Source organism: Podarcis cretensis, assembly GCF_951804945.1.
Source record: "Podarcis cretensis genome assembly, chromosome: 6".
Taxonomy (NCBI): domain Eukaryota; kingdom Metazoa; phylum Chordata; class Lepidosauria; order Squamata; family Lacertidae; genus Podarcis; species Podarcis cretensis.
The window spans coordinates 2,016,985-2,160,744 of record NC_137175.1 but is presented as its reverse complement, the minus strand read 5'-3'; the positions used below and the strand labels follow the sequence as shown (position 1 = coordinate 2,160,744).

Below are 143,760 nucleotides of genomic sequence, written 5' to 3'. Positions count from 1 at the left end.
ACTTAATGCATAGCCATGTTTAGTGCGCTGTTGTTTTACGTATTGATAAAAACTATTTACTTTGCTATCAAGATGTGCAGGTAATTTTGGGGCAGTTTTTGTCTTGCCTCAGTACCATATTATGCCTTCCCGTGAATCTAGTACACCAGGGTACAGAGGCCTTAAATCTGTTGCTGTGATCTGGGTTAGATTTGGCCTACTGAAGTGCAAACAAACGTATTTTATTTCATGTCACTACATAACCGTTTTGGCGATGCTCATTCACCATGTCTGCTACATGTTTTTCGAGTTCTGGCCAATGTGGGGTGCCTCTTCTTAATGCACACTTACCCCTTGGCATACTCTTTAATGCTTTTTCATTTGCTTTCCGGTCCTGAACCATCTTTTCTTTTACTCCATATTGTCTTGTAAAAGTGCAGTTACTATGTTCCGTGGCAAAGTTTACAACTTTAAGTTTGAAACTGGCTTCGTATTTTTCTTCTTGCTGGTGGAGCCATTATGGGGCTTTGACTTTTGGACATTTGTATACTGTACTGTATGTACCTTAACGGCCATAGCTGGTTGTTGTATACAAAGCCTGCTTGGGTGGGTCAGCTCTCCCTGCCTGCCCAGCCCTCCCTGTCTCCAAGACGATCAGAGCGATAGTGCAAACACGCCTTCTTCACCCATCTGGCCCTTGAATCCTATTACCTCCTCCTCTGCCTCTCAGATCTCGCACATGCGCGCCTGCGCCGCTTCACTGCAGTCCTCAGGAGCGAGATCTCAGGGGCAGAGAAGGAGATAGGGTAATAGGATACAAAGGTGGGCCAGACGGGTGAAAGTGTAGCACCCTGCTTGTGGTTAACGCTTAGCTGGAATGAAATATTCAACGCAGCAATAGAGAAATTAAAATAATAATTTATTTGTCGGACAAATAAATATGAGGCACAGTGGTATATGGTTACCAAGCTCTGGCCTGGCCTCTTGCCATTCTGGCCAGCACTTATATTTCCTTAATCCAGCCCCCTTGCTCCTCCTGTGGCTGCCTCTGTCCAATCAGCCTGGTTGAAATTCCTATTGGCTGTTTGCTAGAACCAATCACAAAAGATACACCCATTTCCTCTTGCCTTTTATGGGAAACAAAAAGCTATATATTCTTCTATCTATAAATGACAAATAAGTAGTCATTTATCTTACATTTGTCTCAACAAGGAACCTTAATTACCAGCTCACCTCTTGCCCTCCTTGCCCTATTGCCCTCCAAAACAAATGGTTAATCTTAAATTTTTATCTTAAACAGATGTCAAGGATCTTGAGTTCACATCATCATTGAAAGATCTCCTTCTTTTGGAGGTCTTTAAACAAAGGCCTGACAACCATATGTGTGCTCTAATGATGTTTCCTGCTTGGCAGGGGGGCTGGGCTGATGGCCCCTGTGATCTCTTTCAACTATATGAAATAAGAATCTAGCATAAGGATTTAACATTTCTTGGTTTCTAAATCCTTTGCATAATTACATTTAAGCTAATATATTTCATACATTATCATAGATAGCCTTTTAGAAGAATAAACCTTCTCAAAGTAAAAAAGGAAGGAACATTTTACAGCCTCAAAATAAAATAGAAAGAAAACCTCTTCTTCTCTTTACACTCCCCTTCTCCAGCCAAGCCAGTCTATTTGTTCTTGGCCTTTTAACCTTAGGAAAATATGGCTCAAGTTTAATGGGAGGCACATGGTTTTATTTTACTATTTATCAACTCTTAATTATGTTTATCTCTTTTTTTTATCTTCTGTAATATGTAGGGTCAGTGTAACCCTGGCTGTCAGCCTGTAATTCCCTTTTTACAACTTTGAGAATTGTTTTCTGCTATAAATCAGGGGGCCCCCTTGTCCAGGAGGATAAACATCTTGCCAAGGTTCTTAGGCAGCTGGTCTTCTGCCTGGCATGAAACATTTGAAAATCTTTAAGCTCATTTTAAAATGCAGGCCCTGATCAAGCCTTAATAAAAATGCAGGCTATGATTAGATGCCTCAAAAGAAGCGTGTTTTTCTGGGCACAGCGCCGCTCCATCTTTTTTCCCTACCCAGGATGCCTGCAGCTTGCTCCGCCCTTCACTTACACCTTCCCAGTGAGGCACCCCCTCAGCTCGTCATTGGGACCACGTTAAGTCACTTCTTCCCACGAATCCTGGTGAGTGGATTTTCTTCTACTGTACTTGTACAGCACTGCCCTTGCTGCTTGCATGCAGTCACCGCATATGGCGGGGATGCGGCCGCGGCCGTTTTTGAGCTCTCCACATCATATGTGGTGACCGCAGATTCTCCAGTCCAGCTCAGAAGCTTCAGCACCCGCCCTATAAGACGACCCCTGGCGTATAAGAGGACCCCCGACTTTTGAGAAGATTTTCCTGGGTTAAAAAGTTGTCATATGCTGGAAAATACGGTAGATAAATAGGTACCACTCAGGCGGGAAGGTAAATGGCGTTTCCGTGTGCTGCTCTGGCTTTCCAGAAGAGCCTTAGTCATGCTGGCCACATGACCTGGAAGCTGTCTGCGGTGTAGTTTCATTTTTCCAGTACGTTGCAATTAAAATTCTGGCTGCGGATGTTGCATACATAAAAAGGTCTTTTTTTAATTTCAGTTGACATTATCCCTAATAAGGTGGCTTCTTGTCATTTTGTGAATGGGATTTTTAACATCCTTCTTAGTTCGTTCTATATAACGTCTCAGAACTTCCTAATTTTTCCACATTCCCATTCCATATGCATAAATGATCCTCTCCCCTCATTACACCTCCAACATTTCTCCAATCTGCTCTTATACATTTGGGCCAATCTGGCTTGGGTGAGGTACCACTGATATACCATTTCCATAATATTTTCTCTTAAGCTATAACAGGCTGTGAGCCTGATACCTTTCCCCCAAAAAGAGTCTCTCCCATTGGTTTATATAGATATTGAGACCAAGATCTTGGGCCCAACGTACCATTGCACTGCTTACAATTGGAAAGAATTACTTCCGCTTTTACTGCAGCTGCAATGGGTGAGCTCCAATCTCAGTTAGCGAGTAAACGACCCCTGAAAAGGCTTGGAAGGAAGCCCAAGCCAAAGGAACTTCGGCAGTGTCTCTTTGGAGTCCCGGCACCCCTCGCCGGAAACCCCCCCCCCCCCGGCAGAGGTGTGTGTGGGGGGGAATCCAGGTACAGAGAAGAAAATTGAACAGACCGGTAGAAAGCCTCACATCACTGAAGCAGCGACAAGACGTTAAACTCTCTATTTTCACATCAAAATAAACGTAAAGTGGTAGCGGCAGCAACAAAATTCAAAAGGAAATAAGTCAAGAAAAAAGAATTTATGAGAAAAGAAGCCTTCGCAGACTGAGTAACCCCAAAACGGCTCGTTTAAGGCCTCCAGAAAAACATTGAAACTAGTGGCTCATGCAAGGAGGGAGCTATGCTAGATACCTGAACACTGAGAACTTCTCCACATCTCCTGCAGAACTCCCTCAGTTCAAGCCTGGTCGTTTGCCACACAAGCCCCAAAACTCGAAGATCAGTGGTACCTGCCTATTTCTTTTTTTAAAAGATTTTTATTGGCTTTAGAGATTTCCAAATTTCACCATCATAATACATACCTTATTTCTTTGAACCTAAATACGTCAACTCTAAATGAATTTGTACTTCCCTCCCTCCTTCTGGTTTCTCTATATTTTCTTTAGATTTACGCATTTGTCATGCTTCTTTTAAATGATTGTGTCTCAATAAAAGAACAAAGTCAGTTCTGAGCACAATGTGTCAGCAATCCCCCCCCCATTAATACATTATCAAACAACATTCCCATTGCTATGAAAAATATGAGTGGAGCAGATCATTTTAGAGCTGCATGCAGTCCATTTTGGGGCACCTAGCGACTGAATTTCCTGTTAGGAACCTCTAATAAAGAGTGCAGCAAGGAGTTGGACCCACCGAGGAGAGCATCATGCCAAAAAGAGGAGATGCTCTTCTTGTGCCTGATGCCCCCAGGGGGAAAAGCAAGCCATTTCCCTGTAAGCGTTGAAAGTGGACCTGAGGACATAATCTGACCAGGACATGGTTCCCTGGGTTTCCAAATCTTAAGGGATAGCGATAGTGAAACTAGTTGTATTCCAGGTGAAATATTTCATGCTATCTATGGGTTGTCTTTTTTGGAGCGGTTCTTGGGCATCACGCCTGTCAAAGATAAGGCACATAAGCGACGGGAATAGGAAACCAATAATGAATCCTCTGGCTTGAATGACCCACTAAGGAAGATAATAACACAATGAAATTCAAAGCAGTAACAATTAATTGCATATTCATTCAATATATAATTAAAACTATTCAGTTTAATTCAACAAAAAGGATGGACATGGTCCAGTGATGCCAACTTTTTAAAGTCTGATGGTTACATCTCCAGTGCCCCCTTGCCTATCGGCGCTCCCTCTCATCACAGAAGTGACCGTTGGTCACACGTCGCACCTTAGTGACTGCGCACATAGCAAAAGAAGGCTGGAAAAGTAAATAAATACTATTTTTTCAATTCAAAATATGTATGTCCTGCCTTTCCAGCGCATTCGGCGTTGCTCAGAGCAACTTCACAGCAATTAAAATAGTGGGTTTTAAACAGGCATCACACTCACCCGTGATACTTTATACACACGTTTGTCTGTGCTCACACCCCCCCATTCCTGGTTTATTTAGTTTAATTCAACAAAATGGATGGACTTGGTCCAGTGATGCCAACTTTTCAAAGTCTGATTGTTACTTAAATCTCGAGTGCGCCCCTAGCCTATCATCACCCCCCCTTGGGGCACTGCTTTCAATTGCATTAGGTATCCTTGACCTACTCAGGTTGGCGCAACCCCAACATGCACTTTCCTCGGATTTGAAAGTTCATCTGGAGTTGGCTGGTGCCAGTGCAGAAGAAAAGATTTTAATGAATACAGTGGAACCTCTCGTAACGAATGTATTCCGTTCCGGAGGTCCGTCCCTACCTTGAAGCTGCTCGCGTTTAGAGGCGCCGCTTCTGCGCATGCGCGAACAGCAATCGCCACTCCTGTGCATGTGTGGACTGCGGCAAACCTGCCGGTTACTTCCAGGTTTGCTGCGGACGTTCGGCGAAATGGACGCAAGTGGAGGCTTGACTCTGCAAGTGGTTTTGTCTAGCTCTTGTAATAACCTGACATTCTCCTGCTGCTCACATCTAAAATCCTGCATGCATGGATGGTACTTTATCAAATAGTGCAAAAGGGTCTTCCATGAAAGGTTCATCGTTTTGACTTCCTACAGTCAGTTGCCCAGGGTCACCCCATGGGCTTCATGCAGAGCGGTCTAACCGATGGAACCCCACTGCCAGAAGGGGCAGCAAGGGAGAAAGCCGATCTCAGAACCAGGGTCCCTCTGAGGGCTGTGGCTGGAGAAGCAAAGATGGCGCTCACACTCTAATTCTCTTCTCTTGTTTTCTTTTTCTTTTAAAGCTTTAGTAAAAAAAAAAAGTAGAAAAGGAAATGCTGATGAAGGACTTTTTAATTAACTCTAGACCCAAAAGGTGATCTTTTCACCTGGGAGCTTCCCCCAGCTTCCAACCCTGGGAGGTATGCGTAATTTTCCTGCTCAATCAAAACATATTTCTGTATTCCTGTTAAACTGTTTGGCAGGGCACCTGCAAATCACTGCCACTACCATTATATTAAATACCAAACTTTATTTGTTGCTTTGGGTTTTAGCATAAAAATGCCAACAGTTAAAATGACAATATTCCAGGTGAAGTTTTTCTTTGCTTTTTTTATTCAGTTTTTAAAATATACAAATAAAAAACAAATACATACATTGATGACTTCTAAATAAATCAAATACCGGTAACAATATGGACTCTAACACTATGTGCCTCTTTGGATTGCTAAACATATTCATCATGGCCCTGTGGCCCTAGGACCTCTAGCAGTCCAACTCCGGGCAGCCCCGAATATCAAGGGAGTGGAAATAAAAGGTAAAACATATAAACTAGGGCTCTTTGCAGGCCTAATGGTCACGACACCATACCCTACTAATACAGCAATCACCTAGCCAAAGAACTCAACACTTTTGCAGTGGTGTCAGGCCAACAAGTGAAGTTTGCTAAATCTGAGGCAATGTGTTTCAACACTCTCATATCCAAAAATATATAAAATAAAGATAAAACTCTGTTGTACCAAATTCAGATACCTAGGGCAGTGTTTCCCAACCTTGGGCCTCCAGCTGTTTTTGGACTACAACTCCCATCATCCCTAGCTAGCAAGACCAGTGGTCAGGGATGATGGGAATTGTAGTTCAAAAACAGCTGGAGGCCCAAGGTTGGGAAACACTGACCTAGGGATTCAAATATCCAGAAACCTCAACAAATTGTACCTCCATAATTAAAAATCCCCGTGGCGACAAATTAACAAAGACCTGAGGTGATGGAACAATACTAACTTCACTCTCTGATAAAACAGCCACAATCAAAATGATCACCCTTCCAAAATTAACCTACCCATTCTCAACCCTTCCATTCCACCATCTACCAAACCATCTTAGTATGTGGCTGAACAAGTTACAACCACTCATTTTATCGTACAAAACTTAAAGGACAGGTCTCAATGACTTGCTCTTCTCGACCTCAGACTAAGGATGGGGAATTCACAGTATAGAATACTAATACCTTGGCAACCAAACACGCATCATAACATACATTCTAGGAGACAGTTGGATCAGTCGGAGTTAGATGCAATTGAAAACACCCCTGCTGCATATCCCTTCCTCCAAAACAAGCTGAAAAAACCCCGTCTGATTTCTGTTTATAGTTTAAATTTTATTCTGTTTTTTACCTTGCCAGATGAATTTAGCCAGATCTTTTTGCCAATCTTTGAAGGATTTTACTCCATTAATTATTGGTAAGCTTTGGAATAAGAATAAGATCTTTGGTAGCACGGTCATTTTAATTATTGACATCCTACTCCACAATGACAGTTTCAACAGTTAAAATAACAATATTCCAGGTGAAATTTTTCATGCCATCTATGGGTTCTTTTGACTGTGCGCCCCCCTCCACCCCCTAGTTATGCAGGCTGGTTGGTTTTAACTTGGAACGTTATCATGTGTTCCTTGGGAAAGAACAGAAGAAAGGCTCTCTCTCTCCTTCAGAATAGATGCCCCTGAAGTCTTCTTGAATCCGAGACCTGCCTCCGTCCTACCCAATGAGCCAAGATTTTCTCTGGTGGCAGAGCAATCCCACACGGAGAGTTAATATCTGCCACAAGTCCAAACGCTGCCACAGATAAGACATTCGCTGTATCGGGAGGATTTCTCCAACTTGTGGGTGGCCAGCTTGCAGGCCTGCTGGCAAATATCTGCCAGCTTGGATCCTATGTAGCCACTTGTCCTCCATAGATCCAGGTTCACAAATCCCTGACAAATAATTTTTATTCTCCCACCATGAAGAACTGGCAGGCAAATATTCCAGGCATCTTGATTTAGCCTCAGGAGGCTAAATAAAGTTGGGTGGTGGTCCAAGTCATGACCACCCCGATCTCTGGAGCACCCCTCAATTCTCTGCAGACATATAAGGTGACATTTATCTGTATCCCTTTCTGCTGCTGCCACCCCCCAGCAGCAAGCAGCAGTGCCCATGCGGCATTCCTACTCCCTTCCAGCCCAACACCTGAGCCAGCCGGCAGGGGCAGCCCCTAGCTGCCAGCCTGGCAGCTACTCCAGCTACCACATAGCTTGGCTTTCCAGTTCTCCTAAGGATGCACTTAGCGTATATAATTTTTTGCAAATCACATTGGTTGCAATTACATGGCTGTGACCAGGGGGTCATTCCACATCATTGAAATGACAGACCTGCATATACACAACCGATAATAAATACATACCAAATAAATTGTCTCCACAGGTATATCAAATAGCCATGGAGCATCAATCACTTAGAAGTGTAGTAAGCTGGTGCTCTTAGCTGAACCCTAGTAGCATTGCGAAAGCAACCCACAGGTGCACTGGATCACATACAATTTCAGGAAATTTTAAAGATTCTGTGCCAAAAATCTAGCATAGAGAACACAAACATCAGCCATCTTGTCAGAACAATTAAATAAAACAATTAAAATCTAATTCATTGTTCAAACCCCCCGGGTGCAGGGATTTAACTAGGTAAACAAGTTTAGTAGTTTCTTGTTGGTGCAGAAATTTGACATGATCTCTCCTCATCCCAAATTTTCTCAGAGTAACCCATAGGACCGTGTAAAGTATGTCTGTATCTGTGTGACGGTAGCTCCATGACTTGATTTCTCATGCGGGATTGATGCTCTCCTATATGGACACCAACCGCTCATGGAGTCATTCCACGTCATTTCAACGAGGTCATGTCACCCTCAGTCTCGGATGTTGGTGAAACAACAACTGTTGCAATGTAAGGTTATATAGACAGGCACAGTATTGATTTTAGTTACAGGCGACTCCAATCTACAACTGATGAAGCCCAGGAAGGTGAAACAAGAATGAAAAGTTTTTACCAAAATCTAGTAGAATAACGGCAGTGTGTGATGGAAGGATTTCTTCTAAATTTTTAAGGAAGGAAGACTGACTTTGCTATCAAAGAATGAGAAATCAAATGTTCTCTTTGTCTGTTAGATCATCAATGAACTCACTTAGCGTTGAAATGGTTTTGGTCCCCTAAACTAAGGCCCACGGACCGGATATGGCCCGAGGGACTCGTTTATCCGGCCCGTGGCGACCTCCGCTGCCACCGCCCGCTCTTGCTGCGCTGCACAGCTGCCCACTTCCGGGTTGGAGGAGCACCGGATATAGCTTGTGCGCATGCGTTATTTGCCAGACCCACAACTACCAGATCAGCGGTACCCTGACATTCTGGTTTCTCATCCATTTCCTAGCAGAGCGGTCTAACCCTTGCACCACACTGCCAGAAGAGGCAGCCAGAGTGGAAGAGCCGATTGAGGGTGTAGGGACTTTTCTGAGGCCTGTAGCTGGAAAAGCAGAGATTGAGGTCTCTCTTTTTTTGCTAGTTTTTGTTGAAAGTTTTCTCCGTAATATAAAGTAAAAATCATACTAATCTAAAAAAGAAAAAGATCGCAATTTTCTTTTCTACTTTCCCTCCTGCTAAGTCCTTCATCAAAATTAAATCTAGATCCTTAATCCACACAGTGGGATATTATTCCCACAGCTCAGATGTTGGGAGGGAACCCGAACAAGGGTTTGAGGAGCTATTTCAGCCCATGCGCCCCCAAATCTTTTATTTATTTTATTGAATTATGTTGCATACAAACAATTAGAACAAAACTTAGTCATCAAACAGATTAAGTGAATAAAAGAAAAATCAAAAATAAGGAAAAGTAAAATTATAATATAGAAGAAAAAAGAAGTATGAAAGAGGAAAGGAGAAAAAAATACATATGTACATATATATAACTGGGATAACAGTAAATTATTCATTGTTAGACTAATATTTTACATATTCCTAAATTAAAACACAGAACTACATACAAAGCTACCTACAAAACAACAAATAAAGACTTCCGCCACAAAACAACTTGGACTCGTTGGCAGGATTTAAATAAACATTTACAAGTTTATTTACAGAGAACAAGAAATATAACAGGTGATAACAGAACTTTATGTATAAAAAGCAGAATGTAACTGTAGCCTTATTGGAGTTCACCGATTGGGTCTGCGTTGCTCCGGGACAGGAAGAAGGAAGTCAAATGTCACCGAGTTGGTTCAAAGGAAGAGTTTATTCTGCTCTCCGGATAGCAGAAGGCACTTGCATGATCAAGTCCACAGCAAGTCCAAAGAAATGACAGCTTTCATGCAGTATATATATCCTCCAGGCACCCTCTCACTCCTCCCCTAGGAGCCCAACCACTTCAGCCTATATCTGCAGGTTGACATCACATATGTTCTTGCTCTGGTACTCTCAACCATAAAAGGATCTTCCTTCCTGTACTTCTGACCATAAAAGGAAGTTGTTTTTCCTTAGTATGGAGTGAGGGTTTGGGTTATGGGTTGTTGGGTGGTGGGAAATATGGTTTGAAGTCATCTGGATTGGCGTTGGGGTGGGTATCTCTGTGGAGATGCAGGGCTGGGGGCGGTGTTGATGGTGTTGGCTATATTTATGACCTGGGGGGGGGAGGAAGGGGGGAATCACCAGTCCTTCAGTTTGAGGTGTTTTCTGGGTGCTTCATTCAGCTGTGGTTGTTGTCGGGTCATCCATCTGTGATGTGTTGGTTTGGTTGATCCTGTTCTGTTTCCTTGTGCTGTATGTTCGGCAGGATGCTTCTGTGTGTGGTGGTGGTTGGATGTGTTGGCTTGCATTGTTGTGTCGCTTCTGTTGCTTCTTTCTCCTCTTTACTGTGACTGTCACTTGCTGGGTCTGTCGGTTGCCATTCCAGTGGAGGGTCGAGTTTGAGGTTCTTCAGTAGCAGGGCTTCAGGTATGTTGGTAGCCATGTGTTGTGTTGGTTGTTACTATAAGGCGGAAGGGGAAGCCCCATCGGTACTTGATCCTTGCTTGTTGGAGGCGCTGGTTGCATGGGCGTAGGTTTTTCCTCCGATTTAGGGTGTCCTGAGATAAATCCTGTAAGGCCAATATGGGGTTGTCTCCCATATTGTTGTTGAGTTTGAGGTTGTTCCATAACTCTTCTTTCTTTTTGTAGCGTGTGAAGCATGCAGTGATGTCTCGTGGGGGGAGGGCGTTGGGTTTCAGGATAGGTTTTAGGGCTCTGTGAGTCCTCTCCAGGTTGTCTACCTCGAGTGTCAGGTTTGAGATTGTATTTTTCAGCCAGCCTTCCTCTTGCTTCCTCTGCCTGCTTTTGGCGCGCTAGCCGCGTTTTTTTGGGGGGGGGGCTCAGGTTAGGCTCAGCCGCGTGTCTTTTCGTGGCTTCCCTTGCCCTCCCGGTGCTCTTTCCTACCTTTCCTCCTTTCCCTTCTCAGCAGCAGCAGCGTTGGCGATAGCGGCAGCTGCAAGGTCGGGGCTCCGTGTTTTTTGTTTTGTTCCCCCCCCCTCCTCTCCTCTTTGCCGGCTTCAGTCTCAGGTCGTCCCTGGACATTCGGCTGGGTGGCTGAGTGTCCTGGCTGTCGTTCCCAGCTCAGCCTGAGGGGAGGGGTTGGCGGTTCCCTCAGTTGCTGGGCCGGGCTCACCCGATTCCTTGTCGGTTCTGGCGGTGGCAGCGGCAGTCCCAGTGGTCCGGAGCCAGCCAGGTAGCCCAATTGGTTCTGGCTGGCTTCAGGAGCTGCTCGCTGCCGTGGCTTCTGCCATGGTGCCTCGCCAGACACCGTCCTTCTGCATTGAGGAAATTAACTCTTTAATTTCCACATTGGCCTCGTTCTCTACCACTGATGCCCTTCTTGCTTAATTTGTTGTTGAGGTTAGCCTATCATTGTTTGTGTTCTCTTAGAGCCCATTTGTTTGCTATCTGTCCTTAGGTTTAAGCTCTAATTTGGATTATATATTTAAGTTATTGTTATTCTCAAGGAATAATTTACTAATCTAGGTTTGTCTTCAGAATCCGTTTCTTAATTTGTTGTCGCGGTTTAATCCTGTTTTTTCCCTGGGAATTCCCCTTAGAAATGGTAGATTTAATTTATATAGGTTTCACACCAAATTACTCCATCCTTAAAGATCATTTTGGGACTGAATTTCTCTTTAACATAAATCACAACACCTCTTTTTTAACCTTATCTGAAGAAATAAATTCCTGGCCTGATTTTTTATTTTGCAGAATTTTCCTGTGGGTTCTTATTACATGAGTTTCTTGTAAACGTATCACATCTAGATTCTGTTTGTCAACACATGTTGGATTTTATGACTTTTAGGCTGTGAATTGAGTCCATTTACATTCCAAGATAAAATTCTTAATGCCATATTATCTCAGTCCAAATCTGGAGGTCCAATTCCTGCTCCAAGTCCGTGTCCTGATCCCGGATCTGCACCTGTGGCTAGTCCAACTCCTGCTCCTGTGTCAAATCCAAAATCACTAGCGTTCTTTTCCATAAATCTTCGCTTTTCTTCGATTGACCTAATTTGAAATTTCCTTTGCTGGTATTTAAATGAAAGGCCTTGTGGAAATTCCCATCGAAAGAAGATGCTTTTTCTTCTCAAAGCACTTGTAAGGTCCAGATAATTATTTCTCTCAAAGATATGTCTCTCTTAAGTTGTAAAAAAGCTATTGCTGTTTGAGTCACTTCCTTTGATTTTTTCCAAATCCGAAAGCTTAACTGTTTCAATCTCTGATACTCTTGTCTGTAAACCTGCAACTTCTGATTTAACCTCTTGGAGGTCTTTACGCAAAAATCCAAAATCCTTTTTAAATTCCTGGAAACAATTTGTATTAGCTCTGACCTCTGTTGCAAGACTCTGCAAACCCTGCTTATTATCTTTCAAAAACTCCTGTACTTGCTCATGGAAAGCCTGATCTTTAGAGTCTTTTCTTGTTTGTGCCTTTACCCCAGACTTGCCCGCCATAACACCGCTAGCAACTCAGATTTCCAAGGTCAGAGATACTTTTATTTCAAAACAGGAATAATACGCTGGACGTCAGACAGCAACTCCAATTTGCAAGTCAAGGCAATTAAAATACAGTCCCAATTTTTCCAACCTGCCCTTCTTATTTATTTTTCCCTTTCACTCCTCAAACAATTCATATAGAGATATGTTGCCAGTTTTTACTTTAAGGGTTAAAATGTCTCAGTTCAGACCTCTGCAGCAACTTCAAAGTATCCAAGTAGAAAACGAAAGTAACAAGCATTCTGTGCTGGTCCCGAGGGTTAACCGTGCGGCGAGGTCTGAGTCCAGTCCGAGGTCGTGGGTGCAGTATGGAGGCTGTCCGTCAAAGCTGAAGTGGGGTCCAAGGCAGGGAGTCGGGTGAGGTCAGGAACTCTGGCAGAAGAGCAGGACAGGGTTCAGGCAGGAACTAGCAACCAACAATGTTGCTCCCGCAACTTGGGCCAGCTGGCTTTTATTTGCCCTGAGGCATAGGGCACCCTGGTCCACAGGTGACTCGCCTCTCCTGGCCTGGAGGTGAGCACTCCTCCTGCGAGAACTTAGTTCTCTTCCCTGAGCCTGAGCTCAGGAGAGGCTGGAGGGTTACTGGACCCAGAGGCAACCTCACCTTCCCCTGACGGGGCTGAGAGTGGAACACCTGCAGGCAATGGGTCCTCACTCAGCTGACGCCTGCACCTGAGGAGGGGAGGACCCTTCAGGGTCAAGCCCCAAAACCCTGACTCAGCTGGTTCTGGAGGTGGGGACTCCTGTGCAGGTTGGGATTCCTCAGGTTCAGCCTCCGAGTCCGAATCCTAGGCCATCACACATTCCTTCTATTGTTACATCACAATGGCTGCCCGCCGCTCTGACCGGGTCACCGCTTCCAAAGAGTCAAGCGGCTTTTAAAGAGCCTTTTAAAGAGCTTTTGCAAGTATTTCAGTAATGTTAAATTCTCTTCCCCCCTTGACCTGCTTTTTTTTGGGGGGGGGGTGTTAATAGATTCAGTCTTTGGAAGTTTAAAAGTCTCAGAATCTTTTTACTTGGCTTTGGCAACGTCGCTGCTCTCCCATTCTCTCAGCAGGTAGGGACTGACTTCCATTTTTAAATTCCCTTACCCGTGTCCAGATTGTTCCAAATTTTAATCCAAATGTAAAAGGTACCCACGGCGCAGTCCTTAAATGATTTTAGCATTGGAAGAATTGAACGCTAATGCCTCAGTCTCGCAGCTTCGTACCATCAAAGGAAGTGTTCGATCCGTTGCGCCGCAGCTCCAACCCCCTCACTCTCGGTGCTCAAAACAGAGCTTGCCAGGGAGGGGGGAGTCCTCTTTTGACACCCGCCGGATCCCATGTCCTCAAAATGCTAGATTTGAGGTTTTTCCTGGGGGTCCGCTATGCTGGAGCAGTTTTCCCTGCCTTTGATGTACCGTGGTCTCCGACGAAGAGACCCCCGACTGTAATGGCATGCAATCAACTGGAAGCTGAAGTTATTGTTATTTTCAAGGAATAATTTACTAATCTAGGTTTGTCTTCGGAGTCCGCTTCTTAATTTGTTGTTGTCGTGGTTTAATACTGCTTTTTCCTTGGGAATTCCCCTTAGAAATGGTAGTTTTAATTTACATAGGTTTCACACTAAATTACTCCTCACAGTCCAATCCATTAATCCTTTGGTGGGTTGAACACTTTATTAACTGAAGTTTTCCTTTCTTAATTTCCTTCTTAACCATTTGCTGACAATAGAAAAAAATTAAAAGAAACACTTGTGGAACCAACTCTTTCGTCACAGAAAGCACAATGAGTAGACCCAAAGTCCTTGCCTCTTCTGCCACCCTACGGTAGAGGGATTCTGCAACCTCACGCAGAGGCTTGCCTTCCTTTGCCAGTGAGATGCTGCTGCTGCTGCTGCTGCAATTTCCTAGAGTGAACCCAAAGCCCTTGGCTCCAGGGGGAGCTCTGTCCTGCAGCCGTACAGGCTTGAGCACACTCTCTCCTTACAGAGGGCTGTCGAAATCAGTCGGGCAGGTCCAGTGACTGGGCTACTCTCCACTGCCTAGTTGGAAAGGCTGGTTTGGTTCCTTAACTTGGCTCAGTGAATGTTTCTCCTTCAGAATGGAAATCAATATGGCATTTCTCACTTGTTGAAACAGAGCTGGTGCCCTACATCCCTTGCTGTATGGTTTGCACACGATTCTTGCCACCACCCCTTCCTTGCAGACAAGGGGATGGATTTTAGGTGTGCGGCAGCAACAAGAGGCCCGTGCAATAACTGGGTTAAAGGTTCAGATCATGCTAGCAGGAAGGACATTCCCAGTCCCGTTATGCGACTATTACAATTGGATATTGCAATTCGGGTTTCAAACCTGCTTACAGCCCTTAAATGCATCCCTTATGCATACAGATTATCAGACTTTAGGGGCTGGTTCCCCTCCATCTTTGGGAATCTTTGTTTAATTTGATGCAATCTATGGGCTCTTTTGACTATGAATCCCCTCCACCGCCTAGTTTGGAAGGCTGGTTTAGGCTCAATGAAACCATGGGAAAGAACAGAAGGAAAGAAATGTCTCTCTCTCCTTCAGAGTGGATGCCCCTGAAGTCAGTCAGGCATTTCTCACTTTTTGAAACAGAGCTGTAATAAGTAAGGAATATGGACACAGGAGAAATAATACTTCATTATGAAAGAGTTTGATAGGTTTAAGCAACAAGTTAGTTAATCCCAAATGAAGTATGGAGACGACGGGAGGTTAGATAATAATAATAATAATAATTTATTATTTATACCCCGCCCATCTGGCTGAGTTTCCCCAGCCACTCTGGGCGGCTCCCAATCAGTGTTAAAAACAGTACAGCATTACATATTAAAAACTTCCCTGAACAGGGCTGCCTTAAGATGTCTTCTGAATGTCAGGTAATTCTTTATCTCTTTGACATCTGATGGGAGGGCGTTCCACAGGTCGGGTGCCACTACCAAGAAGGCCCTCTGCCTGGTTCCCTGTAGCCTCACTTCTCGCAATGAGGGAACCGCCAGAAGGCCCTCGGCGCTGGATCTCAGTGTCCGGGCTGAATGATGGGGGTGGAGATGCTCCTTCAGGTATACAGGACCGAGGCCGATTAGGGCTTTAAAGGTCAGCACCAACACTTTGAATCGTGCTCGGAAACGTACTGGGAGCCAGTGCAGATCTCTCAGAACCGGTGTTATGTGGTCTCGGCGGCCACTCCCAGTCACCAGTCTAGCTGCCGCATTCTGGATTAATTGCAGTTTCCGGGTCACCTTCAAAGGTAGCCCCACGTAGAGCGCGTTGCAGTAGTCCAAGCGTGAGATAACCAGAGCATGCACCACTCTGGCGAGACAGTCCGCGGGGAGGTAGGGTCTTAGCCTGCGTACCAGGTGGAGCTGGTAGACAGCTGCCCTGGACACAGAGTTAACCTGCGCCTCCATGGACAGCTGTGAGTCCAAAATGACTCCCAGGCTGCGCACCTGGTCCTTCAGGGGCACAGTTACCCCATTCAGGACCAGGGAATCCTCCACACCTGCCCGCCTCCTGTCCCCCAAAAACAGTACTTCTGTCTTGTCAGGATTCAACCTCAATCTGTTAGCCGCCATCCAACCTCCAACCGCCTCCAGGCACTCACACAGGACCTTCACCGCCTTCACTGGTTCTGATTTAAAGGAGAGGTAGAGCTGGGTGTCATCTGCATACTGATGAACACCCAGTCCAAACCCCCTGATGATCTCTCCCAGCGGCTTCATATAGATGTTAAAAAGCATGGGGGAGAGGACGGAACCCTGAGGTACCCCACAAGTGAGGGCCCAAGGGTCTGAACACTCATCCCCCACCACCACTTTCTGAACACGGCCCAGGAGGAAGGAGCGGAACCACTGTATAACAGTGCCCCCAGCTCCCAGCCCCTCTAGACGGTCCAGAAGGATGTTATGGTCGATGGTGTCAAAGGCCGCTGAGAGATCCAGCAGAACTAGGAAACAGCTCTCACCTTTGTCCCTAGCCCGCCGGAGATCATCAACCAGCGCGACCAAGGCAGTTTCAGTCCCATGGTGAGGCCTGAATCCCGATTGGAAGGGATCCAAATGGTCCGTTTCCTCCAGGCGTGCTTGGAGTTGTTCAGCAACCACCCGCTCAATCACCTTGCCCAAGAATGGAAGATTTGAGACTGGGCGATAGTTGGCCAAATTGGCCGGGTCTAAAGATGTTTTTTTAAGAAGTGGTTTAATGACCGCCTCTTTCAGCGGGTCTGGGAAGGCTCCCTCACAGAGGGAAGCATTCACCACCCCGCAAAGCCCATCGCCCAGCCCTTCCCGGCTCGCTTTTATCAGCCAGGATGGGCAAGGATCAAGGAGACAGGTGGTCGGTTTCACTCGTCCAAGCAGCCTGTCCACATCCTCGGAGGTAACAGATTGGAATTGATCCCATATAACAGGACCAGACAGAACTCTAGCACTCTCCCGCCCTGGCCCTGCTCCCACTGTGGAGTCTACCTCCTTCTGAATCTGAGCGATTTTATCTGCAAAAAACTTTGCAAAAGCATTGCAGGAGATCTTGGGGTCCCTACCAGGCCCCAGTGGTACAGGTGGTTCCGATAAACTGCGAACCACCTGAAAAAGTCTCCTGCTGCTGTTTTCTGCAGATGCAATGGAGGCGGCGAAGAAGGCCCTCTTCGCCGTCGCCATTGCCACTTGGTAGGCTCGACGTTGAGCTCTAACCCGTGTCCGGTCTGATTCAGAATGAGTTTTCCGCCACCGGCGCTCTAGCCGTCTCAACGATTGTTTCATCACCCTCAGCTCCGGGGAAAACCACGGGGCTGTCCGGGCTCCATGCAATCGGAGAGGGCGCTTCGGAGCCAGACAGTCAATAGCCCTGGTTAACTCCGCATTCCAGCGTGCCACCAGGGAATCAGCTGAAAGGCCATCAACTTGGGATAAAGCATCCCCTACCACTCTCTGGAAGCCAATTGGATCCATTAAGTGGCGGGGGCGGACCATCCGAATCGGTCCCACCTCCCTGCGGCGGGGAAGGGTTGCGGAGAAGTCCAGTTGCACCAGGAAGTGATCTGACCATGGCACTTCTTTTGTTTCGCTTTTAGTTAATGTCAGATCACCAACATCCGTAGCGGTAAACACCAAGTCTAAGGCATGTCCGTGGCTATGAGTTGGGCCAGACTTATTCAGGGACAGCCCCATGGAGGCCATGCTTTCCACAAAGTCCCGAGCTGCCCCTTGTAAGGTCGTGTCGGCATGGATGTTAAAATCCCCCAGGACAACCAAGCTAGGTGTCTCCAGGAGAACATCCGCCACGACCTGAAGCAGCTCGGGCAGGGAATCCTTGGTGCAGCGGGGAGGTCGGTACACCAGTAGGAATCCTGTACTGCCCCTATTGCCCAACTTCCAAAACATGCACTCAGAAAACTGGGTCTTCCCAATAGGACGCCTGGTGCAGACTAATGACTTCCTAAAAATCACTGCAACCCCCCCTCCCCGCCCACATGACCTGGGTTGCTGTGCGTAAGAGAAACCTGGTGGGCAGACAGCGGCAAGGACAGGCCCATCTGCGTCATCCAACCAGGTCTCTGTCACACATGCCAGGTCAAATCCTCCATCCACAATCAGGTCGTGGATGGCAGTGGTTTTATTCATCATTGACCTGGCATTGCACAGCAACACTTTCAGGTCATGTGGGTATCCCTTGCTGATTACTGTATCCTTCCGGTCAGGACCAGACCTGGAGGCAGGAATAGTCCTCAAACAACGACTAAACCTGCCTCCTCGGTAATGACATGGTCTGGTCTTAGCATAACTCCTCCTCCTGCCCGTGATCACTGAGATCGGGTGTCCCAATACATCTCCCCCTGTGGAACCTGCCCCACCCAATCTATTGGCTGAGGCCCACTCCCAGGCAGCCATGACCCTTCCCCTTAAAAGGCAAAATACAAACTATATAATAATTTAACAGAATAATAATAATAATAAAACAAAACAAAACAGAACAAAACAAAACAAAACAAGGAACAATAGTGCTGACTCAGTGCTTATCCCACCCCAAGCAAAAATAAAATAATGAATAATATAATATTATAAAAAACAACAGCCACCATTTAAAGTGCTGCAAATTAAAAGCGATTAAAACATTTAAAACCATTTTGTCCATTGCTGCCGGTAGCTGCTCAGGCCTCTTATGCTGTGGGTGTGAGTGCAGGCCCCGCCCCCTAGGCCGGATGGAGTTGGCAGGAGAGGGAGCGGTCTTCCCAACACTCACGCAAGCAGCAGCAGCAGCCGTGTATTTTAAGATGTAGTTATTGTCATGGCGGAGGGGCCATGCCCCTTCCAATCAGGCCAGAACTTACCTTAATCCAGCCTCCTGGACATGCTCCTGATGATCCTGATCCTGGAAGGAAGAAAACCAAAAGAGGCTTGGACAAAGGGGTTGTGGCGATCACACAGGGTCCCCGGACATTTCACCGTCTATTGATCCCTGTGCCACCACTTGATTTCTCACTGCCCCCACCCAGGCCCTACCTGGTACAATACTGAGTCAGGACAGTGCTAAATTGGAACATAAACTTCTCTTTATTTATTGCAGTTTAAGAAGCATGCGGTTTCATAAACGGTATCAGTCATTTAAAATTGTGGGGTGCCTATCCAGACCTATAACTTCTGCTACCTGCTCTCTCACTAAACCACCTGTGGTGATCACACAGGGCCCCTGGACGTTTGACGGTCTATTGACCCTGTGCCACCACTGTGATTGCTTTCCCGCTGCCACCAGTCTGTTTCTCTCAGATACACACAAGAGTCCAGACAGTTGTTAATATTAAATCAAATAAGCAAGTTTATCTTATAAGCCTTAACAAGTTTATGGTTTCAGATAATTTTTCTTGTCAGTTTCTTAATCTTAGTTTCTATACCGGCTTATACCTTTCCTAATAACTGCTAACTGTCTGACTCCTATCAGTTTCTCTCCCTCCCAACACAACTCGACCAACCCACAGACTTATCCTCCCTCTTCCTTCTCCAATTCTCAACTGACTTCCATGCAACTCCAATTCTAACTCCTCCCCTTGGGTTCCCACTGGCCAGACACTTCACACTCATTTAACCCTTTCCTGATGACCCACCTAGGAGGCAAACGCCCCACCACCTCTCAGATATTTACTTGTCTTCCTAACTTCCCTAACTGTTCCAGACTCAGCTTATTTTGCTACACTAACTCAACCTCCCCAAAAACTGTATCCCAATTCACTCCCACTCCAACCAACCACCCAACTCCCAACAAACTCCCCCTTCGCTCCTCCCAGAGCTGGTTTTATAGTCCCTCTGACTCCACCCCCTGAGTTCTGATTGGGTAACCTGTTTAACTATTTCACCTCCAGCACTCATATATTAACATCACAGGGGTCAGCCTCTTTTCTTTGGCTTTACCCCCACCCCTGGCCAGAGGGTGGATCAAAGGCCAGCCCAAGCGGGTGGGAGGCACCTGCCCAGGTGAGCCCTGCTCGGTGCCGCAAACCCTGCCCACCTGTGGGGAAGGGAGGGCGGAAATTCTGACAATAGGTATCAGTCCTCTTGTCAAATGAATGCTTATTTCCTGTTTGGGAGCATCTAGGATTTGATTAGCTGAGGCCGCCTGTGATGTAGTAGGATGCAAAGCCGAGGCATCCATTGCACAAGCTTGATCCTGTTCTGTTTTGGGGGGCTGGGGACTAGAAGATGTCTCTGACAACCCGGTAAAGGAAACATGATCCTCACTTACGTATCTCAATTCTGGACTGAGCTTTGAAGGTTTTTGTGTTGTCCAGCAGGGCCAAAATTGACAGAGTTTGCTGACCCCTGCCTTAGAAAAAAGCACACCAAGAACTCAGACCCATGGAAGTTTCAATAGTGGGAGTGGTCCCTACTCACAAATCTATAGTAATAATAAATATAATAATAATATCTTTATTGTCATTGCCCCCTCTCGGGGACAACGAAAATTACTTGGCTGCTCCATCCACCCAGGCAGGGCACTCCACACAAAATCAGAACAACTATAAAAACACTAATTTAAAACAATACAGTATAATACAGCAAGGGAGATTAGATGACTTTCAAAGTCCAGGTTTCCCATTCAGGGCCGAGATCACTCTGGAGAAGAAGCTGTTCTTGAGACGGCTCGTTCTTGTCTTCATCGTCCTGTATCTCCGTCCCGACGGCAGGAGCTCGAAGAGACAGTGACCAGGATGCGATGGATCTTTTACTATGTCCAGTGCCTTCCTATGGCACCTTGTGGCATAAATCTGCTCTATTTTTTTTTCATCATTCTTTTTATTAATTGATTCCTTAAAAAAAAAGTAACAACTAACACATATATAGAAAAGTCAGAATACAGAAAAAGAAGAATTACAGAAAAAAAGTAAATAAGAAATACATAAACTTATAATTTTCCCATTGACATTGTTACATATCCATCCCTTTCAAGACTTCCTTCAGCTTGTTCATAAATCATTCGAAGCAATAATCAAATTCACACGTTTCTCTGCTTATTGTCGTTGTGCCTATCTCTGTCTCCTATTTGCTTTAAACAATAACTCAGTCTTTCACAGTGCGTCTCTGAATCCCTTTAGCGTTGTTTGTCCCTCACTAATACATTCCAGATAATCCACGTACTTTCCCCAATCCTTGATGAACACTTGGTCTCTTACATACCTAATTTTTCCTCTTAATTTATCCAGCTCTGCGTAATCCAACATCTTAGATCTCCACTCCTCCACCGTTGGTATTTCCTGCTGTTTCCACTTTTGGGCTAGTACTACCCTTGCTGCTGCCACTGCATAGTATACTATTCTACGGTCTTCTTTTTTAATCTCTTGCCCTAATATCCCTAGCAGGAAAATTTCTGATTTCTTTCTGAACGTATATTTTAAAATCTTCTTTAATTCAATGTATATTTTCTCCCAGAACTGTTTCACTCTTCCACACTCCCACCACATGTGGTAGAAGGAGCCCTCCTCATCTTTACACTTCCAACACTTCTTATCCGTCTTATACATTTTTGATAATTTTATCGGTGTTAGATACCACCTAAAAAACATCTTCATGACGCTGTAAAGTTTAGCCCCTCCTTCCAAAGCTCTTCCCAGTCTTCAAATTGTATGCTATGACCTACATCCCTTGCCCAGCGGATCATCACTGATTTGACTTCCTCATCGCCTAAGTTCCAGTCTAGCAGCATCCTATACATCTTAGATATAATTTTCACTTCATTATTTATTATCTCCGTTTGGAATTTGGAATCTTTTTCTGCATAGCCTCTTTCTTTAATATCTTTACTGTACATCTGATTTACCTGGATATGGTGTAGCCAGTCATATACATACTCCTTTACTTGTTCGTACGGCTTTAGCTTCCATTTCCCATCAACCTTGGTTAGCAACTGGCTATATGTTGCCCAGTTGCTTCTCATATTAATAGCCTTTATGCTCATTACTTCAAGAGGTGATAGCCAATGTGGTGTTTTCGGCTCTAACAGATTTTTGTGTTTTTCCCATACTTCAATTAACGGGCCTCTAAAAATATGATTTTCAAATCCCTTATGTACTTTCCTTTTGTTCTTCCATAAATAGGCATGCCAGCCGAACCTATTGTCGAAGCCCTCCAAATCGAGTAGCTCCGTGTTCACCAACTTTACCCAGTCCTTTATCCAGCAAAGGCATGAAGCCTCGTAGTACAGCTTCAAATCTGGCAGGGCAAAGCCCCCCCTTTCCTTTATATCTGTCAATAATTTAAACTGAATTCTAGGTTTTTTGCCCTGCCATATGTATCTTGAGAGTATTCTTTGCCAGTCTTTAAAGATTCGGCTCCCCTTAATTATAGGAATGGTTTGGAATAAGAACATGAGTCTTGGTAAGACATTCATCTTAATTGTATTAATCCTTCCCCAGAATGACAGTTTCAGCCCTCCCCATTTTTCCAGATCTTTCCTTATGTCCTTCCACATCGGCTCGTAATTGTTTTTGAATAAGTCTATATTTTTAGATGTTAACCAAATACCAAGGTACTTGACTTTTTTGACTATCTCTATCTGTGAATGCTGTTGGATGATTTCTACTGTTTTTGGGTCCACATTTTTACCTATCATTTTCGTTTTTGTCTTGTTTAACTTAAAGCCTGCTATTTCTCCAAATTCTTCTATTTCCTTTAATATTTCTTCTATTGCAGTTGTTGGTTCTTCTGTCATTATTACTACATCATCAGCAAAAGCTTTAGTCTTGTACACGTTCTGTCCTAGTGTTACTCCATTTATTTTCCCATTTTGTCTTATTGAATTCAAGAGTACTTCTAAAACTATTATAAATAGTAGCGGGGAGAGTGGGCAACCCTGTCTTGTACCCTTCTGTATCCTTATCTCTTCTGTCACCATGCTATTTATAATCAATTTGGCCTTCTGTTCTGTATATATTGCTTTTACCCCGTTAAAGAAATCATTGCCCACATCCATATATTCTAGATTTTTCAGCATAAAGTCCCAAATCACATTATCGAATGCCTTCTCGGCATCCACAAACATCATAATGACTTGTTTATCAATCCTAACAGATAAATATTCTAACATGTTAATTATGCTTCTTGTGTTGTTTCTCATCTGCCCCCCTGGCAGGAATCCCATCTGATCCTTATGAATAATTTCTGATAACAACTTTTTCAACCTTCTTGCTAGGATTCCTGCAAATATTTTGTAGTCTGTATTTAGCAGTGAAATTGGTCTATAATTTTTAACGTGAGTTGGATCTGCATCTTGTTTGGGGATTAAAGCAATATATGCTCTAAGGTGGAGAGTGGGCAGCCAACAATGCTCTCTGCTGCCTTCACAACTCTGCACAACCCCATCCTGTCCTGGGTAGTACAGCTTCCGTAGCACACACATAAGCCATAAGTGAGCACGCTCTCAATGGCACAGTGATAGAAGGCAAGCAGCAGTTTCAATAGTGACAAGAACTAATCCATTCCAAAGTATGTATTCTGACAAGAATTACAAGCTCTTTTTAAATGAACGTTTATTTCCTGTTTGGGAACATCAAATATCGATTTTATTGCATTAGCCATGTGGCCATAGCATAATATACATAGAAATAACAACATGGAATAGGAGTGGGAAGATAAAAGTGGATGTCGTCCTGGGCAAATACTTTGAAAAAATGGGGATAACAAGTAACGGGGGATTTAAAACATCGAGTGACTGAGAATACAAAAACAGATTCGATTGTGCGGCGTATCGATTACATCTGTGGTATTAAAGAAGAAGTTGGTGCCGCTTTCCTCTTCATCACACTAAGCAGGAAATTAGCTGTCATCTCGGTAATCCAACAGTCAGAATCCTGCAGAAGAAGGGACACTATCCAAGGCTGGATTGGGAGATGAAGCTTGTTCACGAGAGGAGTTAGAAACCAAGATCTTTCTTCTGTCCAGTTGGGACAGAAGATTATTACATGTTCCATAGTCTCCAGAGCCGTGTCATTGCAGGAGCATGTTCTATTTGCGATGGGAACTCTGGAGTAACGACCCGACAGAACTGCTGTAGGAAAGCAGTTGAGACGGGCACAGGTAAAGGCCCTTCGCTTAGCCTCCGAAGGAATTGTGAAGCAGTATAGAGGGATCCCTTCAGGGGGTGGAATAGCTAGGGCTAAGCCTGAACACGGCCCTCTTGCATGGGAAGCTGTGTTAGAGAAGTCAAGTTGCTGTAGCTTCTTTTTGATTAGAGGTAGGGCCGCCGGGCTAATACACTCTAAGTTAAAAACAGTTTTACGGTTCAAATTGAGAAGAGAGCGGAATTTGAGATTAATTGTAGTTTTCCAAGGAGAATTATGAATATCTCTTAGGATCAAATTGGAGAAACCACCTCTAATTCGAGCATCCGATGCTAGTAGGTGGGAGCTATAGGAAATGGCTCGACTTCATGCTCGTTTTACAATTGAGGGCTGGGCGAACTCAAGTCGTAGGGCTGCACCTGAGACACATCTCGGGACACCGGAAAGAGATCTCAGAAACATGTGAAGTGGGCGATCCAAGTTACCTGATATTGCTGTAGTCCATACTTCGCAGCCATATAATAATTTAGGGAAATGGAGTGGTAAGGGAGCCGTTGGGATCAATTCGAACGCGAGCTGTGGTGTTTGAGTAAAGGGAAATAATTAGGGAGAGGAGGTGCGGATCAATTCCCAGATGGGCAAGTTTGGACCATAATCTTTGCCTAGGAATGGAATCAAAGGCGGCCTCCAGGTCCATGAAAGCGGCAAACAGGTGGCCTTGCCTTGGTGCAGTGTATTTACTGGCAAGGTGATAAAGAGTTAGACAGTGGTCCATGGTTGATGCTGACTTCCGGAAGCCAATCTGTTCTGACGGTAGAATGTTTCTCTCATGTACCCATGAAAGGAGTTCTTCCAGTAAAACAGCGGCAAATATTTTCCCCGGAATAGATAGTAAACTGATGGGGCGATAGTTCCTAGGGATGTTTGGCTGGCCGCCTTTGAAAATCGGAACTATTGTAGCTTCTCTCCAAGAGTCGGGGATGTCTAGGGCGGAAGAGATAGCGGTGAATACAGGAGTCAGCTGTTCACTCCACCAAAGAGGATCAGTCAGGAAAAGGTCCAATGGGACCAAGTCTGGGCCGGGGGCCTTATTCCTTCGCATGGACATTATGATGTTGAAAATGTGGGTTGAAGTAAAATTTACTGAGGAGGTGGTACCAAGAGAACAGGAACAGAGGTCCAACGGGGATTGAAGGTGATCTGTAAGATGATTTGGAGAAGCGAAACTGGCTGAATAATAGGCGATCCATTTGTCAGTGGAAATCAGGGTAGCTGAATTGAATGGTGCCGAAGGCCTAACTAAGCGCCAGAAGGAGCGGGAGTCATGCCTCTCTACAGCCGAACGAAGAGTGGACCAGGCCTCAAGGATGTGTTGCTGTTTCTTGCAATGAATCATGTTTCTGTATGTCCCTTTAATATCTAGAAGCTCTGCACAGGTTTGGGGGTCGTTGGAAAATTTAATGATTCTGACCATTTTCCTAATTCGCCTTCTTAGGACTTTACATTCCTTGTCAAACCAAGGTGATTCAGAGAAGAGGCATTGGTGGGTAGGCGAGGTGGTGGTTATGTAAGTTGTTGAAAAAGCATCAATTAATTTCCGGTATTGGTCAGTGGGCAGAATTGAGTCAGAAGGAACTGCAAGCATATCAAGTGATTTTTGTATGTCCAGGGCAAGAGAGGAGCTGAGGCTTGTCCATTTCTTTGTTTTGTATACAGGGTAGCTTTGTGCTGTGGAACTATAGTTTGAGGGGACTGAGAATGGCTCTATTAGGTTTAACAATAGAGTCAATGGAAGGTGGTCACCACCAAAATATTCAGCCACTTCCATTTTTGTAGAGATTGAGAATAGCTCCGGCGTCAATAGAATGTAATCGACAACACTGGTTCCCCGGGAAGAGATGCACGTTAACTGCTGCGAGGACAAGGGAGTAACGTTGCCATTTGCGATGCAAAGATCGTTTTCGATGGCCAATTGGGCCATCAGCCTCCCCGACGCATTTGTTATGGGATCAAGAGAGCATCTGTTTCCCCGGGGGGCTGCAGGGGATTGTCCAGGAGTGCTGCGGAAGATAATATAGCGTCGTCGTTGGGACCTATTCTTGCGTTAAAGTCGCCTAAGAGGATTTGAGGAAGTCCTGGGTTAGTTGTTTGAAGATCATGGAGCCAAGACGAAAGTTCACACCACCTTTCATTACGGTCGGAATCATTAATTGCTGGAGGCAGATATACTGTAGTTATCAACCATGGGTTTTTGGTCTTTGGAAGGTGGATCTTTATAGTGAGAAAGTAAGGGGAAGATTTAAGTTCCTCGCAGATAGTGAGGGATAAGCTGGTTGAAATAAGACAGGCGAGGCCAACTTGAGGGCAACCCCTGTTAGCTAGTTTGCGAGCACAGGAGCTAAAGGAACAATAATTTGGGAGAGCAATACTTTGTTGGGACCAGGTCTCTTGGAGGCACACAATGTCAAAAGAAGAGATGAAGTTTATTGCCTCAGGATCCCTTTGTTTTGTCGCCCAGCCGTTAACATTCCAGGAGACAATTTTAAGGCTCTGGGGTGGGTTGGATGCCCCTTTCAGGGAAAGAACTACTTTTGCTTGATTTGTGGGTAAGGATTGAGCCTGTTTATTTCTAATGGTGTCGAATTTCCGCGGAGATAAGGAACCGGCTGGTGTTTGCCTCTGGTCTGATCTTTGTCAATTGTTTCCCAAGGAACTTTTAGGGATTACTCTTTTATGAGCCGACCCATTGTTCTCCGTGCATGGCAAACTGGCCAAATGTTCTATAGTTTCGGCTGGTGAATGTTGAGTACTGACATTAGTGGTCACCAAGCCTTTGAAGTGTGTTAACTCTTTCCGTAGGTGTTCTTCCGGTACCTGATTGTGGCCTAATTCTGCCTCGTCAAGGTACCTCAGCTTGTCCCAAGAGCCTGGTGAGTTCACCTTGGGGATGGTTCTCCTTATTGGAGGTGGTGTAGCGTTCTCTTCGGTGTGCTGGGCTTCCTTGATTGAAGGTAGATTAATCTCAGCCATTGTCTGAAGATAACGTGGCCGACAGGCTGCCGGGTTTTGTTCTTGTATAGGGTTCAAATTAGAGGAAGTCTGGTCCTTTTTATGGGCGTCCACATTGATTTCCTTATTTATATCTCCCCCAGCCAGCTTAATTCTTAGCATATCTAATCTTTCTAATATTTCAGTTTGTATTAGAGATGGAAATTCGCAAAATTGCCTGATTAAGGTATTTTCTTCCATGGAGAAGAGTTCCTCGTCTTCGTTCACTTGAAATCGCAGGTCTTGCAGGTGAGCATCTTTCCTTTTTAGTTTTTGAGGCACTTGTTTCTGGAGACCAGGCCAGGTTTTGGGAGGTTGTTTCTCCTTACTAGGGTTTGCGTGCTTAGCTTCCAGAAGGGGATTCAGTGGTGCCTTGTTTTCAAAAAATCTGAGAATATCTTGATCTGTAAATAAACTTGGCCAGGTTCTGGTCTCTAAATGTGATCATTGCTCTCATAGAACAGCCATCATAATGCAAATAATCTACAGAAGTAATATCAATTGGCTTTACTGCTCCTGGCAGTATATCATTCAGAATGTTCAAGGAACTCATTCTTCGATCTTTCCCTGTAAGAAAGCCCTTTGATTTTGGGAAGTTTGTAAATACCAATTTTGGGGGATTTAAGATCAGGTTCCAACATCTTGCCTGAGTAAAGGCTTGCCCAACTTGTATAGTGTTGTCATCGCGATTGGGCATTGCATCGTCCCCATTTCTCAATTTGCTAAGCGGTTTGCTGCCTTCATTGTTAGGTACCGCTTAACCCCCAGTATCAGGTTCACTGAGTGACCTATTACCAGGGCTCTGGGACGTTGCTTCCATCCTCCCATTTAGTTCTAAACTCCGGTTCGGAGATACCTCCTTAGCCATTAGCTATGGCGGTGACTTCTTTTTCCCCTTCCTACCTTTCTCTTTTTTATCTCGTGCAGCAGATTTGTTTGAGTCCGATGGGAGTAGTTTAAATAATTTCTGCCATTGTTTATGTCGACTTATCTTTATTTTCCTTGTTGTTTTAATGTTCTTGGTTTTCTTTTCTCTGGCTTTTGGTCTATTTTTTTTGCAATTTCTTGGTTGTTACTGCTTGTCTCATCTTCACAGGTCCATCTGGTTTATGCACTTGGAGTGCATCAGTTGCTGTTGTCTCTTTCGGTTGGGGGATAAAGTTTTCCACAAGGGTCAGCAATAACCCATTTGTTATTGTCAAATAATTTTTTATGTTGGAAAGGTCGGTATTTATGTCTTGGAGGAGGGCCTGAAAGAGGCCATCACTCAGTTCAGTTTGAGTATACTTAAAAGTGGGCATCTGGTCTTGATGGAATGTTGTTAATTCTGCCAGAGGCCGCTGATTATTGATGACAGAAATATTTTCCTCAGGTTTCTCCGCTAGAGCTAGTTCTTGCGCCAAGCTTCTTGGAGAGTTTGTGTTTCCAGAGTTTTGTTGAAGCTCTTTGGAGTAATGTGACCAGTCAAGATGAGTAAGGGGGGGAGGAGTGACTTCATCAGTAATTAATTCAATTTGTTCACTCATGCACTCCTCCCTCTTAGGGAAATAATTTATAATTTTACTTTGTCTCTTTCCAGGTCCCGGGGGGTTGAGTGGCGAATCTGGCAAGATACCCAACTCCTTACATGTCTTTCTGGTGAGGACCATGTTGGGTAGTTGGGTAGTTGTCTTCCAATTAGAGAGCCAGTTGTCCGTTTGGGAACATCTAGGATTTGATTAGCTGAGGCCGCCTGTGATGTAGTAGGATGCAAAGCCGAGGCATCCATTGCAGAAGCATGATCCTGTTGTGTTTTGGGGGGGCTGGGGACTAGAAGATGTCTCTGACAACCCGGTTGTTCTTTCCTTTTTTTAATCTGCCAAGCCGACCATTTCCCTGATTCGTTTGCGAACTCAAAATTCCTGTTTCATTCTTTTAATATTCCATTCTACTTCTTTGTTTATTATCATCACAAATTGAGTTTGTAACATTTTTATGTTTTGCTTCACTTTCTTGTCATTGGACCTAGTGATTAATTTCTTCTCATTTTCCATTATTTCTTTTAAGATTTCCCTTTTTCTCTAAATTTATTTTTAATTGCATTTTGTTGAAGAAAGAAACCTCTCATCACCGCTTTACTAGCGTCCCAAACAGTACTCATTTTTGTTCCTTTATTAACATTATTTACAAAATAATCTGTCAAACATTTCTGAGCTCTTTCCACTATTTTATGATCGTCCAAAAGATTTTCATTTATTCTCCATCGGAAAGATTTTTCTTCAAATACTTTTCATATGCATTTTATTGCATTGTGATCCGAAAGTACCTTTGGTTGTATTTCGATCTTTAGAATTCTTGATGTTAGTTCATTAGAAATCCATATCTGATCAATTCTAGACATAGATTGATTTGCTTCTGAATGAAAAGTAAATTGTTTTTCTAATGGGTGTCTCAGTCTCCAAATGTCAATCAGATTACAGTTCTCAACCATTTGGTAATTTTCCTTCTTTTATCTTCCCCGTTGCTCTTAATCTATCCATTTCTGTTGAGACTACTCCATTCATATCACCCATTATAATCTTTTGATCCAAATATTCAAATAATCTTTCCTCCAGCTCTTTAAAAAAGTCCATTTTATTACCATTTGGTGCATATACTCTGACAATTATCAATTTTTCACCTTGCCAATTGTCTTGTACCGCTATAATTCTACCTTCTTCATCCTTGAATATCTGTTTAGCCTCCAATTTATTCTTTATATACAAAACCACCCCTCTCTTTTTGCTTCTATCAGATGAAATAAATTCATTTCCTATTTTTTTATTAATTAAAATTTTCCTGTGTCTTGCCATGTGTGTCTCTTGTAAACAAATAATATCCAAATTCTTTGGTTTTAAATATTGTTCAATTTTATTTCGTTTTTTTTATCATTCATCCCATTAACATTCCATGTCCATAATTTCAGTGCCATGATGTTCTCCTTTTAAAGTCCAATTACAATAAAATCTTAATTCTGTTTCCCTTCTTCCTCTTCTTCTTTTTCCTCTTCTTCTTCCTCTTGGTCTTCTCTTTCCTTTTCTTTTATCTTTTTTATCTCTCCTTTCTTCCTCCTCCAACTCTGAAGAATCTCCTCCACCAGCTCCTGCTCCCGCCATTTCTGCTTCATCATCTTCTCTCCCCAACTCCTTGTATCTTCTTAGAAACTTACATGTTTCATGTGGATTTGTAAGTTTATGTCTTTTCCCCTTATAAGAAAATGATATTCCCTCTGGGAATTCCCATTTAAATTCAATTTGATTTTTTTTTTCAGAGATTGCACCAAATGTTTATACTGATCTCATTTTTTCAACAGACAAAGTGGAACGTCTTTAAAAATAATTATGTAATTTCCATCAATATTCAATCTTTTCTCTCTATTTTTTTGTAAAATTAAATTCCTCATCTCTCTGTCTTTGAAAATAATCAAACAATCTCCTGGGAATTTCTTTGTTCTAGTTGTTCTCATCTTAATTCAAAAAGCATTTTGAATTGTTTTAGCTACCTCTTCCACTTGCATATCTAACCATTGGGCAATCTCTGATGTCAACTTTTCTTTAATCATTTCTCCCTGAACCTCGGGCACAGATCTCAGTCTCCAATTTGTCTCTTTGCCGTAGCTCGTTCATTGCAATCGCATCCCATAACTCCTCCTGCGCCTTATTAACTTCTGATACTTCTGCCTTAATTTTTTCCTCCTCCCTTTTGACTTCCTTCATTTCTAATTTGGTTCTTTTCATCCCTTCCTCCAAACTTTGTGTTCTCTTAGACACTTATTTCATTTGTCCTTTTAATTCATTAACTGTTAAATCTTTTTTTGACTGTCACATCTATTTTTTTGTCCATCTGTTCTAGTTTTGTCTATATTCTTACTTTTTTTTTATTTCTGATTTGATTTCTGCAAACATCTTTAATAAGTCCCCTTTTAGCTCTGATTCATGCCTTGAGCTCTTTCTTTCCCCCGGTGCCGCCCCTTCACTTTTTTTCTGTGTATGAGACATTCCTAATAAATATTAACTTCTTGCCACTTGTATGGCTAATCCAATCTGCTCCGAAAATCAGGGAGCTAAAGTAACAAATTGTTCCAGTAATCTTCTTGCCACTTGTTTGGCTATTCCCAATATCTCAATTAAAAAACTCAAACTATAAAGAGGAACCCCCAAAGTCCAAAATAAAAAAAAAGCCTCCCAGGAAACAAGAAAAAATGAAAGCAAGAGTCCAGCAAAAAAGGAAAAATAAACCTTATAATCTACGGAAAAAGAAAAAACCACAAATAAATCTGAATATCCAAATATGGTCCTGTAATCCAGTCCACTCCTAATATTCCTCAGTGAAAAGGGAAGAGACTCCCCCAATCGGAGAATCAAAATGGCGCTGCTTATTCTTCTGCGTCACAAAAATTAAAGCAAGAAGGAGGGGGGGATACAATCTCCAAGAAAGAAAAACCACCATCCAAGTCCCGTAAGTTCACTTAAAAAATAACGAAGATAACGAAAAAGAACAGCTTTTGTCTTCTTATACCCTGTCGCTTAATCCATCCCTCCTCCCCATAAAAAAAACGGTATAACAAAGGTTTTAGAGGCACTGTCTGACTGTTACGCAGATCTTTTGAAATCGAAAGTAAAAAAGTATGAAGGTCCTTTCCCCGACGTTCCCAGAAAATTCACAAAAAAGACTACCAAATAAAAACACTGTTTAACTGCTCTTCATCTCTTAACATTAATCATAGTCCGTTAAAAAGCAAAAAATTCAGATCACCAAAATAAAATCTGTTTGAGTTAACTTACGATTTTGTCCCGTTCTGTGAATACTTCGTGTGTAATTAGAATTCCAGACGAGGCTGACCTCCTTTTTTCCACCTCACCCACATCGAATTATCTCTAATCTGTATTTTACATCCTTTTTAGTCCTTTCAAATTCAAATTCTTAATGTTTGAGGGCCAATCGCTTCTGCGCACAAGCTTGGGGCTTCGCTCTTGGAGGATAGAAATGGCGTCCTGCTGCCTGCCCTTCTATCCCGCCGCTCTCGTCGCCTCCGAAGGAGGTTACCTGGCGGCCGGGGGAATCGCCAAACGGCCGTGCCGGGAACCTGCCCCCTGGATCTCCTTCCAGGGGTATTTTGGGGGCTGCGGCGCCCTTGCAGTACCCCCTTTTTCCTTCCAAGAGCTGGATTCCCTCTCCAGAGAGAAAACCCACTTGTATTCGCTCCCGCGATCAACCAGAAGTCCGATCCTGTTGTGTTTTGGGGGGCTGGGGACTAGAAGATGTCTCTGACAACCCGATAAAGGAAACATGATCCTCACTGACGTATCCCAATTCTGGGCTGAGCTTTGAAGGCTTTTGTGTGGTCCAGCAAGGCCAAAACTGGCAAAGTTTGCTGACCCCTGCCTTAGAGCATCTCCTGAGAGTTCTTGGCTGTCCTCAGCTCTCTGGACACAATCCAACTCACAGCTCTCCCTTTACTCCCTTTACTCCCAACTGCCTCCCTTGGAACTCCCTTGGAATCAGGAGCTGCTGTTATTTAACTGGTGGTGGTGGGCGGGGTGGGGGGAGAAACACTCAGTGACTCAACTTGCTCAGTAAACAAACTTTTCCGTCACACCTATAAGTAAAAATCAATAAAAATCTGAGGTTCTGCCCCCCTCAACAAAAATCTTGACTGCGTCCTACTGATAGAAATATATCTATTTCAATCTTTTGTTTTCAAATAGAACATGCTTTATTTATAATTTTCATACTTGATGGAAAACACAATTACATAAAATGATAGGAGCATAATGAAATATTGTTGAAGCAGAAAAACAGAGCAAGCAGCTCTCCCAGGCAGAGTCTCTCAATTCTTCTATCATCACTTGCTGTTGTGCACCTTTTCCTGCCTTTACCAGTCTGATTTTGTAGTGACTGAGTCTCCTTATACCTCCTCAAAAATTCAGAAATGCCACCTTTGGTTAAGTTTCCACCAATTTTCCTTCTAATTTCTTCACAACTGTAGCCTTGTTTACTAAGTACTATTTTACATTGATTTCTGGGTGACCAGTCAACTCTTTGTGCCATTTCTTTAATTTTACTATGTTTTACAAGCTCCCTAAATGAAAGAACACTGAAAAGATCAACCAACGTGATAGCAATCACATAACACACTGACAAATGTCCTCCTCTCAGCTCCAGTACTTAACATCAATAGCTGAATCCTACTGTGACCTGTTTAAATCATTGCCCCAAACAAGATGAGGCAGACTTTTTTCAGGACAAAACACAACAAACGGGGTAGTTGCTGCCACCACTCCCTTGTCCGGGGATAGCCCAGAATATTAACTCAAGGGAGAAGGTTACTCTTCCTGGTTACCAGCTACCCCCACCCTGCAATTGCTTCCACAAAATGCAGGCAGGAATTCAACAGGTTCCACAAATTACAGGCAGAAATTCAACAGATTCAGTAGGAGGCTAAGTGGTCAGACTTTGGATTCAGGTTTTCCCCAGAAAGGCACACAGAAGAAATAGGAAAATCCTCTTTTTAAAATTTATTTAAAAAACATGATTAAACATACTTAAAAGTAGGCACATCTCTTATATGGTTCAGACAGAAAAGATAACATTGTAAAGCATCGCTAGCTAAGCGTACTTACAAAACGAGAACACAAGAAAAGTGACGGCAGTTCGTAAAGTTCTCGGCTGAATCCACATCTCAAGAAGACAATAGACAATAGAAAACTACACCTGGTCTAGAGAGCGAAAGGCCCATGGGCCACTAGCGCCCACGGGGGTCGTTTAACCGGCTCACGAGCCGCCCCCCAACTGAGCTGCCCACTCGGCGAGTCCCCATGTGCTGCACTAGACCGGCGTGGCATGGGGACTCGCTTCCACGGCGCCGAAAATCGCATGATGCGCAGGCGCTGAAAAATGTGTCGATGCAGCCACTGGAAATCATGGGCAAGCGCACTCATGCACGCACACAGTCAGGCCCACAGAGGGATCTCTGCTGGAGTGAACCAACCCAGGCAAGGTAAACCTTGCTGACCCCTGCTCTAAACACTCATGCACATTGGCTATATTCAAATGAAGGAAAATACTGCATATCAACTTAAGCAAGATATGCTTTATTTTTCTGGTTATTTGGCTACAACTTTTGATAGAATACAGGTAATTGAACCAACTTTGTTGCATTACATTCTTCATTAAATCATCTTTCCTTTTTTAAAAAATAACATCTTTATTAATTTAAAATACAATCATACAATAAAGGTAAGTACAACAGAATCAAGCTCAAAAAAGAGTTTACCAGTAACAAGAAAATGTTCATTAAAAAAACCAAATATTTATACAGCATCATGTCTTATCCAATAAAGTCTATGAAAATCTTCCAATCGTTCTCATTATACTTTTTCTATTGTCTTGATTTTATCGCACAGTTTATAACTTTTTCCATATATTCCTCTAAGATGTTTATTCCATTTATTGTACACAAGTATTCAGTTCTGCTAGAATGATATCATTTTTGCAATATAGTCTTATATATTCCTTAAATAATTTTCATTCTCTGTATACTTCTTGATTTAGGGCTCCCCTGACTTTTCTGGTCCGCTTTGCTAATTGGAAATACTTTATCATGAGTGTTTGCCAGTCGGTTATTGTTGGTGTTGTTTCACATTTCCAACTTCTGGCTTCAAGTATTCATGCAGCCGTGATTGCGTACATAAACAGTGGTCTTGTGTTTTGCTTAATTTCTATTGGCAATATTCCTAAAGGGAAAATCTCCGGCCTTTTGTTGACGGTAAATTTAAATAATTTCTTAAATTCATCAAATGTTATTCCAAAATTCGCTTATAATTTTGCAGGTCCATCACATGTGATAGTAAGACCCTATCTCCTTTTTGCATCGCCAGCATGTTGGTAAACTACCTTTGTATATTTTAGCGAGTTTTGACGGGGTTTGATGCCATCTGTAAAGCATCTTCATGGTATTTTCCCTCAAGTTGTAACATGCTGTAAATTTGATACCTTGCCGCCACAGTCTTTCCCACTGCTCCATATAGATACTATATCCAAAGTCTTTTGCCCACCTTATTGATATTTTTCCCTGCTCCTCTTTCACTTCCCACTCTAAAAGATACTCATACATTCTTGATATATACTTTCCCTTATTATATATTAATTATCTTTCAAAGATGGAAGTTACACAATTTTTGATTTAGTTGGAAATATTGTATCCAATCAGACATTGTATTTTTTAAAAGTTGGCTTATCTTTGTCTGGTTCTAGTAATATCCGGTAGGTGGGCCACTCTACCTTCATGTTTTTCCTTTTAACTGCTATTGCTTCCGCTGGAGATGTCCACAAAGGTCTCTTTGGTTCCAGAATTCCTCTATATTTACTCCATCATTAAATCTTTCCACTGATACATAATTTTATGGTATTACTCCAAAAAGAAGTGGTGTTATGAGCCATCAAACCTCGGAAATACAGTGGTGCCTTGCAAGACGAAAAGAATCTGTTCCGCGAGTCTCTTCGTCTTGCGTTTTTTTCGTCTTGCGAAGCAAGCCCATTAGCGGCATAGCAGATTAGCGCTATTAGCGGTTTAGGGGCTTAGCGGATCAGCTGATAAGCGGCTTAGCGGATCAGCTGATAAGCGGCTTAACGGATCAGCTGATAAGCGGCTTAGCGGCTTAGAAAAAGGGGGGGGGAAGGAAAAAAACCCCCGCAGGAACTCGCAAGACATTTTCGTCTTGCAAAGCATGCCCATAGGAAATTTGTTTTGCAAAGCACCTCCAAAACGGAAAACCCTTTCGTCTAGCGGGTTTTCCGTCTTGTGAGGCATTCGTCTTGCGGGGCACCACTGTACGCTTTTCTCAAAAGGTTTCCACAATTTTGGCCACTAGCATATGTCCCAATAGTGGGACACCCTCTCCAACACATAGGAGAGCTCTTGGGTTTTATATAAGCTAGACGTCTAGGTGTTAAAGACCAGCCATGTATGATTTTGAGGCCTCTTTCTCTTGTCATTGCCACAATGGATTTATACTGGGCTTTGATCCACGGTCCATGCCATGCCTCTTCCTCAATTTCTAAATCTCTATTTGATTCCCACCATTCTCTCAAATTATTCTGGGGAGGAAAGTAGACCTCTATAGTTGATTTATACAGCGATGATATTAATCCTTTCGTTGCTATATTTTCTTCTACTTCTATTTTTTTGTATGGTGTTAATTGTGGCTTCAGTTTTAATCTTAGAGGTTATTAGAAATTACCTTAGTTGTGTCATGAATGCATAGTATGATTGTTAGACCCAAAGAAAATGGAGAATTCGCAAGGCATGATATGCTGGCAAGTGAAATGAGAAATTAGTTTTTGTTGGCATGCAACCAAGGAAACGGGGGCAATTGGCAGGCCCCCAGCTGACTCCAGCCCACCGGCCGGTGTGCCGTGCGAACTCCAGTCCTTAGACAGCATGAATCTGCGAGCTTCAAAAGCTAGGGCATGCTACTCAGCAGAGTAAATGCTGCACACCAGAAGTAGCAGGAGAGGCTGTGTGAGCATATTTACAAGCAGTTTATTCAGCGTAGATCAGGACAAAAGGAAACATGTCTGATCTCCTTCGTGTCGAAGCAAGACAGCATAAAGCAAAAGCTATGCACAAGCTGTGCTGGAGTGTAAACAACAACAACAATCTTTATTACGGTCCAAAGACCCAACAAATTGTTACAAAGCAATACACAATTCATACAGCCTACCTCCAGGTTAAACAAGCATGTTGCTCAGAATATAGGGATCCTTGGTTCTTGCAACCACCAATAAAAACTTTGCCACTGTTAATGTTCTAGCGTTTGTCCGGTCTTCCAATAGGAACCTGACATAGTGAGCCTCTGATTTTCCCGGGAAAGGTACCAGCAAGGGTAATATCAGTTCAGCCCTGGCTTGCTCGTAATTCGCACAGTGCAGCAAAATATGTTTTTATAGAATCGATGTCTTGGGCACACAAGTCTGTCCTGGTAGGGAACTCCTCAACCTGCCATTCAACACTGCAGAAGGAAAGACGTTTAGTCTGGCTTTGGTAAAAAGCCTTCGATAGTTTGGTACTGTCAGGTTTTTAATGTAAGATGTTAACTTAAAGTCATGCCCATATTGTACTCCTATTGCCAGCGGACTACAGACTGCAATCACAAGTCACTGTGTGCATTATCCCATAATCTTTGCTTTTACATCTTTTGGGAAGTGTAAACAGATATGTGACACACAACAATCATGCCTGTTCCTTAAGGTGGAACGGAATATCCCAACAGTTTTATCAAGGAAGAATGTGTGACTGTGTCCAAAAAGCATTGGTGTTGTTTACTGAAAGCAGAAATTCCCGGACAGAAACTGAGGAACTGGCAATGGGCCACGGAGGTGTGATAAAGGCCTAGAACACACTGTGTGTTCTGAGTTCCATTGAAGGGTGCTGGGTAGCAACTTCTCAGCTGCACTGCAAGATGTTAGTTTCCATGTCTGTTAGTCCATCCAGCCATTCAGCTCAGCCCTCTCAAGGCCACTCAACTGCTTCATTAAATATTTCCCCCTCCCCCTGGTTAATGACATGCTGCAATGAATATGCTAGTTTTAATTGTATTTCAATTTGATTTTTTAAAGAAAGCACTTTTTGGTTCTATTTCGTTCTGCTGATTAGCAACCTTTCTTGGAGGCATAATCGGACAGGACAGAGGGATGAGGCAGAGTCTGTGTGTGTCTGTCTTGACCGTAAAGCAATTTTTTAAAAAATTACTTATATATTTTATTATGTGTGTATCTATAAAGTGAAGCTTTTCGTCAGTTTTGCATCAAAATCACAGCTTGTCCTGCAAGTTTATTCCAAGTGCAGTCCTCCGATTTTAAGTCCAGGCAAAAGTATTTCTAACCAATTTATTGTGTCTTAGGTCACACGAGCAGTTCAGCATAGCATCCCCCTGTGGACATATTGCCAGACATGAAACGAATTGAGAGCTGTTTCATGTAAAATGCTTCCCCTTAAACAAATCTCTGTGCACTAGGTCCTTTGTGAAATTGAAAATAACGCCCCCCTCCCTGACACATTGCCAGAAGGAAATGAACTTAACATTGTTTAAGGCACACTGGCGGGCTTTGCTAATGTGCATGGTTTCAAAGGCCTTGGTTTTTAAGGGCAGACAGGGACAAGTGCAGATAAGGTGAAGGACCACTTGCCCACAATTGTGGAGACGAGAGGAAGGGGGTGCGCCACTGTAACAGTAAGACACCCACCCACACACCCCATAAACACACCTGAAGAAGCACAAAATGGCAACCGGAGGGACGACTGCCAGTCCCAGAAAGGCAGCCACGTGACTGCAAGAGTCTTTTCTAAAGCCCTTTTCCAAGAAACGCTCTCCAGATGAGTCTCTCTCTCCCCCACCCACACATGCCCTGCCTAATTCCAAGGGGTGATTCCCCCCCACTGCACCCCGTTGTGTTACCTGAAGGCGAAAATCATGGACAAAATGGGTCACCTGCGCTCTCTGCCTCCGACTGCCGCACAGCTCCGACTCCTTTCTGCTCTTCAGCTGCCTTGTAGTCAAAAGGGTCGGGGCAGCTGGCCTTTTACGGCCATGGGGTGGACCAGAGGGAAGACCGCTCCACTCAGGTCTGCTCCCAAGCCCCGTCCGCCTGGCCTGGCCGGAGTGGCCAGAATTCAAACCAAGGCTGCTGGGGACATCCAACATTCTGCTCTGTCGCCATGGAGAATTCTCACCCAACTGCCGGCCGCCTCTGCAGCGTTGCCCCCAGGGATCCGGCCCCGTTGCGATGGGCTGCAACTGCCACCCATGACAGGACTGGGTAAGTGGCCATTATGAGGCCTTAAAGACTGTTGGTGTGATCGTAATTCTGTAAACAGCTTGAGTGACAGCATGGAGACTGTAAGGAAAATTACAGTTTCCTTTTTATTTTTTAAAGCTCTTTCAAATTTCCATTTTTGTATTGTGGGGTGTGTGCGTCAGGCAAAAGGGGCCCCTCTGAGTCCAGCATGGTCAGCCAGATCCCCACACAACGGGTTGGGCTAGATGACCCTTTGGGAGCCCTTCCAATTCGACAATTCAATGATTCTTTCTGACCTGTGATTCCTGCCTTGCAGGAGTTGGACTAGATGAGCCTCAGGACCCCTTCCCACTCTACCATTCTGTAATTCTTTCCATTGTTCCTGGGTCTTCCAGTCTGTGCATTTTATTTTATTTTTTAAAAAAGAACAGTTTAATTGAACAACGTAAAAGAGTTAACAATGACAGTTCCATATATTCCTATTTAATGCATAGGTATTATCCAAATGCATGCATGTTTATTTTCAATCTATTATGTTTTGCATAAATGTGTTCCAAATATACTTGCCTGTGCATAGTCTATGTCTGTAAGCAATATTTAGAGTAATGCGTAAGAAGCTCTCACTATATATATATATATATCACAAGCACAATTGGATGACAGCACGACTCTCTAAAATGAAGGGGTTCCTCTTTGTCACAAGTTGGGCTGATATGTAGCATTGGAGCTATTTGGGTGTAGGAGTGTTACCTAATGGTGGAGGAGGATTTCCCTGTTGGTCCTCCCCAAGGTCAGGGTTGAAATACTCCCATCTTCAAGATGCCAGTATGAAGTACCAGCATCAGTGTTAACAAAAACTTAATTTAAATTACTAGGCAATACTGTAGTCAGATTGGTTTCTGGCAAACACTTACCAATCCTGTGCAAGATAGTGTTATCATAAAGAAGCAATGCAGAAGCAAGCAGCAGCAGCTAAGCCAGCTGCTGGTGGCTGGAAAGCTAGACAGGATGTTTGTGACTGTTACCATGGCAAGAAAGGGGCAGTCCATTCTCCGTATTGAGCACCGGATGTTAGCTCAGTGTGTGATATATGACCTGTACAGGATGTACAAGGGTGGAGTTTAATTCTCTCTGCTGCTGTTTGTGAAGAGTGCAGACATCTTTATCTGTATGGCTGCTAAAGACAGAAATAAAGACATGTAAATACATTTCTGTCTGAGTCTGATTCCCCTCCCTGGGGAGCAGGGAGGAGGAGAGAAGCAGTGGTGTGTTTTTCTCACAGTCTGGGAAAAATCGCCGATACAGACCTCGCCTGTTTACCTGCCGGGAGTCGCAGGGGGAGGTCAAAAGGAATTCAGCCGGTGCCTGGAGAGGTAGGCACATTCCTCTGACTGAGGCTGAATTCCAACAGATAGTCTCTGCATTCTCCTAGGAAAAGAAAAAGGAAGAAAATTCGCTAAATTTGTGTGCAGACAGGTGTGCTGAAAAATTGCAACACCACAGACCTGTGAGTCTTGTCTCTCAATGAATGAGACTGAAATATTTTGCTATAGTTTGTTCAGCTTAACATAGAAGTGAAGCCTGAGACTGGATACAGTGGTACCTCGGGTTACATATGCTTCAGGTTACAGACTCCACTAACCCAGAAATGGTACCTTGGGTTGAGAACAGCAGGAGGCCCCATTAGCGAAAGTGCGCCTCAGGTTAAGAACGGACCTCCAGAACGAAATACATTCATAACCCAAGATACCACTGTAATTGAAATCAAGAACAGAATAATAAAACCAGGTCAAGGGAAACTGATCACAGTATTAAGTTTGTGTTTCATTTAATGTATTAAGCATATCCTCTCATAAGCAAGAGTGGAGTCCCTGCTTTTTCAGATCTAAGCCCTGATATCTTGGTCATGTTGCAAATCCTGTGCTGTGTTCTGCTTCCCATCAGGAACAAGGATGCCTCCATCAACGCAAAGGTAGAGGACACCTGTCTCTCCACCACCTCAGATCAGGATGCTCTGGGGAAGATGGTCAGTATCTTCAATTGCAAGATCTACACTTCTCATCTTGGGATCACGGTACATTGCTTTGCCTTGCAAGGATGCTATTCGCCTTGGGTCCTTCTTGCAAGACGTCCTACCACAAATAAAGACCCGGCATAAGAAATATTTTCATAACAAATATACATAAGCTGCCTGATTGCAGGGGAAAAAAGCTTGGAGTGATATTGTCACTGAAAATTATTACAGCAAGTATTTGAAATGTTCCAAAGGGTAAACAATAGGCTGGGACAAATTAAATCTTACACCAACTTTCTAAGCATCTAAGCTCACCATTATCAGGACAGGCTCCCTGTTCAATTTATATACTACCCTTTATCAAAAAATCTCAGGACAGTGTACAACATTAAAACATACTACATCACCAATGATAAAAACATAATAAAAGCATAATGACAGCCTAATAATAAAATAACATAATAATAGTCCTCCCTCACATTTTCACAGGCCAATAGCTAGAAGGCCTGAGTGAAGAGGAATGTTTTTGTCTGGCGCCTAAATAATAATAGTAATATTAATAATGCTTTATTGTTTATATGCCGCCAATCTGACTGGGTTTCTCCAGCCACTATGGACAGCTTCCAACAAATTAAAACACAATACAACATCAAACATTAAGAACATCCTTCAACAGAGCTGCCTTCAGATGTCTTCTGAAAGTCAGATAGTTGTTTATTTCCTTGACATCTGATGGGAGCCCAGGATGCTTTCCTTCTCTCCACAGATCCCTGTACAGCAGCCTCCTAGCTATCGCTGAGCCATTCATCGGAGATGCCGTGGGGGGAAAGGTAGGACCCTTCTAACTCTAGGTTTCTTTGACAACCTTGTATGCAGAACCTGGGCCTGGCTGGCTGCTCTGGCTTTTGAATTGTACCCGCGTGATGGGAGACTTTGTCTATGGCCATCAGGAGATGGTAACCCAGTTTTCAGCTTTAAAACAGGTTCACCAAAAATCTTTGAAGCAGGTGAGGTACAGAGCGCTCTCTGGTCTTACCCCTGACTTCCACCCACATGAGATGCGAAGGGGCTCTTGGGGGGGGGTGGCTTTCTATGTATCCCCTACACTAGCAGGTGCCCAGCGCATTTTCTGCTGCATGTGTGGAGGTCAGGGATGGGGTCAGAAGGAGCAACCTCACTCCCCACAGACACACATCTGACCTCTTCAAACTTGCATCTGCCACTTGCATCTGCTCGGAAACGTACTGGGAGCCAATGTAGGTCTTTCAAGACCGGTGTTATATGGTCTTGGCGGTCGCTCCCAGTCACCAGTCTAGCTGCCGCATTCTGGATTAGTTGTACAGTGGTGCCCCGCAAGACGAACGCCTCGCAAGACGGAAAACCCGCTAGACGAAAGGGTTTTCCGTTTTGGAGGCGCTTCGCAAAACGAATTTCCCTATGGGCTTGCTTCGCAAGACGAAAATGTCTTGCGAGTTCCTGCGGGTTTTTTCCCCTTTCCCCCCCCTTTTCCTAAGCCGCTAAGCCGCTTATCAGCTGATCCGCTGATAAGCCGCTTAACAGCTGATCGCTAATAGCGCTAATCCGCTAAGCTGTCAATGGGCTTGCTTCGCAAGACGAAAAAACCGCTATACGAAGAGCCTCACGGAACGGATTAATTTCATCTTGCGAGGCACCACTGTAGTTTCTGGGTCACCTTCAAAGGTAGCCCCACTTAGAGTGCATGGCAGTAGTCCAAGCGGGAGATAACCAGAGCATGCACCACTCTGGTGAGGCAGTCCGCGGGCAGGTAGGGTCTCAGCCTGCGTTACCGGATGGAGCTGGTAAACAGCTGCCCTGGACACATACTTCAAAAGTATGGGGCAGGGGGCATGTAGCTTGCCCAATCAATCTCTCAGCTCCTGTTTGGCCACACAGTGCCCCAGCTGTGCCTTTAACCCTTGTCTTTCCTGTGTATCTGTGCATTAGAAAGTTTGGCAGAAACTGGAGTTCTTCACCCAGCAGCAAGGGCCAGGACACCAACGAAGCAGATTTCCCAGTGTTAAAGTATTTGCCAGCACAAAATCACAGACAGCATACCCTGGTGCGGGAAAAGGTCAGTGATCCCATATTTTTTTTCTCTGGAATAACATTTTCCCACTTACAAACCTGTTTGGGCTCTGAGATCTTCAGGGGAGGTCCTTTTCTTGGTCCTGCCACTCTCACAAGGATGGTTGCTGGGGACATGGGAGAGGGACTTCTCAGTAGTAACCTGGGGCTCCCAGACAATTTTGGAACTCCCTCCCTAGAAAAGAATATACTGGCTTGCTCCTTGCTCCCCTTCTGCCCACAGGTGAAGACCTTGATCCCACAAGAGCCCACAGGGCAGCATTCCAGGGTTAGTCTGACCAAGGCAGAAGAGAGTGGGACTACAGGCTGGCAGACAGCAGTCTTGAACACTCTTCAGAAACTGGGTTTTGCCCCCAAGCCCTTCTAAGTCTGGGCTTGGGCCTAGCAAAAGCTATGGTTAGGCAAAGAATTATAGACACCGAGAAGACAACAGGAATGCTTAAGGTGCCCCGACTACAAAATTGTAGAAATCGGGAGATACATCACTGCTCCAGCAGCGTATCTTTTTTTTCTTGTATCCAAAAATGCAAGGAGGGCTTTTACACTTGCCATAAACTCGGCTTTGCCCTCGCCTGTCTTGGAAGGATCCTTTAAAAAAGTCCCATATGACCAGAGAATTTGTGCCTGTCTATTGGGGGATATAGGAAGCCCTGAACACATATTTTTCAGATGTCCCTTTTACGATGAGGCACGTGGAGAAACCATTGACCCCCTGCTGGTGAGGCTTGCTAACCTCCCAGTACAGCAAAAATTTGATCTCCTGTTAGGCAAAGACCACAAGATGACCCGGATTGTCGCCAGATTCTGTGCACAGATCTGTAGGCGCTGACCACCCCCCGATTAAATCTTGTTTAAGAAAATTCCCAAACTCGGATCCACAGGTGACGTTGGGTCATTTCTCTAAGGCAGTCTATTTTAAAGTTTTTATGTGTTTATACGCCTATCACACTTTTAAACTTAAAATGCATTGTTGTATATTGTTTTAAATGTTCGTTTTGCTCTTGGGATTGTAGTTCCATTTGTGTTTCACAAGCTGGTCTCTGACTAATAAATTTCATGTCATGAGTGGGACTGTAGAACTTCCTTTGATCTGGACACAAGACTTCTGTTGATGCAGCCTTAGCTCTTTTTACTGCTGCATCACACTGTTGACTCATGTTCAGCTTGTGGTCCACCAAGACCCCTAGATCCTTTCCGCATGTACTGCTGGCAAGCCAGGTGCCCCCCATCCTATACAGAAGATGCCAACCAAAGATGGGGCAGCCGGTACATGTTGCACTGCATGAGAAAATGAAACAAATTCCACGGACAGGACAGAGAGAAGTGTATTAGGGATGTTGCCCGAGAGAGCAGAGAGCACAATAAACCAGGAGACCCAATCCTGGATCTTATTGACTGGGTCTCTATCTCTCTGTTTGCAGGTCAAAGCTGGAAGCAGAAGCAAGGGAAAAGTGTGAACTTCAGCGCCAGTGGAAAACCCAACACTATGGGTTGAGAAATCTGTGTAATGAGGCAATGTACATTTGCTTTGGGCTTTTATCTCTCGTATTGCTCTGTTTGTGGAAGTCGTGGTGAAGTAGAGACAGTGCGGTGTAGTGGTCACAGCACCGACCTAGCACCTGGGAGAGAGCAGTTTTCAGATTCTCCCACATGGCCATGAAGATTACTGGATGTGACCTTTGGGCCATTCTCCAATGCTCAGCCGAACCTACCTCGTAGGGTTGTTGTGAGCATAGGGGAGAACAATATATGCCACCATGAGCTCCTTGGGGGAAGGTGGGATATAACTAGTAATAAATAAATAATAGTAAGTAGTATATTTTTTTTGGGGGGGGGAGCACGGAAGATATTGTAAATCCAATAAACAGAAGATACTGTAAATCCAATAATAACCCTAAGAAGCTGCCCCCATGCGTGTGCAGGTTTTGTTCCTGCTGTTTGGAAGATTCTCTAGTCATAAAAAGTTCCCAAACTTTTGGGCCCCCACCTCCTTGGTTCCAAAACCCCACCCCCTGGAGCCACTACGTTACACTTTGAAATGCATTGTTCACAGTAGTTATTTGCATAACCAAGTAAGGCCGATAGTAACTCACTAAAGTTAAATAAAAGCAGTAAAAATTAATTACGCATCTATTCAGAATCAAGTGAAAGCTCTTCTGTTTAAGAAAGCTGATAAACTGGATCCAATGAAACCAGCTTTTCAAAGTCTAATGGTCTCCCCCTGCTCTTAGCTCCCCACCAGGTAATCCCACCAAGGCCCCCACTTTGGGAACCACTGTTAATGCTGTGGTTTAATGTTGCAGCCTGCCTTCAGACCTTGCAGTGAAGGGCAGGTAAATGAAGAGGAACATAAAGAACTTTGAGGTTCATCCTGGGAGTCCATCACAACCCACACCCAATTTAAATTGGCTCTGGTTCTGCCAGCAGTTCTGCCCTGGCTGTGCAACCCACTTGCCCCAAGGTTCTGCCTTCTAGAAGGATGTTTGTCCATATTATCCCAGCAAGGAACAAATCCCTTTACCAGTCACGGGTACAGTGGACAGGGGGGAGTATTTGATCCCTTGCTAAATTTACCCGTTGGCCCTCTGACGAAGAAATGGCCAGTCCATAATTTTAAAGGTTGATTTATTGTAGCTGTGTGAGAGAGAGAATAACAACAGGAAGAAATCCAGAAGACAAAAGTCAGAGACTGATGTCAGGCTACCTGGTATCTTCACTGTATGTAATGAGCTGTGATTAGAAGCACCTGCTGTAAGAGAGAGGTCTTACGTGTATTCCCAGCTCCTTACAGTACCTGTACAAAGGACACCTGTCGACAGAAGCAATCAATCCAGCAGATTCCAAAGTAGCCACCATGACCAAGACTAAAGAGCTGTCCAAGGATGTCAGGGACAAGATTGTAGACCTGCCCAAGGCTGGACTGGGCTACAAGACTATTGCCAAGCAGCTGGGTGAGAAGGTGACAACAGTTGGCGCAATAAATCACAAATGGAAGAAACGCAAAATAACTGTCAACCTCCCTCGGTCTGGGGCTCCATGCAAGATCTCATCTCGTGGAGTTGCAATGATCAGGAGAACGGTGATGAAGCAGCCCAGAACTACATGGGGGGAACTTGTCAATGATCTCAGGGCAGCTGGGACTATAAAAGGTAAAGGGACCCCTGACCATTAGGTCCAGTCATGACCGACTCTGGGGTTGCGGCGCTCATCTCGCTTTACTGGCCGAGGGAGCCGGCGTACAGCTTCCGGGTCATGTGGCCAGCAGGACTAAGCCGCTTCTGGCGAACCAGAGCAGCGCACGGAAACACAGTTTACCTTCCTGCCGGAGCAGTACCTATTTATCTACTTGCACTTTGACGTGCTTTTGAACTGCTAGGTTGGCAGGAGCAGGGACCGAGCAACGGGAGCTCACCCTGTCACGGGGATACGAACCACTGACCTTCTGATCAGCAAGTCCTAGGCTCTGTGGTTTAGACCACAGTACCACCCGTGTCCCCTGCTCGGACCATAGTCGCCATGGAAACAGTTGGTAACACTATGCCGTGAAGGACTGAGATCCTGCAGAACCCGCAAGGTCCCCTTGCTCAAGACAGCACATGTAGAGGCCCGTCTGCAGTTTGCCAATGCACATCTGAATGACCCAGAGGAGAAGTGGGTGAAAGTGTTGTGGTCATATGAGACCAAAATTGAGCTCTTTGACATCAACTGAACTTGCCGTGTTTGGAGGAGGAGGAATGCTGCCTACGACCCCAAGAACACCATCCCCACCGTCAAACATGGAGGGGGGCATATTATGCTTTGGGCGTTTTTTTCTGCTAAGGGGACAGGACACCTTCACTGCATCGAAGGGACGATGGACGGGATTGTGTATCGTCAAATCTTGGGTGAGCACCTCCTTCCCTCAGCCAAGGCATTGAAAATGGGTCGAGGATGGGTATTCCAGCATGACAACGACCCAAAACACACGGCCAAGGCACCCTTAAAGGAGTGGCTCAAGAAGAAGCCCATTAAGGTCCTGGAGTGGCCTAGCCAGTCTCCAGACCTAAATCCCATCAAAAATCTGGAGGGAGCTGAAGGTTCGAGTAGCTACACATCAGCCTCAAAATCTTACTGACTTGGAGAGGATCTGCAAAGAGGAGTCGGACGAAATATCTCCTGAGATGTGTGCAAACCTGGTGGCCACCTACAAGAAACAACTGACCTCTGTAATTGCCAACAAGGGTTTTGCCACCCACCACGTACTAAGTCATCTTTTGCAAAGGGGTCAAATACTTATTTCACTCATTATAATGCACACCAATCTGACTTTTTTCTTCTAGCTTTCTCGGTGTTTTCCTGTTGTTCCGTCTCTCACAGCTACACTAAACCTACAATTACAATTATGGACTGGTCATTTCTTCGTCAGAGGGCAAATGGGCAAATTTAGCAGAGGATCAGATACTTTCCCCCCTCACTGTAATTGGTCACTAATGCAAAGGCTTTGAAAAAGGGGCTCTGCAGCCATTTAGGGAAAGTCATTTGGGTCATGGGACCCCCCCTGCTGTTGCCAAAGATGCTCCGCTCTGGCAAATCTGCATGGCAGTTTCACATAAAATGGAAGCCTAAATCTTGCACAGGACAATCCCATCGCTTCTGGGGAGAATCTGGGCATCCTCACTCCATTAACCATCCCCATTCTCATTCTTTACTTTCTATATAACAACCAATTTAATAATTTACCCATACTTGAGGTTACATTGGATAACTCATAACTGCTGCGCTTCAAACAACAAGAGCAAGAAGGATGCAGCCACCAGTCCCTTAGGTGTCACCCAGCCACTCAAAATTCACTCTCTTTTATATCATTTTAAAAAATTTAATTATTTCAAGTATATAACAACAACATGTGTATATGTAATACGTTTCCAGTCTTGTTCGTTTCGATTTGCAAGGCCCTTGTCAAGGCAGGCAAAGGCAGGTTCATGTTACTGTGAAAATGGATATAAAGGGAATTTTCATCTCTTCTGATGAGATTGTTGGAAGTTTCAGGGTGGATAAAAGGAAGGCTTTCATGCACCACATAGGTAAACTGTGGAACTTCCTTTCATAGCACGCGGCGGTGGCCACCAAGTTTCATTTTTTTTAAAATAGATTTTTATTGAGATTTTAAAGGTTACATGAGTAATAAAAAAATAACAGCAGAAAAACACCCAATTAGACCAAAAAAGAAAGCAAAACAATACATAAAAACATCCCATCAAAGAAAAACATCCTATCAAAGAAAAAAGATTAGGATAAAAATGCATAGGAAAAAAATGCATACAATAAAAAAAAGAACAAATCAAACCTTTACATAACTTACTTTCTTTAGCTTATTTCCTTGACCTCCTCACACCTCCCCTCTTTGTATTCTGGTTCAGTTAGATATTTCAGGAAATCCTTCACCTTTGTTTTTATCCTAATAATTTATCTTAATATACTGTAATTTAACATTCTCTTCTTTCACCAATTAATCATCCATTTTTACTTTAAAAGAGGACTGGACAGATTCATGGGAGAGGAGAGGGCTGTGGATGCCTATGCTAAAACCAGGGATGGGGGGCAGTTAAATGACTCCCCAAAAATCCCACATTCCCACCACAGCCTCTAACTAAGCCCAGGACAAGCACCATACAGCAACAGATACACCAGCAAAGAGGCTCAGAAAAGCAGTCTATAAAATTGGAGCAATAAGCAAATATTGTACTATTTCCTCTGTCTATCCAATATAGAAAACTGTAGAAACTTCAAATTCTATGGTTTGACAGATTTCCTTGGTTCCAGCAGCTAATGACTCCTCTGGAAGAGGGGAATCCAGGGCTCCCCCTGACTCCATAATCCCTTAAGGATAAGGTCACATACTCCTTGCCCCTCCACAAGGTGTGAACTTAACCACACAATAGGAGGCAGGAGGCAATCAAGGGCAGCACTTACCCAGAGAGAAGTCCATCAGGATGGTAGATTGAATCCTGATACTTTCAAAGGAGAAGCACAGGAAAGCCTTGCAGCGAGTGGGATGTGCAAATGCTTTTATTCTTGGGAAGCAAGTACTTAAAAGGAGTCAGGAACAAGGATGATGAACAGGTGGGTGATGGGTTCATTGTTCTGCATGCCAAACGCTCCTGCTTTGTGACATACTTGTGATGTATCGGTGATGCTGTTGAAAGATGTATTATGGGAAATGGGGAGAGGTCTTAAAAGTTCGCGCAACCGATGCTCGGGGGTTCCTACTCTTGGTGTGTTTGAACCTTATTGCAACAAATACAGATCAGGTCTACTGGCTGCTGTTTTGTTTCTTTAACTTGCCTGGAGACGCCTTTTGCTGACCGGAGGGGTTTGCGGCAAGTGGCACCCCGGTGAGCTGGGCAGCAGAGTAAATCTGCGCCCCAGGATCTTTTCCCTTATCAGCTGCTAGCCAGGACGGCTGTGCTCTGCCTGCACAGCCAAAAGCAACAGTGCTTCCAAATACCCATTGCTGGGGAGAGGGTTCAAGTGTGTTTGTGGCTTAAATTTAGACATACGACATGCAACAGTTACACAAAATGAGAATTAAAGCAACAGAATGTGCTCAGATAAATGTTTCTGAATATATTAATAAAGTTATGTTAAGGTATATATCATAATCATTACAGATATGAAATGATGTATATAATTGTGTCTGCTTAAATTGTTGAGCATGAGTAAAATGTATTTTTTATCAATAACAATTTTAATGTATAGGGAGAAAGGGAAATGAGGATATATACTTCATGCCCACCAAACTGCTGTAAACTATGGATTCTGTTCTGCCATATGCCTCGCTATTTGTGTAATCAATAAAATCACACCAAGCTGCATAAATATGGTCGTTCCTTTTGGCCTCTTGCTGCTTCTACTTTTTGTGTCTGTTTTTCCAATAACGCTGTTTGCCACCTTGCATTATACCATTGATCCATAGTCAACAATCAAGATGCTGGACTGGAAGGGCCATGGGCCTGATCCTGCAGGCTCTTCCTGGGTTGTCATGAGAGGGCTGTTGGCTGTGGGTTTCCAAGAGCATACCAAGGAAGGAAGGGGATCCTGTGGCTGGATTTCTCCACATAGCTAATTTCTATCTGATTTAGACATTTCATGTAACTGGTGTTGTAACTAATCCATAACATGGCTCCTTTTAAAAATTTTCCACCTATGATCTTTTACTTCTTTATTTTTTTTCATTTCACTCCTTTATTGTGAATAGCATTTTATAGAGGTATAAATAACTGTAAATATGAAAAGAGACAAAGCATTCTCCAATTTTTTCCTTAGTTATATGTATTTTCTTATTTTGTATTTTCTTTTGTTGTAAATGTGTATGTTTTCTAGTTTGTACTTAATAAAAATTAAAAATTAAAAAAATTAAAAACAAAACATGGCTCCTTGCGTTTTCCATTGATTTCAGTTTGGGTTGTCCCCACCCCCCCCACCCCCGGTAAAGTCCAGCAATTCCCTGTTCCCCCTTTGTCTCTTTCTGCCCTCCTCTGCCCCCCCCCCAACATGAAATCCGGCGCTTGGCCTTCCCAACCTTCTCTTGGGCTTCCTGGGTATATCTGGCCTCAGTTGGGGTCAGGACAGAGCCGTCTCGGTCTGGTTCAGCCAGCAGGGTCTCCTCTTCCAAGAGAAACTCTCTGCTTTTCTCCTTTCTTTAGATACAACAAAGAAAAACGGTTCTAATAAACTCTTCCAGGTGTTGAGAAAACATAGGCTCTCTTTTCTTTACCAGCAGGATTTATTTACTGCCTTGGGAAGAAAGTGATCCATGTTGAGCAGATCCAGAAGAGGGAGACATAAGACCAGAGATCCAAATTAGGAAGGAGGCCCAGTTAGCAAATGCACCACCTCCTGTTCATAAGTGCTGGTTGTGTACCTTGTGCTCCCAATGCAGCAAGCTGCTCTGAGTTCCCGTTGCCCCGTCTCAAAAAAGGACATCCATGGATCTGAAAGACCCATAAAAGAAAAGGCTGCCCCCAATCATCAAGGGGGGGTGTGATACAAACCTTTCCCTTTGAGTATTTCCACTCTTAGCAGGGCTCCCACAAGGCTAAACCGTTTTGAGCTTTCTAATTTGAGAGAATATGTTCTCTGTTTACTTGCTAAATCTGTATACCACCCTTCCCCTGAAGATCTCAGGGTGATTCACAGGATAAAAATACGAGATACAAACACAAAAGACATAATAAAAACAAGAACCAAACTCCTCTACCTTCTATTATGTTACAACGTAGTGTCACCTTGTGAAGCGAACTTTGCAGTAGGTGTTCAACAGATAAAAGTACACATGCAATACACAATTAGCCTACAGAATTCATTGCCACAAGATGAGGTGATGGCAGCTAGCATATACAGTCGTACCTTGGAAGCCGAACACCTTGGGAGTCGTACATTTTGGCTCCAGAACACTGCAAACCCGGAAGTGAGCCCATTTGTGAATGTTCTTTGGAATCTGAACGGCGCGGCTTCTGATTGGCTGCAGGAGAATCAGAAGCTGCACCTTGGTTTCCGAATGTTTTGGAAGTCGAACAGACTTACAGAACTGATTCCGTTTGACTTTCGAGGTACGACTTTACAGTATTTTAAAGAGGTTTGGAAGAATGAAGGAGCAGGAGGCAAGGCTGCTGAGCAGTGTCACGGGAAGCTGGTAGCAACACGCTACTGGCTAAATGGAACCTCTGTATTCAGGGGCACTGTACCTCTGAGTAGGGACAGAGCAAGAAAAGGCCTCACTGGGAGCCTAGTCACATCTGATACAGAAGAATATCTTCTTAAGCAGGACACACCCTGGTTCTAATCTTTTTGTTGGTTGTTGTTACTTCAGGTCCTGTCCATCCTATCTCCATCTATTTTAGGTAAAGGTAAAGGTACCCCTGCCCGTACGGGCCAGTCTTGACAGACTCTGGGGTTGTGCGCCCATCTCACTTAAGAGGCCAGGGGCCAGCGCTGTCCGGAGACACTTCCGGGTCACGTGGCCAGCGTGACATCGCTGCTCTGGCCAGAGCCAGAGCCAGAGCCGCACACGGAAACGCCGTTTACCTTCCCGCTGGTAAGCGGTCCCTATTTATCTACTTGCACCCGGAGGTGCTTTCGAACTGCTAGGTTGGCAGGCGCTGGGACCGAGCAGCGGGAGCGCACCCCGCCGCAGGGATTCGAACCGCCGACCTTTCGATCGGCAAGTCCTAGGCGCTGAGGCTTTTACCCACAGCGCCACCTGCGTCCCTCCATCTATTTTAAGACGTGTCAAAAGCAAGGATGAGTGAGGGGTTGCACATCCGCCATTCTTTCTTGCTCCTAAAGATTTTCTTGACACCACTGTTAGTGCTGAGCCACGCTGCTCTCCCTGCCAGGAAATGGGGTCTCTCCCACCTAAGAAAGTAGTCTCAAAGGCAGATAATGTGCAAATTCACGCATGCTCGCTGTAAATGTATCTTAGTGCTACAGAGGACAGCTGTTCTGGCTAGAGACTGATGGGGTGGGATAGGAGCTTTTGATGGTGGTCAAGACTTAATCTGAAGGGTTTTTGTGCTCTTTTTGGAATTATGTTTTGTATCTTTATTGTTATACATTATTATGAATTACCTGGGGCCTGTTTAATCTTACCGTATGCTTACTGAGAGGTTTTCATTTATTATTGTTTACTAGCAGGCACATGTATATATTAGTGTAGTTTGTGAATTTGGCCCCATCACACCAAAAATCAGGTGAAGTCATGCCAAAGTCACATTTCAGTCCGCCATCTCAATTCAAAATGACTCCTGGCTTCCAAATTCGGTGTGAAATTCATTTTAATGTAAAATCACCTAATCCGCCATTCCCAAAACAATATGCAAACACAGCCGTCTTTCCAAATCTGCACTTCTCTGAATGCTGCAGTGCGGTTTTCTTTCTTTTTTAAAATTAGTTTTTAATAGGGTTGTTTGCGTTGCAAAGAAAACAGATAAACATGTTTGCAGTTTTCAAGCCAAAGAACATACTCAAAAATGAGTATATTAGGGGAATGTGTACATTAAAATAGCATGCCAACTGAATTATGATAGGGGCTAGTGCTTGAAAAATGTATTTGTATTATAGCAGGAATGCGCACTAATATGCTGATGAAAAAATGCAAAAAGATAAAAGATGTGCAAGAACTGAACTGAAGATTGGGAAGAGGAGAAAAGGTGGAAAGCCAAGACTGATTCATGGATCCCTGCTGTTACACACCAACAGAAATGCCTCTGTTAAGAGTTTTCCCTTCCTTTCCCCTCCTTTCAGAGCTACACATCTCTATCTCAGCCAAGTGTCACATTTTTAAGACCAGAGGAGTTCGAATGCAAAGCAAACAGCTCTTTCCAGTTGCCAATGTTTTGTTCTTTCTTTATCCTGAGCTGTGTTGGCAACAGCAACCAAACAGCTGAAATGAAATCAGTTTGATCTATTTAATCTTCAGGAGACACTGGGACAAAGCAGGCGTGTGTCCGTTGTGCTCTGATTTCCGCCTCTCTCCTCTCCATCTGCCGTCAGAAATTTGGGTTTTCTGCCAGCCCCCTCACATGCAGCCTGGACACGCATCCAAGCCGTTTACATCCCCAAGGCGCCTGCTCATTGACAAGTGGCTTGCGGTGCCCCGGCTGGCTTGGTTGAGGGCCAGAGGCATCGCTGCCATTGCCGAGTGTTGTTTCTCGGGGTTCAAAAGCAATCCAGGCATCCTGGCTGGCCTTGAAGTTTGACTTCAAGCCAGGCATACTTACGCACCCACTTATGTTGTTAACCCATCGCTTTCCTCGCTGCCTGATTCCACAGCAGCCCGACCAGACGCATGGCTAGGGGTGGCGGAGAAATCCAGCTTTGTGTCTAGTTTGCATTGCTTGAACCAATTTGCAAAGCGGAACACAGCTGTGCTTTGAAATTTGCACTTCTCTGAACTTTGCAGTGCAGTTCTCCAACCAGCACGCACACACACAAAATTGTAAATTGGTGACAATACAAAAAAGCATTATATAAGAGAAATACTGCTTTCTTGAGCGTTTTTAAGGACTGGTTGGATGAGAGATGGTTGAGTGCTGGGGCGTCAGAAGGTATTTGGGTAGAGGATGAACAGCTACTATGATGTATCTTCTGCCATATAGTGTGTGTCCTAATGGAAATGCTCTTGCAGACTCTTTGGACTCTGGTGAAGCATCACTGAATGATGTCTGACCAGTTGGGAATACGGTGTGAGCCTGTGTACTTGAACCCCAAGGGGAATTTACCCCACAAGACTCTTGCCCAGAAAGTTCTGGATGTGATATGCAGGAAAACAGCACTATACAAGGCAATAAATACTCTCAACACAGCTAAGACCTGATTTCTCCAGAAGAAAAGGAGAGTAGAGACAGGCTTGTGATACTGGAGATCTTGGCATCAGTCAAGTTTCTTTTCCCTATTTCCGCACATCGTTTTACATGCATGTTGCTTTAGTTCATATCCCCCAACCTAAAGTCTGAAACCAGAGCAGCACTCAATGGCTCCCGTCTCCCCTCCTGGGAGACCCATTAAGAACATCATTACAGTCTTCCGGTCGGCGCCAGCGCTTAATGGCGGTCCGAGCCTCGAGCTCCGAGGCAGGACTGCTCCGTTAGTTCGGGTCTTACCCGCTACGGCAAGCGGGGGACCCCTAAAATCACAGGCGCGGAGCCTGTGAACAAAGGAGATTCGGTGGGCACCTTTTGCGCCCCCCGGTACTGTGAGGGAGCCTTTTTAAAGGCTTCTGAGCGGCATCGGGGTAAGCGCGGTGCTGAGAGTCGTCACCCAGCTAGCGGAGTGAAGCCGCGTCGCCATGAGCGGAGAGCGCCGATTCCTTCCTGCAATTGGAATTTGACCACAACACCCATGAGTAAGATTGGAAAAGTAACGGGACTTTTAAAAAAATAAAATTGGCTGAAAACGGGAAAGGCAAAAATTAAGGAAGTCTGCCTCCCCGGAACTGCAGAAGGAACAAAGCAACGAAAATCAAGCTGCACTTAAAGGGAACCTTTCTAATTTTTTTAAGCTGTCAAACTGACATCGGACTTAAAACCTCCCCCCAGACTAGCAGGAGAAGGGGGGAAGGGATTGGAACGTTGTTAATCTGCTGGAAAATTAATGAAAAATTAAGAACTTCCATTGCCAAATCCCCTGGGATCGGGCTGCCCAAACAAGACACCTGGGACGTGGTCTGTCTAACTCTGAGAAGTGGGGACTTGTTTGCAAAAAAGTTATCGGACCTTAGATGTACTTTGTTGCATTTTGGCCACATAGAAAAACAGAGACTTTACAATTTGGATATTGGAAACTTTTGGCTACTGTTGTATTCCCTTGCTTCTTTGTTGTTTTTCCATCTTTGCCATTTGGATACAATTGAATACTCCCTCTAGAGGGCTCTATCTGAAACTGTTGCACTTGAAAAAGTAACAGTGGGATTTTCCACTTGGGAATCAACTCTGTGAGAACGACCTTGAGGATATGAGTGCCCCTACAGATGAGATAGTAACAAGGCAGAAAGCAAAACTAGCTCACAAGAAAAGGGCCTCTATATCAGGAACTGCAGCTGTGCAGGAAAAAACACCAGCTTCTATGGATCCTATGACTCAGGCTCTACTTAAAATAAATCAATCCCTGGAAGCATTGACAAAACTTTCGACAGAGAACTCTAAAAAATTAACAGAGTTGACAACAAGGTTGGACGTGAATACGGCTAGTGTCGCATCGAACACAGATTCTATAAATAGATTAATTCAGGAAAATTCAGAAACACGAAAGATTGCAGAAAGTGCAAAAATAACAGCTGAAGAGACAAAGGAAAAATTTGGGCCTATTGTTAAAAAAGTGAATGAGCATGATGCAGCCCTCTCCTTACTGGAACTTCAACGTAAAGAGAAGAATTTAAAATTTAGATTGGTGCCTGAAGTGGAAGGGGACAACCTTGTGAAATTTCTCACAGAGAATATCATAACCTTTTGGCGGGAAGAATGGGAGGAAGATGAGGAACTTGAGATAATTTCAGCCTTTCGACTGGGTAGAAGGCAGGATAAAAAACCAAGGGATTGCTTAATTACATTGAGATCAAAAGAAGAAAGAGATAGAATATTGAATTTGCATTACCAAAAGGCATTGGTGATCCAAAATTGTCAGATACAGATTTTTAAGGACATTCCTAAATACATTTTAGAGGTGAGAACATACTACAAGAGTCTAGTAGACCTGCTGAAGAAAAACACCATACCATTCAGATGGGAATTTCCACAAGGATTGTCCTTTAACTTCAATGGAAGGAAGATTAAAATAAAAACAATTCAGGACAAAGAACTATTTTTAGAGAAGTATTTGGAGGATTTGCAGAAAGGAACCGTGGAGGAGAGGGAACCACCCGATATAGCAAATTTGTCATTTGGACTTTCACTACCACCATCGGAGGAAGAGCAGAAGCTTGGAGCAGTTGGAGGAACAGCTACCTAAATACAAAATGTCTCTGCAACTCCTTAGTTGGAACTGTAATGGTTTGAACCTTCCTCGGAAAAGAAGACAGGTTTTTCACATTCTGAAGAAAGAACAATTAGACATAATATGTTTGCAAGAAACCCATATCGCCAGGATACACAGGAAATTATTAATAAATAAGAGACTCGGTCAAGAATTCATCTCATCAGACAAAGTAAAGAAAAGAGGCGTGGTGATCTATGCAAAGGAAAAGTTGGCTCCAAAATTAATATTTAAAGATGAACAAGGAAGATACCTGGCAATTGAAATACAAATTCAAGGAGAAAAGATATTAATTGTGGGAGTTTATGCCCCAAATGAAGGGAAGGCCGAATTCTTCAGGAAGTTGCATGAGACATTAGTTGACTTTTTAGACTATAAAATCCTAATGATGGGAGACATGAACGGAGTTGTTTCAACAAACATGGATAAAGCACAGAGACAAGTGATTTCAAAAGAAGGGAGACTACCAAAGATCTTTTTCGAAATGACTGAAACTATGGACTTGATTGATATTTGGAGAATAAAGAATCCTCTAGAGAGAGAGGGAACCTTCTTCTCTGAAGCAAAAATGACATGGACAAGAATAGACCAAATTTGGATTTCTAGTAGTCTGGCGTCAAGAACAAAAAAAGTAGAAATCTGCCCAAAAACGTGCTCCGACCACAATGCGGTCAAGATGGAGATGAAACTAACAACAACTGGTTCCTTTAGATGGAGAATGAATGACACCCTATTCAAGGATGAAGAGATCCATAAGAAGGCCCTTAAAACAATAAAAGATTATTTTGAGATCAACAGGAAAACAGATGTGGAAAAAAGAATAATTTGGGACGCAAGCAAAGCCGTGATGCGAGGTTTCCTAATTCAACAAAATTCCATTAAGAGGAAGCAACAAAATGAAAAGAAGGAAAAAATTTTAGAAAAAATAAAAGAAGGAGAGAAGAAGTTGAGGTCTAAACCAAAGTCTCATGAGATTTTGAGAGAAATAAAGTTTCATCAGATGCAATACATGGAACTTATGAACCAACAAATAGAATGGAAGATAAAGCAAATGAGACAAAAAACTTTTGAGTCAGCGGATAAATGTGGGAAACTTCTGTCATGGCAATTGAAAAAAAGGCAGAAAATGAACACGGTAACAAGTTTAGAAATGGATGGAAAGATTATCCACAAACCCAATGAGATCAACAATTGTTTTCAAAGCTTTTTTAAGAAATTGTATGCACAAGGGCCAACTAACGAGCAAGAAATAGAAGAATTCATTAGAAAATACGGCTTACCAAAAATCTCAGAACAAAGTAAAAGGATCTTAAATGAGGAAATAACAGAACAAGAAATAGAGGGTGCCATTCAAAATATGAAATTGGGAAAATCACCAGGACCAGATGGCCTGACGGCCAAATACTACAAATTGCTGAAAGAATGGCTGATACAACCATTGAAGGAAGTTTGCAATGAAATTTTAAAGGGGAAAAAGGCACCTGAATCGTGGAAAGAGGCTTTCATCTCACTTATACCGAAAACAGAGACTGAGAAGAACCAAGTTAAAAACTACCGCCCTATATCTTTACTTAATGTGGATTACAAAATTTTTGCAGACATTTTGGCAAAAAGATTGAAAAGAGTGTTGGCAGATGAGATTCATAAGGACCAAACAGGCTTTCTCCCAGGTAGACATATGTCAGACAATGTGAGGAACATTATAGACATTTTGGAGCTGCTGGACGTTGACATTAATAGGAAAGCAGTTTTGATTTTTGTGGACGCGGAGAAAGCCTTTGACAACATTTGTTGGACTTTTATGAAAAAGAATCTCCAAGGGATGGGGGTAGGACAAGGTTTTGAAAACGGTATAGGTGCAATATACTCTCAACAAAAGGCCAAATTAATTGTAAATAACGTGGTAACAGAAGAAATAACTATAGAAAAAGGTACACGACAGGGCTGCCCAATATCTCCTTTGCTTTTTATATCGGTCCTGGAGGTTTTGTTAAACATGATCAGAAAGGACCAGTTGGTTAAAGGAGTTCAGGTCGGAGTTAGACATTATAAATTAAGAGCATTTGCAGATGACCTAGTATTGACTTTGCAACAGCCAGACACTAGTACTAAAAGAGTATTAGAATTAATTGAAACATTTGGTCGAGTAGCAGGTTTTAAATTGAATAGACAAAAAACGAAAGTGTTGGAAAAAAATTTAACAATGGAAGAAAGAGAGAGTTTCCAGAATGAAACAGGTTTGGAAATTACAAAAAGGGTAAAATACCTGGGGGTAAACTTAACATCCAAGAATGTGAATTTATTTAAGGATAATTATGAAAAATGTTGGTCAGAAGTTAAAAAGGATTTGGAAATATGGTCAAGGCTGAAACTTTCCTTGTTAGGCCGAATTGCTACCATTAAGATGAATGTATTGCCTAGAATGCTGTTTTTATTCCAGACGCTGCAGATTGTGGATAAGATGGATTGTTTCAAGAAGTGGCAGAAAGATATATCAAAATTTGTCTGGCAGGGCAAAAAGCCCAGAATTAAATTTAAGATTTTAACTGATGCAAAGGATAGAGGGGGGTTTGCCCTGCCGGACTTAAGACTCTACTATGAATCAGCAGCTTTCTGCTGGTTGAAACACTGGCTACTTCTTGAGAATACTGACATTTTGGATCTGGAAGGGTATGACAATAGTTTTGGTTGGCATGCATATTTATGGTACGACAAGGTAAAGGTGTACAAAAGTTTCAAAAACCATATTGTAAGGAAAGCATTGTATAACGTTTGGATTAGATACAAAGATTTGTTGGAAAGCAAAACCCCTAGGTGGGTGTCACCGATGGAAGCTAGGGAAGTAAAAAAGCTTAATATGGATTCTAAATGGCCAAAATATCATGAGATTATAGAATACGATGGGGAAAGGGTGAAACTTCAGAGTTATGAGAAACTAAAACCTAAGGTTCGAGATTGGTTGCATTACCATCAGATAAATGAGACGTTTAAACAGGACAGGAAAATAGGATTTCAGAAAGAGAAGTCAAAATTAGAAACAGAATTGTTGGAACCCAATACTAAGAATTTATCAAGAATGTATAACTTGCTGTTAAAATGGAATACACAGGATGAAACGGTGAAATCAGCTATGATTAAATGGGCACAAGACATAGGTCATGATATTATGTTTGCTGACTGGGAACAGTTATGGACCACCGGTATTAAATTTACTGCATGTAATGCTTTAAAAGAAAATATTATGAAAATGATCTACCGGTGGTACATGACCCCAGTCAAGCTTGCAAAAATTTATCATTTGCCTAATAATAAGTGTTGGAAATGTAATGAGACTGAAGGCACTTTCTACCACCTTTGGTGGACCTGCCCAAAGGTTAAAGCTTTCTGGGAAATGATCTATAATGAAATTAAGAAGGTTCTTAAGTGGACTTTTCCTAAAAAACCAGAGGCTTTCCTCTTGGGTATGGTGGGCCAAGTGGTGTTAAGGAAGGATAGAACATTCTTTATGTATGCCACTACAGCAGCAAGAACTCTACTGGCAAAGTATTGGAAGACGCAAGAACTACCTACTCTGGAAGAATGGCAAACAAAGGTGATTGACTTTATGGGACTGGCTGAGATGACGGGCAGAATCCGGGACCAGGGGAAAGAGACAGTGGAAGAGGACTGGAAGAACTTCAAGATATATCTTAAAAATAATTGTAAAATTGAGGAATGTTAAGATGTCAGGGGGTAAGAAGTAAAGAATTGCAGCAGTAAACAAAAAAACTTAAGAAATATTTTTGAAAAAGAACTAAGACAATGGACTTAAGGGTTGCTAAAGAATTTTAAACAAGGATGCAGGGATTGGGAGGTATGGGGAAGTCAAAGTATGAACCGATGATTATGAAGTAATATTGTGTTACATTGTTCTTCATTTTATGTGTGGAAAATTAATAAAAATCATTATAAAAAAAAAAAAAAAAAAAAAAGAACATCATTACAGCAATTCGCACTCAGGTTTGCATTCACTTGATAATCCGTGTTAATCCTTGTCATGTTATGTTGCTATGGAGATCAAAATCGCCATGGTGAAGTCTTCGGAAACACATTTGCCGTCAAATTTATGCTCGTGTCATAAATTTGGGGGTTTGGATCATTATGTTACGATGCATGTTGTGCATCCGAAAATTTTTACACATCACTTAGGAAGATAGGCAAACTAATGCCAGTGTACTGGAAGAAGCAAAGATCACCAATGTTGAAGCAATGATTCTTCAACATCAACTTCGTTGGACTGATCATGCTGTGTGGATGCCTGATGATCATCTTCCAAAACAACTACTCTATTCTGAACTTCAAAATGGAAAGCATAATGCTGGTGGTCCACAAAAGAGGTTGAAAGACTGTCTCAAGGCAAATCTAAAATAATGTAGTATAAACACTGGCAATTGGGAAATACTGGCCTGCGAGCGCTCCAGTTGGAGAACAGCCTTTACCAAAGGTGTCCTGGGCTTTGAAGACACTCAAACTCAGGATGCAAGGGAGAAACGTGCTAAGAGGAAGGCACGCTTGGCAAATCCACACCGTGATCAACTCCCGCCCGGAAACCAATGTCCCCATTGTGGAAGGACGTGTGGATCCAGAATTGGCCTCCACAGTCACTTATGGACTCGTTGTTAAAACCGTGTTTATGGAAGACAATCTTATTCGGCTACGAGTCATCGCCGAAGAAGCATGCTGTTTTTTTGGATCTGGTAGGTGCCTCGGGGGCTTTCTAGTGAGATTGCAAAGCAGCATTCCTGGAGATTTGGAGCCACGTGGCCTCAGGATCAGCCCTTGGGACTTTCCCAAGACCACATCCGCTCTCGCCAGGTTACACCCTCCGGTGAATAATGTGATTGTGCTTTTTTCTTGCGGCCAGGCAGGATGAAGAGATGTGTGGGTGTGCAGAGCAAGCCTCATGAGTCTAGTGTGAGCGGAATGCAGCTATTGTTGAGGAAGTTAGGTATGTTCAGCCTGGAGAAGAGCAGACTGAGGTGTCACCTGAGATCCATCTTCCAAGATATGAAAAGAAATTGGAGCAAAAGTTTTCTGCTCCTCCAGCAAGGTTTCAAACCAGTAAATTCAAATGCCAAGAATGGAGATTCCGGCTGAACATTAGGAAGAGCTTTTTGAGGGCAGGAACTGTTCAGCAGTGGGGCAGACTTCACTGGAGATTTTTAAGCAGAGGTTGGGTGGCCATCTGTCATGGATGCTTGAGCTGTGATTCCTGCATTGGACTAGATGAGCTTTGGGGGTCCCTTCCAACTGTACCATTCTAGGACATGACAAGGTTTGCCGCTTCTTGGATGGGAATCCATTGCAGACATGTGTGGAAAGCAATGCGTTGCAGATTGGGAGCAGCTGCCTCTGGGTGTGTATTTGGAAGTGCATCTCGTGCGTGCCGGAACAGTCAAAAGATACTTATCCCAGCTTAAAGGCTAACACGTTTATTATAGCATGAGGTTTCAGGAACTCAATCCCACTTAGTCAGATGCATGAAGTGAAATCTTCATTGGCAGGTATATAAAAGAGAAGTGTAAGGTGGGAGTTGAATAGCAATGAGGTGCAAAAAAGCACAGTCAGTGATCATTAGGGCTTAAATTATGTTTACGCGCATTTCACCATTTTTAAGTATCAGATTAATGATCATTGCTGAGATTCTCTTATTAACACCCGTAGTGGCGTAGGGAAACATTTGCAGGAAATAGTCTTAGATGACACAAAATATATCCGGATACTAACGTTAAATAAGTTGGAGTTCCTGTTATTAAATATATCAAGAAAAAAGCACGCCAAGAATTCAGGCTTTTTTCTTGATACAAAAATATCCTGACATTCATTCATAAACTAATTAACACATCTAGTTTGATTTTTTTTAATAAAAAATTGGCTCTGTTTAGCCAACAATTCTTGGTATTCAACTTTTTGGTGAATGCTGGTTCATATTTCATTGCTACACGACACCATCACAATCGGCAAGCGGTGAGAGACTGGGGGTTCCAGGCACGCAGGTTCGGTTTCCTTGGAATGAAGGTCAGCATAGACTGTGGTGTCTTTAGGATTATATCGGCTTATTTGCACTTATAAACAATCTGGGGGGGGGGGCTCACAACATTAACACCCCAACTGATCGTACATCTCCATTCGTCACAGCTTTGGATTCAGCACAGAACAAGCAGGTCTCTGTGTCTCCAGCTTCCAGCCTGCTTCCAGCTCACCACTCCCCCCTCAAACTTTGGCTCTTCATCTCCTACCTAGCAGCTGGGTGAGGGGGGTGGAGGAAAATCCCACCCATTAGCCTGAAGGGCTTCACGCCTTAGCTGTAGCTCTGGCAACCTGGCTCCCTCTTTGGGGATGCTGATGAGGCTACTCGAGTGGCCAGGTAAACTCATTTTCTTACAAAGAAACTTGTCTAACCAAATCAGCAGCCACTGATTGTAACCACCACTAAGTACAGTCATACCTCATGTTATGTCCGCTTCATGTTCGTTCAGGTTATGTCCTGCGGCGACCCGGAAGTACCGGAAAGGGTTACTTCTGGGTTTCGCCACATGTGCAGAATGACGTCACGTGCATGCACAGAAGCGGCGAGTCGCAACCCGTGCGTGCGCAGACGCTCGGCTGCGGGTTGCGCTCTTTTCATGTTGCGAACGGGCCTCCGGACCGGATCCCGTTCGCAACCAGAGGTACCACTGTACAGGACCCCAAGAACTGGGGGGGCCTCAGGGCATCATCCTTTTTTTAAAAAAAATGATATTTATTGAAGTTTCCATTAAAACACAAAAACACACAAACATACGCAAAACAAAATACAAGTATAATTTCAATCCTTCCCCCCCCCTTAAACCTTATTTCCCCGACCTCACACCTCCCCCTTCTGTATTATAATTTCATTACTATCCGCTCAACAAGTTCTTATCTTATTTCTCAACCTTAACTTAATAATTTTATTAAATCATGCTATTATTTTCCTTTTCTTCTTTCTTTCATTCCTCAATTTATTTTTAAAACCTTATGTCTATTTAATTTAAAAAACCCAATTTTAACTTAATCTTAAACCTTTTTCCTAAAGTCGACCCAAATTTCCCTTCCACGATTTTTCCACATTCCATAAAAGTTGCAAAAAAAAGAAAGAAAGAAAAATAAACATATAAACAAGATCTAAACAGATTGTATTTTAACAGCCTTTGGGTTCCCAAATCCCACCCTCCCTTTCCCGGTTTTGGTCCCCAAACCAATGTCCATCAATGCGTCCATTTCTCAGCCTGGATCCCAAACACCTGAGGCTTTTAAACCTCTCAGTTTCTCTCTGCTGGTCTTTTTGACAGTCTTTTATTTTCAACACCAACTCTCGGAGAAGCTCTGTCCCAATAATGTCCTTTTTTCTTCCAAGCAGGCCTCTGTATTTAAAAGTGGAGCTCAAATTTTGTTTCTTAAATCTTTTAAATCTATATGCCCCAAAAGCTCCAATTTCCATCTTAATCAAATTTATGCTACCAGGCCTCTGGTCCAGCTTTGTCTTCCGCAACATTGTGGCTTCACCTTCAATTTCCAGCAAGTCCTCATATGTCTCTTGGGGTTTGTCAAACTTCATTTCCCCAGCTGCAGTAGCTTCTGTTTCAACTTCAAGGGCTTTTGGTTCAGAAACGAAAACTTGTATCAAGTCTCTTCCTGTTCCTATAAGATTGTTTACTGTATCATTCAATGCTGTTGCCCTTGTTGTCAAGATATCGCTCTGGTCGTGGAACTTTCCCAGGAGATAAAAAGTCCTATTCAACTCAGCGAGTATTTTTCAACTTACAGCCATTTCTTGCAATATCTCAAGAGTCCCCTCTAGGGGGATTCTGTTTACTTAGTGTCTTTCCGATTTCAATCCAATAGACCAGATGTAACTTATTTTCCTTTGCTCCCGACAATTTTTATCCAAGTTTAAGAAAATCTAGCCAGCAGAGTCACCAAAAACAACGTTTCCTTTTATTTCCCAGCTTTGACAGCTAGTTTGACAGCTGTCAAAGTCCATATCTTTTCAGCAGGCTCTCTCACAGATCGCTCCCGGGTCCCGGGGGGTTGCACTTTAATTTAAACCGATTCTTATCCTCCAGCAAAATCAATTATACTGTCCAATCGCGAAGATAATAATTTGTCTTCCAAAAAGGCAAAGATGTTTCTCCCAACTTTAGTTGGCTGATCCTTGCTTTAGATTATCTACAAGGTGGGGGGGGCGGACTTCCTTTTTACACTTCCCCCGATCGTACCGAATTTAAAAAAAGAATTTCCCTTTTAAGTCCAATTTCTGTATTACTCATGGGTTGTTGCTTTTAGTCCGAATATTTAAAGGAAAAAGTCAGCGCTCTCCATCCATGGCATGCGGCTTCACTCAGCAGGGGAAGCAGAGGACTCTCAGCACCGTGCCGCTCCCCGTCGCCCATTCTGCAGCCTTTAAAAAGGCTCCTTTGCAGGTCGGGGGGGCGCTAATGGTGCCCGCCGAGTCACCACGTCCACAGGCATCCACACCTGTGGTTTTTAAGGGTCCCCGCATCGCCGGCGCAGCAGAACCCGATCCCTACTGAGCCGATTCCCTCCGGAGATCGGAGGGAATCCGCCATTAGATGTTGGCGCTAACCCGGAAGTCCTCAGGGCATCATCCTGACCGCACGTGCAGATCTTGAGCTGAGCCTGGGAAGCCAGTCTAGTGCCAGTCTCTTGGAACGGCAACCCAAGCAGGTGGTGGGCTCAGCAGAAGACGGAAGTGACGCTGAGCTCTGTCCAAAGTCAACAGCAGCAGAACAAAGAGGGATTTGCAGCAAAATTCTCCTCCTCTTCTTCTTCCTCCTCCTCCTCCTCCTCGCTCACTGTTGTGTGACATCCTACGGAAGTTATGAGAGACTTGAAAGGAGGACTTGGGGTCCCTTGCAGACAACGCCTCTGTTTTGGCCTCCAGGAAAAAAAGGACTCCTGCCAAAATAAATACCTCTGCAAATCTCCCCTTAACACCCATTTCCCCAAGGCACATCCTGGCAAGCAAGAGGCGTTTACTTTCCTGGTTCTGAGCCGAGACCTGACAGGGTCACCGTCGGCCACATCTGTTTTCCATGTATTGGCTGTTTTTGTGCGTAAAACAAGGGCGGGGGGCAGGTGTCTGGTATTTACAATGAACAATGTCCCTGCGAGGGAGGGCAGCCAAACGCGCCCATGGCTGAGTGGACAGAAGAATGGAGGAAGATGCCTTAGACTGAGTCAGATCTAGGTAAATATTGCCTATGCTGATTGGGTTTGGCTCTCCGGGGTGTCAGGCTGGAGTCTCTTCCAGCCCTACCAAGGATATTTCAGAGGGGGTTGAACCCGCAGCCTTTTGCATGCAAGGCAGATGCCGAGTTAGGGCCCTTCCCTAAACCAGGAAGCTTTACTTCCCTCCTGGGGTCAAGCTAGTAGCCCCACAGAGGAAAATGTATCTGTAGGCAAAGAAATCTCTTTCTGTTGCTGTTCTCACCTGAGCCAGTGTAATGGTCTTTGTGGAAAGGCCAGGTGTTGTGGAGTTGTCCCCCTTGAGCCCCAGTAAGAATAAGGAGCAGGCAGAGCCCAGGAGGTGCCGGGGTGCCATGCTGTAGCGCCAGCATGTTAGGCTTCTCGAGTCCAGATGCCCTTTCACAGGAACATAAGCAGAGCCTTCTGGATCAGAGTTCGAGTGTCTTCAAACCCCATGACACCTTTGGTAAAGGCTGCTCTTTCCATTTTTAAGTTCGGAATAGAGTAATTGATTTGGAAGACGATAATCAGGCATCCACACAACATGACCAGTCCAACGAAGTTGATGTTGAAGAATCTTTGCTTCAACACGGGTGATATTTGCTTCTTCCAGTACACTGATCTTAGTTCGCCTGTCTTCCCAAGTGATGTGTACAATTTTTTGGAGACACTGTTGATGGAATCTTTCAAGGAGTTGGAGATGGCATTTATAAGTGATCCATGTTTCACAAGAATACACTAAGGTTGGTAGTACAATAGCTTTGTAAACGAGCATTTTGGTTTCCCTGTGATTGTCCTGGTCCTCAAACACTCTGCACTTCAATTGGGGGAAAGCCACACTTGCAGAGCTCAGGCAATGCTGGATTTGGGCATCAATGTTGGCCCTTGTGGAAAGATAACTCCCTAGGTAGGAGAAGGGCTGTCTGCTATGACCCCAAGGTCTCATTCCTGGTCCATCACTGCCCATTCAGACCCTATGAGCGTATATGTGAAAATCAGGGTGTTGTTTTTTTGCCCTGACAAATGATATTGCTGTTCTGGAATCTGGAAGCCCCTTCAAATAAACCTTTTCTCTGATTCTGGGCAAGGTTATTCCGCTATTCCAGGCAGGAGGAGGGAGGTGGCTGCCAATATTCTCCTGCCAAGCGGTGGGAAGGCTGTGTCACTCCAAAACCAGCAGAAGACAGCTGTCGGTGACAGCCAAGACCCGTTACCCTCCCTGAAGCCGTAACAGGTCATGATCAGTCAAGGCCCACTGCGGAGAAGACAGACAACCCAAGGAAGGGAGGCAGCTACTCTTCGGAGCCTGAGGAGTCTCCCTGTGGGTGGGTGTCCATGTGTGTCAACATGCATCTGGCCGTTCCTTAATTCAGCATTCAGCCTGGGGCAACGAAAGAGCCTTTCAGAGCCAGAGCTCAGCCTGGCTTTTGCATCCTTTGCAGGGATGAAGGCATTCTGTTTTGCTCACTTCACATTTGGCCAGCGCTGCCTGCTGGCTGATCTCATGGCTGAGGGGCCGGTTCACGCTGCTCCTGGAGAGGAAAACACGTCGGCAAGCCAGCGGCACATTCGCCTGGTTGTTCTACAAGGCAAGGACCAAAACAAGCTTGGCTGCCAGCGTCAGCCATGGCTAAAACCTTTTCCCTATAGATTTTTGTAGTGTGCACATGGATGCTTTTGTTTTTGTGGATTTCGTACATGCAGATGCTCTGATCTATTTTTTAAAAGGACTTTATTAAGTAGTCAAAGTGTTTCACAACAAAACAAAGAGTCAAGGAGTAACTTGCTGCTATAAATTCATACTACCTGATTGGAACATAAAGAGGTTAGATCTAAAGTCAGACTAGAAAATAAGATTCTTCTCACAAGAACTGAGAGAGCGATCAGTACCAAAGAAAGTCAAATTTGCTGGGAATCTAATTTTTTTAACATATGCATGGATTAAGCAAGAGGCACACGATGCCTGAGCTGTTGGGGTAAGAAACTAGACAGGGCACCCTGTGGGGCACAGGATGATTCAGTGGGGTGGTGGTGAGGTCCCCACACCCTCTGTGAGTGCCAGAGCCAATATCTGCTCCCAGCAATGCAAACACTATTCAGCCGGACACTGAGGCATATCTGTGCAAATGTCAATACTTTGCTCAGGTGGTGCCAGACTGGTGGGAGCAGAAGCCGCCTTTGAATGTGATGCAGTCACAGTTGACACACAGGGACTGAAAGCTCTCTGTGGGACAAGTCACAGCAAGGGGTGGGGGCCGCAGCGCTGCTGGTCAAGCTTTTGCAAAGGGCAGCTCCAGTTTCCTAGGGAAATGAAATCAAAAATTTAAGGTCTTATATATATATATAATAAATGTACCAAGCAAACACGTACATAAATATATAAACCACATGTCTGAAGCAGCACAGGAAAACAGCCCTGGAACCATTTTGACTCCCAAACTGACCAAATGATTTCTCTGCAAGGTCAAGGAAAATGAAAAAGCCTCCCCATTGCCTTTTCATTCACAAATCCTGTCTTAAGGGTATGTCTGTGTATGACTAGGGTGAGCCTGTGACCTGGCTCAGGAACTAAGTATTTGTCACTACAAAAGATTGGCCAGGCTCCCCAGGGTATCCAATCAAGTGAGCATTAACAAGTAACCTGCCAGACAGGAGATAAACAAGGCACTCAGATTTCTGTTGTAGACCACCCTTTCTGTGATGTAGGTATGATGTGTCTGGGTGGTGGTCTTGGACTCCAGGGTGGGCAATTTAAAATGTCTATATAAGTGCGGACACACCTTTGTTCTGGGTTCCTCCTTCTCTCCTGTGTGTGAGGGGAGCACCCTGTTGCAACAGATCAATAAAGATCAGGCTTGCTAGCTGCTTTGCTTCTCAATATTCTCTGGTTGGCCTCTGTTATTTTCCCTGACCAATAGGGAACCCACTTAAGGACTCTATCCGGGCTCTTGTGTCCCCCATAAGGGAATAAGGGCAGGTTTTCGTTTATTACAGAAATAAAAGCAAAAATGGAGGATTCAGGAGACTATCTGCTCAGAAATCAAAAAGTCCAGCTGGAAGATACAAGGGCAGCTTTCCCAAACCCAGGGCCCTCCAGATGTTTTGGAGTCCAGCTTCCATTGCCCCCTCCCAGCACAGCTGCACACCCATCAGCCCAGCGTCATACAGCCCCTGACTGGGGATGAAGGGGTTTGTTGCTGTGGCTCAAGGGTTGAGAACTCGCCTCGCCTGCAAGAGGCCCCAGGTTCCATCTCCAACAGGACTGGGAAGAGCTTCCTGGATCAGGCCAATGTCACATCCAGTCCTGTCTCCTGTCTACACAGGGACTGACAAGGCGCTTGTAGGAAACCTGCAAACAGGATTTGAGGACAAAAGCAATTCTCACTTCCTGTGGTTTCCAGCAACTTGGATTATGGCTCCAATGGTGGAGGCAGAGCTTAGCTATCATGGCTTAGTAGCCATTGATAGCCTTGGATTGGAGGAATCTGTGAGTTGGGACAGACACCAAGGGTCATCTAGTCCAACCCCCTACAATGCAGGAATAACAGTGAAGTATACCTGGCAGATGGCCATCTGACCTCTGTTTAAAAACCTCCAAAGAAGAAGAGTCCACTACCTTCTGAAGGAGACCATTCCACTGTCAAACAGCTCTTACTATTTACGGGACCGCCTCTCCTGGTTTGCCCCACAGAGGACCTTAAGGTCCATGAATAATCCGAGTTTAGAGGTCCCAGGCCCTAAGGAAGTCAGATTATCCTCCACCAAGGCCTTCTCAGTGATGGCTCCGATCTGGTGGAATGCTCTGGAGAGCCAGTGTGGTGTAGTGGTTAAGAGTGGTGGACTTGTAATCTGGGGAACCGGGTTCGCGTCTCCGCTCCTCCACATGCAGCTGCTGGGTGACCTTGGGCCAGTCACACTTCTCTGAAGTCTCTCAGTCCCACTCACCTCACAGAGGGTTTTCTTATGGGGGAGGAAGGGAAAGGAGAATGTAAGCCGCTTTGAGACTCCTTAAAGGGAGTGAAAGGCGGGATATCAAATCCAAACTCTTCTTCTTCTTCTTCTGTCCCATGAGACCAGGGCCCTGTAGGATTTAAACTCCTTCCGCAGGGCCTGTAAAACAGAGCTATTCCACCTGGCTTTCAGTTTGAACTTAGCCTGATCTTTTATTTCCCCTCCTTCCCTCCCACTCCCCTTTTTATGAAGATTACCTGCTCTGGGATCCCACAGCTAATTCTCCCCTGGTCTCCTCGCTGGCCCAAGTAGGACTAATTTAGCCAGCTAGCCCTGGGGATCATCTAATGTTTATTGAATGGATTTCCCCCAAAATTGATTTTTGAATTCTGAATTTATTGTTATTCACGCCAGGCTCTCCTGTCTTCCATTGCCTCCCGCAGTTTGGTCAGACTCATGCTGGCAGCTTCGAGAACCCTGTCCCACCATCTCGTCCTCCGTCGTCCCCTTCTCCTTGTGCCCTCCATCTTTCCCAACATCAGGGTCTTTTCCAGGGAGTCTTCTCTTCTCCGGAGGTGGCCAAAGTCTTGGAGCCTCAGCTTCAGGATCTGTCCTTCCAGTGAGCACTCAGGGCTGATTTCCTTCAGAATGGAGAGGTTTGATCTTCTTGCAGTCCATGGGACTCTCAAGAGTCTCCTCCAGCACCAGAATTCAAAAGCATCCATTCTTCGGCGATCAGCCTTCTTTATGGTCCAGCTCTTACTTCCATACATCACTACTGGGAAAACCAGAGCTTTAACTCTACGGACCTTTGTTGGCAAGGTGGTGTCTCTGCTTTTTAAGATGCTGTCTAGGATTGTCATTGCTTTCCTCCTGACTCCCTCAAATGTTCCTCATAATGCATAGATCAAGACCCCCACTGCAATAAGATTCCTCCCACTCCAGACTTCAGAATCAGCCCTAGAAATTTACCAAAGAGTCTGGCTGTTCCTGGGCGTGGGGTCTCTGCATGAGTCTGTGTTTCTGCTTTAATGTCCGCAGGGTGAACTGCAGGGGCGACAGGAAGGCAAACAGCATCTGCTGAGATGAAGAAGAATTCTGGACTCAGCTTTTCTCAGAAGCGGCTGCTGATTCTTCAAGTCACATCACCCTCCAGTTTACTCCTTGGTTGTCTAAGCAAACTGTTGTGTTTTTTAAAAAAATATTTTTTGTTAGGAATTTCAACAAGTAACAATTTATCAAAAATACATCATCCTCATTTTTTTCCTCTCCCCATTTTCCCCCTCCCCCTCCCCTAAAAAGACAGACCCACCCTCACACCCTCCAGACTTCCCTCAGCTCCTGTCTTCTCAGCACATATTATTCTCTGCATGTTATAAAGTTGTAAAGATCCCAAATTGTCTAAGCAAACCGTCAAGTCAAACATGTTGACGTAGAAATAGCTTGAGACAGTCAAGAAGAAACTTCGAGATAAAGGCAACAGAGACTTTAAAAAAAAAGACTGGGAACCATTTAGTATGTTATACTTACAGAAACATTGTAAAGAAGTGGACTCACTAGCAGGGTTTGAGTAAGCACTTACAATTAACAAAACAAACATAGAAATTAAGGTGTACAAATTGGAAAATAACAAGAGCAGAACACTATTCAATTTAAAGAATGCAATATTACGGTATAAGAAAATAAGCAGTAGATTATGTAAAGAAGCAGAAGAAGAAGTTGAGGGAAGTTGTGGGCACTGATATGGAAATTGCATTTTTCTTTTTCTCTGAGAAAATGTCATTGTGATGAATATAAAACTGTAAAATTTAATAAAAACTTTTTTTAAAAAAAGGAGACAGTTATGTGGCGAGGAAAGCAGCGGAAAGGTCCTTGGAGAGATCCGAGCCATGGAATTAAGCAGGGCAGAGAAAAAGTCCTTCTTCATCCACTGCATAGTTAAACTGTGGAACTCCCTTCCACTTGAGGTAGCAATGGCTTTATAAATCCATACAGCAGGAGAGGGCTTTCAACAGCTCTTCGCCACGATGGCTCTGCTTTGCTGCCACACAGCTAGCAATGCTTCTGGATCCTGGTTGCTGGAAATTGCAGTAGGGGAGAGGCCTCTTGTGGTCGAATCTGCCTGCAGGTCTCACTTTGGGGCCTCCAGTCAGAACAGGATGCTCGGCTAGATGAGACATTGGTCTCATCCAGAAGCCGCCTCTTGCGTCCTTATGTCCTTGTGATTGTTCAGTCATAGAATCGTAGAATTTTAGAGTTGGAAGGGTTCCTGAGGGTCATCTAGTCCAACCCCTGCAATGCATCCATGACAAAAGACCTTCCAACCTCTGCTTAAAGACCTCCAAGGAAGGAGAGTCCTCACCCTCCCAAGGGAGATGGTTCCACTGTCGAACAGCTCTTATTATCAAAAAATTCTTCCTGGTGTTGAGTCAGAATCTCCTTTTTCGTAACTTGAAGCCATGGGTTCGAGTCCTACCCTCCAGATCAGGAGAGAACAAGCTTGCTCCATCTTCCATGTGACAGCCCTTGAGATATCTGAAGATGGCTCTCATATCTCCTTTCAGTCTCCTCTTTTCCAGGGTAAACATACCCAGCTCCCTCAACCGTTCCTCACAAGGCTTGGTTTCCAGACCCTGAGTCATCTTGGTTGCTCTCCTCTGCACAACTTCCAGTTTGTCAACTTCCTTCTTGAACTGTGGTGCCCAGAACTGGACACAGTATTCCAGGTGTGGTCAGACCAAAGCAGAATAGAGTGGCACTATGACTTCCCTTGAACTGGACACTGGACTTCTGTTGATGTAGCCTAGAATAGCATTAGCTTTTTTGCTGCTGCCCTGTGGAACGCCCTCCCATCAGATGTCAAATAAATAAACAACGATCTGACATTTAGAATACATCTGAAGGCAGCCCTATTATAGGGAAGTTTTTAACGACTGATGTTTTAATGTATTTTTAATCTTTTGTTGGTAGCTGCCCAGAGTGGCTGGGGGAGCCCAGCCAGATGGGCGGGGTATAAAAAAATAAATTATGATTATTATCATAATCATCATCACAATCTTGACTCATGTTCAGCTTGTGGTTTATTAAGACCCCCGGATCCTTTCCACATGTACTACTTGCAAGCCTGACTGCCAATAGCCCTTTCCCCTCCATGAGTTTGCCTAATCTTCTTTTAAAGCCACCCAGGTTGGCCATCTCTGCCTCTTGCAGCAGTGAGTTCCACAGTTTCATTCTGCCCTGTGCAAAGAACAACTTTCATTTCTCTGTTCTGAAACTTCCAAGATTCAGCTTCATGGATGTCTATGAGTTCTAGAGTTGGGAGAGAAGGAAAATTCTCTGTCAGCTTTCTCAATTCCAGATATAATTTCATAAGCTTCAGTCATGTTGCCTCTTACTCACTGTTCCTCAAGAGGATTTAGACCTACCCCTCCTATTGCACGCACTACTCTAAAAGAGAATGTAATGAAAACGATATATCGCTGGTATTTAACACCTGTCAAACTAGCAAAAATGTATAGGATGAGTAGTAAAATCTGTTGGAAATGCAAAGAAAAGGATGGTGATTTTTACCACATGTGGTGGCCATGTGATAAAATGGAAAAAAATTGGGAACTGATCTATAATGAATTTAATAAGTTGCTTAAATATACTTTCCCAAAAAAGCCTGAAGCTTTTTTTGCTAGGTTTGATAGGGGAGGATATTAAGAAGGTGGACCAAAGATTATTCATGTAAGCTACAACTGCTGCCAGAATCCTGATAGCCCAAAACGGAAAACACAGGAATTACCAACTTTGAAGGAGTGGCAGACGAAAATGCTCAAATATGCGGAATTAGCAAAACTGACCCACAGGATCTGTAATCAGGAGGAAACAAAGTATCAAAAAGAATGGAGTAAATTCATGGACTATATAAGTGAGGACTGCAGAAATTTGAAAACGTTAGCAGGGCTGAAATAAATCTTGTGACACAGTCTAGATATTACTAAGGATTAGAGATTGGAATAAGAAAACCTGCAGAAGGAAAGGAGGGAAATCAATTGCTCTACGGAGCGTAAAGAAAGATAGATGTAAAAAGATATGGAATATTTGTGTACTTTGTTTGTGTTTGCGTATTTGAAATGAAAAGCTAATAAAAAGCATTTAAAGAGACCTACCCCTCCCTGTGAATGCCACAAAAGGGCCCCAGTTTTCAGGTGGGGGCAGCAATGGTGGCATTTGTCCCTCAGGGAGAACATGTGGCTGATCAGCCGGCTAGAGGGGGCTCTTCCTCCAGCTGCGCCACAGTTGACTTGGTCCCCGAAAAGCCCCCTCATTCATGCTCAAGTTCAACAAGTGCAGCCTTTAATTTTCCCTGGAAATGTGTTTGCATTTCTCCCCCTCCTCCTTCCTCTGCCACAACTTTTGTTTGGCCAGGCCAGACATACACCCAGCCTGGGGGGGGGGGGTGTGTGCGCTCTCCGGATGACTATATAAGTGGACAGACGCCAGGCAGGGGAGCTAAGCTAGGAGCTCCTTTTGCAGAAGCAGGAGCAGGCAGAGACAGGAGGCGAGACCAAGGAAGGGCATTGCGGGACTCCTGTGACGGGCAGCATGGCAGAAGGTAAAATGAGAAAAGGGAAAGCAAACCCAGAAAGAAATAGAACAGCTCTGTAGGGACTCTTCTCTCTGGCTCAGGGCAGAGATCCTGTCTTCTTCTCACTGTCTTTCTGCAAATGCTTTTGCCTAATTGTAATACGATCATTGCAAAAGGATATGGACAATATTTGTGTGCATACTAACTCCAGAACGAGCATGTTCCAAGTCGACTCACCGACTCTATTAATGGCAACCTTGTCAAAACAAACTGCACTACTTTTACTCCTTGAACCTAAACTGTCCACTCAGTTGTTGAAATATGTTCTGCTTGTTATTTTTTCTTTTTTAAAAAAGAAGAAATTCTCAGTTGGGAAAAGTTGGGGTAAACACAAGCTAAAGCAGTTGTGTGTGGCGTATGTGAGTTTGGGGGCAGGCAGCAATTAATTTATCCGTATAATACTGAAATGATTTTTAATAATTTTTGCTTTTAACTAAGGAAAAAAATACCAAAATAGGGAAACTTTGGAAGAAAAAGTTGGAATGTTTGAATAGGGTTTGCCAGCAGTTGTTAGAAAATGAAATATATATATTTATTTCAGAGTGCTTCTTGCACATCCAGAATTTATAACAGTTACAGCCCAATGGAATATTTTTCTGCACAAACCCCACTGTAATTAAATCCCTGTCTTTAAGCTGAATATTTTCTGCAGCTATTCCCTGCATTGGCCAAGGAGACAAATCCGCTTTCTTGCTTTCTGCCCATGGTTTTTGCTTTCGGAAACTCATCTTCAGATTCAGAATAGACATCCTGCAGGTCTACGCAAATAATTGCTTTAGCGCGAAAAATTGTAGAGAATTCCTTCTGCAGGTCTTGGCTTCCTTTCATCTTCCTCATCACTCTTCTTTGAAGTTTAATTCTCGATGCCTCCATGTCCTTGTTATTAATAGGGAAAACATTGCTGGGTCTCTCAGGAGAGAATTGAGTGCATGAGATCCACAGCTTAAGAACAGGGGCTCTTGGCTTTGCTTTTTGCACAGACCACTTTCATCTTTATCCGAAGTCTCCTAAGCAATGCTCATTTTGGATCAGCTTTGCAAAAGTACCACTTTCCTAGCACTTAGCTCGGCTCTTCTTCAGGCAAATGAAAGCGGCCCTTGCAAAACCGGAGTTGCTAGCTTATACGACGCAGCCTCTTGCAAGACCCCAGCTGCTTTGCAAACTTACTAAGCACGAGCTGGTCTAAACCCTTGCAAGATTTGCAAGACCACCTCTCCTCTCCCACTGGAATGGGCACAAAGGCTATTTCTGAAGCCCTGGGTACAAATCTCAGCTCAGCTGTGAAATTCATTGGTGTGGTCAGTCACCAGACCATCTCTTGGCTTCACATACCTCACAGGGTTAAGTCCTCGTGAAAAGTGACAATTCTTGAGCTGGACTGTTCTGTTTTCTCCCTTGGGAGGCATCCTCCCATCCTTCTACTTTATTACAAGGACAAAGAAGAAACCATTGACCTGGAAAGGGGTGCAAACTCTCTTTCACCAGAGGTTTATAAGCAGAGGTTGGAGGGACACCCGTCAGGGATTCTTCTGCTGAAATTCCATAATTCCAGCAGGGGGGTTGGACTAGATGACCCCTGGGGTACCTTCCAGCGATTCTATGGGAGGATTGTCTGTATGCTTTTAGACCTCTTCTTTTCCAGTGATGCTTTACCAAGGAGTCCACTGGTCCTTGCAAGCTGGTGCAACCTCTTTCCTCAGGAATATTGACGTGGGTGTCGTGCATGTAGCACAACACTGTTCGCTGTCTTGCTGTGTGCCCTCAGTGTGCCTGGGTGGGCAGGGAGAGAGAAACGGAAAGAGAGCCCTAGGGTTGTGGCACATGTGCAATTTGTGTCCTATACAAATTCAGAAGTTGGGCAAAGGCCTAAAATTGCTTAGGTCAGGCTATCTGAAAGACCGTATTCCCTCCTATGAACCTGCCCAGATAGATAGATAATTATTTTAATTCTATTAGAGTTAAGTTGCTTTCTAATGATTATCTTTGGTATTTATTTATTTTTAGCTTTTTTAAATTGACATGTGTCATTTTAATTTATGTAAGCTGCCAGTTTGGGAAAGGGGTGGGATAATAATAATAAGAGCAGCAGTAGCAGATCATTAAAGCATTTTGTTCCACTTTGGAAAGAGCTCCAAAATCTGGGCATGGGAGGATTCAGATAGAAACATAGACCATAGGAAGATTCCTTATTCTGAGTCCGACCTTTGGTCCATCTGGCTACTGTACAGCACACTCTGGTGACTTCTAAGCTGGATTATTGCAATTCACTTCACATTGGTCCAAAATGCAGCAGTACGACTACCATCCAAGGTTCCATTTAGATCTCGCACAACCCCTGTTTTAAAAGAGCTGCGCTGGTTGCCCTTTCGTTTCCGGGCGCAATTTAAGGTGCTCACATTGGTGCTTAAAGCCCTGAATTACTCAGGCCCCAAATACCTGAAGGACCTTCCCCACAGACCCTCTTGAATGCTGCGATGGGCAGAGAGGGGCCCTCTTGGTAGTCCCTCCACTTTCAGAGGCCTAGGGGGAAAGGGCCTTCTCTGTGGTGGCCTCCAAGCTGCACAGCCCCCTCCTCATGGAGGAGTGAATGGCACCTTCACTGTGCACCCTGCAGAGGTTGCTGATGACGCGTCTTCTTACTCTGGCTTTTTACACCTGAGGTGTGTGGTTTTAGGACCCACCTCAATGTATTTATTTATTTATTTATTTAACCTCACCCATCTAGCCGGGTCTCCCCAGCCACCCTGGGTGGCTTCCAACAAAATATTAAAATACAGTAATGCATCAAACATTAAAAGCTTCCCTAAACAGGGTTGCCTTCAGATGTATTTAGATAGTTGTTTATTTCCTTGACATCTGAGGGGGGGGGGGCATTCCACAGGTCGGGTGCCACCACCGAGAAGGCCCTCTGCCTGGTTCCTTGTAACCTGGCTTCTTGCAGTGAGGAAACCGCCAGAAGGCCCTCAGAGCTGGACCTCAGTGTCTGGGCAGAACGATGGGGGTGGAGATGCTCCTTCAGGTCTACTGGGCCAAGGCCATTTTATAGCTGCAAGTTGTTTTAAATTGTTTTTAATGCTGTAGCCCACCCTGGGACCTTGGGGTGAAGGGTGGGAAGCGAAAAAATTAAAGCTCAATATTATCTACCCCGACTGGTAAGGGGATTCTGGCAGGAGTTTCTCACAGCCCTATTTGGAGACGCTGTCCCTGACCCAGGGACCTTTTGCATGCAAAGTCCATGAGCTGAGCCCATCCCTAAATGAGGATTGTTTCAGAAGCATCCGTTCTCTCAGAAGGGCTGGTTCCTCTCCTCTTTCCCTGTGTGTAATAGCTGCGTGTAGATTTACAACTGCCAGCCGCTGCATATTCACTAGACCCCAAAGAGCGCTGACTGAGCGTGGGCTCCCCAATTGCACAAGGACAACAGCGGTTGTCAACTTCTCTGCTGCTGGCGGATCCAGGTTGGCACCTTTCCAAGCTGTCAGCACAGAGGATATAGTGAAAGACATACCACCGGTTGCCTCATTTTGCTGGATGCTCATGTGAAAGTCTGTGTTAGAAGTTCAAGAGAGCGTGGCTGACTTGCAAGGAAGGAAACAGGGGCTAAAGAGACCCACAACTAGGAGGAAGATTCTCAACAGCAGCTTTAATAATAATAAACATAATAATAATAATAATCAGAATAAACATAACATGAGCCCTGCTGGATGAAGCCAATGGCCCGTCTAGTCCAGCATCCTATTCTCCCAGTGGCCAACCAGCTTCCGCCAATGTGCTGCCCTGTACTTCCATAGCTAATCTTTGGAACCCCCTTTCTGCAGGAGGCAGGAATGGCCACCAACTGGGGTCGCTTTAAAAGAGGGTGAGACAAATTCATGGAGGAGGAGAGAGCTACTGAATCTATAAGCCACAATGGCTGTGATCTGCCTTCATGGCTGGAGGCTGTGATGTTACTGAGTACCAGTTTCTGGAAGCCACAAAGGGTAGGAAGGTAATTTATTATTTATGCCCCACCCATCTGGCTGGGCGTCCCCAGCCACTCTGGGTGGCTTCCAACAGAACGCTAAAATACAATAACCTATTAAACACTAAAAGTTTCCCTAAACAGGGCTGCCTTCAGATGTCTTCTAAAAGTGTGGTAGTTTATCTCTTTGACTTCTGGTGGGAAGGCATTCCACAGGGTGGGCGGCACCACCGAGAAGGCCCACTGCCTGATTCCCTGTAACTTGGCTTCTCGGAGTGTGGCAACCACCAGAAGGCCCTCGGAGCTGGACCTCAGTGTCTGGGCAGAACGATGGGGGTGGAGACGCTCCTTCAGGTATACTGGACTGAGGCCGTTTAGGGCTTTCAAGGTCAGCACCAACACTTTGAATTGTGCTCGGAAACGTACTGGGAGCCAATGTAGGTCTTTCATGACTGGTCATAGAGCCATAGAGATGGATGGTACCCCAAGGTCATTCATGTCCGGTGGGCAACACCGGAATCACAGCTAAAGAATCTCTCTGTTTGAAAACCTACCCCCTTCCAAGTTAAGTTTGTCCTCCTCCTTAATGGCTCTTACAATCAGAAGGTTTTTTCCAATGTTTAGTCTGAATCTCCTTTCTTGTCATTTGAATCCTTTGGTTTGGATTCTCCCCTGTAGAGCCAGTGGCGTAGCACATACACACACATGCCGGTGCCCAGGGCAGAGCCATTTTTAGGAGACCAGCCAAAGTTGTTGAACTTTTTTGAGGGACGAACAGTGGCTCCACCACCATGCAGCTTACCTGCAGCCCCCCATGGTGCCCACCAGCCCTCCGGGGTACTCAGTGTGCACCACCACCCCTCCCTCCCTTCCTCCACTACTGTGTAGAGCAGCAAACTTGCTCCATTTTTTCATATAGGAGACCTTGACGTACTTCAAGATATTTTTTAGATAATATCTCCTTAGCTCTCCCATATGTCACTGCCAAGGGACACGGGTGGCACTGTGGGTTAAACCACAGAGCCTAGGGCTTGCCAATCAGAAGGTCGGCGGTTCGAATCCCTGCGACGGGGTGAGCTCCCGTTGCTCAGTCCCTGCTTCTGCCAACCTAGCAGTTCAAAAGCACCTCAAAGTGCAAGTAGATAAATAGGTACCACTCCGGTGGGAAAGTAAACGGAGTTTCCATGCACTGCTCTGGTTCGCCAGAAGTGGCTGAGTCATGCTGGCCACATGACCTGGAAGCTGCATGCCGGCTCCCTCGGCCAGTAAAGCGAGATGAGTGCCGCAACCCCAGAGTTGGTCATGACTGGACCTAGTGGTCAGGGGTCTGTTTACCTTTACCTTTAAGCTTTGTAGGTCTTAGAGACTTTTGAAGTAGTGAGCAACTAACAAATTGAAGAAGTAATAAATAATAATGTTTTGGATGACAAGTTGCTCAAGAGACAGACAAGAAGGGGTCAATTGGGGGGGGTCACTTGTGTGTATCTTCACCCTGTATTGTGGCCCACAAACAGCTGGCTTGCTTTTTTCCCCATTGAGTTGAGGATTAGGGTACCCTCTCTGAAAGGACCCACCTTATTGCTGTAATTTGAAGTTGTTTCAAACTGTTTTTCATATTGTGCTCTAATTTTTTGCAACCCGCCGAGTGTGACTTGAATCCATCCTATCTTGGCATCTCTTCCTTGTTAGCCTTGCTGGTGGTGACAAGCGATGACTTTGCCTCTCCTTCCTAGAAGGGGCTGTTCTGCCCTGACTAATGGAGAGCATTGTCTCCTGTGACAGTTTTCTTCAAGGTCAAGGGAAGAGGAAAGGTGGAAATGGAGCGGCAGACACTGTTCCCAAAACAAGTAATTTGGGGAAATACTTCTCCCTTCCAGCCAGGGCTGGTTCCTTCTTCCATGCCCACCATCGCCAGATGGAAAGTGCGATGGTGCCATCACAGGTTAAGCACCAGAGATGGGGCTTTCACACTGAATACGGATGAGCTTTTGCTGATTTCTCATTCATTCCAGTGGAAAGTCCTGCAAGGTGGAAAAATGAATGCATTATAAAATAGCTACATCAGAGGTACTTGGCAGGTGATTGTAAAGTTCAGAAAGTTTTGAGGACATTCCCTCGGATGCTTTCCAGTGGTTTCGCCATGGTCCCACAACCTGGGCAACTCCTGTTTTGACCAAAAGGAAAAGACTGTCCTCAGCTACAAAGCATTTAATTAGCATGCATTTAGACTGGCAGGCGATTTCAGAACACGGATAAGAAAATACTTTTTCTTGCAACACACATTTGACTCAATGCAATGCATTCACAGTACTAGTGTTCCTTTTTTTAAAGTGTTTTTTTCAAAAAATAGTCTATTGATAAACAAAATAAACCAAACATAAAGAGCTTTAAGAAATCCTGTTACAGCTGGCTGAAAGCAGCCTAAAATTGGACAGTATAATTGAACTTGTTCCAAAATGTTACCAAAAATACCCGTCGCTCCATAAACCTGCTAGGCTGGTTTATATGTATTCTTTTGTAGTAAGTTAGCTTGATGCTAGGGACTAGGGACTAGATTTTCTCTTGGAGGAGATAGGAGTTTTAGCTATCCTAAGTACCGGTGTTGCCTCTGAAGCCTGAAAGGGTTTGGGGATGGGGGCGTCCCTCTGTTCTAGGAGCATCTAAATAAATAAATACATTTTTATTTATACCCCGCCCTTCCCAGTTTAAAAAACTGGGCTCAGGGCAGAGAACAGCAAATATGAAACATTGATTAAAATGCAACTTTAAAACAGCATAAAATGCAACATAAATGCAGTATCAATGTCAATAAAATTCAAAAATTTAGGGTCATTTTTTTGGGGGGGGGGGATCCAGTCAGTAGACCTCAAATGATGACCAGGGCTAACTGGCCAAGTGGGTCCTACTAGGGCCAGCGAGGAGACCAGGGAAGAGTTTAAATGTGGTGTCCCAGAAAGGGTTTCTTCATAGAAGAGGAAAGGGGAAAGGGAATGGAGGATCAGGCTAATTCAAAGTGAAGGCCAGGCGGAATAGCTCTGTCTTACAGGCCCTGCGGAAGGAGATCAAGTCCTGCAGGGAGATCAAGTCCACCAGGTTGGAGCCATCACTGAGAAGGCCCTGGCCCTGGTGGAGGATAGTCTGGCTTCCTTAGGGCCCGGGACCTTTAAACTATGGTTATTCATGGACCTTAGGGTCCTCTGCGGGGCAGACCAGGAGAGGCGGTCTGCTGCCAACTTTCCATTTTCCATTTGTGTTCCCAGCTTGAAGTGACATAGGTGGCATTTGGGAAGGGGCTCTTGATCAGTTCTGGCCCTCTGGCATTTGAGATGGCAAGAAGGGCAGAAACTGGGCCTCACATTTGTTCACAGAACTGATGAATGGAAACCAAACCTTATCTTTTCTTTTTTTTTTAATGATATTTATTAAGGTTTCCAAAAAAAAGAAAGAATGAAAAGAAAATAGAGAAGAAAAAGAAACAAGAAATACAAAATATAGAAAAATTAAAAACAGTTAAAAATAAATCCTTCTTTCTATGTCTTACAATTCATTTACTTGTTTCCATGACTTCCTCACACCTCCCTTTTTTGTATTCCTGTTCGAATAGTTGATTCAGCAAATCCTTTCCCTCTTTGTTTTATCTTAGTTCTTTATCTTAACACATTATAACATTATATTTTCATCTATTATCAATCCATTTTTACAAATTCCTTTTTAACCTTATTACTAAAGCCGCTTCGTTTCATTCCAACATCATTTTAACATTCATTAATTTTACAATGTTTCTGTAAATAGTCTTTAAATTTCTTCCAATCTTCTTCCACCAACTCTTCTCCCTGGTCTCGGATTCTGCCAGTTCCATATAGTCCATTACTTTCATCTGCCATTCTTCCAGAGTGGGTAGATCTTGTGTCTTCCAATACTTTGCAATTAGTATTCTTGCTGCTGTTGTGGCGTACATGAAGAAAGTTCTATCCTTCTTTAACACCAATTGGCCGACCATGCCCAGGAGAAAGGCCTCTGGTTTCTTCAGAAAGGTATATTTAAATACCTTTTTCATTTCATTATATATCATCTCCCAGAAAGCCTTAATCCTTGGGCATGTCCACCAAAGGTGAAAGAATGTACCTTCAGTCTCCTTACATTTCCAACATTTATTATCGGGCAAATGGTAGATTTTTGCAAGCTTGACTGGCGTCATGTACCACCTGTATATCATTTTCATAATATTCTCTCTTAAGGCATTACATGCCGTGAATTTCATACCTGTGGTCCACAACTGTTCCCAGTCAGCTAACATTATGTTATGTCCCACATCTTGTGCTCATTTAATCATAGCAGATTTAACCGTTTCATCCTGAGTATTCCATTTCAACAGCGGAAACCAAACCTTATCAGACAAATCCTATTTAGGTACCAGGCAAATAGCTGCTTACTTGTTCAGGCTGCAGCTCTTTTAGATTTGCTGGCTTATCTTTTCACGGTGGTTCTGCACATTTGCATTTTTGTTCACCTTGGCATCTGAGCTGGGAAGCTGGAATCAATTCTGGACAAGACCAGTATCTAAAGAAGAGATCTGCACTGGTTGAAAAATTGCTGCTGGGCCAAGTTCAAGATGTTGCTATTAGTCTATAAAGCCCTTAACAACTTGGATTACCTATGAGATCCCCCACATGCATCCATGAGACCACTTCAATTGGTGGTTCCACATTTATAAGAATTTGATCTTTCAGTGCAGCAGCACCAAGACTTTGGAACTCCTTGCCTCTTGATATCAAGCAGGCACCTTCAGTGTATTCCTTTTGGCGCTTGCTAAGAACATTCTTAGGGACGCGGGTGGCGCTGTGGGTTAAACCACAGAGCCTAAAACTTGCCGATCAGAAGGTCGGCGGTTTGAATCCCCGCGACGGCGTGAGCCCCTGTTGCTTGGTCCCTGCTCCTGCCAACCTAGCAGTTCGAAAGCACCTCAAAGTCCAAGTAGATACCGTAAATAGGTACCACTCCGGTGGGAAGGTAAACGGCGTTTTCGTGCGCTGCTCTGGTTCGCCAGAAGCGGCTTAGTCCTGCTGGCCACACAACCCGGAAGCTGTATGCCGGCTCCCTCGACCAGTAAAGCGAGATGAGCGCTGCAACCCCAGAGTCGGTCACAACTGGACCTAATGGTCAGGGGTCCCTTTACCTTTACCTTTAAGAACATTCTTGTTTAGACAAGCCTGCTTAGAAAGTTGATGTGAATTTTGACCTCTTTTAGTATTTTAGCTTTTTATGTTTTAAACTATGGTTGCATTTATTTTATTTTATTTTATTTTATTGTTTTACCTTTTCGTAAACCACTTCGATGGCCTTTTAAAATACAGTCAAGCAGTGTATAATTTTTATGAAATAACTAAATAAATAATAACATTCACTGCCCCAAGGTTTTGTGAAAGCTTCCGGCTTTAAATGAAATTTGCCTCAGTCTTTTCCGATAAAGAAAACAATGCCCGACCTGAAGAACTTGGAGCAAATGATTCAGCAGAGGAAACACGGCCCAGAATAACTAAGGAGATAGTACAAGAATACTTGGCTAGTTTAGATGTATTCAAGTCTCCAGGGCCAGATGAACTGCATCCAAGAGTATTAAAAGAACTGGCAGATGTGATCTCAGAACCACTGGCAGTCATCTTTGAGAATTCCTGGAGAACAGGCAAAGTCCCGGTAGACTGGAGGAGGGCAAATGTGTTGATTTGTAGCAGTGTCCGTGCACAGCGGAATGATGAGGAATACGTGCACATACTCTATATTGCTTTATTTACATTTCAAAGCTGGTAGATTACAGAAAAACATCTTGACTCTGCCGAAGCAGAAAATGCATCCTCTCTCCTCTGAAGCACGGAGAGAATCACACTGTGTGAACAGTGAAAAACAGGAAACCAGTGTACGTCACATCCAGCCTCCCTTTCCCGTGAGAAAACTCCAACAGTACAGACTGTGGAATGTAAACACCTGTCTCGTGACAAGCACTTTCGCTGCACAGTGAAGAGAGCAGAAACCAACATCCTCCCCCTTTCTATGAACATCACTGGGCAGCGTGTTCGTACAATATCAGTACAAACCCAACTTCTGCACATAGGTACAGTGTTGATCCCTTGACACAATCTTGGACAATACATCAGCAGGAATTTCATTACCTGGCATATAGGACACCGTTACGAGTCCCTTCTGAATATGTTCCCTAGCATGTTGCACCTTCAATTGCAAGTGCTTCGTGCTTTGCTTACAACCTTCAGAATTCAGCAAAGCCAAACATGCTTTGTTGTCCTGGTAAACCTGGATTGGACATTTGACAGGAATTTTCATGTCTTTGCACAATTGTAACAACCATTCACAATCCTTAAGTGAATAAGACAGTGCATTCAGTTCAGCTTCACAAGTACTTAAGCTAACTGTTGTTTGCTTCTTGCATGACCAATCAAATAGACCCTGATTGTACATATAGCAAACTCCAGACGTACTTCTCCTGTCTGTAGTGTCACTTCCAAAACTTGCATCTGCAAATATCTCAAGACCACCAGACTTCTGATTGTTAAATCTCAGTCTGTAATGCATAGTGCCTTTCAAATACCGCGCTATGCGTTTCAGAGCTTTCCAATCCTTAACAGTAGGATTGTTGACTTGTCTGCTTAGCAAATTACAGCTAACAGCAATGTCTGGTCTTGAACATCTGGCAATGAAGTTTAGCTTGCCTAGCACACTTCTGTACAGTGTTGTGTCAGAAAATGCTTCTTCAGTGTTATCTACCTGATAACCTGTTGTCATCGGTGTGTCTACAGGGTTAGCATCCATCAGGTTTAGTTTGCTTAACACATCAGCAATTTTCCGTGACTGGTGTACTAGAATGTTACCATCTTGATTTCTCTCTATTTCCAGAGATAGGTAGTTGTTTACCTCTCCAAGATCTTTCATGTCAAAGTGTTCTTTCAGTTGAGCTAGGGCGTTATTGTACATTGTGACATCATCCCAAAAGAATAAAAGATCATCAACATAAAACAAACAATACAGTTTCTTTTGCCCCTCCTCTTTGACAAATACACATGGATCAGCTTTCCCTTGCTTAAAACCTAGAGAAAACAATACTTCAGTGAGTTTTGTGTGCCAACACCGTGCACTTTGTTTGAGACCATAAAGGGACTTTTTCAGAGCACAAACAAATCCCTGTTTTACCTGTACGCCATCAGGTGGAAGCATATAAAGTGATTCATTTAGAGATCCGTACAGAAAAGCTGTATTCACATCGTGGTGACTAATGTGTAGATTCTCCTCTGCAGCTAGCTTGAGCATAAGCCTAATGCTCTCATACCTCACTGTGGGTGAGTAGGTCTCGTGATAGTCTTCACCTGGTACCTGTGCAAAACCTCTGGCTACCAATCTGGCTTTGTGTCTGACTATCTTGCCATTTTGATCAGTCTTCGCTTTGAAGACCCATTTGCTTCCAAGCAGTTTCATTCCTGGAACTACTGGAACAAGTTCCCATGTTTTGTTCCTTTCCAAGGAATCAAGCTCAGCCTTCATTGCATTTAACCATGGCTCAGCTTCCTTTGAATCCAAATCCTGGATTTCTTGGAAACTTGAAGGTTCAAATACCTTCTTGGAGCTTTTAACAGCTGTTACTGCTATCTTAGCAAACTCATCAGCAAATCTCTTTGGAGGTCTGCCTTTTGTGGCTCTCTGTGACCTGCGAATTAGCCTTAAGTCTTCAACACTCTCCTCTTCCTTCTTAGGAGAAAAGCGACCTATTGTGAACAATGGTTCCTCCAATTCCTGATCAGAGCTTTCAGAGGGTCGCATAGAGGCTTTCGCACTCTTGAAATCCTCCTCTGAATCACCTGATTCAGTTTCAGACTCAGAATCAGAACTTTCATCAGTGGGTGTGGGTTGCTGTGGTTGCTTTTGACTATCCTCAGTCTCATCACTGTCATCAGGGTAACATTGGAAAATTCCCACATTCTCCCCCCACTTGGCATTGTACTCAACACTTCTTGTGAGTTTAATAGTCTTAGAGTCAGTCATCCTTATTCTGTAAGAACCTTTCTCATAACCTAGAAAGATACCATGCAAACCACGCTTGTCTAACTTGGAGTTTTGTGGTGAGTGAACCCACATGTCAGAACCAAAAATTCTCATGTGTTTGATGTATGGTTTCTTGCCAAACATCTTCTCATACGGGGTACAACCAATCGCTGAAGACAACCTGCGATTATAACTGTAAGTGAAACATGAGAGAGCTTCGGCCCAATAACTCTCTGGAAGATTTGCATCATGCAGCAAGGTTTTTAACCCTTGAAGAAACGTCTGATTTGCCCGTTCCGCAAGCCCATTCTGCCATGGCGAGCGAGGACTAGACAAATCGTGTTGAATTCCTTTCTCAGTCAGAAAAGCTTCAAACTGCTGAGAAGTGAATTCCCCTCTGCGATCACTGAAAAGAATTTTTACCATGCACATTTTCCAACCAAGCACAGAATTCCTTGAACCTTGGAAAAGCCTCTGATTTCTGCTTGAGATTGTACACATAAATATACCTGGAAAATGCATCAATGAGAACCATGAAGTACCTATTTCCTCCCAAAGAGGGCACTAGTGGTCCAACCAAATCAGCATGAATAATTTGGTATGGTTCTGTAGCTTGCCTACTAGACACCTTACCTTTCGCAGCCATTTTCACCTTGTTTGCTGCGCATGCCTTGCACTTCATGTGGTACCTGCAGGGTTTAATAGTCATACCTTCAACCAAGGCAGGCATTTTAGATACTGCCTCAAAATTCAAATGACCAAGTTTTCGATGAAAATCATGAATACATTCTGCATGCAAACTTTTGTTAGAACCTGCAATGCAACAAGTGTCATCCTGCACAACATCATCATAATACAAAACATACAAACGATCAACATATTCAGCATACAATACATAGTCATTTTTCTTTGTGATGATGCACCTTTTGTTCTTAAAGGAAACGTCAATGTCCCGCTCGTTCATCTGTCCAACGCTCAGCAGATTATGTTTGGCATCTGGCACATAAAGTACATTCTGTATCGATAAGTCCAAACTGTGAAGAACAACAGTTCCGTAGCCTTTACTGGGACTTGTGTGGTCATCCGCCTGGTGAATCGCACCTTCCTGCGGTGTAAAAGACACGAACAGTCGCTTATCGTTGCACATGTGATGGGTTGCCGCTGAATCAACAACGAAGAAAGATCTAGACGTCTTCTGGACCTCTGCAACTTTTGGAGTGAAGCGTGAGACCATTGCCTTGTGCTGCGTTGTCCTGGACACCGGACCTCTGCCTTTGCCTCGGCCTTTTCCATGCGATGAGCTTCCGCTGCGCTGCTCTGTTTTGGCCCTGGGATATTTGCATTCCCTTTTCATATGGCCTAGACGTCCACACGAGTAGCATTTCACTGCCTTCAAAGCTTTGGCGCCATCTGGTGGTTCCACTGCACTCTGGGATGACGTCTGTGAAGACTCCCCCTTACCCATGCAGCTATCACCCTGGCAATCTGCTTCATTCTGAATCATGGCAGTATCACAGGCTACTCTGAGCTGAGCATGTGGCTGATTGGCTTCAGATTCCCCACTTGCATCAGCCAGCCTTCTGCAGCTAGCCATCTTATGCAGCTTGTTAAAATAAAACATAGTAGTTCCAGCTTCTGTCCTCAAGTGAGCCTCTCTCAAAACATCCCAAATTTCTCTGGCTGAGGTCTTATCACGCAATAGACAGAGCTCTTCTGGGGATACTATCAATGTAAGAGTTCCCCTTGCTTTGGAATCTTTAGCTTCCCATGCATCTGTAAGTGGAGCTGGGGGGGTGTCTGTAATAACTTCAAACAGACCCTCTTTCCGCAGAATAGCCTCTGCATAGAGAACCCAGTCCACATAATTTTTCTTATAGAGCTTGGGAATCCCACAAGCATCCTGAAGGGCCATCATGACTCTGGCATTAGCCTTCTGCATCATCTCTGTTGCTTTAAATCAAGCTGCTTTATGCAAGCTGCGTCTCTGCTGCTTCAAGCCTCATTCCAAAGGCAAGTTCAAAACAGCTTTCTCTCTGCTGCCCTAAATCATGCTGCGTCACTGTTATCTGCAGCTGCTTCAGCCCAAAAGCAGCAAAAGTTACTTTCGATTTCCCCAGCATAGCCGCTGCCTGTTCCCGGCAAACAGACATAAAAGTTCAAAGTCCAGCCATAAAACCATTAATTAGAAGCTGGCAGGCTGCCCGGAGCAGTAGCACATACCTCATCAATCATCTTGACGCGCAGATATACCGTCCGATCCGTCCCTTTGCATTCCGATCCTTTTGCCGGCATCAGATGACTGCGTCTTTCTTCTGGGCCCATAACCAAAATGTTGATTTGTAGCAGTGTCCGTGCACAGCGGAATGATGAGGAATACGTGCACATACTCTATATTGCTTTATTTACATTTCAAAGCTGGTAGATTACAGAAAAACATCTTGACTCTGCTGAAGCAGAAAATGCATCCTCTCTCCTCTGAAGCACGGAGAGAATCACACTGTGTGAACAGTGAAAAACAGGAAACCAGTGTACGTCACATCCAGCCTCCCTTTCCCGTGAGAAAACTCCAACAGTACAGACTGTGGAATGTAAACACCTGTCTCGTGACAAGCACTTTCGCTGCACAGTGTTGTCCCTATTTTCAAAAAGGGGGAAAGAGAGGACCCAAATAATTACCGCCCAGTCAGTCTGACATCAATACCAGGGAAGATTCTGGAGCAGATCATTAAGCAAACAGTCTGTGAGCACCTAGAAAGGAATGCTGTGATCACCAATAGTCAGCATGGATTTCTGAAAAATAAGTCATGTCAGACTAACCTGATCTCGTTTTTGGACAGAATTACAAGCCTGGTAGATGAAGGGAACGCAGTGGATGTAGCCTACTTTGATTTCAGCAAGGCATTTGACAAGGTGCCCCATGATATTCTTGTAAAGAAGCTGGTAAAATGCGGTCTTGACTATGCTACCACTCAGTGGATTTGTAACTGGCTGACTGACCGAACCCAAAGGGTGCTCATCAATGGTTCCTCTTCATCCTGGAGAAGAGTGACTAGTGGGGTGCCACAGGGTTCTGTCTTGGGCCCGGTCTTATTCAACATCTTTATCAACGACTTGGATGATGGACTCAAGGGCATCCTGATCAAATATGCAGATGACACCAAACTGGGAGGGGTGGCTAACACCCCACAGGACAGGATCACACTTCAAAACGACCTTGACAGATTAGAGAACCGGGCCAAAACAAACAAGATGAATTTTAACAGGGAGAAATGTAAAGTATTGCACTTGGGCAAAAAAAATGAGAGGCACAAATACAAGATGGGGGACACCTGGCTTGAGAGCAGTACATGTGAAAAGGATCTAGGAGTCTTGGTTGACCACAAACTTGACATGAGCCAACAGTGTGACGCGGCAGCTAAAAAAGCCAATGCAATTCTGGGCTGCATCAATAGGAGTATAGCATCTAGATCAAGGGAAGTAATAGTGCCACTGTATTCTGCTCTGGTCAGACCTCACCTGGAGTACTGTGTCCAGTTCTGGGCACCACAGTTCAAGAAGGACACTGACAAACTGGAACGTGTCCAGAGGAGGGCAACCAAAATGGTCAAAGGCCTGGAAACGATGCCTTATGAGGAACGGCTAAGGGAGCTGGGCATGTTTAGCCTGGAGAAGAGGAGGTTAAGGGGTGATATGATAGCCATGTTCAAATATATAAAAGGATGTCACATAGAGGAGGGAGAAAGGTTGTTTTCTGCTGCTCCAGAGAAGCGGACATGGAGCAATGGTTCCAAACTACAAGAAAGAAGATTCCACCTAAACATTAGGAAGAACTTCCTGACAGTAAGAGCTGTTCGACAGTGGAATTTGCTGCCAAGGAGTGTGGTGGAGTCTCCTTCTTTGGAGGTCTTTAAGCAGAGGCTTGACAACCATATGTCAGGAATGCTCTGATGGTGTTTCCTGCTTGGCAGGGGGTTGGACTCGATGGCCCTTGTGGTCTCTTCCAACTCTAGGATTCTATGATTCTATGATTCTATTCTAAGTTGTGGCAAATTCATGGAGGAGGGTGGGCACTAGGGAAGGATCTATCAAGAGCTGTCGGTCAAGGTGGCTTTCTAGGACAGACTAAGGGCTCATCCAGACTCCCTTTTGCAACCTGCTTTCCAAGCACAGGCCAGTGCTTCAAAGCTCCATGTCCAAATGGGGATTTTTTGTTGTTGTGATTTACCACTGAATTGGAGCAAACAGCAATCTGCAGGAAACTCGATTGCAGTTTGCTCCAGTTCAGCAGTAAAATGTGGGTTTTCCCTGGGAAACTGATGGGACCAAAAATAAAAAATAAAAAAATCCCCTCAGAAACTAAGCTTTAAACCCCCCAGACCTGTACCTAGAAACAGGGCACACAAGGAGGTCTGGATGAGGCCAAAGTTGGAAGCTACATCCTGGGGAACAAGGGCAAGAATGGCTATTTCCTATTATTATTATTAAATTTTATTTATACCCCACCCTCCCCAGCCAAGACCAGGCTCAGGGCGGCTAAAAGCAATTGATTGAAACACAACTTAAAAACAAGACTAAAACACAACATTAAAATGCATCCTCATTTCAGTAGGAACTCAAATCAAAAACTTTTTGGGGGATGAAAATGTCAAGCCTTCCCCAAGGCCAGACTGTCCTCTCTGTCCAGTGACATCTGACTGGCCAGTGTGTGAAACAGCACATGAGTCTATGCGGACCTTTGGTCTCATCCAAAGATGCTATTTTTAATTTTTTTTACTTAAGCTCTTATTATTTTAATACTAATGATGATGATGCAGAATTGGGAATACAGCATTGCAAAACACCCCAGCTGCCAGACAACTGCATGTCTAGGAGGTTGAAACTCCTGGAAAAATACAATCCAGCAAGCGAGAGCCGTTAAACTTCGCTTTGTTCATTTCCCCGAAGGAAGGTGAAGAGGGGATGGGGGTCTGTTTCATGTTGGAAAGGAAGAAACAATAGCAAGGGGGTGATTAACACTCGGAACCAGCTGCCAGCAAGAGGGGGGAGGGCTCTTTCCAAAGAGGCCCCCATCCTCCCCACTGTTGCTGCTCACAGGCTTCAACTTAGAATCAGAGGAACATCCCTGGCCAGAAATATAAGTTATTTCCACCACTGCATGGAAAGTACCTAAGGATAAGGCCACACAAACGCACGCACCCCTCCCTGCAGTTTCTCCACTGAAAGTTCCTCCAAAGGCTGCTTTTGTTTTTGTTTTTAAAAAGGAAAGGTGGGAGAGATACAGACATGGTCAAGTGGTTTGGTTTAAACCTCACCCACACCTCTACCTGACCTGTATTTTGATAAGAACATGGGAAGAGCCTGTTGGATCAGATTCCTGCATTTCAGGGGGTGGGTTGGATGACCCTCAGGGTCCCTTCCAACTCTACAATTCTGTGATTCTATGATAGTTCAATCTTGCCTTGAGGAGTTCCAGAGATGCTGATTCCACCACCTACCTCAGCAGCCCAGCCCTGTTCCCTAAGCTGGTTTGATTCTAATGTGTTGTTGTTTAGTCGTGTCCGCCTCTCCGTGACCCCCTGGACCAGAGCACGGCAGGCCCTCCTGTCTTCCACTGCCTCCCACAGTTTGGTCAAACTCATGCTGGTAGCTTCGAGAACACTGTCCCACCATCTCGTCCTCTGTCGTCCTTGTGCCCTCCATCTTTCCCAACATCAGGGTCTTTTCCATGGAATCTTCTCTTCTCATGAAGTCTTAGAGCCTCAGCTTCAGGATCTGTCCTTCCAGTGAGCACTCAGGGCTGATTTCCTTCAGAATGGATCGGTTTGATCTTCTTGCAGTCCATGGGACTCTCAAGAGTCTCCTCCAGCACCAGAATTCAAAAGCATCAATTCTTCGGCGATCAGCCTTCTTTATGGTCCAGCTCTCACTTCCATACATCACTACTGGGAAAACCAGAGCTTTAACTATACTTGTTGGCAAGGTGATGTCTAGGTTTGTCTTTGCTTTTCTCCCAAGAAGATTCTAATGCACAACCCTATAATTTAGAGCCCGCTTCTGTATTCACCGGAACTGTTAAGAAGAGGCTGCTGGATGAGACCAATGGCCCATCTCATCCAGCCTCCTTTTCTCATAGTGACCAACCAGATGTGTCTTCTTTTATTCTAACACCAATAAAATCACAGTAAAAACACAATGGGGGGAAAAACACAAATTTAAAATACAGGTTAAAATGCAGTCTCATTTTAAAAGTAGCACATAGATCAAGAAGACCATAAGGGGAGGGAAACATAAGGGTCAGACCGAGTCCAAACCAAAGGCCAGGCGGAACAGCTCTGTCTTGCAGGCCCTGCGGAAAGATGTCAGGTCCCACAGGGCCCTAGTCTCTTGGGACAGAGCATTCCACCAAGTCGGGGCCAGTGATGAAAAGGCCCTGGCCCTAGTTGAGACCAATCGAACCACCTTGCGACTTGGGACCTCCAAAATGTTGTCATTTGTGGACCTTAAAGTCCTCCGCGGGGCATACCGGGAGAGGTGGTCCCGTAGTTACGAGGGTCCTAGGCTGCGTAGGGCTTTAAAGGTCAAAACCAGCACCATTGTGGCTTATAGCCCTCTCCTCTTCCCTGAATTTGTTGTCCAATCCTCTTCCAAAGCTATCGAAGTTGGCAGCCACCCCGGCCTGCTGTGGCAGTGAGTTCCGCAGCTCCCCTATGCACCGCCTGAAGAAGCACTTTCCTTCTTCTTTGTGCTTGCAGATCTCCAGCTAGAAACATGGGACCTGGAATGCGAGCGCAACAATCGGGAACACCGGACCTCCGAAAACGGCAACGAGCGTCTGATCGTGCGCAGGGGGCAGCCATTCACCATCACCTTGCACTTTTCCGGGAGGGAGTACCAGGAAGGCGTGGACCAGCTCACGTTCCACGTTGAGACAGGTGAGTCCTCCTTGATGCTCCTAACGCATCCTCCTCCATCGTGCTGACTTCTGGACTTGGCTGGACCACAACTCCCTGGGAGTCTGGGCTGATGCAAGTTCGAGTCCTGCAGTGTCTGGAGGGCACTGCTCAAAACCAGTGGCAAGCAAGTAGACAGGTAGTGTTGCATAGTGGTTAGGGTGCTGGACTGGGACCTGGGAGAGGCCAGGGTTCAAATCTCTCCCCTCAGCCATGAAGCTCTTCCTGGGTGACCTGGGCCCAGTCGCTGCCTCTCAGCCTAGCCTACCTCCCAGGCAATAAATTAATAAAATAAATAAACCTGGTTGGACTTTAGAGACCCAGTGGTATTACTGTAGTTAAAGAGTTGGTCTGGGACCAGGGTTCAAATCCCCTTTCTCTCAGCTTGACCTACCTCATAGGGTTGTTGTGGGGATTAAACGAGGGTGGGGGAGCCATGTTTTCCGCTTTGAGCCCCGTGGGGGAAATGATGGGGTATAAATGCAATAAATAAATATGGATTAAGGCAGCGCTGCTCTTAAGGTTCAGCCCGCTAAACTGTGCATAGGACTGAGCTGGACATTTTACAGGAATGTGAGAATCCGTTCTCGACATGCGGGCGCCACAGGTCTGGATCTTGACCTCACCACACGCATCCTGGTCCTCAGCCCTCTCTGGTGTAAGCAAGCAAGCACTGCACTGCTGACTCATGCCTGGGAACTGGGTCTGAATGTTTTCCCCAGTCTCAAGGCTGCTTTTTAATGTGACTCTGGCGAAATGTCACTGGGGTGAAGTAGCTTTGAATGCTGCGGCCAAATGGGTGGAAGGGCTTGAAGTAAACTGAAAAAACAGCCTCAAACTCATAGTAATAAAGCTTGCAGTGGTGTACAAACTTTTTTCAAAGAGGGCCAGATTTGATGAAGTGAAGGGCCATGAGGGCCAACCAAAGAGCCAACCAAAGTTGTTCAGCTTTTTTTAGGGTTGAAATTGTTGAGTTGTTGTTTTTTAGGATTGAACCTACCAGGTTAAACCTACCAGTAGGCCGGATTAGGCCCCCAAAACAGATTTTGGACATGCCTTAAGGCTTAAGGGTTTTTAGCCCTTTAAAAACCTCAGTTTAAAAACCTCCAGTCCTGCCAACCCTTTTTCTTACTTTAATCAAAAACCAGCCAACAACTTGGTTCCTCCTTTTTTCCTTTCTTCCTGATTAGTTTTGCCAAATTTCCCTTATTGTTCTTCTGTGGACAATGCAGCCAGGAAAGGAAAACATGGCAGAGGACGGGTGACCTCAGGCTCCGTCCCTGGACAGGGTCCTCTCTCTCTCGCTTTGTTGTTGGGCTCAGGAAACACTGGCGGAAAAAAGGGAGTCATCCTCCTGGAATTTTGCAGCAGCAGCAGCAGCCAGGCCCTGGGAACCCATTTCGTTTTGGCCGGTGGCTACAGAGGTGTTGCAAAAGCAAACAAGGGGGGACTTTTGCGGGGGAAGCAGAAATGGAAAGAAATTCTCCAGTTTGTGCAGCGAGAATGGGGGGAAGCTGTGCGGGGAGCAGCTGGAGGAAGAGGCACCTTTAAGATGATGGTCTGGACTTGCACTGGTTGGGAAGCTGGGATTTGAAGGAGCTGAGTATGTTTAGCCTGGAAAAGAGGAGACTGAGAGATGACACAAGAGCCATCTTCAAACATCTGATGGGCTGCCATTTTCTCCTGCTCTGGAGGGGAGGACATGAATCAGTTATCCAGGTTTGTTGTCGTTTAGTCGTTTAGTCGTGTCCGACTCTTCGTGAGCCCCTGGACCAGAGCACGCTAAGCCCTCCTGTCTTCCACTGCCTCCCACAGTTTGGTCAAACTCATGCTGGTAGCTTCAAGAACACTGTCCCACCATCTCGTCCTCTGTCGCCCCGTTCTCCTTGTGCCCTCCATCTTTCCCAACATCAGGGTCTTTTCCAGGGAGTCTTCTCTTCTCATGAGGTGGCCAAAGTCATAGAATCATAGAATCATGGAATCATAGAGTTGGAAGAGACCACAAGGGCCATCGAGTCCAACCCCCTGCCAAGCAGGAAACACCATCAGAGCACTCCTGACATATGGTTGTCAAGCCTCTGCTTAAAGACCTCCAAAGAAGGAGACTCCACCACACTCCTTGGCAGCAAATTCCACTGTCAAACAGCTCTTACTGTCAGGAAGTTCTTCCTAATGTTTAGGTGGAATCTTCTTTCTTGTAGTTTGGAACCATTGCTCCGTGTCCGCTTCAGGATCTGTCCTTCAGCCTCAGCTTCAGGATCTGTCCTTCCAGTGAGCACTCAGGGCTGATTTCCTTCAGAATGGATGTGTTTGATCTTCTTGCAGTCCATGGGACTCTCAAGAGTCTCCTCCAGCACCAGAATTCAAAAGCATCAATTCTTTGGCGATCAGCCTTCTTTATGGTCCAGCTCTCACTTCCATACATCACTTCTGGGAAAACCATACCTGGAACCAATTATCTGACCAAATATTAGGAAGAACTTTCTGTGGTGTGAGCCATTTGACAGTGGAACAGACTCCCTTGGAAAGTGGTGGACTCTCCTTCCTTGGAGATTTTTAAGCAGAGGTTGGGTGGCCGTACGCCAGGGATTCATTGGCTGAGATTCCTGTATTGCAGGCTGGTTGGGCTAGATGACCCTGGAGGACCCTTCCAGGTCCTCAGTTCTGTGATTCTAAGAGCCTGTATTTCTCTAACTTCATACCTTCCAGCTGTGCCTGTTCTTTTCCCGTGTGAGGGCTCTGTTACTGTTTCCTGGAGTTTGTCAAAGCAGAAGAGTCCTGCCAAATAATTAGCACGTGTAATCCAGCCCTCAGCATTCCTCTCTGAACATAATGCTTTTAGACGGGGAGGTGGCAATTTGACAGTGCAAAGACATCTTGTCCTGGGAGTTAAGAACATAGAAAGATCCTGCTGGATCAGAGCAATAACATATCTAGTCCATCATCCTTTCTCACAGTGGCTGACCAGATGAGCAGTGGGAAACTTGCAAGCAGGATTTGAGCACAATAACAACACTCTCCCCTCCTGAGGTTTCCAGCATAGCTAGTAGCCATCAATAGCCCTCTCCTTCGGGGATTTGGCCAGTTCGCTTTTAAGGCCATCTAAACTGGTGGCCATTCCAACAAAACAAATAGAAAAGCTGGACACGTGTCATCCTCTCCCTTGCAGCAACTCTGCAGCAAAAGAGAATTTGCTTTGGGGATTAACAGTTTAGGTGATTCCTTGCAGGGATTAATTGATACAGGGGTCCTTCCAGACAGATGTTGAATGTGCAATTGATGCTCCTCATAAACACAAACACCTTTGCAGCATCTCCATGAAATCATGAGCATCAAATGGCAACCAGTATACCTCCCCCCCCCCATGGATTAGGTAAAGGTAAAGGGACCCCTGACCATTAGGTTCAGTCGTGGCCAACTCTGGGGTTGCGGTGCTCATCTCGCTTTATTGGCCGAGGGAGCCAGCGTACAGCTTCTGGGTCATGTGGCCAGCATGAATAAGCTGCTTCTGGCGAACCAGAGCAGCGCACGGAAATGCCGTTTACCTTCCCGCCGGAGCGGTACCTATTTATCTACTTGCACTTTGACATGCTTTCGAACTGTTAGGTTGGCAGGAGCAGGGACCGAGCAACGGGAGCTTACCCCGTCGCGGGGATTCGAACCGCCGACCTTCTGATTGGCAAGTTCTAGGCTCTGTGGTTTAACCCACAGCACCACCCATGTTCCTTCTCCCCCAATGGATTACCTGCTTGCAAATTAAGCTCCCACCAGTGATTCCTGCATTGCTGGGGTTGGTTTAGATGGCTCTTGGGTGTCCCTCCAAACGCTACAATTCTATGATTTTATAAATGCTCCTAATAAATGCCTCTGGCTCCATTCGTTCTCCCGGGGCAAAGCCTCCACATGCCCTTTTGAGGCTGGGATGGGAGAAGGAGGGGAGGGGATGGAGGCTCCTCGAGGTCTCCGACCCCATTTTATCTCGCAGCCTCAGGCAGCCAGCGGTGAGTTGAAGAGCCCAAGGGCAGGAAACAAAAGGAGGAAGCTCTCCCCTGACTTGGCCTTTCCCACAGTTCTCTGTGTGGCTTGCAAGGAAGGAGGACTCCCACTTCGTCCTTCCCTTTTCCAGATAAAACAAAGAAAGCAAAGCACCCAGAGCGGAGCTCAAGTCTCAGCTTCTTCAGCCCCAGGTCCAGGGATTGATTCGCACACAGCGCCAAGAGGTCACTGCCTGGTTTTGCTTAAGAGGTTAAGAACATCAGATGAGCTCTGCAGGATCCGGCCAAAGGACCATATTAAAGAAATAATAAATAAAATTTTATTTACCGTATATCCCACCCTCCCCAGCCGAAGCCAGGCTCAGAGCAGCTAACAATAAAAGTATCACAACATTCCAAAATCAATTCATTTTAAAACCAATTCAAAATCAAATTCATGGCAACCATTGGGCTAGAATTCTATGAGGATTGCCAGGCGGAACAGCTCTGTCTTGCAGGCCCTGGGGAAAGATGTTAAGTCCTACAGGGCCCTAGTCTCTTGTGACAGAGTGTTCAACCAGATCGGGGCCACAACCAAAAAAGCCCTGGCTCTGGTTGAGGCCATCCTAACCACCTTGTGACTTGGGACCTCTGAAATGTTGTCATTTGTGGACCTTAAGGTCTTCCGCGGGGCATATCAGGAGAGGTGGTCCTGTAGGTACGAAGGTCCTAGGTCGCATAGGGCTTTAAAGGTCAAAACCAGCACCTTAAACCTGACCCTGTACTCCACCGGGAGCCAGTGCAGCTGGTAAAGCACTGGGTGAATGTGATCCTGCGGCAAGGACCCCATAAGGAGTTTCGCCACGGCATTCTGCACCCGCTGGAGTTTCTGGGTCTGTCTCAAGGGCATCTTCCATATGAGAGCCCTTAAGATCATTGAAGATGGCTATCATATCTCCAGGCTAAATATACCCAATTCCCTCAACCGTTCCCCATAAGGCTTGGTTTCCAGACGCTTGATCATCTCAGCCGCCTTCCTCTGCACACCTTCCAGCTTGTCAACCTCCTCCTCAAATTGTGGCGCCCAGAACTGGATACTGTATTCCAGGTGTAGTCTGACCGAGGCAGAATAGGGTGGTCCTATTACTGAATCTCACTGCTTGCAGTTGGAATCCCTTGGATTGGGTCCTGCCCTCCAGAGAGCAGGAGAAAACCAGCTTGCTCCATCTTCCATGGGACAGTCCTTCAGATATCTGAAGATGGCTCTCCTCTCACCTGACAGCCTTCTGCCCTGAAAGACGAGGGCACCAAAGAAGACCCAACCCCAGGATAAGGGACTTTTGTGAGAAAGATGAGGCTCCAGCCCACGCCCTGATGTTTCGACCCACCCTTCCCAGAGCAAAGTGTACCAGTCTGGATTTATCCACCCAGGTGGTGAAAGGCCCTTTGTCTCTCCCCCAGGTTCCAGGAAGTCTGGGCAGTGAGAGGCTGACACGAGGGCCTGTGCAAAGAGAAGGTGTTGATGAGCCACCGGGGGTGGGATGGTCTGGTCTGTTGTGAGGCCACAGGGTTGCGCATAAACAGATCCTGTGGATGTTTCCGATGGAGAAGGGCCTTGAGTTCCCCCACCCTGTAATTCTTTGCATTTGTCCGAGGGAGGAAGAACACAGTGAGCTTGTTTGGGAAGAAGGCGGAGGAGAAAGAGCTACTCCTGTTCCCCGGGGGGCTGAGTAATGGCTCCGGCGACTCAAGGAAGCCGTAGCCTAGCCTTGTTCTCACGCTCGAGTGTCCCAGCAGGATCACACACACACACACACACACACACACACACACACACACACCACCCTGCTCCAAGGAGAGAGGGCAAGCAGGCTGCACACACCATTGTGAGCTCATGTGTATTTTCGCACACAGACTCCAACTCCGTCCACAACTAAGGTGGGGGTGAGGAGCAGCGCAGGAGACCAGGACTTCACTGGAGGCTTTTCAGCAGAGGCTGGATGTCCGTCTGTTGGGGATTCTTGAACTGGGAGTCCTGAAATGCAAGGGGGTTGGACTAGATGACCCTCAGGGTCCCTCCCAACCCCCTTGCCGTTCTATGATCCACTGACCTCATAAGGTGGTGGACTCTCCTTCCTGGGAGGTGTTTAAGCAGAGGTTGGGTGGCCGGCTGTCAGGGATTCCCTGGCTGCCATTCCTGCTTTGTGGTGGGTGGGTCTAGAGGACCTTCGGGTGACCCTTCCAATTCTGCCATTCTATGATCTTTCATATGAAGCTACAATGTCCCTCAGCTCCCAGGATGCCCGGAGCTAGAGGGGACATTTGAACCAGGGGGCAGCTGTCCAAAGTCCGTTTGGGGAGCCCGGCAGTCGATTTAATCTGGCCCCATAGTAGTATATGTCCTGGGGTAAAATCCTAAATAAACAACTTTGGGGTCAAATCCTTTAAAAAGCCTAACAACTTAGGGGTAAAATTCTTAAAAAAGCTCAACAACTTCAGCAGCTTTGGTCGGCCCTCATGCATGTTCACATCATCACATCTGGCCCTCTTTGACCCAAATCTGGCCCTCTGGCCCAACCTTCGCCAACCTGGTGCCCTCAAGATCTTTTGGACAAGGGCTCATGCTGGCTGGAGCTGATGGGAGCTGTAGCACCTGAGTGGCACCTGAGCAAAGGGGTGTCAGGAGGTAGGAACAGAAGACCTGGGGCCCATCAGGAAATGCCAGGGCCACCCCTACAAGTGCCTCTGCTCCAAGGCCCTTTTGTGGCACAAACTGCCCAAAATTCCTGCATTGCAGGGGGGTCAGACTAGATGTCCCTTGAGGGTCCCTCCCTTCAACCCTACAGTTCTCAGATTCTGAGTTTAGCAGACAGTCAGGAGCGGAAGTCTGTGACCAGCCCTGGCACTCTGTGAAAGCTGTGAATCATCGTGGGCAGACGTGCGGGGAGGGTGGGCGTGAAGCATGAGTCTGCAGTTCACCCCTTGCCGAACCCTCCGTCTCGGGTGGAGCCTTGGAAGAGGGCAGAGCCTCTTTTTGCAAGGCTTCCTGTCGCTTGTGGGCTGCGCCTGGACAGAAGCAAAAGGGAGCTCTGTCTTCTGGGCATCTTGCCTTCTGACCACTGGCCAGTGGAAGTTTACAGCCATCCCTCAAAACAACCTGGCTATTTTAGGGCAGCCAGTGCAGGCTTTCCAGTACAGAAGGTCTGGGTCACCCCCAAGGGTTTGTCTCAACCACAGCACAGTTGCTGACAGGGGAGGGGTATAGAGGGTGGAGTATTATTATTATTATTATTATTATTATTATTATTATTATTAGCCCCCATCAGCATATAACACCGGTTGCTGATATGCTCCCATGTCAAGTTCAAGAAGTTAACTGTACACATATAAATAGTGGGAACTAAGATTTCAGTTCTGAAAAACGAATTAGCCGAATGTCACATTTCCTGTGATAATTTCTGAAAGTTAATAAAGGTTAGTTTATTTAGCAATTGTATTTAATTTCAGAGCTTATGTGAAAGCTAGAGACCGGGCAATTTAACCCATTTGTTTGTTCCCTTTTCCCCTCACAAAAAATACGAAAGACACACTTTTAAAGATTAAATAACTTTTCCTCATGGTGTCCTTGCACTTGTTAGATTAAATGCATATGTACAAGGCAGGCAGGTCTTGCTTATCTTAGTAATGCACTGCAGAGATTTATCACTAAGGCTAAAACTCCAACAGACTCTCATTAACTCGGAGGCAGGCAGCAGCAAAACAGAACAAACCTACTGATCAGCTGCTCTAGCAACACAAAAAAGGCTATAATTAACTGCCATAACTGTGGCAACTTATGCAACCGCCTTGGGCACAAGGTATAGGATTGTCACAAGGTTCTTTCTTAAAACGTTGCAGCCCTTGTGAGTATCAACCTTTGACTTTGGAAGCTCCTATCCCATATAAATCCCTTCGCAATTGGGGACCAGTTTACCCTTCTCCATATGCACCCATCTGACCTCTTCAAACTGTTGCAGCTGCCTAATAATAATAATAATAATAATAATAATAATAATAATAATAATTTATTATTTATACCCCGCCCATCTGGCTGGGCTACCACAGCCACTGTGGGCGGCTTCCAACAGAATATTAAAATACCGTAATGCATCAAACATTAAAAGCTTCCCTAAACAGGGCTGCCTTCAGATATCTTCTAAAAGTCTGGTAGTTCTTCTCTTTGACATCTGGTGGGAGGGCGTTCCACAGGATGGGTGCCACTACCAAGAAGGCCCTCTTCCTGGTTCCCTGTAACTTGGCTTCTCACAGGGAGGGAACCACCAGAAGGCCCTGGGCGCTGGACCTCAGTGTCCGGGTAGAACGATGGGGGTGGAGATGCTCCTTCAGGTATACTGGACCAAGGCCATTTAGGTCTTTCAAGGTCAGCACCAACACTTTGAATTGTGCTCTTTGAATTGTGGGAGAGCCACTGTGGTGTAGTGGTTAAGAGTGGTAGTCTTGTAATCTGGGGAACCGGGTTCACGTCTCCGCTCCTCCACATGCAGCTGCTGGGTGACCTTGGGCCAGTCACACTTCTCTGAAGTCTCTCAGCCCCACTCACCTCCCAGAGTGTTTGTTGTGGGGGAGGAAGGGAAAGGAGAATGTTAGCCGCTTTGAGACTCCTGAAGGGGAGTGAAAGGCGGGATATCAAATCCAAACTCTTCTTCTTCTTCTTCTGCTCGGAAACGTACAGGGAGCAAATGCAGATCTCTCAGGACTGGTGTTATGTCACCAGTCTAGCTGCCGCATTCTGGATTACCAGTTTCCGGGTCACCTTCAAAGTTAGCTTCATGTAGAGCGCATTGCAGTAGTCCAAGCGGGAGATACTAGAGGTTGGACCACTCTGTCAAGGCAGATAGGGTCTCATCCTGCATACCAGGTGGAGCTGGGTTACAGCTGCCCTGGACACAGAATTGACCTGCGCCTCCATGGACAGCTGTGAGTCCAGAATGACTGCGCACCTGGTCCTTCAGGGGCACAGTTACCCCATTCAGGACTGTCCCATTCCACATTTGCAAGGAACTGATATTTTAGTGTGGCAGCCCCTACACTTTGGGACTCCCTGCCTCCTGACATCTGTCAGGTACCTTCACTGTCCCCTTTCCAGCATCTGCTGAAAACATCCTTGCTTAGATAAGCCTATCCAGATGTTTAGGAAGTTAGTGTGAGTTTTAATCTGTTCTTAGTCAATTGTTCTTTTAAATTTTTGCATGCCTCAAATTACTGTTCATTTTTCTTAGCCATCTTTTAACTTTTCGCAAGCTAATGTGAGGTGTGTGGGTTTTTTTGCAATCCCAGCGGTTTATACCTTTTATAAACTGTGTGGGATAATAAATGCCTCGCTACCTTGAAAATGTGGACGCTGCTGGTTATGAGACGCAGGGCTCCCACGTTGCATAAAAGGAGTCTGTCTGGAGGTTTCAATCCTTGTCTGAATTTCACCTTGTTAACTTGTGCTGGGGAGGAAGAGATGGTGAGGGAATCGCCTTACATGGGAAGATGCTCCCTTGCTCGTTCTCAGATTTATGGGCTTGTGGGATTGCCAGAGCAAAACCGCTGGCAGGGTGAGGCCACCCGAAATGTGTGCATTGGTTCAGGAGTCTATTTATTGACACGGAATGACGAGGGACGGGGCTGGTGCACAAAGCACAGCTTTGATAAATCTGCTCCACCAAGGACGCCTCTCCTTTGCTGGCCTCGTCCAGTCCTGCATCAGCCCACAATCCTGTTGCCTCTTAGCGGTGGAACAGCTTGCAACCTTGGTGGCTGGGGGCGTGATCCTGTGACCCTCGGGAGATGCAGCTCAGGTAGCCTCATCAGTCATCAGGAAAACCTTCTCCTTCCCAAGCAGCCACACCCTGGAAAAAATGCTGGAAATAAACGTTCTCCAATAAAGACTCTTCAAAGGAACAAACCTCGCAGCCCATCTTGAGACACAGTGCTGTCTGTCAAGGTTTTGCCTTTTGCAGGCACACGCACTAAACCCTGTCTGTGGTGCCTACCCCATTATCCCAAATGATGAGACAAGAGACCAGAGTATGGGTTCAAATTGGCCACAACTTTATTGCACTTCAGAAGTGGGAAACTTGGCACAGGCCTTGGCAGGCAACCCTCTCAGCCCGCCTGGCTGAGGATATGCAGGCAGATGAGGTCCAGTGAGAGGGGACTGCAAAGCACAAACTTACACAGCATGTCCTTCCACCGACCTCGTCCCGGGAGTTTGACCTACATGCCGCCGCTCTAGGGTCAGGGACTCCCAGTTTTTTGCCCTTTAACGGGCCCTGCAAGCACCACCGCATGGGGAGGGAGCATGAATGCACCCCCCCCAATTTGATGTTAGACTAAAGGCTACCTTGCCAAGGCCTAAAAACCGCTACTCGAGACCCTAAGGGGCCTCGCTGCCAAGTCCCACAACCAAGGACCAATTAAACCCCGCAATCTATCCGCAATCTATCCAAGGGCTCGTTGCAAGTCATGGAGCCAGAAGTCATTGCCCAGTGGGGTCAGGTGCACCCCGTCCCCCCGGAATAGGTCAACTCTATCTGCTGTGATGGTGGGATGTGGGATAGAGAACCCACCAATTTGCCGCATGGTGTTGCGCATGGCCCTGTTAATTTTACTCACTGCATAATTAATGTGAGAGGGTTTGATCCTGGAAGGAAGAACAGCAAAAGAGGCTTGAGCCAAAGGGTCAGCCTCTTTTCTTGTGGCCTTAGGCCCACCCCCGGCCGGCCGTCCATTGTCCTCCCTGGCTGAGGGTGAGCCAAAGGCCAGCTCAAGCAGGTGGGTGGCACACGCCCAGGTGAGCCCCGCTCGGTGCTGCAAACCCTGCCCAACTGTGGGGAAGGGAGGGTGGATATTACTCCAATTGGCCCCTGAATTCGGCTTGTTCCTCCCCCCTGTGAAGCCAGCAGGGTGCTTTTCTCTGGGGCACTTTGACCCCACAGGCTTAAACTGATCCAACAATCAACCCCACTTTCCAGGGAAATGTGGGAACTGTAGTTCTGTGAGGCGGATCGGAGTCTCCAAATGACTCCCACCACCCTTGGCAAACTACCATCTTACCCTCAGAAAGTAGTTTCCAGGGTCTATTTGGAATCTCCTTTCACAAAATCATAGAACTGTAGAATGGTCGACTTGGACAGGGACCTCAAGAGTCATCTAGTCTAACCCCTTGGCAAACTACAGCTCCCATGATTCTTTGGGGGGAACCCTATCTGTTAAAAGTGGCATAAAACTGCTATAAATGTACCATGTGGGAGCGGTTCTGCTTGCTTTGGGTCTGACGGCTGATGGCTTTTAAACTGGGAGTGGCTAAGGTCGTTCGTTTCACAGCTGAGCAGCTCTTACCACCAGAAAGCTGTTTCCGGTGTTTAATTGGAATCTCTTTCACAAAATCATAGAACTGTAGGATGGTCGATTTGAAAGGCACCCCCAGGAGTCATCTAGAATCAATTTGATTCCCTCCCCCTCTTCTTTTTTCCTTTCCCCTCCTGTGATGGAACTCCTATTTGGGGACTTCCCTGGCTTTTTTCTGGCCCATGTAGGACCAGTCTGGATAGTTAGCCTTGGTGAAAACTTGACGCTTTCATCCCCCCAAAAGTTTTTGATTTGAGTTTCCATTGAAATGAGGCTGCATTTTAATATTTTAATGTTGTATTTTAATCTTGTTTTTAAATTGTATTTCAATCAGTTTGTTTTTATATTGGGTATTAGCCGTCCTGAGCCCAGTCTTGGCTGGGGAGGGCGGGGTATAAATAAAATTTATTATTATTATTTATTATTATTAGTCCAACCCCTGCAATGCTGGAACCTCAGCTCAAGCATTCCTGACAGATGGCCATCCAACCTTGACATGAGCCAACAGTGTGACGCGGCAGTTTAAAAAGCCAATGCAATTCTGGGCTGCATCAAAAGGAGTATCGCATCTAGATCAAGGGAAGTAATAGTGCCACTGTATTCTGCTCTGGTCAGACCTCACCTGGAGTACTGTGTCCAGTTCTGGGCACCACAGTTCAAGAAGGACACTGACAAACTGGAACGTGTCCAGAGGAGGGCAACCAAAATGGTCAAAGGCCTGGAAACGATGCCTTATGAAGAACGGCTAAGGGAGCTGGGCATGTTTAGCCTGGAGAAGAGGAGGTTAAGGGGTGATATGATAGCCATCTTCAAATATATAAAAGGATGTCACATAGAGGAGGGAGAAAGGTTGTTTTCTGCTGCTCCAGAGAAGCGGACACGGAGCAATGGTTCCAAAGTACAAGAAAGAAGATTCCACCTAAACATTAGGAAGAACTTCCTGACAGTAAGAGCTGTTTGACAGTGGAATTTGCTGCCAAGGAGTGTGGTGGAGTCTCCTTCTTTGGAGGTCTTTAAGCAGAGGCTTGACAACCATATGTCAGGAGTGCTCTGATGGTGTTTCCTGCTTGGCAGGGGGTTGGACTCGATGGCCCTTGTGGTCTCTTCCAACTCTATGATTCTATGATTCTATTCTATGATTCTAACCTCTGCTTAAAATCGCCCAAGGAAGGAGCGTCCATTCCACTGCAAAGCGGCTTTTGCTGTCTGGCTGCTGCGTTCTGCACCGTATCCCTAGTTCATGCGCAGAGAGCTCTGACCACGGGCCTGTTTTGCTTCCTCCTCCTGCAGGGCCCTGCCCCATCGAGACATCGGGGACCAGATCTCTCTTTCTCCTTTCCTGCTCCCTGGAAGAGTCTGTCTGGAGCTCAGCCGTGGAATGCCACGAGGGGACTTCTCTGACTGTATCCATCTCCTCCCCTCCTGACGCCCGGATCGGCCGCTACCGCCTGACCATGGATGCTGCCACTGACCATCAGGGCTCCAGCTTCAGCCTGGGCGAATTTGTCCTGCTCTTCAACCCTTGGTGCCCAGGTAGGTGACTGCAAGCCTTGGCAAGTGCTGAAGGAGCCTGCTTCATCACGGACGAATCTGGCTCAGTGCTCGCCAACCTTCCACCCTCCAGATGTTTTAGACTACAGCTCCCATTGACCTTGGCCAGCACCGTTGCACTGATGCTGCCGCCCCAAACATCTAGAGAAGGACATGAGGTTGGCAAAGACCAGGTGGCAGTGACCAGCAATGGACAAGGGTCTTTTGCAGTCCTGCCTGGAATTGCTGGGGATTGATGCTGTAACCTTCTAGATGCAAAGCAGCCATGGATGAAATGGTATTAGAGCGTGTGCTCTGTGTGCAGAAGGTTCCCACTTCCAGTCTGTAGGAACTCCAGTTTAAAGGGATCTCAGGCTGAAGGGCTGCAGAAGCCTGGGACAGTTAGGAGGCAGACCCATTTGGAAGGAAGCTGGCTAGGAGAGAGTTAGACCATTGGTCTCTCTACCTCAGTATTGTCTACACGGGCGGGCAGCATCTCCTACTCCCCCACTGCCTCCTCCCCCAGACAAGGCTTTGTGTTAATAGTGCAGGGATACCACATTCCCCAGCAAACTCCGCTGAAAGCGATACAGTTCCTCCCCTTATTATCGCAGACTTGCACAGCCTAACCTGGGCGGCAACACTGCTGGCGACGCTTTGCATTTCTGTCGCATCTTTTCAGTATCCCATATGATGCTGCCGATGAGTGTTATCTTACCACCTTTGTCTGTGTCAGTGTTCAAAGGTTGAAATGCACCCACTGGGTTTGGATGCTAAAGTGGAACAGACACACAGAGCAAAGCAAAATGGAGGATTATTTTAGATTTCAACTACGTTTGTTCTGGGTATAAGCTTTCGTGTGCAAATCTGAAGGTATCCGAAGAAGTGTGCATGCACACGAAAACCTATACCCAGAGCAAACTTAGTTGATCTCTAAGGTGCTACTGGACATTTTTTTTATTTATTTTGACTGCGTCAGACCAACACGGGTACCTACCTGAATTTAGATTCTGTTTACTTGAAGGAGCAGCTGGAGCAATCTGCAATGTTTGCTCCAAGATTCTTTGCCGTGTTGCTGGGTCTCTGCTCCCAGGTCATCCCACTGTCCTTGGTGACATCAGAAGGGATGTGTTTTCTCAGTTTCTCGGCTTTCCCAGAAACAGTGCAATGCAGTGGTTAGAGTGTTTGCCTAGGACCAAATCTCCCACCCAGCCACTTGGGTGACCTTGGGCCAGTGCTTGCTTCTCACTCTAACCTACCTCACAAGATTGTTGTAGGGATTAAAAGAAGGCTAGAATCACATATGTGGGTGGTGCTGTGGTCTAAACCACTGAGCCTCTTGGGCTTGCCAAAAAGAAGTTCAGCAGTTCGAATCCCTGCGACGGGGTGAGCTCCCGTTGCTCTGTCCCAGCTCCTACCAACCTAGCAGTTAAAAAGCATGCCTCTGCAAGTAGATAAACTGTGGTGGGAAGGTAAACGGTGTTTCCGTGCGCTCTGGTTTCTGTCGGTGTCCCATTGCACCAGAAGCAGTTTAGTCCTGCTGGCCACATGACCACAAGCTTTCGGTGGACAAATGCTGGTTCCCTTGGCTTGAAAGTGAGATGAGCACCGCAACCGCATAGTCACCTTTGACTGGACTTTACCATCCAGGGGTCCTTTACCTTTACCTTTTACCTGGGAGGAAAAATTGAGCTATAAACATTCCAGGTAAAGGTAAAGGGACCCCTGACCATTAGGTCCAGTCATGACTGATTCTGGGGTTGCGGCACTCATCTCGCTTTACTGGCCGAGGGAGCTGGAATACAGCTTCCGGGTCATGGGGCCAGCATGACTAAGCCGCTTCTGGCGAACCAGAGCAGCGCACGAAAACGCCTTTTACCTTCCTGCTGGAGTGGTACCTATTGATCTACTTGCACTTTGATGTGCTTTCAAACTGCTAGGTTGGCAGGAGCAGGGACCGAGCAACGGGAGCTCACCCTGTCATGGGGATTCGAACCGCAGACCTTCTGATCGGCAAGCCCTAGGCTCTGTGGTTTAGACCACATTCTAGTCCTCATTTAATCCCCACAACAGCCCCGTGAGGTAGGTTTAAGCTGCAAGACAGTGACTGGCCTCCAAGGTCACACACCATGAACGTTCATGGCCAAGTGGGGATTTGAACCCAGGTCACCCCGGTCCTAGACTAACACTCTAACCGCTACACCACACTGCCTCTCCCCCATCCCTCTCCTCTGAGACCTTTTCCGCCTTCCTCTTCTGACGGCATCTTTTCCCCACAGCGGACTCTGTCTTCCTGGAGAGCGAAGAGCAGCGTGTGGAATACGTGTTGACCCAATATGGCCAGATCTACCAGGGATCCAAGGATTACATCTACTCGATCCCATGGAACTTTGGCCAGGTGAGTTGCTTCCTTGCCCTCCGCTGCCCTTTTGCGAAGCACGTGGGGAACAGGAAGAGAGGCCCAAAGGATCCATTAGTCCAAGCCCCTCTGCACTTGGTTGAAAACAGGCACTCCAGGAGTGTAAATGGCACCACACCATCAGATACCTGAGCACAGAACTTGCCTGTCTATCGTCCTCTTGGAGAATGTTCCACAAAATAGAAGAGAGGCAATATGAGGAGTTTCTGGCATATTCCGTCCCCCTGGGATGGAGAGAGAGAGAGAGAGAGAGAGGTGCGCAAAAGGCTGAAATTCCTCAGCAAGTTTTAGAAAACAAGGACACAGAGGAGACTGAAGTGGATCAAAACATTTTCACAACACTCTGCAGCTCTTCAGGCAATGGGTTTCAAAACAGCTCTGTCTTCTGTCCAAAGTGCTTCCATCATCCATCCATCTGTCTTTGCACCCACTCATAGATTACTTCGGCTCCTGATATCATGCTGTCCACTTGCACAGAAATAATCCAATTGCCCCCAGAACCCAAAGTTTCCAAAGGCTTTGGGTGGATGGCAGTAGATTTAAAAGCATATGGGGTGAGTTTCTTAAAATGTAACCCTTGCAAAGGTTTAGAGAGGAGAGCGTGGAAATGGATGTGCCAGAATGATTCTGTTTCCTTTTGGAGAGTCAGGGCAGACGCGAGAATGTGCTTCTTCGCAAAGCACCCGGTCAAAGTGCCACAAGTTCCAGTGATGGCTGCCAACTCTGAAGGGTTTAAGTGGGGATTAGATAAATTCATGGTGGATGTAGCTGTCTTTGGCTATAAATATACCAAGAAAAAAAGCACACCAAGAACTCTGGCCAGTATAAGTTTCAATAGTGGGAGTGGTCCCTACTCGCGAATCAGTAGTCACTTGTAACGATGATTCCAGCTGATGAAGATGAATACATCGGAACAGGGCCCTGTCCTGGTGATCCATAATTGACTTCTGACTTCTGCTCAATGATTGAAACTAAGATCTTCACGTCAAATCTGAATATGGACTAACATGAACATATTTCTACTCATAAACTCTTATCTCTAATTCTGTAACAAATTATTGTGTTATACATATCCTTATGAGTTTGAGTTTGCAATCTCTGTTTGAGTTTGTAATCCTTGTCAGAATACATACTTTTGAATGGATTAGTTTTTCTTACAATTGACTATTGATTTGCGAGTGGGGACCACTCCCACTACAGAAACTTATATTGGCCTGAGTTCTTGGTGTGCTTTTTTCTTGGTATATTTAATAACAAGAACTCCAACTTATTTGGCTATAAATCACAATGTTCCACCTCCAGCGTCCAGTGTGGGAATTGCAGATGGACAGAATTCTTGTACCCTGGTCTTGATAGCGGATGTCCTGTGGGCATTTCGTCATCTGCTGGGAGAACAGAGTGTTTGGCCAAATGGCCCTGATCCAGCAGCAAAGCTCTTCTTATGTGCAGGTGGTTTAAACGGAACACTCCTAGTTATATGCTGTTATTTGATCGTTTTGATGCCTGTGGGAAACCCGCAGGCCGGACCCAGGCACGAGATTCCTCTCCTCTCCTGCAGCTTCCAGCAACTGGTATTCAGAAGCATTGCTTCCTTCGACCGTGGAAGCAGAGCAGAGCCATCCTGGCTTGGAGCCATCGGTTGTCACCTTCTTCTCCATGAATTTTCCTAATCCTCTTTTGAAGCCATCTAGGTTGGTGGCCATGACTGCCTCCTGCAGCAGTGAGTTCCATGTTTTAACACTAGGCTGCATGAAGAAGGACTTCATTTTATCTGATGATGCCAATGGTCTTTTAAATATCATGGTCCTGTATACCTGAAGGAGCGTCTCCACCCCCATAATTCAGCCCAGACACTGAGATCCAGCTCCGAGGGCCTTCTGGCGGTTCCCTCATTGCAAGAAGCAAAGCTACAGGGAACCAGGCAAAGGGCCTTCTCAGTGGTGGCACCCACCCTGTGGAACGCCCTCCCACCAGATGTCAAAGAGATAAACAACTACCAGACTTTTAGAAGACATCTGAAGGCAGCCCTGTTTAGGGAAGCTTTTAATGTTTGATGCATTACTGTATTTTAATATTTTGTTGGGAGCTACCCAGAGTGGCTGGAGAAGCCCAGCCAGATGGGTGGGGTATAAATAATAAATTATTATTATATTATTATTATTATCACAGAAATTCATCTCAAATGGGTGAAAACCAACAAGCTGAAACATACCTACTGAGGACCTTTCAGGGCCAATGAAACAATCCATACATTTCTGGATGTGAAAATGCTGACTCCAGAACTTGCAGGAAGAGAGAGAGAGAGAGAGAGAGAGAGAGAGAGAGAGAGAGAGAGAGAGAGAGAGAGGCTATAGATCATTGCACCCAGTCAGGGTCAGGAGAAATTCTGCATAGCTTGCATAGCATTGCACACTGGAGTCCAGATTTTGTATCCGTTAGCAGGAGCAACATGACCCACATGAAATTCTCTGCATGCAGAGTCATAAAAGATGGGCATCCCTTGGGTATGTGCAAGTCTGGAGATGGTGTCCCCAAATGTTTGGTTTGGACTGTGGGAGGCAGGGCTGTCTAGCAACAGAGCTGCACAGCTGAGGGGAAGCTAGTGGCCATCTAGATCAGGGGTCAGCAAACTTTTTCAGCAGGGTTCCGGTCCATTGTCCCTCAGACCTTCTGGGGGGCCAGACTATATTTTGAAAAAGAAAAAAAATGAACGAATTCCTATGCCCCACAAATAACCCAGAGATGCATTTTAAATAAAAGCGCACATTCTACTCATGTAAAAATACACTGATTCCCGGACCGTCCGCAGGCCAGATTTAGAAGGCTATTGGACCGGATCTGGCCCCCAGGCCTTAGTTTGCCTACACATGATCTAGATCAGCGGTTCTCAACCTGCGGGTCCCCAGATGTTGTTGGACCACAACTCCCATCATCCCTAGCTAGCAAGGCCAGAGCTCAGGGATGATGGGAGTTGTGGTCCAATAACATCTGGGGACCCGCAGGTTGAGAACCGCTGATCTAGATATTCTGGCTCTACCATTAAGCAGCTGCCTCAGGTGGCAGATGCTGCAGAGTGGGCAGGAACAGGGAGGTATCTGAGCATATTTCGCACGGCCAGCTCTAACCTAGCCAGCATCTCTTGGATGTAGCAAAGGATGCTGCCCACTTGACAGCGTTGAAATAAGATGCAGCTGACAATCTTGTGGGCTTTGACCATGGGATAAGGAGAGAGGGAATATCTTGTCCTTTGCCTCAGGCAGCAAAATGTCTTGGGCAAGTCCTATTCTCCAGCCCTGAGGCAATAATGCAGGACACCATCCATCTCTAGATTCAAGCACATGATAAGGAGAGAACAGAAGGTCCTCAGCCAGAAGCAGCCATGTTGCAGGCACTTTTAGAGCCACTGTAATGCCTTCCAGATGTTTTACGCTACAACTCCCATCAGTGCTGGCTAGAGAGCACCACGTTGGCAAAGGCTATTTTAGAGTACAGGATGGCAAGTTAAATCAAGATCTCAGAGTCTTGATGATCCTCACAGGGACATGTCACCTTGGGCAAAGCTGTACCCCACAGCCTCAGTTCCTCCGTTTGTGAAATGGAGCCAAAGATAACACACTTTGCACTAGCTTTTCGGGTTCCAGGTTGTTGTATTTGCTTCGGACGTGTGCCAGAAGCCAACAGGAACAAGTGCAAACATCTGACTGTACAAAACGTTCATCGTCACATCACCCAGTCCAGCATTCCTGGAGCTCTCCAGTACAAACAGGAAGCAAATGCAGATATTTAAAGAGAATAAAAACAGATCAAATCCATATACAGCAGGCCTGCACATGAGGAGAAATCAGATAGTCTGAAACTGATCCGGATGACAGCCAAGGACAAGAAAGGGAAGAAAACACCACAGCATTGGGGCGAGATCTGCCAGGGGAATCAGCCGTGCGCTGGGCAATTCAATGGCTGCCAGGCTTGATCCAAAAGTCTCCTTTTGGGCATGGTGGCCCCATAGCCACACAAACAATTTCACAGGGCAAGGCAAGGGCAGGTGCTGAGCATGGCTCCCTCTGCCCCAGATGCCCAATGGGAGACCCACAACCAGGAATTCGAGCACCAGACCAACTCCTGTGGCTCCCAGCACCTGGTATTCATGCGCATTGCTGACTCCGAAGGCAGACCATAACTCTCCGGGTCCTCTCCTGCATGAATTTGCCTAATTCTGGAGGGCAGCAGGTTGGGACTGTTCATTGATCCAAACTGTGCTTTGGCTCACAGCTGCCCCCTCCCCTCCTTTCGCCTTTCTATGGGGCCAGAACAGGGGGAAAGCCGCTCCCTGGAGTTCTCCGTTCTTATCTGAGGCTTCAGCAGCATCTAATCTCTGCTGCACAAACAGGCCAGAGGCATCCTGGTTGTCTGTCAGCCTGCCCAAGTCCTCTTCCTGGACGGCGAGATAATAACCGCTTCTGATGCCTCCAGGCGAGGCAGCCAGTTGTTGCTCTCTCCGATGCCTGAGAAAGTCCTTCAAAGTGGCGTCCGCTGCCACTCTCGGTGCCAGAATCTCTTGCCCTCCGTAGGCTCTGCAGCCGTGAATAAAATGTGCATCAGGCTCTGCCAAAGTCCTGGTCGTTGCGGCTTTGAGAAATGGGACCCCACTGAAGGATTTTCTCCAGGAGGCTCCTAGCCAGGAGGGCTCTACTCTGCCTCCACAGTCAGGAGCAGAGGTGCTTCTGAATCCCAGTTTCTGGAAACTGCAGGAGCGGAGAGGGGTCCTGTGTTCGAATCCTGATTGTGGGTTTCCCAAAAGAGGCATTTGATCTGGTTGGCCACAGTGAGAACAAGATGCTGGATGGAAAGAGCTTTTGAATGCCTTCCAACATTTCTCCAATGAAAATTGTTGTTGTTTAGTCCTTTAGTCGTGTCCGCCTCTTCGTGACCCCTGGACCAGAGCACACCAGACACTCCTGTCTTCCACTGCCTCCCGCAGTTTGGTCAAACTCATGCTGGTAGCTTCGAAGACACTGTCCCACCATCTCGTCCTCTGTCGTCCCCTTCTCCTTGTGCCCCCCATCTTTCCCAACATCAGGGTCTTTTCCGGGGAGTCTTCTCTTCTCATGAGGTGGCCAAAGTCTTGGAGCCTCAGCTTCAGGATCTGTCCTTCCAGGGAGCACTCAGGGCTGATTTCCTTCAGAATGGAGAGGTTTGATCTTCTTGCAGTCCATGGGAATCTCAAGAGTCTCCTCCAGCACTATAATTCAAAATGAAAATAGGGGCATCCTATTTAATAATAATAATAATACTCAGCCCATCTGGCTGGGTTGCCCCAGCCACTCTGGGCGACTTTCAATATACAGTGGATCCTTGGTTCCCCAGTGGTTTAGTTGCCAAACAAATCGCCTCCCGAACGCTGCAAACCCAGAAGTAAGTGTTCCGGTTTGCGAACGTTTTTCAGAAGCAGAACATCCTCCTGCAGCCAATTGGAAGCCATGCCTTGGTTTTCGAACTGTTTTGGGAATCGAATGGACTCCTGGAACAGATTAAGTTCGAGAACCAAGGTACCGCTGTATAAACATAACAAAACATTTGAAAAATTCCCTATGCTTTCAGATGTCTTCCAAAGGTTGTATAGTTACTTATCTCCTTGGTTCGCATAGCTCTGTACCCTCCAATGGAACGGTCCCCCTCGGGAGGTTGTGAACTCTACTTCCCTGGAGATTTTTAAGCAGAGGTTGGGTGGCCATCAGGCATGGAATCACAGCTAAAACATCCTTTAGCTGGATGCTTGACTTCTGTCGATGGAGCCTAGAATAGCATTAGCTTTGTTTTTGTTCCTGCGTCACAGCAATGATGGGCCTTGCCAGTCCTGCTTCCCCATCTTGGGCTTGCTGATTGGAAGGTCGGCGGTTCGAATCCCCGTGATGGGGTGAGCTCCCATTGCTTTGTCCCTGCTCCTGCCAACTTAGCAGTTTGAAAGCACACCAGTGCAAGTAGATAAATAGGCACTGCTGTGGCAGGAAGGTAAACGGTGTTTCCGTGCGCCCTGGCACTCATCACGGTCCTCCGTGCGCCAGTAGCGGTTTAGTCATTCTGGCCTCATGATGTGGAAAGCTCTCTGTGGACAAACGCCGGCTCCCTCGGTGTTATGTACTAAGCTTGGATCCTAGAACAACAGGCAAGTAGGATAATGGAATGCAACAACTGATTGGCTTGCAGGAAAAGACCGATCAGGCTCCAGGAGGGAAGCAGAATCAGACAGGACTCATTGTGTAAATAATGTATATAAAAGCCTGAGGTTTGGGGGGGGGGGCAATTTAATCACTGTTTACAAGCTGTAATAAAGAGCATGAAATCACTACAGGACTCCGAGTATATTTCACTCGGCCTGAAAGTGAGATGAGCACTGCAACCCCAGAGTCACCTTTGACTGGACTTAACCACCCAGGGGTCCTTTACCTTTACCGCTTACTCCATCTAGCCAACCCTACTGAGCTCTCAGTAGGTGGAAATCCTAAACTGAGAGACAAAAACTCCCTTTCAGCTCTTAGTCAGACTAGGCCAGTCTTTTCAACTTCTTCCTCATAAGTGGGTTCAACCTCCAGGGCATTCCAGGCGACTTGGAGCAAAAGCTTCTGGGCTGAGCACCTTCCTTGTGAATCAGCTTCCTCAGCACCATCCGCGATGCCCTGCAGGTTCCATCCTGCCCGAGGGATCACAGAAAAATTCCCCGGGTTTGCAGGTCAACGTGGAAGTCCTGTGTGGTGCTGTAGAAATATGGGGAACTTAAGAAGCAAGATAGGTGTAGATTGCTAATGGTTTAGGGGGCTGGACGGAGGCCCTGCTCTCAAGACGGGCTGCAGGCCATCTGCATTTTCTTGAGCATTGTGGCAAAAGGCAGGAAATAAGAAGTGTGTGTGCGCACGCGCGCATGGATAGAGAGCTGAATGGAAGGTTTGCCTCCAGTAAACACATAGAAGACGTCTATCAGTGTTTCCTGGGGGACACAGGTGGTGCTGTGGGTTAAAGCCTCAGCGCCTAGGACTTGCCGATCGAAAGGTCGGCGGTTCGAATCCCTGCGGCGGGGTGCGCTCCCGCTGCTCGGTCCCAGCGCCTGCCAACCTAGCAGTTCGAAAGCACCTCCGGGTGCAAGTAGATAAATAGGGACCGCTTACCAGCGGGAAGGTAAACGGCGTTTCCATGCGCGGCTCTGGCTCGCCAGAGCAGCGATGTCACGCTGGCCACGTGACCCGGAAGTGTCTCCGGACAGCGCTGGCCCCTGGCCTCTTAAGTGAGATGGGCGCACAACCCCAGAGTCTGTCAAGACTGGCCCGTACGGGCAGGGGTACCTTTACCTTTACCTTTACCTTTATCAGTGTTTCCTAGCCATGATAGCTGGTGCAGTGGTTAGACTAGGATCTGGGAGATGCGGGTTCAAATCCCGCCCCCCCCCCAGCCATGAAGCTGACCTTGCGTCAGTTAGCGTCTCTCAGCATAGCCTACCTCACAAGGTTGTTGTTGTGAGAACTATGCACACCAGTTCGTGCTCCTTGTTGGAAAGTTGGCATATAAATGTGATAAAAATGAAATAAATAGCTAATTGGCAGTGTACCAGTTGCTGCGGATCACATATGGGGAGGGTGGTCTTGAACCCAGGTCCTGCTTGTGGGGTTTCTAATGAGCATCTAGCTGGCCACTGTTAGAAGAGGATGCTGCCTTCAATGAGCCCCCGGCCTGATCAATTGATGGTGGGGGGTGCTTGGCACATGACCGTTGGGTCATCATCCGGCAGACCCTTAGCCAGTCATGATGGGGAGGTGATTCTGGCCAATCAGGACAGAATAAGGATATTAAGTGAGAATATAACCTGCAGTTAGGGTCATGGAAGTAGCTAGCTGTTCTTAGGGGTTTGCCAGGTAGGATGTTGTTTAGTCGTTTGGTCGCGTCCGCCTCTTCGTGACCCCCTGGACCAGAGCACGCCAGGCACTCCTGTCTTCCACTGCCTCCTGCAGTTTGGTCAAACTCATGCTGGTAGCTTCGAGAACACTGTCCCACCATCTTGTCCTCTGTCGACCTCTTCTCTTTGTGCCCTCCATCTTTCCCAACATCAGGGTCTTTTCCAGGGAGTCTTCTCTTCTCATGAGGTGGCCAAAGTCTTGGAGCCTCAGCTTCAGGATCTGTCCTTCCCATGAGCACTCAGGGCTGATTTCCTTCAGAATGGAGAGGTTTGATCTTCTTGCAGTCCGTGGGACTCTCAAGAGTCTCCTCCAGCACCAGAATTCGAAACATCAATTCTTCAGCGATCAGCCTTCTTTGTGGTCCAGCTCTCATTTCCATACATCACTACTTTATCCAGGTAGGATAAAGCTGTCCAATTCCTTCAGGTGGAGGCAAAGTATCTAGCAAAGGGCTAGAGGTGCTTTTGCAGGAAAAGGAAAAGTGGATGGTCCTTAGCTGCTACTCCTGTGTTATTGCAGGGTGATGACACTTTGGACCCCTTCCAACTCTACATTTCTATGATTCAAGGAAGAAATTGTTTTTATATAAACAGTTCTGTAGTGGAGGATTGCAAGCACAGTTCGTGTTCAAACCTGAACTGGCATTTCAGACAGAAAACCAGTACTGTGGCTTTAATGCTGAGCCGGTCATGCTTTATCCCGCTCTGAGAGTTTAATAAAAACACAGTTTTTGTTTCCATTGTGCCTCAGCTCTGATTTACAACTAGTGCAGGGAATGAGTTGTCACAGGGGCCCCCCAGTATCAAGAGTCCTTGCTGTGGGTTTAAATGATACGTTGCCACCTATAGAGTATCCCCGAATTCTCGGTTGTTAGGGAAGCAACCAGGGTTAAATTCCCTCGGACTCTGTCCTGTTGCCCTGGTCCCATCTTCCTTGAGGGAGGGTGTCTTGGCAAAGAAAAAGGAGCTAGCTCTGTGTGTGTGTGTGTGTGTGTGTGAGAGAGAGAGAGAGAGAGAGAGAGAGAGAGAGAGAGAGAGAGAGAGAATATGCTATGAACTCAGTGGGACAATTAGCCTGATAATCACAGGTGTTAAGAGAGCTTTTAAAATGCAGATTACCAACCCAATGGGCATGTGGAGCTGCTGAGATCTGTGCAGCAACATGCAGCTTTGGATTTTAATCAATCCGTAACCATGCTCAGCTTCCCTCCTTGTATCCCTCCGCCTTACCAGAAAGGGAAACTCCTCAAACCGGAGAAAAATGTGTTGCACTCAGACGTGTTCAGGTTTTTCTTGGAGTCAACGGCTAATATATGTCTTTGACATGTGCACCCCCATTTGGACAGGTTTGTCCCCGTCCACTAGGGGCCTGAAAAACACACCCCTTCCCTGATTTTGATGGACCTTGTGCTGGATTCAGGGAGGTGTTTGTGGTGTCCTTTTTTTGAAATAATTTTTATTTGATTTTACAAGTGTAGAATTATGACAATACAAAATGCATATCCATATTTAGAGATTTCTCTGAATCTCCAGACTCTCCACCCTCCACTCCGTGGGTCCTACGGTCAACCTTTTCAACTGCATATTCTTTCCTAATCCATATTTTATATCTCTCCAAATGGTCCGTGGTATTTTGTTTGTGGTGTTCTTCATCCGCACCTGGCAGGAAGACATACGGCAGGCATCCTTTGGATAAGATGGGTCCTTTCCCCCCACAGCAGAGAGATGTGGGGTGGTGGTGGTGATTTTGGTAGTGCCCAGGAAGATTTAACCCCCTCCTCTCCACATGGCACAGCTATAATACCGATTGTGGCTATTTAGAGAGAGAGAATTAGGGGTGCAGACTTCCATGATCCAGCATCTTGTCTAGTTATTCCTGATTTATTGCAGCTCAGAGAAATAAGAAAAACCTGGGTGTTTTCTTTTTCATTTCCTGGTACTGCCTGACAGCACTGGCTACCCATTAGTTTTTGGGCCCAATTTTGACCTTTAAAGCCTTATATAGCTCACGATGGCCTCTCCTCCTGTTCACCAACCCAGACCCTGCGATCATCATCTGAAGCCCTTCTTTGTTTGCCTATTTCACAAGAGGCCCGGCGGGCGGCAACATGAGAACGGGGCCTTTTTAGTGGTGGCTCCCTGCTTGTGGAATGTTCTTACCGGGGAGGCTCGCCTGGGGCCATCATCATATATCTTCAGTCACCAGGGAAATCATTCCTCTTTCACCAGGCCTTTGGCTTTAAACTACGCATTTTTAGAGTTGGTGAGATGTTTTAATGTAAATCCCCCTTGGTTTAATGCATGTATGTGGGGTTTGCTGGTGCTCTTTCACTTTTTGTAAGTGCCGTAATGATGATGATGATGTCTTCCTCTTATGCCTTCCTTCTCCTTCTGGATTAGTTTGAAGATGAAATTCTGGACATCTGCCTCCAGCTGTTGGACACCAACCCCAAGTTTCTCCGAAACCAGGACAAGGACTGCTCCCGACGCAACAGCCCTGTCTATATCAGCAGGGTAGTGAGCGCCATGGTGAGTTTGGAGCAAGAGGGCAGGCCCTCCACGTGGGCAACTGTGCCAGCAACAGCCTCCCCAGGCAGCTTCTGCCCAGTCCTAAGGAGATGCTCGCGTTGTCTTCTGCCAGCCCCACAGAGAGCCGAGTCCTCCTTACACACTCGGGGGCTTTCCTGCGAAGCTGAAAAGGCCCAAACTCCTGCCCGTGAGCTGGTTGCAGAATAAGATAACATAGAATTATGTGTTAGGGGACACTTGCATTCTGAAACGTGTATCAGAGATGCTGCTGCCTTTATCTTACTTCAGGTAATTAGTTCTGCAAGTACAGGTGAAACTCGGAAAATTAGAATATCTATGGGGCATTGCCAAGAGAAAGATGAGAGACATGAGACTGAGCAATGCAGAAGAGTTGAAGGCTGCTATTAAAGCATCCTGGTCTTCCATAACACCTCAGCAGTGCCACAGGCTGATAGCATCCATGCCACGCCGCATTGAGGCAGTAATTGATGCAAAAGGGGCCCAAACCAAGTACTGAGTACATATGCATGCTTCTAACAATGAGTCCGTAAGTGACTGTGGAGGCCAGTTCTGGATCCACACGTCCTTCCACAGTGGGGACATAGGTTTCCGGGCAAGAGCTGATCATGGTGAGGGTTTGCCAAGCGCGCCTTCCTCCTAGCACATTTCTCTTGGAACTTTGAAGTGTCAGGCATAGCTCTAATGGCTTTAGCCCAAACGTAGCAGAGTTTTCCTGCACAGCAAAGAAGCTAGTTGAGGTGGAAATGACTAGTCAGCTAGACTCAGAATAACTATTTACAGGATTTATTAAAAAAAAAAAGAAACCAGCAGAGTTTCTGCATACAAAACAAAGTAAAATAAATCCTTTCTTTCTCTCTCTCTCTCTCTTAACCATACACAGCACTCCTACTCCTAACACACCTAACACCAAACTGTGCTAGCATTCCTAGATAACAGAGTTGAGTGCTGGTCGTTAACCAATCGGAGTAAGTAGTTTCTAGGTCAAGCAGACCTTGGCTTTCTGCCAAGAGTAAATTGACACTGCCTTGAGTTAATTGTGTGAAGCCAGAATCTGTAAGTTTTCATGAGAATCAATTAACAGAAACTGAACAATTTCTCCCTTGTGTCCTGAGTTCGAGTGTCTTCAAAGCCCATGACACCTTTGGTGAAGGCTGTTCTCTAACTGGAGCGCTCGCAGGCCAGTGTTTCCCAGTTGTCGGTGTTTATACTACATTTTTAAAGATTTGCCTTGAGACAGCCTTTGAACCTCTTTTGTTGACCACCAGCATTACACTTTCCTTTTTTAAGTTCAGAATAGAGCAGTTGCTTTGGAAGACGATCATCAGGCATCCGCACAACATGACCAGTCCAACGAAGTTGATGTTGAAGAATCATTGCTTCCACACTGGTGATCTTTGCTTCTTCCAGTACACTGGCAATAGTTTGCCTGTCTTCCCAAGTGATGTGTAAAAATTTTCGGGATCCAGGGTACAACTGTAAAGACAATGAAAGCAGAGCTCACAGCACCATCAAATAAATGCAGGTTTTAAAAAATGCCTCTGTAAGTTGTTTTGAAGATGAGCAGGGGGAAAGACCACAAAATGGTGTCAGGCAGGCCTCCCTGGGAAGGATATTCCATAACTGGGGTACCCACTGCATTTCATTCAGGAGAGGCACCCGGACTGGACCTCCAAAGACAGCCTCAGGCTTTGGGCAGATAAATAGGATCCCTTGGCTCCAAGCTGTTTTGCACCTGGACTCAGGAAACCCCACCCAATCAGTGCAAATGGTTCCTTCAGCTCCTGAGCAACCTGTCCACATCCTCCTCCTCTTGTTGTGTCTTGGGCTGCAGGTGAACTGCAACGATGACCAAGGCATCCTGTTTGGACGCTGGGACAACCAGTATGACGACGGCGTGAGCCCCATGGCCTGGAACGGGAGCGTGGATATCCTCCAGAGGTGGCAGAAATATGGGTGCCAGCCAGTCCGGTACGGGCAGTGCTGGGTCTTTGCCGCTGTGGCCTGCACAGGTGAGGGGTCCTCGGTGAGGAAGCAGAAAGGGGCTGCCTCCTTGGCTCACCCCCATCACAAACAGCATTTGGGGAATACTATGGCTCTGTTGGTTTCTGTGTGTTGCCTCTGTGCAGTGCCCTTGGAGTCACAGGACTCTGTTTACATTCCTGGGATTCCAGACTGCTGGAAGTCTCACGGAAGACAGGAGACGGATGTGATGTTTACTGGTTTCCTGTTCCTTTGTTTTTCGGTTGCTCTCTGCTTTCACAGAGAGAGGGTGTATTTCTTTTCTGTCTGTGTAGCTTAGTAATAAAACTCTTAGCATGTAGCTCATATTTCTTGTCCTTCCCTGTGCTGGATACTCTGCATAATGGGGAAACAAGCTTGGAGCATTAACAGAGGCTCAGGTCATTAATCACATCGGAGGCGATTTTGGAGGACTCGACCGGAGGAGTCGCTCGGTCAAATGCAAGTCCAACAGGCTCCTCCATGTCAAAACACACAAGCTCTCTTTTTAAAAACGAAATAAAAAAATTCCTTCCAGTAGCACCTTAAAGACCAACTAAGATACCTGAAGAAGTGTGCATGCACACGAAAGCTCATACCAAGAACTAACTTAGTTGGTCTTTAAGGTGCTACTGGAAGGAATTTTTTTATTTTGTTTTAACTATGGCAGACCAACACGGCTACCTATCTGTCTCTTTTTTAAGTGTGTTGGGGGTTCTGGTATATGCTACAGCCCCCTGTTCCACCATTCTCTGTAGCAGGGGGCCGTTTCCTCACCCTCTCCATGGGGGACCATGCCCAGTGCCCCCTCCCAGGGCACACCAGAGGCAAACTAATAATAATAGAATGTGTTGGGGGGGGCTATTGTTTTGTTGCTTTTTGTTGCTTTGGCTTTGGCTTTAGCTATTTATTTGTATTTTTATCTTGTGAATGCCCTAAGATTTTCTGACGAAGGGCTGTATATAAATCTAATAAATAATTAAAATAAAATAATACGATGCCTCATAATCGTGCCTTTGCTGGGTGAAAACGTGGATAAAATTGGAAAATAAGGAACTATTAGACCTGGAGGGGTTCGACAACAGAGCAGGATGGCATGCGTACCTATGGCAGGGGAAGAGGAAGCACAAGGGTTTCGCAACGCATATTTTTAAAGGCCCCCTAATGGAAGTTTGGGAGAGGAATAGATTTTTACTAGAACCTAAAGTACCACACTGGCTATCCCCATTGGAAGTTATGAGCGTGAAAAAAGTAAACATGAGAGGTGATTGGATAACTTATGAACAATTGTTAACAAAAGTAGGGGGGACATGGAAACTGAAACCATATGACCAGGTTAAAGAAAAAGTCTATGATTGGTTACACTATTTCCAAATAAACGAAATGTTTAGACAAGACGTTAAAGAGAGAGGATTCACGGATAAAGAATCTAAATTCCAGACTGAAATAATAAACAATGATTATAAAATTCTTTCTAAAACGTATAATATGCTATTAGAGTATAACTTGATAGATGAGGAAGTGAAGTCTGTGATGATTCATTGGGCAAGGGACATTGGCCATAATATATACTACGAAGAATGGGAGAAACTCTGGAAAAAAAATCTTAAATTTACAGCTTGCATAACGTTAAAAGAGAACCTCATGAAGATGTTTTACCGTTGGTATATAACACCTGCAAAATTAGCAAAAATATATAAAACTTGTAATAAATGCTGGAAATGCAGGGAAAAAGAGGGATCCTTCTTCCACATGTGGTGGGACTGCAGAAAGGTCAAAGGCTTTTGGGAAAGTGTATATAATGAAATGAAAAGTATATTAAGATATAACTTTGGGAAAAAGCCGGAGGCTTTTCTGCTAGGCCTAGCAGGAAGTGATATAAAGAACAATGATAGTAAATTCTTCCAATATGCAACAACGGCCGCAAGGGTCCTATTGGCCCAAAATTGGAAACAACAGAACATACCGACGCTTGAGGAATGGAGAGCAAAACTACTAGAATACGCGGAGATGGACAGATTGACGGGGAAAATTAGATATTTAAAAGACCAAAGGTTCATTGAGGATTGGGGGAAATTTGTGGAATATCTGGAAAATATAAGTGAAGGTCAGATAACGCTAGTTGGGTTTAAAAAAGCTCTGTGAAAAGGTTGGAATATTGTCTAAAGAGAAAAAGAAGGAAAGAGAAAATAATGTCAATATAAGCTAGGATTTGTGTGAATTTGTTAAATTAGCGTATGGATGATTTCAGGGGAAGCTGAAGGAAGTCTTATAGAAAGAAATCTGTGATAACAAGGCGTAAATTGTTTTATTTTCTTGTTTATTATGATTTAAAAAACAATAAAAAGTATGCAGGGAAAAAAAAAGAAAATAAAATAATAAACTTGGGTATCCTCCCTTTGGGAATGAGGCAGCTAGTTCCGCCTTTGTCTTCTTTGCTTGTTAATATTTCACTGTAGGACCGGAATGATTGCAGATGCAAGTATATCTGTATTGCCTTGCATGCAGTTGTGTGGATTTTTTTTTTTAAAAAAGATATTTATTAGAATTTCCAATTTAATACAAAAAACCAACAGAAAACAAAAATGCACAAAAATGCAAAAATACACAATTAAAAAAACAAAAACAAATATAATTTCCATTACTTATTTCCATTACCTTGTTTCCCAGACCTCATCTCACCTCCCCCTTTTGTATTCCAGTTCAAATTCTTAACTCAGCAAATCCTTATTGTAACTTATTATAACTTATTTTAACTTATTGCTCAACCTTTGCATTACAGCTGGTAACCACTTACCGGTAATTTCTGTCCAACATCATTCTAACATTCATTAATTTTACAATATTTCTGCAAATAGTCTTTAAATTTCCAGTTGTGTGGATTTTTAAAGCCAGCTGTAGGAGCGAGTGTCTCCCTCATTTGGGAGCTTGGCTGATCTGTTGGACTCGTTCCAGAAATCATTCACCTCTTCCTCTTCTGCCCCCCTCCCTTCCCAGTGCTGAGGTCCCTGGGGATCCCCACGCGCGTGGTCACCAACTACAACTCTGCCCACGACACCAACGGGAACTTGGTCATAGAGCAGTATTTGGATGAGAACGGGAAGCTGCAGCAAGGGAACCGGGAGCTCATCTGGTGAGTGGAAGTCCGGTGGGTGTTTGGGATTCCCCAAAACTGCATGCAGCATCTTGGACCTGTCAGTCTGATAGCTTTGCCTAACTATGAGGTGCTGAGCTCTGTCCATGAAGGAACTTTAGGGTTCCTGGTGCAGCTAGCAGGGAAGCAGCAACTGAATCAACAACAACAGCTTCCTTGGAGGTTTTTAAGCAGAAGTTGGACGGCCATCTGTCAGGGATGCTTTCAGCTGAGATTCCTGCATTGCAGGGGTTAGACTAGATGATCCCTGGCAATCCCTTCCAACCCTACCGTACTGTTATTCTGATTAAGCATAACTTTTTGATGGTCGAATGAATTCATTCAGAAGGTGGCAAACTCTCCTTTCTTTGAGGTTTTTCAACAGAGGTTGGAGGGCTGTCCATCTGGCATTCTTTAGTTGTGATTCCTGTATTGCATGAACCTTGGGGTCCCTTCCCATTCTATAATTCTACGATTCTCATTATAGCAGTTAATTTTGTCTAAATTAAATATTCATTTAGTTTTCAAATCCATTCCTCCATTGTGGGTATAGTTTGTGACTTCCACCTAGCAGCAATCACTATTCTAGCAGCTGAACTTGCATTAAGGAAAATTCTCCCCCCCCCCCCCGTGGTATCTCTTCATCTATAAATCCAAGGAGATATGTCTCTGGTTTCTTTGTTACTGATATTTTCAACATCTTCTTTAGTTCTTCATGTACTAGTATCCAAAATTTCTTAATTTCCTCACACCCTCACCACATATGTATTGTTGTTCCTATTTCTGCACCACATGCAAAGATTATTGTAAATTGTATAATGTGGAGGAAATCGAGTGGGGATGGAGGGAAGTGGGAGAAAGGAGAAAAGAATAATATGATGGAATGAGGAAATATAAATGTAAATGTATGGGGGGATGGGGAGGAAATGGTGTTGGCTTTGGTACATCTGTATTGTAATGTAATATGTGAAAACCAATAAAAAACGGGAAATAATAATAAATTAAACTAAAAATAATTCTACGATTCTCCTGTTGTCGCCTCAAGTCAAAGCTGTTGTGCTGCTGGAAGCCCAGCAGACCATCAGCAAAGTTTGCATTTCAGGCCTTGATAGGATTTTCTCTGCTTACGAGGTGTCTGATACTCGGGTGCTGAGAAGGGTGCCTGGCACTCATCAGGAACACCTAGGAGAGAAATTCCATGGGGGGGAGCTGAGAATTTTCCAGCTGGGCGTGTGCCAAACGCCTCTGGGATGCAAGGGTCTTTTTTGGAGAAATGCAGAGTGTGCCTCTCTTATCGGACTTCCTTCCCTCCCTCCCTCCCCCTTTTCTCTGCCTCCCACAGGAATTATCACTGCTGGAACGAATGCTGGATGACCCGCCCAGATCTCCCAGGCGGGTATGATGGCTGGCAGGCTTTGGACCCAACTCCCCAGGAAAAAAGTGAAGGTAATTCTGCCCAGAGCGCCAGCCAATAGCCTCCTCCTCCATCCTAGCACCCTGCAGAGGTTTAGGGCTACAGCTCTCCGCCCCATAGGCAGGCCCCAAAGGATTTGGGGTGGAAGGAGGTTGTCTGTGTTGTTTAACTGAAGAACAGGGTAGAACTTTAATAGAATAAAGGAATGGTGCCTAAAACGCAGGCAATAATGCTGATCGCTTATTACAGATAGGCACGTATCTATAATGTACGCCGAGCCCAATACCCAATTTCCTATCATCACTTTGGCTGGGAGGTTCTGCAGAGCTGGGAATGGAGGCAATTAAGGGATAAAGAAAAGAGGCTTGATTATTCCCCTAACGCTCCATACAGTGGGACCTTGGTTCTCAAACGCCTTGGTATTCAAACAACTTGGAACCCAAACACTGCAAACCCGGAAGTAAGTGTTCCGGTTTGCGAACTTTTTTTGGAAGCCAAATGTGCTCCATTTTGAGTGCCACACTTTCATTTTGAGTGTTACGCTGAGGCCTGTCTGTTTTTGCTATTTATTTTGCGTTTTTGTTTTTGCGGCTCTTTTTTGTTTTGTTTTTGTGACTGTGTGGAACCCAGTTCAGTTACTGATTGATTGATTGTGTGACTGCAGTACATTGTTCATTGCTTTCGTTTTATGGATCAATGGTCTCGTTAGTTAGTAAAATTCATGTTAAATGGCTGTTTTAGGGGTTGTTTTTAAAAGTCTGGAATGGATAATTTTTATATATAAAATTTTTTTAATTAGTTTTTAACAGATCATTTTCAACAATAATTATACGCAGCCAGTGTACGTTTTAATATTCCTCTGGTCGATGGCTTCTTTCTCCTCGCAGGAGTCTACTGCTGTGGCCCCACTCCAGTCCGAGCTGTCAAGGAAGGAGACCTGAAGCTGAAGTATGACGTGAAGTTTGTTTTTGCCGAAGTCAACGCAGACGTGGCCTATTTGATGCTGCAGAGTGACATGTCTCGGAAGAGAACCACCTACTCCTCTCTGGTGGGAAAGCACATCAGCACCAAGAGCGTGGGCAGGGATGCCAAGGAGGACATCACCCACAACTACAAGTACCCAGAAGGTACCCAGAGCATCTCTGGGTTGTATATAATTGGGAGGGAGGGAGGGAGGAAAGGAGAGAGGGAATACTTGTTGTTGTTGTTGTTTAGTTGTTTAGTCATGTCCACCTCTTTGTGACCCCCTGGACCAGAGCACTCCAGGCCCTCCTGTCTTCCACTGCCTCCCGCAGTTTGGTCAAACTCATGCTGGTAGCTTTGAGAACACTGTCCCACCATCTCGTCCTCTGCCGTCCCCTTCTCCTTGTGCCCTCCATCTTTCCCAACATCAGGGTCTTTTCCAGGGAGTCTTCTCTTCTCATGAGGTGGCCAAAGTATTGGAGCCTCAGCTTCAGGATCTGTCCTTCCAGTGAGCACTCAGGGCTGATTCCCTTCAGAATGGATAGGTTTGATCTTCTTGCAGTCCATGGGACTCTCAAGAGTCTCCTCCAGCACCATACTAGAGGGAATGCTAGATTCAGGGAAATCTATGCCTACGGAAGTCATTTTCTAAACTTTCAATAATGACAAAGATTCATGTCTCTGAATGTAAGGACGAGGATTCACATCAGTTTCCCAAACTTCTGTATTTATTTATAAAAACATTTATAGACTGCTGTCTCATTAAAAAAAAGTCAAAGTGGTTTACAACAAAAATACACAAAGCCACACACAGTACAAACCATACCATTTAAAAATATTTTTTTTTAATGGACATCAAATAAGATAAATAAAAAAAAATTTAAAAAATCCTTCCAGTAGCACCTTAGAGACCAACTAAGTTAGTTATTGGTATGAGCTTTTGTGTGCATGCACATTTGGTATCTGATACTGTCAGGGCTGCCCGAGGTCCCAGCTCACAAAGGACCAACGCCGGTTCTTATTACATACAAAAGTCTTTATTCAAGTTCAGTTTCGATTTCAAAGCCGCGGCGCGCAGCTCTACGTCTCAACTCTAGACCGCTGAAGCTCCGTCTGAATCTCCACCCCCCAGACACCAGTTTAAGACTCTAGCCTTGCTCCACCTCCTCCTCTGCTCTTTCCTCCTCTGGGTCCGCCTGTCTGCTGGGGTGTTGCCCTTTCTGGACTCTTCTGATGCTGAAGAGTCCCCGGATTCTTCCCCCTGCCTCCGGCGGGCTTTAGGACCTGGCTCCCAATCCGAGCTCCCTGCTGTCCCGCGCCTGTACATTTGAACTTGGCGCGCGCGCCCAGCCAGCAACCTTTCTCCTGACCGTTACACTGCTTCTGTCACTGCTTCCCTCTTCCGGGATGCTAGCTGGACCTGACCTCCCCTCCGTTCCCTCACTCTGCGATGGAGGCATGGCCAGCTCTGACTCATCTTCTCTCCCTCCTGGAGGAGACTCTGGCCCTGATTCATGGGACTCTTCCCCCCCCACTCCGCTCTGGTGGGGGAACTGGTCCTGATCTCCCGCTGCTGCTTTGGGAGTCCCCGCTGGCCCCTTGCTTCTGGTGTGTCCCCCCTGGGACCCCCCTTGCCCTGGCCATCGGCGCCCCCCTCTGGGAATCTTCTGAATCGCTGGAGAGGCTCATGGAATCTCTCGGGCCACTGTCATCTTCTCCTACGCTGCCCTCAGATTCTTCCCCTTCGCTCTCCGTTTCCTCTCTCCCCTGTGTCTCTGCTCCCGAACCCCTGACAGATACCAATAACTGGGACCTCTAAAGTACAGTTATTCATGGACCTCAAGGTCCTCTGCAGGGCAGACCAGGAGAGGCAGTCCTGTAGGTAACTTAGTTGTTCCTGCTTCCATTTTTGCAGACTCAGAGGAGGAGAGGTCCGTCTTTGAGAAGGCGAAGCACCAGAAGGTCTACCCACCATCAGAAGAGGGCTTGAAAGTCAAAATCAAGGCCTCTGAAGGGATGAACAACGGATGCGACTTTGACGTCTTTGCCGTCATCAACAACAACACGGACACCGAGCGGCGATGCCGGCTTATGTTTGGCGCCCGGACTCTCACCTACAACGGGACGCTGGGGCCCGAATGCGGGAGCAAAGACCTGCTCAACGTCAACCTGGAGCCCTACGCAGGTAAAGACAGATGAGAGCAGGTGAACTATCTACCTTCTCCATCCCCTAATCATATGGACCCATGAAGCTCCCTTGTTGTTGTTTAGTCATTTAGTTGTGTCTGCCTCTTCGTGACCCCCTGGACCAGAGCACGCCAGGCACTCCTGTCTTCCACTGCCTCCCGCAGTTTGGTCAAACTCATGCTTGTAGCTTTGAAGACACTATCCAACCATCTCGTCCTCTGTCGTCCCCTTCTCCTTGTGCCCTCCATCTTTCCCAACATCAGGGTCTTTTCCAGGGAGTCTTCCCTTCACATGAGGTGGCCAAAGTATTAGAGCCTCAGCTTCACGATCTGTCCTTCCAGTGAGCTGATTTCCTTCAGAATGGAGAGGTTTGATCTTCTTGCAGTCCATGGGACTCTCAAGAGTCTCCTCCAGCAACGTAATTCAAAAGCATCAATTCTTCGGCGATCAGCCTTCTTAATGGTCCAGCTCTCACTTCCATACATCACTACTGGGAAAACCATGGCTTGAACCATACTGACCTTAGGGAGAGTCAGATCATGCTTAGAATGACCAATTCAGCTTCCTGCAGCCTGGTGCTTTCAAAAGGAGAGCCCTGCTCAATATGGCCAGATCCTGTTCCCGCAGTGGCCTATCAGGAGCCCCCGGGAAGCCCACAAGCAGGCCCTGAATCCCACCTGCAATTCCCAGCCATTGGGATTCAGAAGCATTGCTGCCCACAAGTGTGGAGCTAACCACTGACAGACTTCTCCTCCTCCATGGATTTGCCATATCCTCTTTTGAAGCCATCTACGTTTGCGGCCATCACAGCCTCCTGTGGCAGGGAATTCCAAAGTTTAACAATGCGCTATGTAAAGAAGCACCTTCTTTTATGCATTCTGAACCTTCTAGTTTTCTGTTTCATTGGATGTCAACAAGTTCTTGCGTTATGAGAGAGGGAGAAAAAGTTCTCTCCATCCACTTTTCCCTTACCACACATAATTTTACAAACTTCCATCATGTTGCCTCTAGCTTCTCTTTTCTCTAAACTGAAACGTCCTAAGACTTTCTTCATAGGGAAGCAGCCTCTCCAGCCCCTTGATCATTTTGTTTTCCCTCTTCTGAATCTTTTCCAACTCTACAACATCCTTTTTGAGGTGATGTACACAGAGGGACGCGGGTGGTGCTGTGGGTTAAACCACAGAGCCTAGGACTTGCCAATCAAGAAAGTCGGCAGTTCGAATCCCCGCGACGGGGTGAGCTCCCGTTGCTCGGTCCCTGCTCCTGCCAACCTAGCATGTCAAAGTGCAAGTAGATAAATAGGTACCGCTCCGGCGGGAAGGTAAATGGCCTTTCCGTGCACTGCTCTGGTTCGCCAGAAGCAGCTTAGTCATGCTGGCCACATGACCCGGAAGCTATACGCCGGCTCCCTCGGCCAGTAAAGCGAGATGAGCACTGCAACCCCAGAGTCGGCCACAACTAGACCTAATGGTCAGGGGTCCCTATACCTTTACCTTTACATAGAACTGTACACAGTATTCCAAATGAGGTCGCACTATATATTTAGATAATGGCATTCTTGATGCTGGCAGTCTTGTTTTCCCTCCCCCCCCCCCCCAATGATCCCTAGCATGAAATTTCCTCTTTCCATGGTTACCCTCTTCCTCGAGCTCTGCATTGTGACCCCAAGGTCTCACTCCTGGTCCATCACCTTCAATGCAGACTCCAGGAGTGTAGTTGTGAAATTAATACATATATATTGCCATGGCATGCGTCACTGTACACTTATTTTGATTGAATTGCATTTTCTATTTTTGCATTGCCCATTCACATCGATTGGAGAGGTCCATCTCTCTCTGTTTTAATGACCTTCGGCAATTTAGTATCAAACATTTCCCAAACATGACTGCCTTTCTACCTGTTTTCCCCTCCCCGAAATTGCAGCCAGGGTGTGTGTGTGTCTGCACAATCACGACCATGAGTTCAGGAATCTGGTGGAGGAGAGCCTGAACCATTTCCCTCCCTACATGGGGGTCCCCATGAACCTCCCCCCTCCGAGTCATGGGGCTGGGGAAATAGGGAGCAACCCCTGGCTTGGATCCCAGGAGTCTGGAAGCAGAGCAGCTGCTGCTGCACTTTCAGCTTTGAGTAGAACAGCAACGACTGGCTGTTGTGCTGTTGCTCCATCCTTTGTCCCTGGAGGCAGCAGACAGAGGATTTGCAAGCCTCCTGCTGAGCTCCAGTCCCTTCCTGGGCTGCAAGCTTTCCCTTTCCTCCCCTGCCCCTCTGTTGCTCCACTTCTCCTCCAGTTGAGATGGCTTCCCTTCAGCCCAGCTGTTCCCCATCAGTCTGTGACCTCCTTGCGCCCCCAGCTCCACTTCTCCTTGTTTAGCATTCCTGCTGCGCTTCAGGAGTGACGGAATGGAAATGATCTGCATAAAGCGCCCAGACCTCCTTCTCCTTCTCCTCCTCCTCCTCCTCACAAGAGGAAGCACCGATGGGGAGCGGCTGCCAGGGCATCCCTATCTCCTGGCTGCTGCAGCATCACCTCCACCACAGCAGACATCTCCAGATGTTGGGAGAAGCTTCCTTTGCCCAGGGCAGCGCCTAAATCTTTGCAGTTGCACTTTTAGCTCTCCGCTTCTCTGGTTAGAGCAGGTGGTTAGGACCCTCTAGATCAGTGGTTCTCAACCTGTGGGTCCCCAGATGTTGTTGGACTACAACTCCCATCATCCCTGAGCTCTGGCCTTGCTAGCTAGGGGTGATGGGAGTTGTAGTGCAACAGCATCTGGGGACCCACATGTTGAGAAAGGCTGCTCTAGATCATGGGTAGGCAAACTAAGGCCCGGGGGGGGGGGCGGATCTGGCCCAATCACCTTCTCAATCCAGCCTGCGGACGTTCCAGGAATCAGAATGTTTTCACATGAGTAGAATGTTTCCTTTTATTTCAAATGCATCTCTGGGTTATTTGTGGGGCACAGGAATTCGTGCATTCCCCCCCCCCAAAAAAAAATATATAGTACGGCCCCCCACAAGGTCTGCGGGACAGTGGACCAGCCCCCTGCTGAAAAAGTTTGCTGACCCCTGCTCCAGATCTTCTTGGACTACAACTTCCATCCTCCTTCCTAGCCGCTGGCCATGCTAGGTGCTGGGCCTGCTGGCATTTGGAGTGCTCCCATGTCTGGGGGATCCACAGGGCTGCCAGCCCTCAGCAAGGCTGGAGGGGGCCTCTCTTTCCCAGCTGGCAACCTGAGACATCTCTTGGCAACCCCACCAGGCCATCCTAGGATGAAATTGGAGAGGGCGGCATCGTCTCCTGGTTTCGAGCGGACACACAAATGCTTGTGCATTCTTGTGAGCTGCTTGTCGCTTGGCTCACGCCTCTTGGCTCCCGTCCTGTGGATTTTGGCACGAGGGCCTGGATTCACATCCTGAGGACCCAGAGTAAGTGGAAGGGGATCACTGCACTCTGAGTAGGCAATTTCCTGCCCTTTGTGGCTCCTCCAAGTGAGCAGCTGCTATTCCTTTCAGCCCATTTATATAACAGCACCTGAAAGGTGGGGTTTGGGTGGTTGGTTTCAAGCAAACAATGGGCCTTGCAGTGCTGGGGCGGCGGAGTCAAGTTTCTTCCAAATTGCATACCTTCGCAGAGGCAAAACCGCGGAGATAAACAGCCCTTCCGGAGATGGAGACTGGCGTGAGGCTTGGCTCCCTGCCCCAAGGGAGAGAGAAGTGCTTGTTTGCTTTGAACCCGGGCCAAGATTGTCACTGTGCGTTCATGCAGAGGGTGTGTCGGCACAGGAGTTTTCGCTGGCCTCTTGGTGCCTGGGACCGTGGGGCTAAGAATCAAGGCGGTGGGTGTTCTTTCATTGGAACTTTTTAAGCAGAGGTGGCCATCCGTCAGGGATTCTTCAGCTGTGATTTTTTGCATTGCAGGGGGTTGGACTGGATGAACTTTGGGTTCCCCCAACTCTGTAATCCCATGAAACAGCTGGACTGGTTCTTCAGATTGGTGGATCTGGCTGTGCACTGAGTGACACTCCGGAGGGAGTATGACCTCACCTTCTCTTTCGTAGAACCATAGAACGCTCTAGTGGCAATCACAAAACGCCTGGCAGATGGCCCTCCACCCTCTGCTTTGAAATCTCCAAGGAGGGAGAGTCCGCCACCTCCCAAGGGAGTCTGTTCCACTGTTGAACAACTCTTACTGTCAAAGCTCCTCCTCATGTTTAGTCAGAATCTCCTTTTTCGTCATTTGAAGCCATTGATTCAAGTTCTGCCCTCCAGAGCAGGAGAAAACAAGTTGGTTCCATCTTCCATGGGGCAGCCCTTGAGATTTTTGAAAATGGCTCTCATATCCCCTCTAAGCCTTTCTTTCTCCAGGCTAAAATACCCACCTCCACGGGGCATGTTCAACAGTGCCTAGGAGAGGCAGAGGGGCCCTTTACTAAAGAGGAACCAGCTGTGTTTTTCCTCCTCCCTCCAGATACCTTTTCCTTTTGTGCCATGTGCCTTTTAGATCATAAGCAGGGATGCTCTGCGAACATTTGCAGACAGGGCAGAGAGCCTTTTTTCTGGCTGAAGAGCAAGATGAAAATGCTACAAATAAAAGAGGCAGGCTCTGTCTCGTTCAGCTCCCTCTCTCCCCCACCCCCACCCCCATCCCCATGGTCAGCCAGATTGCCCCAGGAAGCCCCTAAATAAACCATGCAAGCCAGAACCTTCCCCCCTCCTTCTCTTGCATTAAGAAAGCCTTTCCACCCTGGGGACTTCCTCTTGCTTCAGCTGGCAGGCCTAAGCCAGAATGCTCATTTGCATTACAAATGCCGTCCATCACTTCCAGGCAAACAGCAAGAATTTAGAGGTGAGCAGCAAGGGAGGCTAGATTCCTGGGTGAAAACACCCACAGCCTGAGCACCAAATGGTTGACAAGCATGTGGAAGGGAATGCAGAGCCCAAGACGGCTCAGGCAAGGAATGCAGCTGTTTGGCAGAAATCTACCTAAGGGACATCGAAGGAGCATTGATGTAAGGACCAGTGGGGAGTGCCACACAAACCCCTGAGAAGCTGCGACAATCTGGGTCGCTTGAGCTTCTGAGTCATCCTGAGGCTCCATCTTGCTGGATATCTCCAAGCTGTGGGATTTTGGTGGTATTTCCACCCTTTGGGGATCCCCAAAGCCTCTATGTTTGCAGAGGTTAAAACCTGGGCTGCTCCCAGGCTGTTGCTATTTTGCAAGCAGGGCTTGGATCTTGTCCCAAATAACTCAGGTTTGCTGTTTCAGTGGATTTGGTGCTTTGGCACAACAAGCCCATTTTCCTTTAAAAAATGACCCTTTGCGGTGAGGAAATTAATGGGGAAATTCAGCGTGGGAAAACAATGGCTTGGTACAGCGCAGTTTAACCTCCCTTCAAATAGGTCGGGATGACAGCTCAGTAAACCGGTTATCTGGGAGTGACCTTGGCCAGCTCACGGATCCTCTTTGGAAAGACATGATAGAAACTTATAAAATTACTCTCTGCACGGGGAAACTGGATTGAGAAAAGTTTTCCTCCCCCTCTGCTGACACTGGAACTCATGAGCATCCAAGTGAAGCGGAATGTTCAGGGCAGATAAAAGAAAGTCCTTCTTTGTGCAGCGCAGTGTTAAACTATGGAACTCCTTGCCACAGGAGATGGTGATGGCTGTTAACCTAGATGGCTTTAAAAGAGGACTGGACAAATTCATGGAGGAGAACGCTATCCATGGATAATGGCCACAGCTGGAGGCAGCCATGCTTCTGAACGCCAGGAGAGTTGCTCTTATGGTCAGGTCCCGCTTGTGGGTTTCCCAGAATGGGCATCTGGTCAGTCACTGTGAGAGCAGGACGCAGGACTAGATGGGACACTGGCCTAATCCAGCAGGCCCTTCTTATACAGTGGTACCTCTGGGTGAGAGCAGGATCCGTTCCGGAGCCCCGTTCGCATCCTGAGTAGAACGTAAGATGCAACTTCGTGTCTGCTTGTGCATGGGTTGCGTTTTGCCACTTCCACACATGCGCACGATGTCATTTTGAGCGTCTGCGCATGCGCGAGCGGCAAAACCCGGAAGTAACGCGTTATGTTACATCCAGGTCGCTGCGGAGCGTGAAAACGCTCAACCTGAAGCACATTTAACCCAAGGTATGACTGTATTCTTAACTCCTGGGGGAATTGTCCAAATGCCATCTCCATGTCTGAAAGCATTAAGTGGTGTGTCCTCTATGCATCCTATTAATACTCCAGAGTTTTAGTCCTCTCCAAGTTTTCCATTTCAGCTGCAATTCTGAATTAAAGAATCAGAAAGCTGAAGAAGCAAGGCATGGGAACTACAGCAGAAGAAGCAAACTTTCTTTCTCTCTCTCTCTCTGCATTCTTTCATTTAGAAGTGACGTGTTTTCTTCCAGAGCTGGGAAGGAATCCAATATGCTTTGATCCAACACTTTCTGATGGCGCTCTAGCATTTTACGTGCACCAGAAACCTTTTACCCATTGGGCAGACTTTGGAAGAGATTTAGAAACAAAAACCCACAAGATCCCTAAAGGGGGAAACTCTGCAAGACTTAGAGGCAAACGCCAAGCATAAACCCAGAGTCTTGGCCAAATGCATCCTAGGGTAGCTAATTTGCATCTGGCCCCCTGCTGGACACAGGTGGGTTTGGGGAGCTGTCATGGCTTTGAAGTGCACCCAGATGTCTATTGCATTGAGGGCCAAAGAGAGATCAGGGCAGTTGCATGGCTGTCACTCAATGCAGCAGCAGGAGACCCACATCCATGTCCCTCCCCAAATTACTGGGCGAAATAGGAGACATGCAACAGGAAATGGTTAAACTCACTGTCTTCCTACCAGCTGGGCCGAAGGGCCACAGCTCGGTGGGAGAGCACCTGTTTTGCATGCAGAAGGTTCCGGGTTCACTCCCCAACATCTCCAGATAGGGCTGGGGAAAACGACTAAGCCATGAAAGCCAGGAGACCTGCTGCCAGTCAGTGTTGTTGTTGTTGTTTAGTCATTTAGTCGTGTCCGACTCTTCGTGACCCCCTGGACCAGAGCACGCCAAGCACTCCTGTCTTCCACTGCCTCCCGCAGTTTGGTCAAACTCATGCTGGTAGCTTCGAGAACACTGTCCCACCATCTCGTCCTCTGTCGCCCCCTTCTCCTTGTGCCCTCCATCTTTCCCAACGTCAGGGTCTTTTCCAGGGAGTCTTCTCTTCTCATGAGGTGGCCAAAGAACTGGAGCCTCAGCTTCAGGATCTGTCCTTCCAGTGAGCACTCAGGGCTGATTTCCTTCAGAATGGAGAGGTTTGATCTTCTTGTAGGTGATCAGCCTTCTTTATGTTCCAGCTCTCACTTCCGTACATCACTACTGGGAAAATCATATCTTTAACTATACGGACCTTTGTTGGCAAGGTGATGTCTCTGCTTTTTAAGATGCTGTCTAGGTTTGTCATTGCTTTTCTCCCAAGAAGCAGGCGACAATACTAATCTTGGTGGGCCATTGGACTGGCTCAGTAGAGGGCAACTTTCTATGTCTGGAGGGGGAACGGAAGAACTCATGAGCAAGAAATCAGGCTCTTAAATTTCAGTGGCACTCTGTGCGGTGCTAAAATTCAGCACTCCCACTACCCTAAAACCGCCCCTGCGACTGCATATGACCTCCAGGGTCAAGGTTCAACATGCTTTGGAGAACATCAGTCCGAGAGGGCGATGGCCCTCGTCTCCCGCTTGTGGGTCTCCCAGAGACATCTGGTGGTCCACAATGAGACAAAGGATGCTGGTTGAGATAGACCAATGGCATGGGGAACCTTTGGACAGCCTGATGTCACTGGATTTCAGCTCCCAGAAGCCCCAGCAAGCACGGCCAATGGTCAGGGATGATGGGAGCTGTGGTTCAGCAACATCTGGAAGGCCAGAGGTTCCCCACACCTGAGAGAGGCCTTTGGTCTGGTCCAACAGGGCTCTTCCTATGTTCTGAAGGAGATACGAGGCTGGTGCCCTTAACCCATGTGCAAATGGGTTGGGTTTTGTATGTGATGCTGCATCCAGAATGCTTTCTCCCTCCTGAGGTTACGTGGCTGGTTTCTCCCAGCTGTGGTTACACCTAGCAGTCAACTGGCTATATGCAAGAGACGGTCTCTCACACTGTTTTTACATGATGTTGTGGAATCTTCTTAAAACTGGAGGAGATCCAAGGAGGCTGGATTCTGTCTTTGGCAAAGCTCATGTTCTTTCCTTCTTCTTCTTCTTCTGGCTTCCTCTCCAGAGAGGGTCGTCCCCTTGCGCATCCTCTACGAGAAGTACGGCGACTGCCTGACGCAGGACAATATGATCAAGGTGATGGCTCTCCTGAAGGAGCACGAGACCAACGAGATCGTCCTCGAGTCCAGAAACATCTATGTCAAAAACCCAGATATCAAAGTCCGGGTAAGGCAAATTTGCATGGGCATTTTACGGCTGCTTCTGGGAAGTGCGTGCCCTGGACGTAATCACATTGTGGAGTTGGAAGGGGTCAGAATGTTCATCTAGGTTCTGGGGAAAGAGAGAAAGACAGACAGACAGATGTTGAGTCCAGACCGTGCAGCTTAATGAAATTCTTCTAGGGACATGTGTGGTTCTTCTGTGTTTGCAAGAGAGAATGACAAAGTATCACATAAGAAGAATCTTGCTGTTAGAAGCTATTGTAGGGGAAGAGAGAAGGAAGTTAGAAGAAAGAAGGATGTATTGTCATATATGGACATAGCTTCCCCCACGCTTATAGGTGCATAAATGTTTGTGCTGTTTTCATAGTTCTCCCGCTGCTCATCATCTCCTTGTTGGCTGAGCGTGTCCTGTTTTGCTGACCCTGGAATCTGGGTTTTATGGGCCTCCAGGCTGAACCCAAAGGGTATTGGGCATTGAACCCCAATATTTCCCCATCGGGCTGAGCTTTCTCCTCTTTTCCGAATGCAGATCTTGGGGGAGCCAGTTCAGAAGCGGAGGCTGGTGGCCGAGCTGACGTTGAAGAACCCCCTTCCGACCCCCCTGAATGGCTGCCTCTTCGCCGTCGAGGGTGCCGGCCTGACAGAAGGACAGAAGATCCAGGAGCTGTGAGTTTTCCCCAACCACATCTTCTGGTTCTCAATACCAACACTTCCAAGACGTGAACAAGGGCTGTTGACGCCCAATTCAGCTGTAGAAGGGGGAAAGGCTTAATTCTGCAAGCAGAGCAGACTTTGGAAGTTCCAGGAGTTGCAGTGCTATGAGAGAGGGAGAATAATTTTTCTCAAACCAACCATGCATAATTTCACAAACGTCTATCGTGTCACCTCTTGCTGGCCTTTTGGCTCAGCTAAGAAGCCTGAAAAACGGCAGCCTTCCTTTGTAGGGAAGTGGTTCTGATCCCTTGGACCATTGGATCATTACAAAAGGAAGTGAATATAAAACTACCGGCATCATGATGTCATTCTACAAATCTATGATGCAACGACATTTGCAGTACAGTCGTACATTGGATCCCGAATGTTTTGGCTCCCGCAAACCTGCAAGTGAATGTTCCAATTTGCGAACGTTCTTTGGAACTCGAACGTCTGACACGACTTCCACAGATTCCGATTGGCTACAGGAGCTTCCTTGGTTTCTGAATGTTTTGGAAGTCGAACGGACTTCCGGAATGGATTCCATTCGGCTTCCGAGGTATGACTGTACTGTGTAAAGTTCTGGTCACCTTGCCTCAAAAAGGATATTGCCACCAGAAATTTTTCCTCCCTCTCTCAGAACTCTGAAACGTGTGGACTTTCAAGGAAACTTTTATCAGGAAAGATAAAATTACTTCTTCTTGCAGTGCATATGGAACTCGCTCCCACCAGATTAGATAACTTTGTGGAGGAGGAAAGGGTTATTGAGGGCTCCTAGCCATGAGGGCTGTTGGAAGGCACCCAGAGTGGAAGCACAGCCAGATGATGATGATGATGATGATGATGATGATGATGATAATAATAATAATAATAATAATAATAATAATAATAATAATTTTATTTATAGCCCGCCCTCCCCAGCTGAAGCCAGGCTCAGAGTGGCTAACAGTAAAATAATACAGATGGGCAGGGTATAAATAATAAATTTATTATTGTTATTGTTATTGTTCTTCCTCCACGGTCAGAGGCAGCAATGCTTCTGAATACGGGTTGATGGAAACTCTGGGAAGGGAAAGGGCTCTTGTGCTGATGTTCTGCTGGACTCGCTGGGCCCTGGGCCTGATCCAGTGGACTCTTCTGATGACCGTAGGCTGACCTCATGTGACCCCCTTCCCCTCTCTCCGCAGGGACAGCCCCGTCGGGCCGGGTGAGGACGCCAAGGTGAGGGTGGAGTTCGTGCCCCGCCAGTCGGGCCTGCGGAAGCTGGTGGTGGATTTCGAGAGCGACAAGCTGAAGGGGGTGAAGGGCTACCGGAACGTCATCATCGCCCCCCTGCGCAAATGATGTGCCACCTCACCCTGCCCGGGAGGGAAGAGGGTTGCTTTGCTGGCCCGGCCTGAAATCCATCGCCTGAGCCGCCTCTTTAGAAAGACGGGTGATTCCGGCAGCAACAGGGACCCAAGGGGGCCTTGGAAGCAGCGACCCTCAAAAACTCCCCCCCCCCCAAATGTGACAATATTGCAAGGAGCCATCGCCCCCAACTGCTCCTTCACCAAGGAGCCGAAATTTGGTCCCAGCTAGACCCTCCCCTGCAATAAAAAAGATATATTTTTGTGGCTTTTTCATAGAGTCGTAGTTAGAATTGACCTCCAGAGGTCATCTAGTCCAAGCCCCTGCAAGGCAGGAATCACGGCTGAAGAATCCCAGTTGGAAAACCTCCAGTGGAGTCAAGAAAGTTCCTCCCAATGTTATTTGCGCACACAGCAGAAATGTGTCGCTTCGGGCCACAGGCGGGCCAGGTACATTTTGAGAGTTCCCCTGTGAAAAACGACGTCACACGCAAAACTCCTCCCCGCAGCGCCTGGCAAGTTTGCAGCCTCCCTGGCCTGCTGGTTTTCTGTCTTCAAGGGAATTGGAGCAATAAATAAAGCTCCGTCCTTCCACCTCAGGAGGACTTGAACCCCTTATCCCCCCTCCGTCTGCTGTGTCCGTAAGACAGGAATATCTCCTGCCCAGAAATGGGCGGCCCTTAATGTCCAGCTGTCTGCGGCCCCAACAAAATGTGACATGCCCTTCCCCGAAGTCGTTTATGCTGGGGAGAGGGACGCAAATATTGTAAGCTGCTTGCTGAATCATGCCAAAAATAAAGAAAATAATATATATCTAGATTCCGGCACCAGCAGCCACCAGAAATGTACGGCAGCAAGTACAGACTTCTGCTGCGCCAGTCCTAAAAGACCCACCTCATCCGGCATCCCGTTCTCAAATCCTGATCCTCAAATGCCTCTATTGGGAAACCCGCAAGCGGGATTCGAACACAGAACCCCTCTCCACTCCTGCAGTTTAGTAGCTAGTAGCCATCAATAGTCTCCTCCCCCTCCATGAATTTGCCCTGCCCTCTATTAAAGTTGGTCCCTGCCTACTGTGGGAGGGAGTTCTGCAGTCTAACCGTTCACCAAGGTTTCGCATTGATGGCACAAGCGCTTTCTCTAAAAACTGTGACGAGCAGAGTTTTATTTCGCGTTTGAAAGCAGGGAAGATCTGACTGGGTGGGACAGGAGAAGGACTCAGAAGAAGGAGTCTGCCAACGACCGTCAGATAAACAGAGACGTCAAAGTCACTCAGCGTTGCCAAGGCAGATGCTGGCCAGAGACATCAGCTCTTCTTGGGCTCAGGAGCACCAGCCTCAAATCCTTTCCCTGGGCCATCTTTAAGTATTTAGCTGGAGAAACAAACTCTCTGTGTTCGTTAGAAGGCACGGCAGGGAAAAAAATGAAATTGAGAGCCAGGACTGTGGAGAAGGCAGACAGGCATAAAAAGCAGCTTTCTTACCCCTTCCAGTGCAGTTTCTGGGGAACAGAAAGACGAGCGCAATTTCTTGGTGGAGGCATTTCTTGCTAAGAAGCTCCCAGGTCCACACTTTGGAGAAAGATTCATTCATTTATTTTTTTAAAAGCTGACCCAAGAAACAAAGGGCTTAATAATGTGAGCAATGTAACATGTACATAGATATATTTGCATACCGTGATGCGATGCGTAATCTCAAACGTGCAGAGGAGAAGGTGGTTTGCGGGCTTCGCTTGAGCCTTTCTAGCCGAAACTCGTGGCAAATGCCGTGTTCTCAGAGCCTGGTATTTCACCCGTGGAACTATGCAATCACTGAATAAAGAGTTAATTTTTCACCTTCAATATTTCTCTGGAGCGCTTTCCTCTCCTTCCCTCCACCATAAATGACTTCCTTGCTACTCTACATGGGGCTGTGTGTGTGTGTGTGTGTTTTCCTAGGGGGGGGGTAACTCAAATAATTTCAGACCCTCATGAGTGTCCCTATTATCCAGGAACAGTCCCAGATTTATAGAAGCCCTCCCGGTTTCTGATTTGATCCTGGAATGTCCTGCTTTTCCTTAGGACATCCCTATTTTCATCAGAGAAATGTTGGAGGGTATGGTGGTAATAATGATAACAATAATAATTTATTTGTACCCTGCCCATCTGATTTTGTTGCCCCAGCCACTCTGGGTGGATTCAGCAGATATAAAAACAGAATAAAACATGAAACACTAAAAAGCTTCCCTATACAGGTGTATTCTAAAGGTTATGTAGTTATTCCTCTCCTTGGTGACTATTGTGAGGGTGTTTCACAGGGTGGGTGCCACCACGGAGAAGGCCTGTGAAATGATGGAGGCTGTGTCATTTTTGCAGCCCCGGTTAACTGGGTCAATACTTACGATTGCACAGCCCGTGGCACTTCATAGATATCCACTTAGTCATCATTGCAGCATAAGAAGATCACGCAGGATCAGGCCAATGGCCCATCCCGGCCAGGATCAGAAGCATCACGGCCTGGGACGGTGGCAGCAGAGAAGAGCCATCATGGCTTGTAGCCTTCAATAGGTTTCTTTTCCATAATCCTCTTTTAATCACTGCCTCCCGGGGCAGGGAGTTCCACAGTTCAATTACCGTATTTTTTGCTCTATAAGACACACTTTTTTCCTCCTAAAAAGTAAGGGGAAATGTCTGTGCATCTTATGGAGCGAATGCGTGGTCCCTGGAGCTGAATTGCCCATGGGCAAAAAGCAGATCGTGCTTTTTTTTTATTAGAAAGAGGGACGGGGGTGTTGAAATGAAGACGCTTAGCAGCTGATCGGCAAGTGATTGGGAGGGAGCTAAGGGACTCTAGTGATAAGGGAGGCTGCCTGGGAGGGGGGAGGTAAAGACAGCGAACTTGCAAGAAGAGGAGACAGGAAGATTAAAGCAATGAGGAGAGAAATTAGAAGAAAAGGAGGAGCAAAAAACTGCTCCAGCTAAGGAAAAGACACTAAGGCAAACAAGAGGGAAGGAAGTGTTGAAACAAAGCCGTTGAGCATCTGATTGGCAAGCGGTCAGGGAGGGAGATAAGGGACTCTAGAGATAAAGGAGGCTGCCTGGGAGGGGGGAAGTAAAAGCCCATGGGTCCTCAGGATTTTTGCATTGGGTCACCCCAAATTCACCATCAGATCACATAGCATGTCCATGGCTATAGCCTGCACCAAAAAAACCACACACCCACTGTTTTGTGGGGCCGCAATGGTGCAAAAACGTGGTTACAAAGTGTAATGGGATAAGGGGTTGCTTGTGCGTAAGCTCCCAAAACGCTCCAAGTTGAGCCGTTGGTTAAAACTCTCCCTAGCCGGACAGCCTTCAGTTTGTGGCTGTCTTAATCACTGGCAGAATCCGTCAGTGGGCGTTTCCTGAACTTCTTCCAACATAAAAGCTCTTTGACAGAAAGTCTCCGCCTTGATTCCCTGCGCGACAGCTTTCTGCGCAGAGTGGGCGTTCCAAGGGGAGGTCCTGAGCTCTCTCCACTGGTCTCGCTGGAAGCGTCTCTGAGCCTTACCTCCGACGCCTCTTTCCCCCCTCCTTCTTCAGCGGAAGCTCTCCCTCTTTCCCGGCTGGTTCCCTCCCCAGCATCCGAGGGTCTCCCATCATCTGAGAGCCTCTCCACCACCCTGCGCTCTGATGGCAGTTCCCTGACACAAAGCATGGATCCACATGGATCCTCAGGATTTTTGCATTGGGCCACCCCAAACTCACCATCATATCACGTGTCTGTGGCCACAGCATGAACCACAAAAATCATACATCCACTGTTTCGTTCGGAATATTTTTCTTTCTTGCTTTCCTCCTCTAAAAACTAGGTGCGTCTTATGGTCAGGTGCATCTTATGGAGCGAAAAATACGGCATGCCCCGGGACCCAGCGGCTGAACAGGCCCAAGTGGAGGATCCTCAGGAGTAGCTGGGAGAAAGTTGGGGGGGGGGGAGAGACCTTTTTGTGTTGCCAGAATGCAGAACTGAGCCCAGTGAAAACTTGTCAGGTCCAGCCTTATCATGACAGCTGTCCGTGGGCAGAGCAAAGAATTCCATCATCCTTGGAAATCCAGAAACCTCCGATTCTGCAGCCTCTTTGAAACCAGCTGCCTCCACGCTGACCTAACCCTGATGGAAACGGGGGGTTATCTCTGCATTCTTGACCCAGGCAGCTCAAGGCTGGGGCAATGAAGGTAAATTCTGCCCATGTTTCCCAGAGCCAGATGCTGGGAGGCCTTCAAAGGGTTGGCCAGGCAGCAAGATCTACTGAAAGCGATGGAAGAAGCCAACAACTTCCTGGGAAGTTTTTAAGCCAAGCTCAGATGGCTATTTGTCATGGATGCTTTAGCTGAGATCCCTGCATTGGGGTCTCTTCCAACACTGATTTTATGATTCAAAGCAAGAAGTTGTTAATGGA

At 45.8% G+C, this 143,760-nt stretch overlaps 2 protein-coding genes and 1 long non-coding RNA gene across 5 annotated transcripts; 2 read left to right on the top strand and 1 right to left on the bottom strand.

Annotated features, from left to right (window-relative positions):
* Positions 1-38,474: 38,474 nt before the first annotated feature.
* Positions 38,475-44,597, top strand: LOC307217995 (uncharacterized protein). 3 transcript variants are annotated; one of them, XM_079980130.1, is made up of 4 exons: positions 38,475-38,961; positions 41,721-41,784; positions 42,920-43,046; positions 44,482-44,597. In XM_079980130.1, the coding sequence occupies exons 1-4, from the start codon at positions 38,861-38,863 to the stop codon at positions 44,553-44,555; spliced, it is 366 nt and encodes a 121-aa protein (XP_079836256.1). In that variant the 5' UTR covers positions 38,475-38,860; the 3' UTR covers positions 44,556-44,597. The 3 variants fall into 3 exon arrangements, with proteins under 3 accessions (XP_079836256.1, XP_079836255.1, XP_079836257.1); XM_079980129.1 differs by lacking the exon at positions 41,721-41,784 and adding an exon at positions 40,885-41,014 and having other exon boundaries at positions 42,924-43,046; XM_079980131.1 differs by lacking the exon at positions 38,475-38,961 and adding an exon at positions 40,891-41,014.
* Positions 40,744-50,241, bottom strand: LOC307218061. Its single transcript, XR_013839722.1, has 2 exons — positions 49,013-50,241; positions 40,744-41,072 (listed from the first exon to the last, which is right to left on the bottom strand). It is a non-coding gene; the product is annotated as an uncharacterized lncRNA (long non-coding RNA).
* A 23,985-nt stretch (positions 50,242-74,226) lies between these two features.
* On the top strand, positions 74,227-141,184 carry TGM2 (transglutaminase 2). Its single transcript, XM_079979255.1, has 13 exons — positions 74,227-74,390; positions 93,183-93,362; positions 106,043-106,285; positions 108,562-108,680; positions 119,044-119,172; positions 121,025-121,202; positions 124,189-124,324; positions 125,667-125,770; positions 126,626-126,865; positions 128,617-128,886; positions 137,146-137,306; positions 137,832-137,968; positions 139,183-141,184. Exons 1-13 carry the CDS (start codon positions 74,381-74,383, stop codon positions 139,337-139,339), a joined length of 2,064 nt encoding a protein of 687 aa, XP_079835381.1. The 5' UTR covers positions 74,227-74,380; the 3' UTR covers positions 139,340-141,184.
* The last annotated feature ends 2,576 nt before the right edge of the window (positions 141,185-143,760 follow it).

Bases quoted from the DNA above. Each gene is read 5' to 3' on its own strand.
- LOC307217995 (XM_079980129.1), top strand. From the start codon at position 38,861: ATGGAGAATTCTCACCCAACTGCCGGCCGCCTCTGCAGCGTTGCCCCC. The intron at 38,962-40,884 runs GTAAGTGGCCAT...GCTTCCCATCAG, and splicing joins GCCACCCATGACAGGACTGG to GAACAAGGATGCCTCCATCA. The intron at 41,015-42,923 runs GTACATTGCTTT...TGCATTAGAAAG, and splicing joins CTTCTCATCTTGGGATCACG to TTTGGCAGAAACTGGAGTTC.
- TGM2 (XM_079979255.1), top strand. The intron at 108,681-119,043 runs GTGAGTTGCTTC...CTTCTGGATTAG, and splicing joins TCCCATGGAACTTTGGCCAG to TTTGAAGATGAAATTCTGGA. The intron at 137,307-137,831 runs GTAAGGCAAATT...TTCCGAATGCAG, and splicing joins ACCCAGATATCAAAGTCCGG to ATCTTGGGGGAGCCAGTTCA.